The sequence below is a fragment of the Drosophila bipectinata genome, chromosome XL, assembly GCF_030179905.1.
Source record: "Drosophila bipectinata strain 14024-0381.07 chromosome XL, DbipHiC1v2, whole genome shotgun sequence".
Taxonomy (NCBI): Eukaryota; Metazoa; Arthropoda; class Insecta; order Diptera; family Drosophilidae; genus Drosophila; species Drosophila bipectinata.
In genome coordinates this window covers 8,844,796-8,988,974 of record NC_091734.1, presented here as the reverse complement: position 1 = coordinate 8,988,974, position 144,179 = coordinate 8,844,796, and the positions used below count along the sequence as shown (strand labels likewise).

Genomic DNA, 144,179 nt, shown 5'->3' with positions numbered 1-144,179 from the left:
AGGGGATCCCCTTGGAAAAAAATCGAAAAATTAGAAAACGACATTTCAGCAATGTTTTGAATGAGGAAAGTCGCTTTCGGGTTCGCTGATTACTAAATGGTGCTTTATTTCTTGATCGGATACAAATTGGCAGAGATATGGCGATCAGAAGGAGCAAAAGTGCGAAAATTGGGAAAACCCACAATTTTGCAGGGGATCCCCTTGGAAAAAAATCGAAAAATTAGAAAACGACATTTCAGCAATGTTTTGAATGAGGAAAGTCGCTTTCGGGTTCGCTGATTACTAAATGGTACTTTATTTCCTGATCGGATACAAATTGGCAGAGATATGGCGATCAGAAGGAGCAAAAGTGCGAAAATTGGGAAAACCCACAATTTTGTAGGCGAACCCCTTGGAAAAATTTCGAAAAATTAAAAAACGTCATTTAGGCAATGTTTTGAATGAGGAAAGTCGCTTTCGGGTTCGCTGATTACTAAATGAAAAAAAAATTAGAAAACGACTTTTCAGCAATGTTTTGAATGAGGAAAGTCGCTTTCGGGTTCGCTGATTACTAAATGGTACTTTATTTCCTGATCGGATACAAATTGGCAGAGCTATGGCGATCAGAAGGAGCAAAAGTGCGAAAATTGGGAAAACCCACAATTTTGCAGGGGATCCCCTTGGAAAAAAATCGAAAAATTAGAAAACGACATTTCAGCAATGTTTTGAATGAGGAAAGTCGCTTTCGGGTTCGCTGATTACTAAATGGTGCTTTATTTCTTGATCGGATACAAATTGGCAGAGATATGGCGATCAGAAGGAGCAAAAGTGCGAAAATTGGGAAAACCCACAATTTTGCAGGGGATCATCCCCTTGGAAAAAAATCGAAAAATTAGAAAACGACATTTCTGCAATGTTTTGAATGAGGAAAGTCGCTTTCGGGTTCGCTGATTACTAAATGGTACTTTATTTCCTGATCGGATACAAATTGGCAGAGATATGGCGATCAGAAGGAGCAAAAGTGCGAAAATTGGGAAAACCCACAATTTTGCAGGGGATCCCCTTGGAAAAAAATCGAAAAATTAGAAAACGACATTTCAGCAATGTTTTGAATGAGGAAAGTCGCTTTCGGGTTCGCTGATTACTAAATGGTGCTTTATTTCTTGATCGGATACAAATTGGCAGAGATATGGCGATCAGAAGGAGCAAAAGTGCGAAAATTGGGAAAACCCACAATTTTGCAGGGGATCCCCTTGGAAAAAAATCGAAAAATTAGAAAACGACATTTCAGCAATGTTTTGAATGAGGAAAGTCGCTTTCGGGTTCGCTGATTACTAAATGGTACTTTATTTCTTGATCGGATACAAATTGGCAGAGATATGGCGATCAGAAGGAGCAAAAGTGCGAAAATTGGGAAAACCCACAATTTTGCAGGGGATCCCCTTGGAAAAAAATCGAAAAATTAGAAAACGACATTTCAGCAATGTTTTGAATGAGGAAAGTCGCTTTCGGGTTCGCTGATTACTAAATGGTGCTTTATTTCCTGATCGGATACAAATTGGCAGAGATATGGCGATCAGAAGGAGCAAAAGTGCGAAAATTGGGAAAACCCACAATTTTGCAGGGGATCCCCTTGGAAAAAAATCGAAAAATTAGAAAACGACATTTCAGCAATGTTTTGAATGAGGAAAGTCGCTTTCGGGTTCGCTGATTACTAAATGGTGCTTTATTTCTTGATCGGATACAAATTGGCAGAGATATGGCGATCAGAAGGAGCAAAAGTGCGAAAATTGGGAAAACCCACAATTTTGCAGGGGATCCCCTTGGAAAAAAATCGAAAAATTAGAAAACGACATTTCAGCAATGTTTTGAATGAGGAAAGTCGCTTTCGGGTTCGCTGATTACTAAATGGTGCTTTATTTCTTGATCGGATACAAATTGGCAGAGATATGGCGATCAGAAGGAGCAAAAGTGCGAAAATTGGGAAAACCCACAATTTTGCAGGGGATCCCCTTGGAAAAAAATCGAAAAATTAGAAAACGACATTTCAGCAATGTTTTGAATGAGGAAAGTCGCTTTCGGGTTCGCTGATTACTAAATGGTGCTTTATTTCTTGATCGGATACAAATTGGCAGAGATATGGCGATCAGAAGGAGCAAAAGTGCGAAAATTGGGAAAACCCACAATTTTGCAGGGGATCCCCTTGGAAAAAAATCGAAAAATTAGAAAACGACATTTCAGCAATGTTTTGAATGAGGAAAGTCGCTTTCGGGTTCGCTGATTACTAAATGGTGCTTTATTTCTTGATCGGATACAAATTGGCAGAGATATGGCGATCAGAAGGAGCAAAAGTGCGAAAATTGGGAAAACCCACAATTTTGCAGGGGATCCCCTTGGAAAAAAATCGAAAAATTAGAAAACGACATTTCAGCAATGTTTTGAATGAGGAAAGTCGCTTTCGGGTTCGCTGATTACTAAATGGTGCTTTATTTCTTGATCGGATACAAATTGGCAGAGATATGGCGATCAGAAGGAGCAAAAGTGCGAAAATTGGGAAAACCCACAATTTTGCAGGGGATCCCCTTGGAAAAAAATCGAAAAATTAGAAAACGACATTTCAGCAATGTTTTGAATGAGGAAAGTCGCTTTCGGGTTCGCTGATTACTAAATGGTGCTTTATTTCTTGATCGGATACAAATTGGCAGAGATATAGCGATCAGAAGGAGCAAAAGTGCGAAAATTGGGAAAACCCACAATTTTGCAGGGGATCCCCTTGGAAAAAAATCGAAAAATTAGAAAACGACATTTCAGCAATGTTTTGAATGAGGAAAGTCGCTTTCGGGTTCGCTGATTACTAAATGGTGCTTTATTTCTTGATCGGATACAAATTGGCAGAGATATGGCGATCAGAAGGAGCAAAAGTGCGAAAATTGGGAAAACCCACAATTTTGCAGGGGATCCCCTTGGAAAAAAATCGAAAAATTAGAAAACGACATTTCAGCAATGTTTTGAATGAGGAAAGTCGCTTTCGGGTTCGCTGATTACTAAATGGTACTTTATTTCCTGATCGGATACAAATTGGCAGAGATATGGCGATCAGAAGGAGCAAAAGTGCGAAAATTGGGAAAACCCACAATTTTGCAGGGGATCCCCTTGGAAAAAAATCGAAAAATTAGAAAACGACATTTCAGCAATGTTTTGAATGAGGAAAGTCGCTTTCGGGTTCGCTGATTACTAAATGGTGCTTTATTTCTTGATCGGATACAAATTGGCAGAGATATGGCGATCAGAAGGAGCAAAAGTGCGAAAATTGGGAAAACCCACAATTTTGCAGGGGATCCCCTTGGAAAAAAATCGAAAAATTAGAAAACGACATTTCAGCAATGTTTTGAATGAGGAAAGTCGCTTTCGGGTTCGCTGATTACTAAATGGTGCTTTATTTCTTGATCGGATACAAATTGGCAGAGATATGGCGATCAGAAGGAGCAAAAGTGCGAAAATTGGGAAAACCCACAATTTTGCAGGGGATCCCCTTGGAAAAAAATCGAAAAATTAGAAAACGACATTTCAGCAATGTTTTGAATGAGGAAAGTCGCTTTCGGGTTCGCTGATTACTAAATGGTGCTTTATTTCTTGATCGGATACAAATTGGCAGAGATATGGCGATCAGAAGGAGCAAAAGTGCGAAAATTGGGAAAATCCACAATTTTGCAGGGGATCCCCTTGGAAAAAAATCGAAAAATTAGAAAACGACATTTCAGCAATGTTTTGAATGAGGAAAGTCGCTTTCGGGTTCGCTGATTACTAAATGGTGCTTTATTTCTTGATCGGATACAAATTGGCAGAGATATGGCGATCAGAAGGAGCAAAAGTGCGAAAATTGGGAAAACCCACAATTTTGCAGGGGATCCCCTTGGAAAAAAATCGAAAAATTAGAAAACGACATTTCTGCAATGTTTTGAATGAGGAAAGTCGCTTTCGGGTTCGCTGATTACTAAATGGTGCTTTATTTCTTGATCGGATACAAATTGGCAGAGATATGGCGATCAGAAGGAGCAAAAGTGCGAAAATTGGGAAAACCCACAATTTTGCAGGGGATCCCCTCGGAAAAAAATCGAAAAATTAGAAAACGACATTTCAGCAATGTTTTGAATGAGGAAAGTCGCTTTCGGGTTCGCTGATTACTAAATGGTGCTTTATTTCTTGATCGGATACAAATTGGCAGAGATATGGCGATCAGAAGGAGCAAAAGTGCGAAAATTGGGAAAACCCACAATTTTGCAGGGGATCCCCTTGGAAAAAAATCGAAAAATTAGAAAACGACATTTCAGCAATGTTTTGAATGAGGAAAGTCGCTTTCGGGTTCGCTGATTACTAAATGGTGCTTTATTTCTTGATCGGATACAAATTGGCAGAGATATGGCGATCAGAAGGAGCAAAAGTGCGAAAATTGGGAAAACCCACAATTTTGCAGGGGATCCCCTTGGAAAAAAATCGAAAAATTAGAAAACGACATTTCAGCAATGTTTTGAATGAGGAAAGTCGCTTTCGGGTTCGCTGATTACTAAATGGTGCTTTATTTCTTGATCGGATACAAATTGGCAGAGATATGGCGATCAGAAGGAGCAAAAGTGCGAAAATTGGGAAAACCCACAATTTTGCAGGGGATCCCCTTGGAAAAAAATCGAAAAATTAGAAAACGACATTTCAGCAATGTTTTGAATGAGGAAAGTCGCTTTCGGGTTCGCTGATTACTAAATGGTACTTTATTTCCTGATCGGATACAAATTGGCAGAGATATGGCGATCAGAAGGAGCAAAAGTGCGAAAATTGGGAAAACCCACAATTTTGCAGGGGATCCCCTTGGAAAAAAATCGAAAAATTAGAAAACGACATTTCAGCAATGTTTTGAATGAGGAAAGTCGCTTTCGGGTTCGCTGATTACTAAATGGTGCTTTATTTCTTGATCGGATACAAATTGGCAGAGATATGGCGATCAGAAGGAGCAAAAGTGCGAAAATTGGGAAAACCCACAATTTTGCAGGGGATCCCCTTGGAAAAAAATCGAAAAATTAGAAAACGACATTTCAGCAATGTTTTGAATGAGGAAAGTCGCTTTCGGGTTCGCTGATTACTAAATGGTGCTTTATTTCTTGATCGGATACAAATTGGCAGAGATATGGCGATCAGAAGGAGCAAAAGTGCGAAAATTGGGAAAACCCACAATTTTGCAGGGGATCCCCTTGGAAAAAAATCGAAAAATTAGAAAACGACATTTCAGCAATGTTTTGAATGAGGAAAGTCGCTTTCGGGTTCGCTGATTACTAAATGGTGCTTTATTTCTTGATCGGATACAAATTGGCAGAGATATGGCGATCAGAAGGAGCAAAAGTGCGAAAATTGGGAAAACCCACAATTTTGCAGGGGATCCCCTTGGAAAAAAATCGAAAAATTAGAAAACGACATTTCAGCAATGTTTTGAATGAGGAAAGTCGCTTTCGGGTTCGCTGATTACTAAATGGTACTTTATTTCTGATCGGATACAAATTGGCAGAGATATGGCGATCAGAAGGAGCAAAAGTGCGAAAATTGGAAAACCCACAATTTTGCAGGGGATCCCCTTGGAAAAAAATCGAAAAATTAGAAAACGACATTTCAGCAATGTTTTGAATGAGGAAAGTCGCTTTCGGGTTCGCTGATTACTAAATGGTGCTTTATTTCTTGATCGGATACAAATTGGCAGAGATATGGCGATCAGAAGGAGCAAAAGTGCGAAAATTGGGAAAACCCACAATTTTGCAGGGGATCCCCTTGGAAAAAAATCGAAAAATTAGAAAACGACATTTCAGCAATGTTTTGAATGAGGAAAGTCGCTTTCGGGTTCGCTGATTACTAAATGGTGCTTTATTTCTTGATCGGATACAAATTGGCAGAGATATGGCGATCAGAAGGAGCAAAAGTGCGAAAATTGGGAAAACCCACAATTTTGCAGGGGATCCCCTTGGAAAAAAATCGAAAAATTAGAAAACGACATTTCAGCAATGTTTTGAATGAGGAAAGTCGCTTTCGGGTTCGCTGATTACTAAATGGTGCTTTATTTCTTGATCGGATACAAATTGGCAGAGATATGGCGATCAGAAGGAGCAAAAGTGCGAAAATTGGGAAAACCCACAATTTTGCAGGGGATCCCCTTGGAAAAAAATCGAAAAATTAGAAAACGACATTTCAGCAATGTTTTGAATGAGGAAAGTCGCTTTCGGGTTCGCTGATTACTAAATGGTGCTTTATTTCTTGATCGGATACAAATTGGCAGAGATATGGCGATCAGAAGGAGCAAAAGTGCGAAAATTGGGAAAACCCACAATTTTGCAGGTGATCCCCTTGGAAAAAAATCGAAAAATTAGAAAACGACATTTCAGCAATGTTTTGAATGAGGAAAGTCGCTTTCGGGTTCGCTGATTACTAAATGGTGCTTTATTTCTTGATCGGATACAAATTGGCAGAGATATGGCGATCAGAAGGAGCAAAAGTGCGAAAATTGGGAAAACCCACAATTTTGCAGGGGATCCCCTTGGAAAAAAATCGAAAAATTAGAAAACGACATTTCAGCAATGTTTTGAATGAGGAAAGTCGCTTTCGGGTTCGCTGATTACTAAATGGTGCTTTATTTCTTGATCGGATACAAATTGGCAGAGATATGGCGATCAGAAGGAGCAAAAGTGCGAAAATTGGGAAAACCCACAATTTTGCAGGGGATCCCCTTGGAAAAAAATCGAAAAATTAGAAAACGACATTTCAGCAATGTTTTGAATGAGGAAAGTCGCTTTCGGGTTCGCTGATTACTAAATGGTGCTTTATTTCTTGATCGGATACAAATTGGCAGAGATATGGCGATCAGAAGGAGCAAAAGTGCGAAAATTGGGAAAACCCACAATTTTGCAGGGGATCCCCTTGGAAAAAAATCGAAAAATTAGAAAACGACATTTCAGCAATGTTTTGAATGAGGAAAGTCGCTTTCGGGTTCGCTGATTACTAAATGGTGCTTTATTTCTTGATCGGATACAAATTGGCAGAGATATGGCGATCAGAAGGAGCAAAAGTGCGAAAATTGGGAAAACCCACAATTTTGCAGGGGATCCCCTTGGAAAAAAATCGAAAAATTAGAAAACGACATTTCAGCAATGTTTTGAATGAGGAAAGTCGCTTTCGGGTTCGCTGATTACTAAATGGTGCTTTATTTCTTGATCGGATACAAATTGGCAGAGATATGGCGATCAGAAGGAGCAAAAGTGCGAAAATTGGGAAAACCCACAATTTTGCAGGGGATCCCCTTGGAAAAAAATCGAAAAATTAGAAAACGACATTTCAGCAATGTTTTGAATGAGGAAAGTCGCTTTCGGGTTCGCTGATTACTAAATGGTGCTTTATTTCTTGATCGGATACAAATTGGCAGAGATATGGCGATCAGAAGGAGCAAAAGTGCGAAAATTGGGAAAACCCACAATTTTGCAGGGGATCCCCTTGGAAAAAAATCGAAAAATTAGAAAACGACATTTCAGCAATGTTTTGAATGAGGAAAGTCGCTTTCGGGTTCGCTGATTACTAAATGGTGCTTTATTTCTTGATCGGATACAAATTGGCAGAGATATGGCGATCAGAAGGAGCAAAAGTGCGAAAATTGGGAAAACCCACAATTTTGCAGGGGATCCCCTTGGAAAAAAATCGAAAAATTAGAAAACGACATTTCAGCAATGTTTTGAATGAGGAAAGTCGCTTTCGGGTTCGCTGATTACTAAATGGTGCTTTATTTCTTGATCGGATACAAATTGGCAGAGATATGGCGATCAGAAGGAGCAAAAGTGCGAAAATTGGGAAAACCCACAATTTTGCAGGGGATCCCCTTGGAAAAAAATCGAAAAATTAGAAAACGACATTTCAGCAATGTTTTGAATGAGGAAAGTCGCTTTCGGGTTCGCTGATTACTAAATGGTGCTTTATTTCTTGATCGGATACAAATTGGCAGAGATATGGCGATCAGAAGGAGCAAAAGTGCGAAAATTGGGAAAACCCACAATTTTGCAGGGGATCCCCTTGGAAAAAAATCGAAAAATTAGAAAACGACATTTCAGCAATGTTTTGAATGAGGAAAGTCGCTTTCGGGTTCGCTGATTACTAAATGGTGCTTTATTTCTTGATCGGATACAAATTGGCAGAGATATGGCGATCAGAAGGAGCAAAAGTGCGAAAATTGGGAAAACCCACAATTTTGCAGGGGATCCCCTTGGAAAAAAATCGAAAAATTAGAAAACGACATTTCAGCAATGTTTTGAATGAGGAAAGTCGCTTTCGGGTTCGCTGATTACTAAATGGTGCTTTATTTCTTGATCGGATACAAATTGGCAGAGATATGGCGATCAGAAGGAGCAAAAGTGCGAAAATTGGGAAAACCCACAATTTTGCAGGGGATCCCCTTGGAAAAAAATCGAAAAATTAGAAAACGACATTTCAGCAATGTTTTGAATGAGGAAAGTCGCTTTCGGGTTCGCTGATTACTAAATGGTGCTTTATTTCTTGATCGGATACAAATTGGCAGAGATATGGCGATCAGAAGGAGCAAAAGTGCGAAAATTGGGAAAACCCACAATTTTGCAGGGGATCCCCTTGGAAAAAAATCGAAAAATTAGAAAACGACATTTCAGCAATGTTTTGAATGAGGAAAGTCGCTTTCGGGTTCGCTGATTACTAAATGGTGCTTTATTTCTTGATCGGATACAAATTGGCAGAGATATGGCGATCAGAAGGAGCAAAAATGCGAAAATTGGGAAAACCCACAATTTTGCAGGGGATCCCCTTGGAAAAAAATCGAAAAATTAGAAAACGACATTTCAGCAATGTTTTGAATGAGGAAAGTCGCTTTCGGGTTCGCTGATTACTAAATGGTGCTTTATTTCTTGATCGGATACAAATTGGCAGAGATATGGCGATCAGAAGGAGCAAAAGTGCGAAAATTGGGAAAACCCACAATTTTGCAGGGGATCCCCTTGGAAAAAAATCGAAAAATTAGAAAACGACATTTCAGCAATGTTTTGAATGAGGAAAGTCGCTTTCGGGTTCGCTGATTACTAAATGGTGCTGTATTTCTTGATCGGATACAAATTGGCAGAGATATGGCGATCAGAAGGAGCAAAAGTGCGAAAATTGGGAAAACCCACAATTTTGTAGGGGATCCCCTTGGAAAAAAATCGAAAAATTAGAAAACGACATTTCAGCAATGTTTTGAATGAGGAAAGTCGCTTTCGGGTTCGCTGATTACTAAATGGTGCTTTATTTCTTGATCGGATACAAATTGGCAGAGATATGGCGATCAGAAGGAGCAAAAGTGCGAAAATTGGGAAAACCCACAATTTTGCAGGGGATCCCCTTGGAAAAAAATCGAAAAATTAGAAAACGACATTTCAGCAATGTTTTGAATGAGGAAAGTCGCTTTCGGGTTCGCTGATTACTAAATGGTGCTTTATTTCTTGATCGGATACAAATTGGCAGAGATATGGCGATCAGAAGGAGCAAAAGTGCGAAAATTGGGAAAACCCACAATTTTGCAGGGGATCCCCTTGGAAAAAAATCGAAAAATTAGAAAACGACATTTCAGCAATGTTTTGAATGAGGAAAGTCGCTTTCGGGTTCGCTGATTACTAAATGGTGCTTTATTTCTTGATCGGATACAAATTGGCAGAGATATGGCGATCAGAAGGAGCAAAAGTGCGAAAATTGGGAAAACCCACAATTTTGCAGGGGATCCCCTTGGAAAAAAATCGAAAAATTAGAAAACGACATTTCAGCAATGTTTTGAATGAGGAAAGTCGCTTTCGGGTTCGCTGATTACTAAATGGTGCTTTATTTCTTGATCGGACACAAATTGGCAGAGATATGGCGATCAGAAGGAGCAAAAGTGCGAAAATTGGGAAAACCCACAATTTTGCAGGGGATCCCCTTGGAAAAAAATCGAAAAATTAGAAAACGACATTTCAGCAATGTTTTGAATAAGGAAAGTCGCTTTCGGGTTCGCTGATTACTAAATGGTACTTTTTTTCCTGATCGGATACAAATTAGCAGAGATATGGCGATCAGAAGGAGCAAAAGTGCGAAAATTGGGAAAACCCACAATTTTGCAGGGGATCCCCTTGGAAAAAAATCGAAAAATTAGAAAACGACATTTCAGCAATGTTTTGAATGAGGAAAGTCGCTTTTGGGTTCGCTGATTACTAAATGGTGCTTTATGTCTTGATCGGACACAAAGTGGCAGAGATATGGCGATCAGAAGGAGCAAAAGTGCGAAAATTGGGAAAACCCACAATTTTGCAGGGGATCCCCTTGGAAAAAAATCGAAAAATTAGAAAACGACATTTCTGCAATGTTTTGAATGAGGAAAGTCGCTTTCGGGTTCGCTGATTACTAAATGGTGCTTTATTTCTTGATCGGATACAAATTGGCAGAGATATGGCGATCAGAAGGAGCAAAAGTGCGAAAATTGGGAAAATCCACAATTTTGCAGGGGATCCCCTTGGAAAAAAATCGAAAAATTAGAAAACGACATTTCAGCAATGTTTTGAATGAGGAAAGTCGCTTTCGGGTTCGCTGATTACTAAATGGTACTTTATTTCTTGATCGGATACAAATTGGCAGAGATATGGCGATCAGAAGGAGCAAAAGTGCGAAAATTGGGAAAACCCACAATTTTGCAGGGGATCCCCTTGGAAAAAAATCGAAAAATTAGAAAACGACATTTCAGCAATGTTTTGAATGAGGAAAGTCGCTTTCGGGTTCGCTGATTACTAAATGGTGCTTTATTTCTTGATCGGATACAAATTGGCAGAGATATAGCGATCAGAAGGAGCAAAAGTGCGAAAATTGGGAAAACCCACAATTTTGCAGGGGATCCCCTTGGAAAAAAATCGAAAAATTAGAAAACGACATTTCAGCAATGTTTTGAATGAGGAAAGTCGCTTTCGGGTTCGCTGATTACTAAATGGTGCTTTATTTCTTGATCGGATACAAATTGGCAGAGATATGGCGATCAGAAGGAGCAAAAGTGCGAAAATTGGGAAAACCCACAATTTTGCAGGGGATCCCCTTGGAAAAAAATCGAAAAATTAGAAAACGACATTTCAGCAATGTTTTGAATGAGGAAAGTCGCTTTCGGGTTCGCTGATTACTAAATGGTGCTTTATTTCTTGATCGGATACAAATTGGCAGAGATATGGCGATCAGAAGGAGCAAAAGTGCGAAAATTGGGAAAACCCACAATTTTGCAGGGGATCCCCTTGGAAAAAAATCGAAAAATTAGAAAACGACATTTCAGCAATGTTTTGAATGAGGAAAGTCGCTTTCGGGTTCGCTGATTACTAAATGGTGCTTTATTTCTTGATCGGATACAAATTGGCAGAGATATGGCGATCAGAAGGAGCAAAAGTGCGAAAATTGGGAAAACCCACAATTTTGCAGGGGATCCCCTTGGAAAAAAATCGAAAAATTAGAAAACGACATTTCAGCAATGTTTTGAATGAGGAAAGTCGCTTTCGGGTTCGCTGATTACTAAATGGTACTTTATTTCTTGATCGGATACAAATTGGCAGAGATATGGCGATCAGAAGGAGCAAAAGTGCGAAAATTGGGAAAACCCACAATTTTGCAGGGGATCCCCTTGGAAAAAAATCGAAAAATTAGAAAACGACATTTCAGCAATGTTTTGAATGAGGAAAGTCGCTTTCGGGTTCGCTGATTACTAAATGGTACTTTATTTCCTGATCGGATACAAATTGGCAGAGATATGGCGATCAGAAGGAGCAAAAGTGCGAAAATTGGGAAAACCCACAATTTTGCAGGGGATCCCCTTGGAAAAAAATCGAAAAATTAGAAAACGACATTTCAGCAATGTTTTGAATGAGGAAAGTCGCTTTCGGGTTCGCTGATTACTAAATGGTGCTTTATTTCTTGATCGGATACAAATTGGCAGAGATATGGCGATCAGAAGGAGCAAAAGTGCGAAAATTGGGAAAACCCACAATTTTGCAGGGGATCCCCTTGGAAAAAAATCGAAAAATTAGAAAACGACATTTCAGCAATGTTTTGAATGAGGAAAGTCGCTTTCGGGTTCGCTGATTACTAAATGGTGCTTTATTTCTTGATCGGATACAAATTGGCAGAGATATGGCGATCAGAAGGAGCAAAAGTGCGAAAATTGGGAAAACCCACAATTTTGCAGGGGATCCCCTTGGAAAAAAATCGAAAAATTAGAAAACGACATTTCAGCAATGTTTTGAATGAGGAAAGTCGCTTTCGGGTTCGCTGATTACTAAATGGTGCTTTATTTCTTGATCGGATACAAATTGGCAGAGATATGGCGATCAGAAGGAGCAAAAGTGCGAAAATTGGGAAAACCCACAATTTTGCAGGGGATCCCCTTGGAAAAAAATCGAAAAATTAGAAAACGACATTTCAGCAATGTTTTGAATGAGGAAAGTCGCTTTCGGGTTCGCTGATTACTAAATGGTGCTTTATTTCTTGATCGGATACAAATTGGCAGAGATATGGCGATCAGAAGGAGCAAAAGTGCGAAAATTGGGAAAACCCACAATTTTGCAGGGGATCCCCTTGGAAAAAAATCGAAAAATTAGAAAACGACATTTCAGCAATGTTTTGAATGAGGAAAGTCACTTTCGGGTTCGCTGATTACTAAATGGTGCTTTATTTCTTGATCGGATACAAATTGGCAGAGATATGGCGATCAGAAGGAGCAAAAGTGCGAAAATTGGGAAAACCCACAATTTTGCAGGGGATCCCCTTGGAAAAAAATCGAAAAATTAGAAAACGACATTTCAGCAATGTTTTGAATGAGGAAAGTCGCTTTCGGGTTCGCTGATTACTAAATGGTGCTTTATTTCTTGATCGGATACAAATTGGCAGAGATATGGCGATCAGAAGGAGCAAAAGTGCGAAAATTGGGAAAACCCACAATTTTGCAGGGGATCCCCTTGGAAAAAAATCGAAAAATTAGAAAACGACATTTCAGCAATGTTTTGAATGAGGAAAGTCGCTTTCGGGTTCGCTGATTACTAAATGGTGCTTTATTTCTTGATCGGATACAAATTGGCAGAGATATGGCGATCAGAAGGAGCAAAAGTGCGAAAATTGGGAAAACCCACAATTTTGCAGGGGATCCCCTTGGAAAAAAATCGAAAAATTAGAAAACGACATTTCAGCAATGTTTTGAATGAGGAAAGTCGCTTTCGGGTTCGCTGATTACTAAATGGTGCTTTATTTCTTGATCGGATACAAATTGGCAGAGATATGGCGATCAGAAGGAGCAAAAGTGCGAAAATTGGGAAAACCCACAATTTTGCAGGGGATCCCCTTGGAAAAAAATCGAAAAATTAGAAAACGACATTTCAGCAATGTTTTGAATGAGGAAAGTCGCTTTCGGGTTCGCTGATTACTAAATGGTACTTTATTTCCTGATCGGATACAAATTGGCAGAGATATGGCGATCAGAAGGAGCAAAAGTGCGAAAATTGGGAAAACCCACAATTTTGCAGGGGATCCCCTTGGAAAAAAATCGAAAAATTAGAAAACGACATTTCAGCAATGTTTTGAATGAGGAAAGTCGCTTTCGGGTTCGCTGATTACTAAATGGTGCTTTATTTCTTGATCGGATACAAATTAGCAGAGATATGGCGATCAGAAGGAGCAAAAGTGCGAAAATTGGGAAAACCCACAATTTTGCAGGGGATCCCCTTGGAAAAAAATCGAAAAATTAGAAAACGACATTTCAGCAATGTTTTGAATGAGGAAAGTCGCTTTCGGGTTCGCTGATTACTAAATGGTACTTTATTTCCTGATCGGATACAAATTGGCAGAGATATGGCGATCAGAAGGAGCAAAAGTGCGAAAATTGGGAAAACCCACAATTTTGCAGGGGATCCCCTTGGAAAAAAATCGAAAAATTAGAAAACGACATTTCAGCAATGTTTTGAATGAGGAAAGTCGCTTTCGGGTTCGCTGATTACTAAATGGTGCTTTATTTCTTGATCGGATACAAATTGGCAGAGATATGGCGATCAGAAGGAGCAAAAGTGCGAAAATTGGGAAAACCCACAATTTTGCAGGGGATCCCCTTGGAAAAAAATCGAAAAATTAGAAAACGACATTTCAGCAATGTTTTGAATGAGGAAAGTCGCTTTCGGGTTCGCTGATTACTAAATGGTACTTTATTTCCTGATCGGATACAAATTGGCAGAGATATGGCGATCAGAAGGAGCAAAAGTGCGAAAATTGGGAAAACCCACAATTTTGCAGGGGATCCCCTTGGAAAAAAATCGAAAAATTAGAAAACGACATTTCAGCAATGTTTTGAATGAGGAAAGTCGCTTTCGGGTTCGCTGATTACTAAATAGTGCTTTATTTCTTCATCGGATACAAATTGGCAGAGATATGGCGATCAGAAGGAGCAAAAGTGCGAAAATTGGGAAAACCCACAATTTTGCAGGGGATCCCCTTGGAAAAAAATCGAAAAATTAGAAAACGACATTTCAGCAATGTTTTGAATGAGGAAAGTCGCTTTCGGGTTCGCTGATTACTAAATGGTGCTTTATTTCTTGATCGGATACAAATTGGCAGAGATATGGCGATCAGAAGGAGCAAAAGTGCGAAAATTGGGAAAACCCACAATTTTGCAGGGGATCCCCTTGGAAAAAAATCGAAAAATTAGAAAACGACATTTCAGCAATGTTTTGAATGAGGAAAGTCGCTTTCGGGTTCGCTGATTACTAAATGGTGCTTTATTTCTTGATCGGATACAAATTGGCAGAGATATGGCGATCAGAAGGAGCAAAAGTGCGAAAATTGGGAAAACCCACAATTTTGCAGGGGATCCCCTTGGAAAAAAATCGAAAAATTAGAAAACGACATTTCAGCAATGTTTTGAATGAGGAAAGTCGCTTTCGGGTTCGCTGATTACTAAATGGTGCTTTATTTCTTGATCGGATACAAATTGGCAGAGATATGGCGATCAGAAGGAGCAAAAGTGCGAAAATTGGGAAAACCCACAATTTTGCAGGGGATCCCCTTGGAAAAAAATCGAAAAATTAGAAAACGACATTTCAGCAATGTTTTGAATGAGGAAAGTCGCTTTCGGGTTCGCTGATTACTAAATGGTGCTTTATTTCTTGATCGGATACAAATTGGCAGAGATATGGCGATCAGAAGGAGCAAAAGTGCGAAAATTGGGAAAACCCACAATTTTGCAGGGGATCCCCTTGGAAAAAAATCGAAAAATTAGAAAACGACATTTCAGCAATGTTTTGAATGAGGAAAGTCGCTTTCGGGTTCGCTGATTACTAAATGGTGCTTTATTTCTTGATCGGATACAAATTGGCAGAGATATGGCGATCAGAAGGAGCAAAAGTGCGAAAATTGGGAAAACCCACAATTTTGCAGGGGATCCCCTTGGAAAAAAATCGAAAAATTAGAAAACGACATTTCAGCAATGTTTTGAATGAGGAAAGTCGCTTTCGGGTTCGCTGATTACTAAATGGTACTTTATTTCCTGATCGGATACAAATTGGCAGAGATATGGCGATCAGAAGGAGCAAAAGTGCGAAAATTGGGAAAACCCACAATTTTGCAGGGGATCCCCTTGGAAAAAAATCGAAAAATTAGAAAACGACATTTCAGCAATGTTTTGAATGAGGAAAGTCGCTTTCGGGTTCGCTGATTACTAAATGGTGCTTTATTTCTTGATCGGATACAAATTGGCAGAGATATGGCGATCAGAAGGAGCAAAAGTGCGAAAATTGGGAAAACCCACAATTTTGCAGGGGATCCCCTTGGAAAAAAATCGAAAAATTAGAAAACGACATTTCAGCAATGTTTTGAATGAGGAAAGTCGCTTTCGGGTTCGCTGATTACTAAATGGTGCTTTATTTCTTGATCGGATACAAATTGGCAGAGCTGTGGCCATCGGAAGGACCAAAAGTGGGGAAATTGGGAAAACCCACAATTTTGTAGGCGAACCCCTTGGAAAAATTTCGAAAAATTAGAAAACGACATTTCAGCAATGTTTTGAATGAGGAAAGTCGCTTTCGGGTTCGCTGATTACTAAATGGTGCTTTATTTCTTGATCGGATACAAATTGGCAGAGATATGGCGATCAGAAGGAGCAAAAGTGCGAAAATTGGGAAAACCCACAAATTTGCAGGGGATCCCCTTGGAAAAAAATCGAAAAATTAGAAAACGACATTTCAGCAATGTTTTGAATGAGGAAAGTCGCTTTCGGGTTCGCTGATTACTAAATGGTGCTTTATTTCTTGATCGGATACAAATTGGCAGAGATATGGCGATCAGAAGGAGCAAAAGTGCGAAAATTGGGAAAACCCACAATTTTGCAGGGGATCCCCTTGGAAAAAAATCGAAAAATTAGAAAACGACATTTCAGCAATGTTTTGAATGAGGAAAGTCGCTTTCGGGTTCGCTGATTACTAAATGGTGCTTTATTTCTTGATCGGATACAAATTGGCAGAGATATGGCGATCAGAAGGAGCAAAAGTGCGAAAATTGGGAAAACCCACAATTTTGCAGGGGATCCCCTTGGAAAAAAATCGAAAAATTAGAAAACGACATTTCAGCAATGTTTTGAATGAGGAAAGTCGCTTTCGGGTTCGCTGATTACTAAATGGTGCTTTATTTCTTGATCGGATACAAATTGGCAGAGATATGGCGATCAGAAGGAGCAAAAGTGCGAAAATTGGGAAAACCCACAATTTTGCAGGGGATCCCCTTGGAAAAAAATCGAAAAATTAGAAAACGACATTTCAGCAATGTTTTGAATGAGGAAAGTCGCTTTCGGGTTCGCTGATTACTAAATGGTACTTTATTTCCTGATCGGATACAAATTGGCAGAGATATGGCGATCAGAAGGAGCAAAAGTGCGAAAATTGGGAAAACCCACAATTTTGCAGGGGATCCCCTTGGAAAAAAATCGAAAAATTAGAAAACGACATTTCAGCAATGTTTTGAATGAGGAAAGTCGCTTTCGGGTTCGCTGATTACTAAATGGTGCTTTATTTCTTGATCGGATACAAATTGGCAGAGATATGGCGATCAGAAGGAGCAAAAGTGCGAAAATTGGGAAAACCCACAATTTTGCAGGGGATCCCCTTGGAAAAAAATCGAAAAATTAGAAAACGACATTTCAGCAATGTTTTGAATGAGGAAAGTCGCTTTCGGGTTCGCTGATTACTAAATGGTGCTTTATTTCTTGATCGGATACAAATTGGCAGAGATATGGCGATCAGAAGGAGCAAAAGTGCGAAAATTGGGAAAACACACAATTTTGCAGGGGATCCCCTTGGAAAAAAATCGAAAAATTAGAAAACGACATTTCAGCAATGTTTTGAATGAGGAAAGTCGCTTTTGGGTTCGCTGATTACTAAATGGTGCTTTATTTCTTGATCGGATACAAATTGGCAGAGCTATGGCGATCAGAAGGAGCAAAAGTGCGAAAATTAGGAAAACCTACAATTTTGCAGGGGATCCCCTTGAAAAAAAATCGAAAAATTTGAAAACGACATTTCAGCAATGTTTTGAATGAGGAAAGTCGCTTTTTATTTCTTGATCGGATACAAATTGTCAGAGCTATGGCGATCAGAAGGAGCAAAAGTGCGAAAATTAGGAAAAACCCCAATTTTGCAGGGGATCCCCTTGGAAAAAAATCAAAAAATTAGAAAACGACATTTCAGCAATGTTTTGAATGAGGAAAGTTGCTTTTGGGTTCGCTGATTACTAAATGGTACTTTATTTCTTGATCGGATACAAATTGGCAGAGATATGGCGATCAGAAGGAGCAAAAGTGCGAAAATTGGGAAAACCCACAATTTTGCAGGGGATCCCCTTGGAAAAAAATCGAAAAATTAGAAAACGACATTTCAGCAATGTTTTGAATGAGGAAAGTCGCTTTCGGGTTCGCTGATTACTAAATGGTGCTTTATTTCTTGATCGGATACAAATTGGCAGAGATATGGCGATCAGAAGGAGCAAAAGTGCGAAAATTGGGAAAACCCACAATTTTGCAGGGGATCCCCTTGGAAAAAAATCGAAAAATTAGAAAACGACATTTCAGCAATGTTTTGAATGAGGAAAGTCGCTTTCGGGTTCGCTGATTACTAAATGGTGCTTTATTTCTTGATCGGATACAAATTGGCAGAGATATGGCGATCAGAAGGAGCAAAAGTGCGAAAATTGGGAAAACCCACAATTTTGCAGGGGATCCCCTTGGAAAAAAATCGAAAAATTAGAAAACGACATTTCAGCAATGTTTTGAATGAGGAAAGTCGCTTTCGGGTTCGCTGATTACTAAATGGTGCTTTATTTCTTGATCGGATACAAATTGGCAGAGATATGGCGATCAGAAGGAGCAAAAGTGCGAAAATTAGGAAAACCCACAATTTTGCAGGGGATCCCCTTGGAAAAAAATCGAAAAATTAGAAAACGACATTTCAGCAATGTTTTGAATGAGGAAAGTCGCTTTCGGGTTCGCTGATTACTAAATGGTACTTTATTTCTTGATCGGATACAAATTGGCAGAGATATGGCGATCAGAAGGAGCAAAAGTGCGAAAATTGGGAAAACCCACAATTTTGCAGGGGATCCCCTTGGAAAAAAATCGAAAAATTAGAAAACGACATTTCAGCAATGTTTTGAATGAGGAAAGTCGCTTTCGGGTTCGCTGATTACTAAATGGTACTTTATTTCTTGATCGGATACAAATTGGCAGAGATATGGCGATCAGAAGGAGCAAAAGTGCGAAAATTGGGAAAACCCACAATTTTGCAGGGGATCCCCTTGGAAAAAAATCGAAAAATTAGAAAACGACTTTTCAGCAATGTTTTGAATGAGGAAAGTCGCTTTCGGGTTCGCTGATTACTAAATGGTGCTTTATTTCTTGATCGGATACAAATTGGCAGAGATATGGCGATCAGAAGGAGCAAAAGTGCGAAAATTGGGAAAACCCACAATTTTGCAGGGGATCCCCTTGGAAAAAAATCGAAAAATTAGAAAACGACATTTCAGCAATGTTTTGAATGAGGAAAGTCGCTTTCGGGTTCGCTGATTACTAAATGGTACTTTATTTCTTGATCGGATACAAATTGTCAGAGCTATGGCGATCAGAAGGAGCAAAAGTGCGAAAATTAGGAAAAACCCCAATTTTGCAGGGGATCCCTTGGAAAAAAATCAAAAAATTAGAAAACGACATTTCAGCAATGTTTTGAATGAGGAAAGTTGCTTTCGGGTTCGCTGATTACTAAATGGTGCTTTATTTCTTGATCGGATACAAATTGGCAGAGATATGGCGATCAGAAGGAGCAAAAGTGCGAAAATTGGGAAAACCCACAATTTTGCAGGGGATCCCCTTGGAAAAAAATCGAAAAATTAGAAAACGACATTTCTGCAATGTTTTGAATGAGGAAAGTCGCTTTCGGGTTCGCTGATTACTAAATGGTGCTTTATTTCTTGATCGGATACAAATTGGCAGAGATATGGCGATCAGAAGGAGCAAAAGTGCGAAAATTGGGAAAATCCACAATTTTGCAGGGGATCCCCTTGGAAAAAAATCGAAAAATTAGAAAACGACATTTCAGCAATGTTTTGAATGAGGAAAGTCGCTTTCGGGTTCGCTGATTACTAAATGGTACTTTATTTCTTGATCGGATACAAATTGGCAGAGATATGGCGATCAGAAGGAGCAAAAGTGCGAAAATTGGGAAAACCCACAATTTTGCAGGGGATCCCCTTGGAAAAAAATCGAAAAATTAGAAAACGACACTTCAGCAATGTTTTGAATGAGGAAAGTCGCTTTCGGGTTCGCTGATTACTAAATGGTGCTTTATTTCTTGATCGGATACAAATTGGCAGAGATATGGCGATCAGAAGGAGCAAAAGTGCGAAAATTGGGAAAACCCACAATTTTGCAGGGGATCCCCTTGGAAAAAAATCGAAAAATTAGAAAACGACATTTCAGCAATGTTTTGAATGAGGAAAGTCGCTTTCGGGTTCGCTGATTACTAAATGGTGCTTTATTTCTTGATCGGATACAAATTGGCAGAGATATGGCGATCAGAAGGAGCAAAAGTGCGAAAATTGGGAAAACCCACAATTTTGCAGGGGATCCCCTTGGAAAAAAATCGAAAAATTAGAAAACGACATTTCAGCAATGTTTTGAATGAGGAAAGTCGCTTTCGGGTTCGCTGATTACTAAATGGTGCTTTATTTCTTGATCGGATACAAATTGGCAGAGATATGGCGATCAGAAGGAGCAAAAGTGCGAAAATTAGGAAAACCCACAATTTTGCAGGGGATCCCCTTGGAAAAAAATCGAAAAATTAGAAAACGACATTTCAGCAATGTTTTGAATGAGGAAAGTCGCTTTCGGGTTCGCTGATTACTAAATGGTGCTTTATTTCTTGATCGGATACAAATTGGCAGAGATATGGCGATCAGAAGGAGCAAAAGTGCGAAAATTGGGAAAACCCACAATTTTGCAGGGGATCCCCTTGGAAAAAAATCGAAAAATTAGAAAACGACATTTCAGCAATGTTTTGAATGAGGAAAGTCGCTTTCGGGTTCGCTGATTACTAAATGGTGCTTTATTTCTTGATCGGATACAAATTGGCAGAGATATGGCGATCAGAAGGAGCAAAAGTGCGAAAATTGGGAAAACCCACAATTTTGCAGGGGATCCCCTTGGAAAAAAATCGAAAAATTAGAAAACGACATTTCAGCAATGTTTTGAATGAGGAAAGTCGCTTTCGGGTTCGCTGATTACTAAATGGTGCTTTATTTCTTGATCGGATACAAATTGGCAGAGATATGGCGATCAGAAGGAGCAAAAGTGCGAAAATTGGGAAAACCCACAATTTTGCAGGGGATCCCCTTGGAAAAAAATCGAAAAATTAGAAAACGACATTTCAGCAATGTTTTGAATGAGGAAAGTCGCTTTCGGGTTCGCTGATTACTAAATGGTGCTTTATTTCTTGATCGGATACAAATTGGCAGAGATATGGCGATCAGAAGGAGCAAAAGTGCGAAAATTAGGAAAACCCACAATTTTGCAGGGGATCCCCTTGGAAAAAAATCGAAAAATTAGAAAACAACATTTCAGCAATGTTTTGAATGAGGAAAGTCGCTTTCGGGTTCGCTGATTACTAAATGGTACTTTATTTCCTGATCGGATACAAATTGGCAGAGATACGGCCATCAGAAGGAGCGAAAGTGCGAAAATTGGGAAAACCCACAATTTTGCAGGGGATCCCCTTGGAAAAAAATCGAAAAATTAGAAAACGACATTTCTGCAATGTTTTGAATGAGGAAAGTCGCTTTCGGGTTCGCTGATTACTAAATGGTGCTTTATTTCTTGATCGGATACAAATTGGCAGAGCTATGGCGCTCAGAAGGAGCAAAAGTGCGAAAATTGGGAAAACCCACAATTTTGCAGGGGATCCCCTTGGAAAAAAATCGAAAAATTAGAAAACGACATTTCTGCAATGTTTTGAATGAGGAAAGTCGCTTTCGGGTTCGCTGATTACTAAATGGTGCTTTATTTCTTGATCGGATACAAATTGGCAGAGCTATGGCGATCAGAAGGAGCAAAAGTGCGAAAATTGGGAAAACCCACAATTTTGCAGGGGATCCCCTTGGAAAAAAATCGAAAAATTAGAAAACCACATTTCTGCAATGTTTTGAATGAGGAAAGTCGCTTTCGGGTTCGCTGATTACTAAATGGTGCTTTATTTCTTGATCGGATACAAATTGGCAGAGCTATGGCGATCAGAAGGAGCAAAAGTGCGAAAATTGGGAAAACCCACAATTTTGCAGGGGATCCCCTTGGAAAAAAATCAAAAAATTAGAAAACGACATTTCAGCCATGTTTTGAATGAGGAAAGTCGCTTTCGGGTTCGCTGATTACTAAATGGTGCTTTATTTCTTGATCGGATACAAATTAGCAGAGATATGGCGATCAGAAGGAGCAAAAGTGCGAAAATTGGGAAAACCCACAATTTTGCAGGGGATCCCCTTGGAAAAAAAATCGAAAAATTAGAAAACGACATTTCAGCAATGTTTTGAATGAGGAAAGTCGCTTTCGGGTTCGCTGATTACTAAATGGTGCTTTATTTCTTGATCGGATACAAATTGGCAGAGATATGGCGATCAGAAGGAGCAAAAGTGCGAAAATTAGGAAAACCCACAATTTTGCAGGGGATCCCCTTGAACAAAAATCGAAAAATTAGAAAACGACATTTCAGCAATGTTTTGAATGAGGAAAGTTGCTTTTGGGTTCGCTGATTACTAAATGGTACTTTATTTCTTGATCGGATACAAATTGGCAGAGATATGGCGATCAGAAGGAGCAAAAGTTCGAAAATTGGGAAAACCCACAATTTTGCAGGGGATCCCCTTGGAAAAAAATCGAAAAACTAGAAAACGACATTTCTGCAATGTTTTGAATGAGGAAAGTCGCTTTCGGGTTCGCTGATTACTAAATGGTGCTTTATTTCTTGATCGGATACAAATTGGCAGAGATATGGCGATCAGAAGGAGCAAAAGTGCGAAAATTGGGAAAACCCACAATTTTGCAGGGGATCCCCTTGGAAAAAAATCGAAAAATTAGAAAACGACATTTCTGCAATGTTTTGAATGAGGAAAGTCGCTTTCGGGTTCGCTGATTACTAAATGGTGCTTTATTTCTTGATCGGATACAAATTGGCAGAGATATGGCGATCAGAAGGAGCAAAAGTGCGAAAATTGGGAAAACCCACAATTTTGCAGGGGATCCCCTTGGAAAAAAATCGAAAAATTAGAAAACGACATTTCTGCAATGTTTTGAATGAGGAAAGTCGCTTTCGGGTTCGCTGATTACTAAATGGTGCTTTATTTCTTGATCGGATACAAATTGGCAGAGCTATGGCGATCAGAAGGAGCAAAAGTGCGAAAATTGGGAAAACCCACAATTTTGCAGGGGATCCCCTTGGAAAAAAATCAAAAAATTAGAAAACGACATTTCAGCAATGTTTTGAATGAAAGTCGCTTTCGGGTTCGCTGATTACTAAATGGTGCTTTATTTCTTGATCGGATACAAATTGGCAGAGATATGGCGATCAGAAGGAGCAAAAGTGCGAAAATTAGGAAAACCCACAATTTTGCAGGGGATCCCCTTGAAAAAAAATCGAAAAATTAGAAAACAACATTTCAGCAATGTTTTGAATGAGGAAAGTCGCTTTCGGGTTCGCTGATTACTAAATGGTACTTTATTTCCTGATCGGATACAAATTGGCAGAGATACGGCCATCAGAAGGAGCGAAAGTGCGAAAATTGGGAAAACCCACAATTTTGCAGGGGATGCCCTTGGAAAAAAATCGAAAAATTAGAAAACGACATTTCTGCAATGTTTTGAATGAGGAAAGTCGCTTTCGGGTTCGCTGATTACTAAATGGTGCTTTATTTCTTGATCGGATACAAATTGGCAGAGCTATGGCGCTCAGAAGGAGCAAAAGTGCGAAAATTGGCAAAAACCCACAATTTTGCAGGGGATCCCCTTGGAAAAAAATCGAAAAATTAGAAAACGACATTTCAGCAATGTTTTGAATGAGGAAAGTCGCTTTCGGGTTCGCTGATTACTAAATGGTGCTTTATTTCTTGATCGGACACAAATTGGCAGAGATATGGCGATCAGAAGGAGCAAAAGTGCGAAAATTGGGAAAACCCACAATTTTGCAGGGGATCCCCTTGGAAAAAAATCAAAAAATTAGAAAACGACATTTCAGCAATGTTTTGAATGAGGAAAGTCGCTTTCGGGTTCGCTGATTACTAAATGGTGCTTTATTTCTTGATCGGATACAAATTGGCAGAGATATGGCGATCAGAAGGAGCAAAAGTGCGAAAATTAGGAAAACCCACAATTTTGCAGGGGATCCCCTTGAAAAAAAATCGAAAAATTAGAAAACAACATTTCAGCAATGTTTTGAATGAGGAAAGTCGCTTTCGGGTTCGCTGATTACTAAATGGTACTTTATTTCCTGATCGGATACAAATTGGCAGAGATACGGCCATCAGAAGGAGCGAAAGTGCGAAAATTGGGAAAACCCACAATTTTGCAGGGGATCCCCTTGGAAAAAAATCGAAAAACTAGAAAACGACATTTCTGCAATGTTTTGAATGAGGAAAGTCGCTTTCGGGTTCGCTGATTACTAAATGGTGCTTTATTTCTTGATCGGATACAAATTGGCAGAGCTATGGCGCTCAGAAGGAGCAAAAGTGCGAAAATTGGCAAAAACCCACAATTTTGCAGGGGATCCCCTTGGAAAAAAATCGAAAAACTAGAAAACGACATTTCTGCAATGTTTTGAATGAGGAAAGTCGCTTTCGGGTTCGCTGATTACTAAATGGTGCTTTATTTCTTGATCGGATACAAATTGGCAGAGATATGGCGATCAAAAGGAGCAAAAGTGCGAAAATTGGGAAAACCCACAATTTTGCAGGGGATCCCCTTGGAAAAAAATCGAAAAATTAGAAAACGACATTTCTGCAATGTTTTGAATGAGGAAAGTCGCTTTCGGGTTCGCTGATTACTAAATGGTGCTTTATTTCTTGATCGGATACAAATTGGCAGAGCTATGGCGATCAGAAGGAGCAAAAGTGCGAAAATTGGGAAAACCCACAATTTTGCAGGGGATCCCCTTGGAAAAAAATCAAAAAATTAGAAAACGACATTTCAGCAATGTTTTGAATGAGGAAAGTCGCTTTCGGGTTCGCTGATTACTAAATGGTGCTTTATTTCTTGATCGGATACAAATTGGCAGAGATATGGCGATCAGAAGGAGCAAAAGTGCGAAAATTGGGAAAACCCACAATTTTGCAGGGGATCCCCTTGGAAAAAAATCGAAAAATTAGAAAACGACATTTCAGCAATGTTTTGAATGAGGAAAGTCGCTCTTGGGTTCGCTGATTACTAAATGGTACCTTATTTCCTGATCGGATACAAATTAGCAGAGCTATAGCCATCAGATGGAGCAAAAGTGCGAAAATTAGGAAAACCCACAATTTTGCAGGGGATCCCCTTGGAAAAAAATCAAAAAATTAGAAAACGACATTTCAGCAATGTGTTGAATGAGAAAAGTCGCTTTCGGGTTCGCTGATTACTAAATGGTACTTTATTTCCTGATCGGATACAAATTGGCAGAGCTGTGGCCATCGGAAGGACCAAAAGTGGGGAAATTGGGAAAACCCACAATTTTGTAGGCGAACCCCTTGGAAAAATTTCGAAAAATTAGAAAACGACATTTCAGCAATGTTTTGAATGAGGAAAGTCGCTTTCGGGTTCGCTGATTACTAAATGGTGCTTTATTTCTTGATCGGATACAAATTGGCAGAGCTATAGCCATCAGATGGAGCAAAAGTGCGAAAATTAGGAAAACCCACAAATTTGCAGGGGATCCCCTTGGAAAAAAATCGAAAAATTAGAAAACGTCATTTAGGCAATGTTTTGAATGAGGAAAGTCGCTTTCGGGTTCGCTGATTACTAAATGGTGCTTTATTTCTTGATCGGATACAAATTGGCAGAGCTATGGCGATCAGAAGGAGCAAAAGTGCGAAAATTGGGAAAACCCACAATTTTGCAGGGGATCCCCTTGAAAAAAAATCGAAAAATTAAAAAACGTCATTTAGGCAATGTTTTGAATGAGGAAAGTCGCTCTTGGGTTCGCTGATTACTAAATGGTACTTTATTTCCTGATCGGATACAAATTAGCAGAGCTATAGCCATCAGATGGAGCAAAAGTGCGAAAATTAGGAAAACCCACAATTTTGCAGGGGATCCCCTTGGAAAAAAATCGAAAAATTAGAAAACGACATTTCAGCAATGTTTTGAACGAGGAAAGTCGCTTTCGGGTTCGCTGATTACTAAATGGTGCTTTATTTCTTGATCGGATACAAATTGGCAGAGATATGGCGATCAAAAGGAGCAAAAGTGCGAAAATTGGGAAAACCCACAATTTTGCAGGGGATCCCCTTGGAAAAAAATCAAAAAATTTGAAAACGACATTTCAGCAATGTGTTGAATGAGGAAAGTCGCTTTCGGGTTCGCTGATTACTAAATGGTACTTTATTTCCTGATCGGATACAAATTGGCAGAGATACGGCCATCAGAATGGTAATGAATGTGTTGAATGAGGAAAGTCGCTTTCGGGTTCGCTGATTACTAAATGGTAATTTATTTCCTGATCGGATACAAATTGGCAGAGCTATGGCCATCGGAAGGACCAAAAGTGGGGAAATTGGGAAAACCCACAATTTTGTAGTCGAAAAATTTCGAAAAATTAAAAAACGTCATTTAGGCAATGTTTTGAATGAGGAAAGTCGCTTTCGGGTTCGCTGATTACTAAATGGTGCTTTATTTCTTGATCGGATACAAATTGGCAGAGCTATGGCGATCAGAAGGAGCAAAAGTGCGAAAATTGGGAAAACCCACAATTTTGCAGGGGATCCCCTTGGAAAAAAATCGAAAAATTAGAAAACGTCATTTAGGCAATGTTTTGAATGAGGAAAGTCGCTTTCGGGTTCGCTGATTACTAAATGGTACTTTATTTCCTGATCGGATACAAATTAGCAGAGCTATAGCCATCAGATGGAGCAAAAGTGCGAAAATTAGGAAAACCCACAATTTTGCAGGGGATCCCCTTGGAAAAAAATCGAAAAATTAGAAAACGACTTTTCAGCAATGTTTTGAACGAGGAAAGTCGCTTTCGGGTTCGCTGATTACTAAATGGTGCTTTATTTCTTGATCGGATACAAATTGGCAGAGATATGGCGATCAAAAGGAGCAAAAGTGCGAAAATTGGGAAAACCCACAATTTTGCAGGGGATCCCCTTGGAAAAAAATCAAAAAATTTGAAAACGACATTTCAGCAATGTGTTGAATGAGGAAAGTCGCTTTCGGGTTCGCTGATTACTAAATGGTACTTTATTTCCTGATCGGATACAAATTGGCAGAGATACGGCCATCAGAATGGTAATGAATGTGTTGAATGAGGAAAGTCGCTTTCGGGTTCGCTGATTACTAAATGGTAATTTATTTCCTGATCGGATACAAATTGGCAGAGCTATGGATCGGAAGGATCAAAAGTGGGGAAATTGGGAAAACCCACAATTTTGTAGTCGAAAAATTTCGAAAAATTAAAAAACGTCATTTAGGCAATGTTTTGAATGAGGAAAGGCGCTCTTGGGTTCGCTGATTACTAAATGATACTTTATTTCCTGATCGGATACAAATTAGCAGAGCTATAGCCATCAGAAGGAGCAAAAGTGCGAAAATTAGGAAAACCCACAATTTTGCAGGGGATCCCCTTGGAAAAAAATCGAAAAATTAGAAAACGACTTTTCAGCAATGTTTTGAATGAGGAAAGTCGCTTTCGGGTTCGCTGATTACTAAATGGTGCTTTATTTCTTGATCGGATACAAATTGGCAGAGATATGGCGATCAGAAGGAGCAAAAGTGCGAAAATTGGGAAAACCCACAATTTTGCAGGGGATCCCCTTGGAAAAAAATCGAAAAATTAGAAAACGACTTTCCAGCAATGTTTTGAATGAGGAAAGTCGCTTTCGGGTTCGCTGATTACTAAATGGTGCTTTATTTCTTGATCGGATACAAATTGGCAGAGATATGGCGATCAGAAGGAGCAAAAGTGCGAAAATTGGGAAAACCCACAATTTTGCAGGGGATCCCCTTGGAAAAAAATCGAAAAATTAGAAAACGACATTTCTGCAATGTTTTGAATGAGGAAGGTCGCTTTTGGGTTCGCTGATTACTAAATGGTGCTTTATTTCTTGATCGGATACAAATTGGCAGAGATATGGCGATCAGAAGGAGCAAAAGTGCGAAAATTAGGAAAATCCACAAATTTGCAGGGGATCCCCTTGGAAAAAAATCGAAAAATTAGAAAACGACATTTCAGCAATGTTTTGAATGAGGAAAGTCGCTTTTGGGTTTGCTGATTACTAAATGGTAATTTATTTCCTGATCGGATACAAATTAGCAGAGCTATAGCCATCAGATGGAGCAAAAGTGCGAAAATTAGGAAAACCTACAAATTTGCAGGGGATCCCCTTGGAAAAAAATCGAAAAATTAGAAAACGACATTTCAGCAATGTTTTGAATGAGGAAAGTTGCTTTTAAGTTCGTTGATAACTAAATGGTACTTTATTTCTTGATCGGATACAAATTGGCAGAGATATGGCGATCAGAAGGAGCAAAAGTGCGAAAATTGGGAAAACCCACAATTTTGCAGGGGATCCCCTTGGAAAAAAATCGAAAAATTAGAAAACGACATTTCAGCAATGTTTTGAATGAGGAAAGTCGCTTTCGGGTTCGCTGATTACTAAATGGTACTTTATTTCCTGATCGGATACAAATTGGCAGAGATATGGCCATCGGAAGGACCAAAAGTGGGGAAATTGGGAAAACCCACAATTTCGTAGGCGAACCCCTTGGAAAAATTTCGAAAAATTAAAAAACGTCATTTAGGCAATGTTTTGAATGAGGAAAGTCGCTCTTGGGTTCGCTGATTACTAAATGGTATTTTATTTCCAGATCGGATACAAATTAGCAGAGCTATAGCCATCAGATGGAGCAAAAGTGCGAAAATTAGGAAAACCCACAAATTTGCAGGGGATCCCCTTGGAAAAAAATCGAAAAATTAGAAAACGACTTTTCAGCAATGTTTTGAATGAGGAAAGTTGCTTTTAAGTTCGTTGATTACTAAATGGTACTTTATTTCTTGATCGGATACAAATTGGCAGAGATATGGCGATCAGAAGGAGCAAAAGTGCGAAAATTGGGAAAACCCACAATTTTGCAGGGGATCCCCTTGGAAAAAAATCGAAAAATTAGAAAACGACTTTTCAGCAATGTTTTGAATGAGGAAAGTCGCTTTCGGGTTCGCTGATTACTAAATGGTGCTTTATTTCTTGATCGGATACAAATTGGCAGAGCTATAGCCATCAGATGGAGCAAAAGTGCGAAAATTAGGAAAACCCACAATTTTGCAGGGGATCCCCTTGGAAAAAAATCAAAAAATTAGAAAACGACATTTCAGCAATGTGTTGAATGAGGAAAGTCGCTTTCGGGTTCGCTGATTACTAAATGGTATTTTATTTCCTGATCGGATACAAATTGGCAGAGATATGGCCATCGGAAGGACCAAAAGTGGGGAAATTGGGAAAACCCACAATTTCGTAGGCGAACCCCTTGGAAAAATTTCGAAAAATTAAAAAACGTCATTTAGGCAATGTTTTGAATGAGGAAAGTCGCTCTTGGGTTCGCTGATTACTAAATGGTACTTTATTTCCTGATCGGATACAAATTAGCAGAGCTATAGCCATCAGATGGAGCAAAAGTGCGAAAATTAGGAAAACCCACAAATTTGCTTGGAAAAATATCGAAAAATTAGAAAACGACTTTTCAGCAATGTTTTGAATGAGGAAAGTTGCTTTCGGGTTCGCTGATTACTAAATGGTGCTTTATTTCTTGATCGGATACAAATTGGCAGAGATATGGCGATCAGAAGGAGCAAAAGTGCGAAAATTAGGAAAACCCACAAATTTGCAGGGGATCCCCTTGGAAAAAAATCGAAAAATTAGAAAACGACATTTCAGCAATGTTTTGAATGAGGAAAGTCGCTTTCGGGTTCGCTGATTACTAAATGGTGCTTTATTTCTTGATCGGATACAAATTGGCAGAGATATGGCGATCAGAAGGAGCAAAAGTGCGAAAATTAGGAAAACCCACAAATTTGCAGGGGATCCCCTTGGAAAAAAATCGAAAAATTAGAAAACGACTTTTCAGCAATGTTTTGAATGAGGAAAGTTGCTTTTAAGTTCGTTGATTACTAAATGGTACTTTATTTCCTGATCGGATACAAATTGGCAGAGCTATAGCCATCAGATGGAGCAAAAGTGCGAAAATTAGGAAAACCCACAAATTTGCAGGGGATCCCCTTGGAAAAAAATCGAAAAATTAGAAAACGACTTTTCAGCAATGTTTTGAATGAGGAAAGTCGCTTTCGGGTTCGCTGATTACTAAATGATACTTTATTTTTTGATCGGATACAAATTGGCAGAGATATGGCGATCAGAAGGAGCAAAAGTGCGAAAATTAGGAAAACCCACAATTTCGCAGGGGATCCCCTTGGAAAAAAATCGAAAAATTAGAAAACGACATTTCTGCAATGTTTTGAATGAGGAAAGTCGCTTTTAAGTTCGTTGATTACTAAATGGTACTTTATTTCCTGATCGGATACAAATTGGCAGAGCTATAGCCATCAGATGGAGCAAAAGTGCGAAAATTAGGAAAACCCACAATTTTGCAGGGGATCCCCTTGGAAAAAAATCGAAAAATTAGAAAACGACATTTCAGCAATGTTTTGAATGAGGAAAGTCGCTTTCGGGTTCGCTGATTACTAAATGGTACTTTATTTCTTGATCGGATACAAATTGGCAGAGATATGGCGATCAGAAGGAGCAAAAGTGCGAAAATTAGGAAAACCCACAATTTTGCAGGGGATCCCCTTGGAAAAAAAATCGAAAAATTAGAAAACGACATTTCAGCAATGTTTTGAATGAGGAAAGTCGCTTTCGGGTTCGCTGATTACTAAATGGTGCTTTATTTCTTGATCGGATACAAATTGGCAGAGATATGGCGATCAGAAGGAGCAAAAGTGCGAAAATTAGGAAAACCCACAAATTTGCAGGGGATCCCCTTGGAAAAAAATCGAAAAATTAGAAAACGACTTTTCAGCAATGTTTTGAATGAGGAAAGTTGCTTTTAAGTTCGTTGATTACTAAATGGTACTTTATTTCTTGATCGGATACAAATTGGCAGAGCTATAGCCATCAGATGGAGCAAAAGTGCGAAAATTAGGAAAACCCACAAATTTGCAGGGGATCCCCTTGGAAAAAAATCGAAAAATTAGAAAACGACTTTTCAGCAATGTTTTGAATGAGGAAAGTTGCTTTTAAGTTCGTTGATTACTAAATGGTACTTTATTTCTTGATCGGATACAAATTGGCAGAGATATGGCGATCAGAAGGAGCAAAAGTGCGAAAATTGGGAAAACCCACAATTTTGCAGGGGATCCCCTTGGAAAAAAATCGAAAAATTAGAAAACGACTTTTCAGCAATGTTTTGAATGAGGAAAGTCGCTTTCGGGTTCGCTGATTACTAAATGGTGCTTTATTTCTTGATCGGATACAAATTGGCAGAGCTATAGCCATCAGATGGAGCAAAAGTGCGAAAATTAGGAAAACCCACAAATTTGCAGGGGATCCCCTTGGAAAAAAATCGAAAAATTAGAAAACGACTTTTCAGCAATGTTTTGAATGAGGAAAGTCGCTTTTGGGTTTGCTGATTACTAAATGGTAATTTATTTCCTGATCGGATACAAATTAGCAGAGCTATAGCCATCAGATGGAGCAAAAGTGCGAAAATTAGGAAAACCCACAAATTTGCAGGGGATCCCCTTGGAAAAAAATCGAAAAATTAGAAAACGACTTTTCAGCAATGTTTTGAATGAGGAAAGTTGCTTTTAAGTTCGTTGATTACTAAATGGTACTTTATTTCTTGATCGGATACAAATTGGCAGAGATATGGCGATCAGAAGGAGCAAAAGTGCGAAAATTGGGAAAACCCACAATTTTGCAGGGGATCCCCTTGGAAAAAAATCGAAAAATTAGAAAACGACTTTTCAGCAATGTTTTGAATGAGGAAAGTCGCTTTCGGGTTCGCTGATTACTAAATGGTGCTTTATTTCTTGATCGGATACAAATTGGCAGAGCTATAGCCATCAGATGGAGCAAAAGTGCGAAAATTAGGAAAACCCACAAATTTGCAGGGGATCCCCTTGGAAAAAAATCGAAAAATTAGAAAACGACTTTTCAGCAATGTTTTGAATGAGGAAAGTTGCTTTTAAGTTCGTTGATTACTAAATGGTACTTTATTTCCTGATCGGATACAAATTGGCAGAGCTATAGCCATCAGATGGAGCAAAAGTGCGAAAATTAGGAAAACCCACAAATTTGCAGGGGATCCCCTTGGAAAAAAATCGAAAAATTAGAAAACGACTTTTCAGCAATGTTTTGAATGAGGAAAGTCGCTTTCGGGTTCGCTGATTACTAAATGATACTTTATTTTTTGATCGGATACAAATTGGCAGAGATATGGCGATCAGAAGGAGCAAAAGTGCGAAAATTAGGAAAACCCACAATTTTGCAGGGGATCCCCTTGGAAAAAAATCGAAAAATTAGAAAACGACATTTCAGCAATGTTTTGAATGAGGAAAGTCGCTTTCGGGTTCGCTGATTACTAAATGGTACTTTATTTCCTGATCGGATACAAATTGGCAGAGCTATAGCCATCAGATGGAGCAAAAGTGCGAAAATTAGGAAAACCCACAATTTTGCAGGGGATCCCCTTGGAAAAAAATCGAAAAATTAGAAAACGACTTTTCAGCAATGTTTTGAATGAGGAAAGTCGCTTTCGGGTTCGCTGATTACTAAATGGTACTTTATTTCCTGATCGGATACAAATTAGCAGAGCTATAGCCATCAGATGGAGCAAAAGTGCGAAAATTAGGAAAACCCACAATTTTGCAGGGGATCCCCTTGGAAAAAAATCGAAAAATTAGAAAACGACATTTCAGCAATGTTTTGAATGAGGAAAGTCGCTTTCGGGTTCGCTGATTACTAAATGGTACTTTATTTCTTGATCGGATACAAATTGGCAGAGATATGGCCATCGGAAGGACCAAAAGTGGGGAAATTGGGAAAACCCACAATTTCGTAGGCGAACCCCTTGGAAAAATTTCGAAAAATTAAAAAACGTCATTTAGGCAATGTTTTGAATGAGGAAAGTCGCTCTAGGGTTCGCTGATTACTAAATGGTACTTTATTTCCTGATCGGATACAAATTAGCAGAGCTATAGCCATCAGATGGAGCAAAAGTGCGAAAATTAGGAAAACCCACAAATTTGCTTGGAAAAAAATCGAAAAATTAGAAAACGACTTTTCAGCAATGTTTTGAATGAGGAAAGTTGCTTTTAAGTTCGTTGATTACTAAATGGTACTTTATTTCTTGATCGGATACAAATTGGCAGAGATATGGCGATCAGAAGGAGCAAAAGTGCGAAAATTAGGAAAACCCACAATTTTGCAGGGGATCCCCTTGGAAAAAAATCGAAAAATTAGAAAACGACATTTCAGCAATGTTTTGAATGAGGAAAGTCGCTTTCGGGTTCGCTGATTACTAAATGGTGCTTTATTTCTTGATCGGATACAAATTGGCAGAGATATGGCGATCAGAAGGAGCAAAAGTGCGAAAATTAGGAAAACCCACAAATTTGCAGGGGATCCCCTTGGAAAAAAATCGAAAAATTAGAAAACGACTTTTCAGCAATGTTTTGAATGAGGAAAGTTGCTTTTAAGTTCGTTGATTACTAAATGGTACTTTATTTCCTGATCAGATACAAATTGGCAGAGCTATAGCCATCAGATGGAGCAAAAGTGCGAAAATTAGGAAAACCCACAATTTTGCAGGGGATCCCCTTGGAAAAAAAATCGAAAAATTAGAAAACGACATTTCAGCAATGTTTTGAATGAGGAAAGTCGCTTTCGGGTTCGCTGATTACTAAATGGTGCTTTATTTCTTGATCGGATACAAATTGGCAGAGATATGGCGATCAGAAGGAGCAAAAGTGCGAAAATTAGGAAAACCCACAAATTTGCAGGGGATCCCCTTGGAAAAAAATCGAAAAATTAGAAAACGACTTTTCAGCAATGTTTTGAATGAGGAAAGTTGCTTTTAAGTTCGTTGATTACTAAATGGTACTTTATTTCTTGATCGGATACAAATTGGCAGAGATATGGCGATCAGAAGGAGCAAAAGTGCGAAAATTGGGAAAACCCACAATTTTGCAGGGGATCCCCTTGGAAAAAAATCGAAAAATTAGAAAACGACTTTTCAGCAATGTTTTGAATGAGGAAAGTCGCTTTCGGGTTCGCTGATTACTAAATGGTACTTTATTTCCTGATCGGATACAAATTGGCAGAGCTATAGCCATCAGATGGAGCAAAAGTGCGAAAATTAGGAAAACCCACAATTTTGCAGGGGATCCCCTTGGAAAAAAAATCGAAAAATTAGAAAACGACATTTCAGCAATGTTTTGAATGAGGAAAGTCGCTTTCGGGTTCGCTGATTACTAAATGGTGCTTTATTTCTTGATCGGATACAAATTGGCAGAGATATGGCGATCAGAAGGAGCAAAAGTGCGAAAATTAGGAAAACCCACAAATTTGCAGGGGATCCCCTTGGAAAAAAATCGAAAAATTAGAAAACGACATTTCAGCAATGTTTTGAATGAGGAAAGTCGCTTTTGGGTTTGCTGATTACTAAATGGTAATTTATTTCCTGATCGGATACAAATTAGCAGAGCTATAGCCATCAGATGGAGCAAAAGTGCGAAAATTAGGAAAACCCACAAATTTGCAGGGGATCCCCTTGGAAAAAAATCGAAAAATTAGAAAACGACTTTTCAGCAATGTTTTGAATGAGGAAAGTTGCTTTTAAGTTCGTTGATTACTAAATGGTACTTTATTTCTTGATCGGATACAAATTGGCAGAGATATGGCGATCAGAAGGAGCAAAAGTGCGAAAATTGGGAAAACCCACAATTTTGCAGGGGATCCCCTTGGAAAAAAATCGAAAAATTAGAAAACGACTTTTCAGCAATGTTTTGAATGAGGAAAGTCGCTTTCGGGTTCGCTGATTACTAAATGGTGCTTTATTTCTTGATCGGATACAAATTGGCAGAGCTATAGCCATCAGATGGAGCAAAAGTGCGAAAATTAGGAAAACCCACAAATTTGCAGGGGATCCCCTTGGAAAAAAATCGAAAAATTAGAAAACGACTTTTCAGCAATGTTTTGAATGAGGAAAGTTGCTTTTAAGTTCGTTGATTACTAAATGGTACTTTATTTCTTGATCGGATACAAATTGGCAGAGATATGGCGATCAGAAGGAGCAAAAGTGCGAAAATTAGGAAAACCCACAATTTTGCAGGGGATCCCCTTGGAAAAAAATCGAAAAATTAGAAAACGACATTTCCGCAATGTTTTGAATGAGGAAAGTTGCTTTTGGGTTCGCTGATTACTAAATGGTGCTTTATTTCTTGATCGGATACAAATTGGCAGAGCTATGGCGATCAGAAGGAGCAAAAGTGCGAAAATTGGGAAAACCCACAATTTTGCAGGGGATCCCCTTGGAAAAAAATCGAAAAATTAGAAAACGACATTTCAGCAATGTTTTGAATGAGGCAATGTTTTGAATGAGGAAAGTCGCTCTTGGGTTCGCTGATTACTAAATGGTACTTTATTTCCTGATCGGATACAAATTAGCAGAGCTATAGCCATCAGATGGAGCAAAAGTGCGAAAATTAGGAAAACCCACAAATTTGCTTGGAAAAAAATCGAAAAATTAGAAAACGACTTTTCAGCAATGTTTTGAATGAGGAAAGTTGCTTTTAAGTTCGTTGATTACTAAATGGTACTTTATTTCTTGATCGGATACAAATTGGCAGAGATATGGCGATCAGAAGGAGCAAAAGTGCGAAAATTAGGAAAACCCACAATTTTGCAGGGGATCCCCTTGGAAAAAAATCGAAAAATTAGAAAACGACATTTCAGCAATGTTTTGAATGAGGAAAGTTGCTTTTGGGTTCGCTGATTACTAAATGGTGCTTTATTTCTTGATCGGATACAAATTGGCAGAGCTATGGCGATCAGAAGGAGCAAAAGTGCGAAAATTGGGAAAACCCACAATTTTGCAGGGGATCCCCTTGGAAAAAAATCGAAAAATTAGAAAACGACTTTTCAGCAATGTTTTGAATGAGGAAAGTCGCTTTCGGGTTCGCTGATTACTAAATGGTGCTTTATTTCTTGATCGGATACAAATTGGCAGAGCTATAGCCATCAGATGGAGCAAAAGTGCGAAAATTAGGAAAACCCACAATTTTGCAGGGGATCCCCTTGGAAAAAAATCAAAAAATTAGAAAACGACATTTCTGCAATGTTTTGAATGAGGAAAGTCGCTTTCGGGTTCGCTGATTACTAAATGGTGCTTTATTTCTTGATCGGATACAAATTGGCAGAGATATGGCGATAAGAAGGAGCAAAAGTGCGAAAATTAGGAAAATCCACAATTTTGGAGGGGATCCCCTTGGAAAAAAATCGAAAAATTAGAAAACGACATTTCAGCAATGTTTTGAATGAGGAAAGTCGCTTTCGGGTTCGCTGATTACTAAATGGTGCTTTATTTCTTGATCGGATACAAATTGGCAGAGCTATGGCGATCAGAAGGAGCAAAAGTGCGAAAATTGGGAAAACCCACAATTTTGCAGGGGATCCCCTTGGAAAAAAATCGAAAAATTAGAAAACGACATTTCAGCAATGTTTTGAATGAGGCAATGTTTTGAATGAGGAAAGTCGCTCTTGGGTTCGCTGATTACTAAATGGTACTTTATTTCCTGATCGGATACAAATTAGCAGAGATATGGCGATAAGAAGGAGCAAAAGTGCGAAAATTAGGAAAATCCACAATTTTGGAGGGGATCCCCTTGGAAAAAAATCGAAAAATTAGAAAACGACATTTCAGCAATGTTTTGAATGAGGAAAGTCGCTTTCGGGTTCGCTGATTACTAAATGGTGCTTTATTTCTTGATCGGATACAAATTGGCAGAGATATGGCGATAAGAAGGAGCAAAAGTGCGAAAATTAGGAAAATCCACAATTTTGGAGGGGATCCCCTTGGAAAAAAATCGAAAAATTAGAAAACGACATTTCAGCAATGTTTTGAATGAGGAAAGTCGCTTTCGGGTTCGCTGATTACTAAATGGTACTTTATTTCCTGATCGGATACAAATTGGCAGAGATATGGCCATCGGAAGGACCAAAGGTGGGGAAATTGGGAAAACCCACAATTTCGTAGGTGAACCCCTTGGAAAAATTTCGAAAAATTAAAAAACGTCATTTAGGCAATGTTTTGAATGAGGAAAGTCGCTCTTGGGTTCGCTGATTACTAAATGGTATTTTATTTCCTGATCGGATACAAATTAGCAGAGCTATAGCCATCAGATGGAGCAAAAGTGCGAAAATTAGGAAAACCCACAAATTTGCAGGGGATCCCCTTGGAAAAAAATCGAAAAATTAGAAAACGACTTTTCAGCAATGTTTTGAATGAGGAAAGTTGCTTTTAAGTTCGTTGATTACTAAATGGTACTTTATTTCCTGATCGGATACAAATTGGCAGAGCTATAGCCATCAGATGGAGCAAAAGTGCGAAAATTAGGAAAACCCACAAATTTGCAGGGGATCCCCTTGGAAAAAAATCGAAAAATTAGAAAACGACATTTCAGCAATGTTTTGAATAAGGAAAGTCGCTTTCGGGTTCGCTGATTACTAAATGGTACTTTATTTCCTGATCGGATACAAATTGGCAGAGATATGGCCATCGGAAGGACCAAAAGTGGGGAAATTGGGAAAACCCACAATTTCGTAGGCGAACCCCTTGGAAAAATTTCGAAAAATTAAAAAACGTCATTTAGGCAATGTTTTGAATGAGGAAAGTCGCTCTTGGGTTCGCTGATTACTAAATGGTACTTTATTTCCTGATCGGATACAAATTAGCAGAGCTATAGCCATCAGATGGAGCAAAAGTGCGAAAATTGGGAAAACCCACAAATTTGCAGGGGATCCCCTTGGAAAAAAATCGAAAAATTAGAAAACGACTTTTCAGCAATGTTTTGAATGAGGAAAGTTGCTTTTAAGTTCGTTGATTACTAAATGGTACTTTATTTCCTGATCGGATACAAATTGGCAGAGCTATAGCCATCAGATGGAGCAAAAGTGCGAAAATTAGGAAAACCCACAATTTTGCAGGGGATCCCCTTGGAAAAAAATCAAAAAATTAGAAAACGACATTTCAGCAATGTGTTGAATGAGAAAAGTCGCTTTCGGGTTCGCTGATTACTAAATGGTACTTTATTTCCTGATCGGATACAAATTGGCAGAGATATGGCCATCGGAAGGACCAAAAGTGGGGAAATTGGGAAAACCCACAATTTCGTAGGCGAACCCCTTGGAAAAATTTCGAAAAATTAAAAAACGTCAATTAGGCAATGTTTTGAATGAGGAAAGTCGCTCTTGGGTTCGCTGATTACTAAATGGTATTTTATTTCCTGATCGGATACAAATTAGCAGAGCTATAGCCATCAGATGGAGCAAAAGTGCGAAAATTAGGAAAACCCACAAATTTGCAGGGGATCCCCTTGGAAAAAAATCGAAAAATTAGAAAACGACTTTTCAGCAATGTTTTGAATGAGGAAAGTTGCTTTTAAGTTCGTTGATTACTAAATGGTACTCTATTTCCTGATCGGATACAAATTGGCAGAGCTATAGCCATCAGATGGAGCAAAAGTGCGAAAATTAGGAAAACCCACAATTTTGCACGGGATCCCCTTGGAAAAAAATCGAAAAATTAGAAAACGCCATTTCAGCAATGTTTTGAATGAGGAAAGTCGCTTTCGGGTTCGCCGATTACTAAATGGTACTTTATTTCCTGATCGGATACAAATTGGCAGAGATATGGCGATCAGAAGGAGCAAAAGTGCGAAAATTGGGAAAACCCACAATTTTGCAGGGGATCCCCTTGGAAAAAAATCGAAAAATTAGAAAACGACATTTCAGCAATGTTTTAAATGAGGAAAGTCGCTTTCGGGTTCGCTGATTACTAAATGGAACTTTATTTCCTGATCGGATACAAATTGGCAGAGATATGGCGATCAGAAGGAGCAAAAGTGCGAAAATTAGGAAAACCCACAATTTCGCAAGGGATCCCCTTGGAAAAAAATCGAAAAATTAGAAAACGACATTTCAGGAATGTTTTGAATGAGGAAAGTCGCTTTCGGGTTCGCTGATTACTAAATGGTGCTTTATTTCTTGATCGGATACAAATTGGCAGAGATATGGCGATCAGAAGGAGCAAAAGTGCGAAAATTGGGAAAACCCACAATTTTGCAGGGGATCCCCTTGAAAAAAAATCGAACAATTAGAAAACGACATTTCAGCAATGTTTTGAATGAGGAAAGTCGCTTTCGGGTTCGCTGATTACTAAATGGTGCTTTATTTCTTGATCGGATACAAATTAGCAGAGATATGGCGATCAGAAGGAGCAAAAGTGCGAAAATTAGGAAAACCCACAATTTTGCAGGGGATCCCCTTGAAAAAAAATCGAAAAATTAGAAAACGACATTTCAGCAATGTTTTGAATGAGGAAAGTCGCTTTCGGGTTCGCTGATTACTAAATGGTACTTTATTTCTTGATCGGATGAAAATTGGCAGAGATATGGCGATCAGAAGGAGCAAAAGTGCGAAAATTAGGAAAACCCACAATTTTGCAGGGGATCCCCTTGGAAAAAAATCGAAAAATTAGAAAACGACATTTCAGCAATGTTTTGAATGAGGAAAGTCGCTTTCGGGTTCGCTGATTACTAAATGGTACTTTATTTCTTGATCGGATGAAAATTGGCAGAGATATGGCGATCAGAAGGAGCAAAAGTGCGAAAATTGGGAAAACCCACAATTTTGCAGGGGATCCCCTTGGAAAAAAATCGAAAAATTAGAAAACGACATTTCAGCAATGTTTTGAATGAGGAAAGTCGCTTTCGGGTTCGCTGATTACTAAATGGTACTTTATTTCTTGATCGGATACAAATTGGCAGAGATATGGCGATCAGAAGGAGCAAAAGTGCGAAAATTAGAAAAACCCACTATTTTGCAGGGGATCCCCTTGGAAAAAAATCGAAAAATTAGAAAACGACATTTCAGCAATGTTTTGAATGAGGAAAGTCGCTTTCGGGTTCGCTGATTACTAAATGGTACTTTATTTCCTGATCGGATACAAATTGGCAGAGATATAGCCATCAGAAGGAGCAAAAGTGCGAAAATTAGGAAAACCTACAATTTTGCAGGGGATCCCCTTGGAAAAAAATCGAAAAAATTGAAAACGACATTTCAGCAATGTTTTGAATAAGGAAAGTCGCTTTCGGGTTCGCTGATTACTAAATGGTACTTTATTTCCTGATCGGATACAAATTGGCAGAGATATAGCCATCAGAAGGAGCAAAAGTGCGAAAATTAGGAAAACCCACCATTTTGCAGGGGATCCCCTTGGAAAAAAATCGAAAAATTAGAAAACGACATTTCAGCAATGTTTTGAATGAGGAAAGTCGCTTTCGGGTTCGCTGATTACTAAATGGTGCTTTATTTCTTGATCGGATACAAATTGGCAGAGCTATAGCCATCAGATGGAGCAAAAGTGCGAAAATTAGGAAAACCCACAAATTTGCAGGGGATCCCCTTGGAAAAAAATCGAAAAATTAGAAAACGACTTTTCAGCAATGTTTTGAATGAGGAAAGTTGCTTTTAAGTTCGTTGATTACCAAATGGTACTTTATTTCCTGATCGGATACAAATTGGCAGAGATATAGCCATCAGAAGGAGCAAAAGTGCGAAAATTAGGAAAACCCACCATTTTGCAGGGGATTCCCTTGGAAAAAAATCGAAAAATTAGAAAACGACATTTCAGCAATGTTTTGAATGAGGAAAGTCGCTTTCGGGTTCGCTGATTACCAAATGGTACTTTATTTCCTGATCGGATACAAATTGGCAGAGATATAGCCAACAGAAGGAGCAAAAGTGCGAAAATTAGGAAAACCCACAATTTTGCAGGGGATTCCCTTGGAAAAAAATCAAAAAATTAGAAAACGACATTTCAGCAATGTTTTGAATGAGGAAAGTCGCTTTTGGGTTCGCTGATTACTAAATGGTGCTTTATTTCTTGATCGGATACAAATTGGCAGAGATATGGCGATCAGAAGGAGCAAAAGTGCGAAAATTAGGAAAACCCACAAATTTGCAGGGGATCCCCTTGGAAAAAAATCGAAAAATTAGAAAACGACTTTTCAGCAATGTTTTGAATGAGGAAAGTCGCTTTCGGGTTCGCTGATTACTAAATGGTACTTTATTTCTTGATCGGATGAAAATTGGCAGAGATATGGCGATCAGAAGGAGCAAAAGTGCGAAAATTAGGAAAACCCACAATTTTGCAGGGGATCCCCTTGGAAAAAAATCGAAAAATTAGAAAACGACATTTCAGCAATGTTTTGAATGAGGAAAGTCGCTTTCGGGTTCGCTGATTACTAAATGGTACATTATTTCTTGATCGGATGAAAATTGGCAGAGATATGGCGATCAGAAGGAGCAAAAGTGCGAAAATTGGGAAAACCCACAATTTTGCAGGGGATCCCCTTGGAAAAAAATCGAAAAATTAGAAAACGACATTTCAGCAATGTTTTGAATGAGGAAAGTCGCTTTCGGGTTCGCTGATTACTAAATGGTACTTTATTTCTTGATCGGATACAAATTGGCAGAGATATGGCGATCAGAAGGAGCAAAAGTGCGAAAATTAGAAAAACCCACTATTTTGCAGGGGATCCCCTTGGAAAAAAATCGAAAAATTAGAAAACGACATTTCAGCAATGTTTTGAATGAGGAAAGTCGCTTTCGGGTTCGCTGATTACTAAATGGTACTTTATTTCCTGATCGGATACAAATTGGCAGAGATATAGCCATCAGAAGGAGCAAAAGTGCGAAAATTAGGAAAACCCACCATTTTGCAGGGGATCCCCTTGGAAAAAAATCGAAAAATTAGAAAACGACATTTCAGCAATGTTTTGAATGAGGAAAGTCGCTTTTGGGTTTGCTGATTACTAAATGGTACTTTATTTTCCGATCAGATGCAAATTGGCAGAGCTATGGCCATCAGAAGGAGCAAAAGTGCGAAAATTAGGAAAACCCACCATTTTGCAGGGGATCCCCTTGGAAAAAAATCAAAAATTTGAAAACGACATTTCAGCAATGTTTTGAATGAGGAAAGTCGCTTTCGGGTTCGCTGATTACCAAATGGTACTTTATTTCCTGATCGGATACAAATTGGCAGAGCTATGGCCATCAGAAGGAGCAAAAGTGCGAAAATTAGGAAAACCCACAATTTTGCAGGGGATCCCCTTGGAAAAAAATCGAAAAATTAGAAAACGACATTTCAGCAATGTTTTGAATGAGGAAAGTCGCTTTCGGGTTCGCTGATTACTAAATGGTACTTTATTTCCTGATCGGATACAAATTGGCAGAGATATAGCCATCAGAAGGAGCAAAAGTGCGAAAATTAGGAAAACCCACAATTTTGCAGGGGATTCCCTTGGAAAAAAATCGAAAAATTAGAAAACGACATTTCAGCAATGTTTTGAATGAGGAAAGTCGCTTTCGGGTTCGCTGATTACTAAATGGTGCTTTATTTCTTGATCGGATACAAATTGGCAGAGATATGGCGATCAGAAGGAGCAAAAGTGCGAAAATTAGGAAAACCCACAAATTTGCAGGGGATCCCCTTGGAAAAAAATCGAAAAATTAGAAAACGACTTTTCAGCAATGTTTTGAATGAGGAAAGTTGCTTTTAAGTTCGTTGATTACTAAATGGTACTTTATTTCCTGATCGGATATAAATTGGCAGAGCTATAGCCATCAGATGGAGCAAAAGTGCGAAAATTAGGAAAACCCACAATTTTGCAGAGGATCCCCTTGGAAAAAAATCGAAAAATTTGAAAACGACATTTCAGCAATGTTTTGAATGAGGAAAGTCGCTTTCGGGTTCGCTGATTACTAAATGGTGCTTTATTTCTTGATCGGATACAAATTGGCAGAGATATGGCGATCAGAAGGAGCAAAAGTGCGAAAATTGGGAAAACCCACAAATTTGCAGGGGATCCCCTTGGAAAAAAATCGAAAAATTAGAAAACGACATTTCAGCAATGTGTTGAATGAGGAAAGTCGCTTTTGGGTTCGCTGATTACTAAATGGTACTTTATTTTCTGATCAGATGCAAATTGGCAGAGCTATGGCCATCGGAAGGAGCAAATGCGAAAAAGCACAATTTTTTGGAGCAAAATTGTGGAGCATATTTATGCCATATTTTGAATGAGGAAAGTAACTTATAGCTATAGCTATAGAAAGTAGCTATAAAAGGTTTAAGCCTGGGTTAGTTCGCGCTCAAAAGTATGCTACAATCAATGATGAAGGTTTGACCTGCAACGATTTCCAAAACCAACTCGCCAACCAAAACTAACTCGCCTCGTAAAAGTATGTTATTAAAATGAATACTTTAACAGCTAATTATATGTTAAGTTAAGTTAATATATATGTTAAATTTTTAATATAAAGAAAACTCCACTGAAACTTATTTATTTACATTTCATTTTTCGAGCATTAATTTGGCAATCATTTCTTCTTCATTTTTGGGTTCTCCTTCAAAACAAGTGTATGTTTATTAAAAAAAAATAGATAGTTTTATTTGATGGCTTAAATTAAAAGACCTAGTGGAATTTCCGGATGTCCTGGCTTGCTCCGTTTGAGGCTGGTGTTTGTGAGATTGGCTTTTGAATATCCTAACAGCAAGCGATTGATACCCTGTTTCCAAAGCGGCTCTCATCCGGGTTGTGTGATGTCTGTCTCTGGGCCCTAATTGCGTTAGCCCTGGTGCTGGTGGTGCCACCAGCCGGACTGGCGCGCATTCACGTACGTCTTGAGACCGTCCTGGCTGCCGGGCGGCGAGGGCTGGTGGGTGGGGAAAAGGTGTGGGCCACTGGTCTCGTAGTTAAGGCCGTTGTGCTGGTTGAATATGTACGCCTTGGGCACCTCCACACCGGCCGGACCTACCGTGTTGGTGGAGACACTGACACTGGACACCACCGGACCCGGGCTGGCCGGCAAATAGGTGCGACTGGGCGGCAGCAGTGGTGCCGGGGGCGAGGAGGTCCAGCTGGTCTGCGGTTTCTGTGGCAGCACCGGACGATACTGTTTGGTGTACAGTGGTGGTCCCACCGGCAACGCGGCCTGCTTGGGTATGGAAACCGAATTGGAGGGTCCGTAGGCATTGTTCCTCAGATCGCAGACCGTGTTCTCGATCAGCGAGGCCAGGGGGGCGGTGTAAATACGGAAATTGGTATCGGCGTAGTCCAGGTCAGAGAGCAGGAACACCGGCATCCTGTCGGACAAGACCCACACGTTCTTCATTTCGTCGATTTTGACGTCGGCCGGAAAGACCAGACCCACATCATCGCGATCCACGATGCCGTGGAACTGGGGCGAGTACGGCATGGAGGAGTGCCAGCAGCCCACGGCGTTCTGGTCAATCAGGTTGAACAGCTCGATGCCGTCGTCGCTCATGACACGGGCCGTGGTGTGGGCGTTCGGGCCACGCTCGTCCAAGGCAATAAAGTCGTGGTAGCTGTCCTCCGTCCTGGTCTCGTCCCGCAGGATCCTCGTGGACACCGCGAACTGCCGGTGACTGGCCAAGGGACTGAAGTACAGAGTGCGATAACCGTCGGAGCGGATCGGGGACAGGGACATGCCGAAGATGCCCTCCTCGCCCCACTGGAAGTTGATTCCGGCCACGTTGAAGTCGCCCCTCAGCGGATCCGGGAAGAAGTAGGAGTGCGCCGAGAAGCGCCATGACTTGTCCAGCTCCCAGGAGTAGGAAATCAGTCCGTAGCCCAGTTCGTCCGCAAAATAGGCATAGGCATCGTCACAGTTCTTGCCAATATCCACGGCAATGTTGGCGATGAAGGTGTTCGGATTGGTGTCCACACTGGGCAGCTCGTAGCGCCGGATACGGGTGTCGGTGGCCAGGTCGAAGATGTTGATCGCGTAGGGGCAGGGATTGGTGGTGGTGTTGCCAATGCCCACGGTACCGGTGTCGAGGACCCAAAGGCGCCCGCACTCGTCCACCTTGATGCGATAGGCCGTGGTAATGCTGTTGGCGCAGTCTCCGGCCGTATTGGCCCGCCAGTCCGGATAGGGGATCAGTTCTGGGGAGCCAGTCAGGCTGTGGTCCATGTTGATGTAGGTCAGAGTGGCCGGAATGCCTGAGAAAAGATTAAAATTTAAATACAAAGTTAGAAGCTTCACTTCAAGTAAAAAATTATAAACAATTACTCTGCTCAAGTGTTTTAAATATGGCCATAAAAAGTCAGTAAGCTTGGCTATAAATTAAGTGAATTTCATCCAGAAAATAAATCATAAGAACCACAATTAAATAAGAATGCCAAACGGATGTGTGCACTTTTGGAATTTCATACTTTTCGAGTCGGGGGGTTGAGTCACTCGCTGTTGCACTTTTGAAGCCTTAGTCCGCCACAGTGTCCCAATGGTGCACTGCCAAAAGTTGCGTGCAATTTCCGATGTCATTAGCCAACTGAAGCAACACACTCTAGACGCTCTGACATCATCGCCATCAATATCATCGTCGTCGCCGTCATCGTCTTGGGCGATTTCCGCTCCAATTGCTTCGAGCGCCGTGGAACCTGCTCCTCCGACTTGTCTCTCTTGGCCAACTCCCCAGCCAATTTTCTCCACATTTTTCAATAGCGTACCATCGACATTGCCACGCCCCCTTATTGACACTACCGCTGTGCCGCCCCCCTGCCACCTGTCTTTAGCCAAGTCTCATTCATCAGAGATTATGCGATACTGTTGACAGCGATTTTTCCGCCCGATCAACGCCTCTTGGCTCGTGTCTATATTTACAAATTGCCGGACTTTGGATTTCAGATGGCAGATTGGCCAGATCGGCCCGATTGGGGCAAAAAATGTAATTAAGTGAGGAAAATTGGTTAAAATAGGCAAGCTATTTTAGCAGATTAGACAAACAAAATAGCTGCGAAAATGCAATTGAGTGTTTGGGTTTCGTTTGCCACCAGTTTTTTGCAATGAAACTAATATGATTGTGTTTTCAAGTTTTTTGTCTAAATTGGGAATTGCAAATACACGTTTTTTATTGAATTATAAACTAATTTCTTTATTATAATTCATTGAAAAATTATAAAGAAATTATGGGAGAAAATCAGAGACTTTTCGAGACTTCTTTGTGAAACTACTTGTTAAATATTACTCTTCGAAAATATACAAGACAGTATTGGAATTTATTGCAAAATGAAAAAGATGTTATGAGGAAACATATGAAAACACCATTGACTTTTTTAAACTTGTTATGGAATATGCATTTTTATAAAAATATATTATTATTTGAAGCATCAAAAACTAAAAACAATTTATGGTGGAAATTTAAAGTTTATGGTGAAATATATTTCAGAGAAAAATAGTAAGCAAAAAGCTATCCATGATCCGTGAATCGACCAAGTATTTTCAGAAAAAAGTGCGGAAAATCTTTACAAAAATGTTGTCAAAAGCCGTTTAAAAAATACAGGAATTTAAGTTATTTCTTTAAAGACTAATCAATAAAACTAAAGACAACTTAAAGCTTAAGGCACCAACAAAAAATCAGAAAAACCATGTTTAATGAATCTGTACATTGAAATGCAAGGCAAAGCCATGTTTTAAAATTAAAAACAAAGACTGGGAATGGGCCACACACATCCAGTGGCTAATTTTTGTGAGCCACACGGTGGCTCAATGGATCAAGTGGCTCACTGGCTGGACGGTTTGCTCAATGGCCTGGCAATCCGGACTTAATGAATTTAATATGAAATACGAGCCTGTCTGGCAGTTGAGTCGTTATCCGGCCAATTAACGTTGCCAATTCTCAGTTTCACATTCGCATTCTGGTCTCGGTTTCTGTTTCAATTTCAATTTCATTTTCGATTTCAAAGTCGATTTCAATTTGTAATCCTGTCGCATTGAGAGGCCATTATTTATGTGAGAATTGTGGCAATAAATTGTTAATGTAACGCACTAATAAATGTTGCAATGAATGTCAGATTTGTTTTGATCTTTCGATCACTCGGCGGTTCGCCCTTCGTCGGTTGGCTTAAATGTTTGGAGTGTGTGGTCTAAATGGCTTTGCATGGCTAATTCATAACTCAAAAAACTGTCAACTACAGGTGGCTTTGGCTAATTGATTTGCTTTGATGGCCATTGAAGCTTGCCACAAAAAAAAAGGGTAGTACTTTCACATACTTGGTGTCTTTATTTTTGCGGCAATTCGGCCTTCTGACTTTTTGTAGTCTTTTGTTGAGACATTCTCGAGATGGAAAGGTAAGAGAGCCCAAGGCTGAGCCAGAATTCCGAGCCACTTGTATAACTAAATGTTAGCTAATATATTTGGCAAACTAAACCGATTAAAAATTTACCAATAATTTTTGGCAAAATATCATTGTCTATCTATTGGCTTTGTGCAACTCTCACTTTGATTCAACTGAAAGCTAATCGTGGGTTAATGGCATAATGCCATAATTCCATAATGTGTTATTGTTTGTGATTGGATTTCCATTTCCATTTCCAGTGGAGTGTGTAACGGCTCAGTCTTTTATTTATTTCATTTGTGGCGACCCTGAAGAAGCCTTCACAATTGCCAAGATATAATGCCTTCGATGGTCATATAATGCCAATGCCGCGCTATTGCCACCGATTCCACTTTACAACGGTTAATTGTTAAAAATGTAAATGCAACACATGAATGCGCCCCATGAGGTATCAACCGGATTTACGAGAGGTCACAAAACGCATCACAAAAGCCCCACAAATAATGCCAATAGTCGATCGCAAGACAATGACAAGAGTTTGTCACTTTTCTGGAACTTTTTTCCAGATAGTGTTCTTTGGAAACCGGAAGTGGCTAGTCAAGGGTTTTATTATATTAATAAGAACTTTTTAAAGATTATTAAATGTTTCTTAAGAAATTGTATTTATAAGGAGTTAAAACTGAGAGTTCGTTATGTTTCAGGTTCAGTTTTTAAGAAGGGGAGTTATATTATTCACGTGGTTTTGAACCATTCTAAAACACACTAGAAAAACCTAGTCCTTTGTTAAGGAGCTTGCTAAATGGCTTATTTTAAATAGGTTTAAATAACTTTCTAAATCTAAGAACAAGAATAAAAAAATACACTTCCTTTTAAATTAGAAAGGAAATTTGAAAAGAACTGGAACGATTGAAGCACGAAGGCACTAAAAAATTAACAAGAAAAGATCTCAAAGCTGGCACTGTTTTTTTAAAAGAAAAATGTTGAAATACACATTTGCCTAAAACTATAATATTAAAAATCCCATTTACAAATCCTGGCTTAAATATTCTTTAAAATCAAACGATCAAGAAAGGATAATATCTAAAATTATTCACGATTTAAAAACATAAAATATCGTAATACGGAAATGGAATTAAAAAACTCCCCCTAAACCAAACCAATATCCTTATTATAACAAACCACTTGTCGCAAAAAACCACTCCCATTCCTCTACTAAAAATTAGTTTACAACCCAAAAGCTTTAAATTAGGCAATCAGAGACACCAATTTTCTTTAAAGACTGACAGCAATTCCTCAATCACACGATTCCGCTCCCAATTTGTAAGTGCTAATGATGCCCAAAAGAGCTCCAGGTCTGAGCGCAATCTGCATGCCACCGGATAAGGAAATTCCGGATGAAATAGTTGCCAATAGGCTGTAAACTTACCATCGCGCCATCGGGGCACTGTGACGAAAAGCCGATTTCCATAATGCTCGACCCCGACGGGCAGGGCGTTCTGGGGGATGTAGTCGCCGCTGGCCATGGCCTGCTCCTTAAGGCGGTTGTTGGGGAAGGCAAAGTCCAGCTGGTTCCAGCTATATCGCTCCTGAAGCTTGTAGGCCGCCCAACTGGGCGCCACCAGGAGCCCCAACAGCAGGAGCTGCAGGATCCCAACTTTGTCCTGGCTCATGGCACAAAACACACAAAAAACTAAGCACTTGGCCAATTCAATAAAAAAAAAAAGTGTTGAGAACTCCTTGAGTTCCTTGAGATTTAGAAATTCTGTTTTAAATTTTTTTCTTTTTTTTAAATTTTGAATTTAAAATAAGACAATGTTTGTATTTTGGTTTTAATCCTCTGGTATGAACCGTGGCGCGCTAACGACTGTTGGCCATAATAAGTTGGCCAGGTTTTATATGAGGCTTGTCTGCTCCGAAGGCGGGGGCCAAGCGAAAAGAAACCGAAACCGAAACCAAAACCGAAGGCGCCAACGCGTGGTCCCAGCCTCTTCGGGTTTGAAAACCACCACAAAAATAATAGCATAGCCACCAGCACTTCGGGTGGATATCGGGTGGTTTTCGGGTGGTTTCTATTTTTTTCCAGCGATCATTATAATTTGGTGCGATTGTGCGTGGTTGGCTGGGGATTTTGAGTGTTCCATGATTGATTTTCACGCATGTTTAGCGGTCTTTTTAATTCCGTTTAAAGCACACAGGTTGAGCTCGCAACCCTCAACCATTGAACCACTGAACCTTTCGCTGTTGCCACTTTGATTGGGTTTGCCAAATTTTTTTTTTTTTTAAATTTTTGGAAAGGGTATGGGGTTTTTTTCGCTTTAAATAATCTTAAAATAGTGCCTTGTCAGTAGGAAAAATTAAAGTTTATTTAATAATTGCAATGAGCTTAAAAAAATTGTAATTTGTTCAAAGAAACTATTAAGGGAGAGGCAAGCTTTTGAAAAGCTAAGGGTTAGGCTTAAAAAATTAGCTAAAGACTATAAAAGATTACATTATTTTAGAGATTAATTTTATTAAAATAATATACAATAAGAAATGTAAATCAAATCTATAATAATATAGAAAACTAATAAACTAATAAACTGTTCAAAAATAAGCTCATCATTTTAATAAAATATCAACTTAAATAAATAAACTTTACTTTATGGTGTATCAAGTAAAATATTTAATTTCATACTATATTTATACTATCTATTCTTTTATTGAATTGCTCAGGTTTTTTTTGGGGCTGGACAGGGCGTCATCGATGATTCACAATCCCAGGGTCAGCCATTTGATTTTTTTTTTTTGGGTTTAATTACAAATCCAAGATTTAGAGGCACGTGTTGGCCGGATTCCCTTTCAAAAGCCAGAAATTACATCAGTTAGTAGAGAAACACATGTTTGAAAATCAGGAAGCACACATGCCACTGCCGGCACTTGTGGTCCTCGCAGTCGTTTCGGCTTTTAGGGCGCCCTAAATGGGTTTTTTTTCTGGTAATGCTCTAATGGCCATCGCCGCAAGCTGGAAACTGCAGAAATTCAAATGCATTCGCATAACGCTTGGCCCAATGCAGGTGGCTTAAAAAACTAACCACGCATAATAAAAAACCCACCAAGAAGGGGAAGGAGAGGTTTTTGTTTTGGCGCCAAGGGGCTCAAAGTTTTCATTTAGTTTTGATGTGTTCTACGACCTCCGCTGATAGAGTGGATTGCATTAATCTCAAATGGCTAGACCCACTCACTAAGTAAAGCAAAAAATTCTATTGCAAATTAGGAAGCATTTTTTATTAGGTGGTTTTATAAAAAATCATTTTAAGAAATGAAATATGTGACAATTAAGATGTAGCTGTATAAGAATTTTTTTTCTAAGGGGAAGTATTCGAATTAGATTGTAAAAATGATTAAATAAAAAAACTTAAGCTTTCACATATTTCAAGAAATAAAAATATATTTTATGATATTTAGACCACTTAAGAGTAAGAAATCGAAACCCTTGACCGCATTCTCAAACCCCGCCTACTGAAAGCCAGCCAAAAATTAATAAAATAAATCAAAACCAAAATAAATAGCTTGACAAACACGCACAATTCGCAATATGCTCTACATAATTACATACGACTAATGCTTAATTTATTACGCACAGTTGGTCGGACCATAAGGAGAGATACTTAAAAAAATAACCAGTGCGTTTTATTAATTAATTGTGCGTTGCAAGCTGCGTATGTTGCTGCTGTTGCAGGTTGCAGGTTGCAGGCTGCAGCCTGTTGGTGTTGATGTTGATGTTGCTAGTTGCATAACTCACTACTCAGAGGCAATTAATGATGCGATCGCCAATCGCCAGCCGTTGAACCTATCATTTAAATCGAATTGACTTGTTTTCGGTTTTGTTGTGGGATGCCGTGTCTTGTTTATTTGTTTTGTTGTCGAGAGCCTAGAGCGGCCGCGGATGATTTATACGCATCACAATGCATGTGGCATGGTTGCATTAAAAATGCGACGTTCAACGGAACGCTTTTCCCAATAATTGAATCCGGTTTTATTTTTTGGTTTTCTACGCCACCACCACCACCACCACCGTCGCGACACGATACAAAACAACATTATCAAATGGCTAAGTGGCCAAAAGTTGCTACGGAACGAAGCGAAACGAAACGGATCCGCACTCTTTGACATAATTGCCGAACGTTGCCAACTTATGCCACTTATGCAATTTGCAACATTAGCAGTAGCCGTAGCAACATTAACAGCAGCAACAACTTGAATCTTTGGGCGGAAAATGAAACAAACTCTAATGACATTACCAGCTCGTGTTTACACTTTTTGTTTTATTTTTTATTTTATTTTTTCTTTTTGTTTTTAATCATTTTATTTTTCATTTATGGCAAGTGGCCGCCAACTCTTTTTGATTTTCATCATCCATTCGGGAGGTAGACGATTCGATCGGGCCGGGCCTTTTTGTTTTGGCCCGGCCAATGGCAAACCAGTCGCCCAACTACTTTTCTATCCAATATCCCCCATAACCTTAGCCGAAAACATTTTCCGTTCGATTTTGTTTGTTGGCTGCGTTTTCAAGTTCAATGTCCATGGCCCTGACCGTCGAGCCGTCCCGTCTACCAGCTGGATTTATTTGTTTTGGTCAAAATCAGACAAGCTATATGGATTTCCTGCTCGCATGCACCCATCACAACTGTCCCCAATTGCACTTAACAGATGCACTTTGGAAAATTTTACCTGGGGGTATTAATTGTTAAATAGATTGGAGGAATATTTCAAGCCCTCGAGAGATTTAGATGTATGTATGTAAGTATGGTACCTATAACTTCTCTGATTTATTCTTTTAACAGAATTGGTTACTTACTTTTAAGATATACCTTCGTATTCCTTCATCGAATATTTTCTTTAAAAAAATAGTATCTCTTGTAAGACTGTATGATATCCGGTACTACTTCCTCACCCTCTTAATTTTATTCCCCCATTTATATAAAAAGTAGAGCATTTCTCCCAGTGCCTTGTCTATTGCACTGCCTGGAGCATAATTTTCCTACAAATTCAGTGCTCTTGTCACGCAAGAGGAAAAGTCAGTAGTCAAAAATGTTACAATGTGATCGGGTCTGAGGGGGGGATTAGAGATCGCTTAGCCGAGTGGATAAATCAGCTGGTTGCGCTCAAAATTTATGAAAGACATCGGTTTATCTTAAGACAGCGTAAGCTGTATTTCGTATGACTCTTTAAGATGCCCAATGTGATAATCGGACTATAATCGATTAATAATCGCCAGATCGTCGCATGACGAACACTTCCATTAGCGGTGAGCGGCCAAAGACGATTGAACTGATTTAGAGATTAGTAAATTAGCCAGACAACCCATGTTCACCGCTTGACAGCTCCAGTTCCGCTCAGTGTATCCGCGGGTGAAACGTGTAATAAATAAAACCAGCAGTCACAACAACCAAGTTTTCTGTTTCAATTATGAAAGGTAAACAGAAAAGTGGCTAATAATTATAGACTTGATTTTATCACTTATTTTCTTTGATGTTTAAATAAGTGAAATGGTACGAGTGGGTTTATTAAATTGGGACTTTAAATATCGTATTCTAGGAATTATATGAAACTGGTCTTAAGCCTATAAAAAAAAAGTTGGAAATAAATAAAATTTTTTATAAATATTTTAGAAAAAAAGGGTCCTTAATTCCACCACCATGGAGAAGCCGCTGGGGTAAAGTCTGCCACATCTAGGTAATCTACTGGAGTTTGTACGGCAGCTGGGTCGATCACAGCCTCTTCTTGGGACCAGTAGTCGTCGAGGGGTTCATCTTCCTTGCTATCCTCGTCTGAGGTGTCCTCTTTGCTGGTATCCTCGTTCCTGGTACTAGTTTTTGTCATATTCTTGTTCGTAGTAATCCCTTCCGTGGTAAACCCTTCGGTAGTATACCCATCTGTGGTATACCCTTGCGTATTTGTCTCGTTTCTGGTATTACCTTGCGAAGTAGTCACGTTCCTGGCACTCCATTTTGTGGTATTCCTGTTCGTAGTATTATCTTCCGTGGTATTCCCTTCCCCGCTATACTGAATCGTAGTATTCTCTTCCCATCTATTCCTCTCGGAGGTATTCTCGTTCGTGGTATTGTCTTCCGAAGTATTCTCCGCCGCGGTATCCTCCTCTAAGGACTTTGCACTTACAACGGATGCGAAGGCTGCAAAAACAAGCATCAGAAAAAGAAGATGCCCCTGAAGTTTCATATTTTTTATGACTTGAAGACTGAACGAGTAGAGAAAGTGATCTGAAGAATCGAAAGCCAACGTCGCACATTTTATAGGCTAGAATGGTGGCCTGGTTTTTGTCTTAGCCACCAAGTGGGTCACTTTTTTTCCCACATTTGTTAGTAAAATTAGTAACTAAAGTGAAAAGTGCTAAGTATTTTTTAACAGAGTTTTTCTTGGTTTTCTGGCACGACCACGACTCGAAACGTTAATCGTTAAAATAATTTAAATGAAAATTGAAAATTTAATCGATCATTTACTTGATTGAGATGTGCGTGGCGGAGTTGCGTGTTTTGTGCGTTTTTTTCAATTTTCTATTGATTTCCTGGTGAAAAGTTTGCTCTTTTTTCTGGTTACTCTTGCCACCATGGGGTATCGATGTGGTATGCCAATTAACTGGCTAAAAAGTTGCAACATTGAAAACGTCACAGCCGTTTCGTTCACTGTCGAGATTTGGCACTCGACTCGCTGCAATTAGTTATCAATTAAATACTATTTAAATCTCAGTGGCCAAGCTACTACATCTGGCTTCCTCCAAGTCCGCCTCCGGTCCGGTTACTGGGGTTTCATTTTTGGAAACAGCTCTTCTAGGAAGCTGGATGACTTTGTACAGTAAGGCCTTATTAAAGGGGATTTTTCATAGACCTAATGGGTGATACTATAATTAAAATTAGAAGGGCCTTAAATATGGTATTGGTGGCTGAACTCTTTCAAGGTTAAGCTTCGATTGCTCATCGTGATGAAAAGTTACGCCAGTTTTAGAAATATTTTTATAACCACCTGTGGGTTGGATATACTTTCAAAGGGTATAACTAGTTTACCCCCACAGAACTTATAAAGTGTATAATTTTAAAGCAAAAGTGTATCTGAACTTCCACTCCCATTCGATTTAGCTTTCTTTACTAATTTTTATTACTAATCGTAATTAGCCATTTCGGCAATGTGAAGGACTGTGCTGAAAGCCAAAATTTCAAGCCTCTAATTATGCATAAAAACTGTGCCTTTGTCTTGACCAATTAAAAATGTTGGCCATAAAAGAAAAGACCACAGCACCGGCCACAATATATTTAATTATCAACTGAAGCTGAACCAGCCAGCCAGTAAATTTCTGTTTGAACAACTGCTGCTAATCGTGGTTCTAAGTGGGGTGCGGTGTTGGATGGGTAGTTCTTATTACCATTTTTTTTATTTTTTTTTTCATACCACTACTTATTTGGATATTTGCTTTTTGGCTTCTTGGCTTTGGCTGTTTCTCTGTGTTGTTTTAAGCCAACTAACTAAACGATCGGCCTTGCAACGGCCACGCTCTGCTTCCTTCCTTCCATTTGACGACAGCCGAAAAGTGCACTCAGTTGGCAGCAATTGGCATTATATAGTTGGCCAACTGCTAATCGGAAATAAGTGTAGGAATGAAATTCGAAACCGTAAGCCAAGAGTTCCGCTTTGGCTATTCGATTACGCATACGCCCCGGTGTCAAGGCTAACAATGATTTTGCTCCTAAAGTATAGATAGACTCGCAATGAATGTGCTCGAATTACCAAATTCAATTGGATAGTGAGCAGGAAGGAAAGGGTCTTTCCAACTGATGGACTAGTTGATTACCTGTAATAGTAATTATTTATTTATAAGAAAAATAAAAAAATCTCTGAAGCAACTCATTAAAGGAAACTCATTAAAAGTGTATCTTATATTTTTTTGGAAAAACTATCCAATATTACTTTCTTTCCAATATTCCCTTTCTAAGAGGTAGTAAAAATTGCTTAAAAATTTGCCAATTTGGCAATAAAAAGTAGGCAACTGTCCGAATGACTGAGTGACCCAGCACACGCCCTTTTTTTCAAAGTGACCCTCAAAGCCCCCAACCGATACCCAATGCATCCATCAATCAATCAATGCTAACATTTCACTTTACGATCCAATTCGATCGCGTTGAATCAAAGCAAACAAATTGAGCCACAAAAGCCAGGCCCACAAAAGGGGGTTGGGGCTCTAACTTGCTCGAATTATGGCCCAAAAGTTATATAAAAGCTAATCCACTTGGTAGCTGTCTTGGGGCTTGAAGTCAAAGCTCAGGATGGCCGAGATAAGGTGTGAAAATTGGTTTTGAAACTTACAACTTTTTGTCAAGAGAAGTATGTAAATATTAAAAAAAAAATGTTAGTTTTATTTACATTTAACATTAATGAATTAAATTTTTATTTCAGTTATTCTTTAAAGAACACTTTTTAAATGGTTGTAGCAGGCATATACGTTATTATTTTAGAAGCCATGTAGGTGATTTTTCTGCATATTACGTATACGCCATGGTTACAAATAAACGAATCTATTTTTTTATTAAATCTAGGCCTTAAAGAGATGTATTATTCTAAAAAAAAAAATTGAAGTATTATATACACTGTAATCCGCTAATGCAAACTAATTAAACCACCATGGAGCTGGAGTTGGGGAAAAGTTTCCAACATCAAGATAAGTGGGATTTCCTTGATCCGAATACGAGGAAGAGTAACCCCCAATTCCACGACTCTCCACCTCGTCGTACTCCTCCGGATCTGGCTGGATTGGTTTTCGATTCCACCTCAATCGCTTGCTGTTAGGTCTCTGTTTTGGATTCTGATTCTGATTCGAGTTCTGTGAGCTTCCCGCTTTTTGAATCCATTTCTGTTGCTCCAGTTCGTTGATGGCTTGCAGGATGAGGTTCAATTGCTTGTTGCCTTCCTCTAAGAGAACATCTGAGGTTTGGTTTTTACTCTCCGCCGGGGAGTTCACAAAAATCGCCCAGGAAATGGCTGTGAAAATAATCCAACGACTCCACATAATGCTGCCTGCTTTCGATCTAAACTCTCCATGAGATAGTTCCCTCGTTTTTATATCAGAAGTGGGTGGAATACATAGACATGTTTATAGTGCTATAACTTTATCGGTTAATCGGTTCAATGTCTTGACACCGTTCGAGCATCTGTTTGAATAACTCGAATACAGAACTCGACTCGCGTTGAGTCAATGTTTGGCCAGTTTGGGAAAGTTACATAGATAGTTGGAAGAAAACAAACAAATAATTGGATTCAAGGTTGGGGTTACGAGATTCTTAAGAGTTTTTTGATCAAAATTGGTATAGGTAAGATATAAGATATATAAGGTTTTATAATTTTAACCTAAAAGATATCTCTTAAAGATTTTACTTACATTTTCATAGCCTACTTTGTGGCGATCTTCAAAAGAAATTAACTCACAAGACATTGTTTAATTTTATCTTTTCGTTTTTATTCAATATATAATTAAAAGTCGTTTTTTGTTTTATCTTTTTTTGTCGTTTTTGTGTTTGTTGTTTATAATTGTATCTCAGAAAAAAAATATAATAATAAATGTATCTGCTATACACGGCAGCGCTTCAAAGCGCCATTCAGAAATCGGGGAACAGGTATATAGAGGCAAGGATACACATATGTATATACCAGGAGATGTGAATCTCTGAATATACATATTTATATAGAGTATATATATATATATAGCTGGGTCTTAAGTGCTTAGTGATCTACGAGTGGCTTGGATCTCCTCCGCTCCATTTCCGCTTCCGTTTCCGTTTCAGTTTCAGTTTGAGTTTCCTATTTTGGTGACTTTCTTATTATCTCCTGGCTGATGGGGGGATAGCTTACATATATATATTTTTAGTATATAGTATATCCGCACTAACAGTTACTTTAATTAGTGTTATTTGTTAAAAAGCTAACGGCTGTGGCGGTTGGCGGACGGCGGGCGGCGGAGAAGAAGTATTCATTCAGGAGGAAGGAGGAAACTTAAGGACATACGTAATTTATATCAAAACATTATCGCTTGTGGGGCCATCCGGAAAGAAATTATATATTAGGAGTTTTGCTGCCGCAGCGAATCGTGAGGAGTATTCTATTCAGGATTCAGTTGGGGCGGATGGCGGTGAGTGTGTTTGAGTGTGTGTGTGTGCGCGTCCTGTGACCGCTTTACAGGATTGTGCCGGGCTTGCGGAGCGGCAGGCGACGACGCTGTCCAAGAAGCCCCAGACCGCGGGCCTGCTGCTTGGTGGTGCTCTCTGCCGCCTCCGTGGTGTCCTGCTCCTGCTTTCCGGCTGCCTCTCCGGCGGCGGACTCGTCGCTGGCGGCCGCCTCCTCCTTGGCGGGCTGCTCTCCGGAGTTGTCGCTTCCGGAGTGCTCCTCCTCGGCGGGAGCTTCTGTTTTTTGAAAAAAAAAATATTAATATGAAGACTAACTGGGGACCACTGCATCCTGCTCATCCTTACCTGTCGTCGAGGTAGCGCCGGCCAGGTGCAGGCGTCGCTTGGCCAGCAGAGGGTTGATCTTCCTAGGCGCCGGGGCGGGGGCGGGGGCTGCGGCTGCCTTCGGCTTGGCCGCATCAGTCTTGTGCAGGGCATTGAGGCGTGGCCGGGTCTTCAGGCGGTTCAGGCCGGAGACGGGGCCGGACGGGGCGGCAGCAGCCTCCGCACCCTCGGCGGCGGCCTTGTCGCCGGACTCGCCGCCCTCTTCCTCCTTGACGTCGTTGTGGTGGCTGGTGCTGTCGGCGGCGGAGTCCTCCGGGGTGGCCGCCTCCTTGGGCGCCTCAGTGCTCACTCCGGCGCGTCCCAGCTTGCCGCGTGGCAGCAGCCTGTTGCCACCGGCGCGATGCAGGTTGAAGCGGGATGGGCGCACGGGCTCGGCGGCAGCGGGAGCGGCCTTGCCTTCCTCGGAGTTGCCGGCGGCGGCGGGGCTGCCCTCCTCGGCTCCCTCGCTGGCGGGCGCCTTGGTGGTGGTGGTGCGGCTGCGTCCGCGCAGGGCCAGTCCAGGACGGTTGCGCAGGGTGCTGCGGGCGGTGGTGGATGGTGCGGCGCCGGCGGCGGAGTCCTCACCCTCGGCGGCGGGGGCTCCCTCCTCGCTGGGGCGCTCGGTGGTGCTGGTGGTGGAGCCGCGCAGGTTGAAGCGGTTACGTGCTGAAGATAAATATTTAAATTAAAATATATTATAATTTGTGGCCACTGACGGCCTATCTTTAACATTTCACTTTCAAAAGACAAAAAACCTAAAATTAGCAACTAAAGTAAGAGATTTAAATGCTAAATACTTTAACCTTGACCCACTGAGTAGCTCAAGACTGAGACACAATCTTTTAGATTAATTTTCAATAAAACAGATAGACAGCTTATCAAAATTGTATTAATTATTCAAGAGGCTTGTTTTTAAAGTTTCCCAATATTTTTCAGGCTTGGAAGTGAATGCTTTTAAATTATGATTTTAAGGGAATTCAAATTTTTAGTTTGAAGGCCTTAGTTGGGAAATATTACTTGACTTTGAACTAGTTTTAATATTTTAGACTTTTCTTTTAAAATTCCTCAAGAGAGAAAGATCTTCAAAATACTCACGTCTGCCACGCGCAAATCCTGAGCTGACTGGCTTCACTTCCTTGGGGGCCACCACCTCCTCCTCAGCGGCAGCGGGAGCGGCTTCAGGGCTGGCGGTGGTACGAGCGCCCAGACGAGAGCGTCCTCCAATGGACGGACGAGAGAAGCGGTCTGCAAAATTAATGAAATTTAATATTTTATAGTTTTAATTTTAAATTATAAATAATCTTACTGCGTCCTGTTTTGGTGGGTTCACTGGCTGGTGCCTCGGTGGTGCTGGTGGTGGTGCTGGCGGCTCCTCCTTCCCTCAGCTTGAAGCGGTTGCGTCCCGCCAGACCGTTGATTCCGGCCCTTCGTCCGCCGAACAGAGAGGGCGCTGCTGTGGTTGTGGTCGTGGTGGTGGTGGTCGGCGCCTCTGTGGTGGTTGTGGTGGTGGTGGTTGTGGTCGTGGTGGTGGTAGTGCTGCTGGAGGAGATCTCATCAATCAGGGTGGTGAGGTTCTCATCCTCGTCAGTGCTGGCGGTGTCGGGAGACAGAGTGGTGACTCCCTCCACGTCGGCGATAGCGGTGGTCTCCTCGTTGTTGAGGTTCTCGTTGGTGAGGATGGCGTACAAGTCGAGGGCGGCCTTCTCCATGGAGGGCGTGGTCTGCTCGGCCTCCTCCTCGGGTGCGGCAGGGCTTTCAGCCGACTTCTCCTGGTCCTGCTTCTTGCGGGCGGCCTCGGCCGCTGCCGCCTGCTCCTTCTCGATGGCAATCACTGGCTTCAGTTCGTTGTCGGCGTTCCGGGTTCCCTTGGGCTGCTTCTCGTCCGTATTGAAAGTCTCGCTGTCGACCAGCTCCAGGCTGGGGCGCTTCACGCTGATCTTCTTGCGCTCGGCGGCGTTCTCCAGGGAGTCCAGGGCCGGAGTGGGGGGCACGTCTACGTTCTTGCCGCGGCTGGGGAAGCGGGTGATCATGGGCAGGCGCTCGGCCTCGATGTCCTCCGGGGTCTCCGAGGACCGACCCTTGGCCTTGCCGCTCTGGAGGCTGTTCTCGCTGGGCGTGGCCGTGGTGCTGCGCTCGATGTTCGTGTACCGGGTCTTTCCGCGGGTCTCGGGCTCGGCAGGAGCTGCCTCGGCCTTGGCCGGCTCATCATCCTCCTCGTAGTAGTAGACGTACTCGTACTCGTAGTCCTGGCCGTTAGGTCCTTTCTTGATCTCAATGCGGGACTTCTTGTTGTTCTCGCTGCCGGCTCCCTCCAGGGCAAAGTTCTGGTTGACAAACTCCTCATGCGGATCCACCACCACGTCGTCGTCCAGGCTGTCGATCTTCTTGGAAGCCGTCGGCAGGGTCGTCAGTGGGGATATGGGAGAATCGGTGACGGCACGCTTCTGAGCCAGCTCAGCCTGGGCGGCCGCCTCCACTTCGCGACGCACCTCCGCCAACTCCTCCTCCTCGATGGCACGCTTGGCCTCGATGCTCTTCATCACGTCCTCGTTGATCAGGGCGCTGAGCACCGGATTCAGCTCGGGACGCTCCTTGGTGGGCAGGAGGTTCATCGAGTAGTCGGCCGGGTCCGTGGCCCGTATGCTGATCCGGTGGGCCGTGTGGAAGCCCTCCTCGCGGTCGTCCGCCGCATCCGGATTCTTGTGGGAGGTCTCGAAGGGAATGGCCGGAGCGCCGGGGCTTTCCTCGACCAGCTTCAACTGGCTCTCGCTGGCGGAAGTGGCCAGAGGATCCGCTGATTCTGCTGTCGCTTGTGTGGCCAAAAAGGCCAAAAGACAACTGCAACAATAAAACAATATTTTTGTTAGAATTTATTTAAAATTAGAGGAATTATTTATCTTAAAATTATTTTAATTATCTGATACAGTAATCCTCACTTCCCACAACTTAATTTCTTTTTAATTTAATTTTGTAAAAGCTTATTTAGTCTGCCATTTGATAAGAAAGTGATTGTGATTAACAACATCTCTCTTTTAAGCCCATTTGTGTCTTAGCCCGGCTTAAATAGGCTTGGCAGCTTGGAAGCCCGAGTTTATCCAGAGCCCCATCTTAGTGCATTCAGCCAAGTCTAACCCAATTAGTCCCCAGCCCCCCAAAAACTTAATAATCGGATCGGGCTTGGAGTTTTCATTTCATACTCTCATGGCTCTCATGGGGTATCATGGCTTTTAAATAGTTTGATATGGCTTAAATTAATGAATATTTACAAATATTTATTTCAAATTGTTGGTGAATATTTATTTTGAAAAGAATAATACCAATAAAGAATATTTATCGCAAGTAAGATGTACTGAGTATGTATTTCCAATTTCAATATTTCTTAATAAAATATCTTATTGAATCTTTCGTTTTCCTCTCTGAATCCGTTCTAAGGAGTACCATTTAATACCAATCTTTTAAACCATTCGTATTAATACTTTAAGCCATTAACTAAAATAAATTGCTGACCAAAAACCGAGAGGGTATTTATTTGTGTGACTTTGATGGAAAGACCAGCCGGCGGCGTGATCGGCGCGTGCTCTTAATCAGCCATCACGGCTAGCCGGTTTCAGTGTTTCCACCACATCTATATACAAATATATATATATATTTAGCTGATTCCAGTGACTTTCGGCTTCGATGGCTGCTCACTTTTCAGCCATTTCAGCCGCCTCATCTCCGTCGATGCGGCGTCTCTAATCTGGCATGAAAAACCTTTCACAATTTCATTAGCTCCGCAAAGTCGATTGCGCATGCGATTTGGTCATGTCTATATGGTATAGTAGTGGGTATAGCCACTGCTGAATGGATCGTTCCGTTTGGATCGTGCAACTCCGCCGGTAACGGCAAAAATTCGCAAAATGGCAACAAAACAACACAAAAATGAAAAAAAAATAAATAGCTAAACACCAATAGTTCATTGGGCTCTGCGAATCCGCATTGCAATGCAATGAAAGCGATGCTCAAGGCAAACCGCAAAAGCAAAAGTACTACAAAAGCAAAAGTATATGAAAAAATACAAAATATGAAAGAAAAAAAAATATAATACAGTGCCATACGATCGATCGGGAAACTAGAGCCCAGGAATCGCAAATTTACTGACCGACCAACCGGTTTATCCGAACAAAAGGTGTTAACCCATTTCGATTCCAGACCAGATCAAACCAGATCGGAGGTCCCGGTTACCGTCAATAGTCTCCGGTTTAATTTTTTTTCTTGCCTTCCAGACTTGGCCTAATACAGAGTGAACAATTGGGGGCTTATTTATGATTACTTTCTGGAGAACCAGTCCTATTTTGGGCAATTTTGGTGAAGTTTTAATATGTTTTTAAAATAAATATGAATATTAGAAGCTTCTACGGAAATTCTACAACAGCTAACATTTTTTTAAAATTTAAAACCGAGGATCTTGTAATTATTATTGAAATAGAAAGTGGCATAGAACTTTCAATGATTTACTATTTTATTTGCATACAAATTCAATTTATTTTTATTCGAATAACTAGCCTGCGAAAATAGTTTAGAAAATATGTAATATTTGAAATTTTAATAAAAATTCTTAAACCCCAAAAAAGTGTCTAAAATATACATGTGATTATTTTTAGAAAATTGTTACTATTACTGTTTCAATTTCTGATGTTTAATGTTAAGATGAATAGATTTTTTTCTACAAAATCAAAACTTGTTCTCATTCTACCAAAAATATTTTCCCCTTTAGATTTTTTGCAGTGCATATTGGGGACAGAGCGCTCTTGACGATAACTTTTAACATTTTGAATTATGTGCAAGTCGCTTGGAGTAGCGTTGCGTTCACTTCTCTTCTCGGTTCGGTCGAACAAGTTTCGGGGACTGCCACAAAACAACCAACAACGAACGAACGAACAACCAACAACCAGGCAACACCTTGTTGTTGTGACTGGTGTTGCTGCTGTAAAGGTAGACAACTTCAACTTATTTTAATTGCAACAGACCCAAAACGGGCAACCGCTCAACAATGGCCATAAGTCTGCGACTCTCGGCGAGTCTTGCCTTCAAGAAAAGTTATAATTATGGCCACATCGTCGTCGTGCAAATTGCCATAGCAATGTGGCTATAATGCCATGTATATGCCCCTCATATGTTGCAGCTTGGAGTTGCAATTGCAAGGGCTTTGGGCCAAGTCATGCTTGAGGTGACAATGCGCACACCTCAGCACAATTTCCATTCACAATTTTTGGCTCACAAACTGGTGTCGGGCCAGTTATATTTCTTGGCTTGAATGCTGAATGTCAGATGGGACTTTGATTAGGTTAATTTGGAGCAATATTAATTGATTACTCAACACATTTCATAGACAATTATCGGTGGAAGCTGACTCATAGAACGTGTGAATTGAATTCCAAGAATCGAACTGATACCACGATCGCCTTGACTCGGAAACCCATTAAACACCTTCTGCACATTTTGAACATTCATTGCCAATAATAGGCATTTAACGGTTGGCTTTCATGACTCTACAGCCAAATGACTCTAACTGAGTTAACAAACTGATGATTTTGTTACTCTAATTGTTGGCATTGAGGGGGGGGAAGCTGATGCAGACTTGGGGCTATATGATTCCCGGAGACCGGGATAGAGTTGTATGTTTTATGGACGCTACTAAAATTTAAATAGACTTTTTTTAAGAAATTTTATAGAGAACAATTTATAGTGACTTTTTGGAGTAAAAAAAGTAAATAACTTTTAAGGCTATATGATACACGGTTCTTTTTAATTAATTTAATATAAAAGTACTGTGCTACATATGTGTATGATACTTAATATATGTTATATCACTATTATATACTAGGTATCACTATTATGAAGAAACTAAATTAAGGTTTTTAGGCCATGTTTCAAATATTAATATTCAAATCTTTAGCCATCTTGTGCTTTAAATTATTACCTTTTTAGCTTTCCCTACCTATCTCCTTATTTCTCTCAGTGCATAATTTTTTGATTGCTACTCCCATGTGTGTAACTTTAGACATGTTTGACTGACTGACTGAATAATATACCCATAGCCACCATCCTCAGCCCCCATAGGGGGGCCCATTGTCTTGGTCAGATCAGGTTGTATCTTGTGGATGCACTTTTTGCAACTCCAGGCCCATGGAAAGGGAGTGCTAAGTTTGGCAAAGCGCTGCCGTTAATTTGTTTCTTTTTGCTTTCAGTTAGCGGGTGTGGCATGCAATTTGTATTATAATTTGGCAATTCATTTTGGCCAAAAAAACAACAAAAAGGGAGAGAAAAAAGTATTTTTTTTGTGGAGTGGCTTTTTGAGGCTCTAACTTCAATTTCGACTTCGACTTCGATGTTGGGGAGTTCGGGCGGGCATTGACGTATTCGAGAGGCAGTGAAGCATCAAGCTGTGGCAACAACAACAATAACAATAACAATACCAACAACAACAATATTAGCAGCCATGTAAATGTAAAGTAAGTTTTGCATTGTTAAGTAGATGCGTCGTGTGTTGCCAAAAGGTTTGTTGACTTCTTCTTTCTGCCACCACCTCTCGTTTCCGCCGTTTCCTCCGGCACACCGGTTGACCTTTCCAAAAAGAGAGATCGCATTCGGCCTGACCTTTTGGGCCAAAAAAAAAACTGCAAAAGGTGGCTCATTGGCACGCCTCGAATGGACATAATTCATGGATATTGGCCCACTGATTGACTGAAACTGTCTTGAAATGCGATTGAAAAGCCAAAGACCAAGGTTAACAGCTGCAGGCCAAAAACGAGATCACTCGGCGTATACGTAATATACTTGTTCTATAATCTTTTTTTTTTGGGGGGGAGAAAAATTCATTACAAAAAAAGGATAAAAATTTGATGGGGCTTTTCAAGACAAGAAACAATTGCCAAGGTCTATTGTCATAAATTTTAATAAACTCTTTCATGAAAAAAAGACTTTAATATTTGCATAATTTGCCAAAATCTTTAATCTTGACCTTGAGCCATTGTTTATTTCTTAGTTTTTTTCCCTCCCACTTGAAAATATAAATATATTTTAATTTTTTTCATATTTTTCCTTTGTTTTTACTTACATTTTGAGCAGCATTTTGTTTTAATGTTATTTGTGTTTAATTTTTTTTGCGACTCCTTTGGCGGCTTTTTTTTATTAAAGTTGCTCTCCTTGTTGTTGTTATGTGGTGTGTGTGTGCTTATGGTTGTTGTTGCTTTGGTCGGTTTTATCAACTTTTCGTTTATTTGCTTTTTTACATAAATTTTATTGACACTTTTTGAAAGTCAACTTGCCTGCATCAGCTTCAACGAGAAAACAAAACAAAAACATTAAAAAAATTGTACAAATCTTGCTATAAAAATAAATATATATATTGAATGACAGAAATTGATTTTCAACTAAATTGTTTAATTGTTATGCACTTTGAAGTTTTTTTTTAAATTTTTTATTATTAGCCACATTTGTTTGTTGTTTGTTTGTTGCTTTTGTTTGTTATTGTGTTCACTTTGGTCATTTTTGAGTTGCACTTTCACTTTTCACTTTTATTTTACGAGTTGGACACTTTTTTTTTTAGGTGGCGGGGGAGGGGGAGGCAAAAAAAAATATTCAATATTTAAATTTATTTTCTTTAGAGATGGAGACGAGGGTGACTATTGTGTCTGGACCATGTGTGTGTGTTTGTGGCCATGTGGCTAAAAAATAAAAAAAAAATTGAAAAAAAATAATGCACTTTTTCGGCAACCGCTTTGCGGCTTTTTTAGGCTTGAGCTTGAATCTGGCTTTTAACTTCTTTTCGTGCTGGTGGCTCTCTTTTTATACATCAGCTGGCCAACACATACACACACAAACAGGCACACATACACACAGATACAGAGACAGCCCAGGATCTGTGGCAGATTCAGTTTTGTTCAAAAACTCGAATAATATATATATTTTTTTTTGAAAATACAATGCAAGGGGGGCCTCCTTGGTGACTTGCTAACTTGGCTTCTTGTGTGTGGGGAGCAGTCACTTTCGATTTCGCTGCCAGCTGAACGTGAAATGGCAAAATGATGAACGCTCCAACCATCGAAAACCGTTGCCGTTGCCATTCAGTCGACGTTGGCCGAGGCAGCGGCAGCGACAGAGCCAGCAACTGAGGCAGAGATAGAGACAGAGGCAGCAACTGCAGGCAGACCACAGCTTCGGCTTTAGGCCAGGCTTTTATTCGGTGGAGGGAAAGAGAGAGGTAGTAGCTGGCGGAGAACCATAGACGTCTTGGCCGGATCGACAGGAGCGCCGCCGTTAAGCTTTGGCTTGGTTACGGCCATGTTAACACTAAATCATTCACACCTGCTTCTGGCTATGTTGTTGTTGCCTGTTTTGGTTTTGTTGTAGTTGTTTCAATGGCGTCGGCCACTAGGAAGTTCAGGCTTAAACTGTAACCAAAACCAAACTGCACTAGTTTTGGCCAAGGAGATGAAAGGCTAAAATCACAGACAAAAAAAATACTTTGCCTAAATAATTAAATAGGAAAACCTTAAAAGTTGAAAAGGGTGATATAAAAAATAAATAAACTATTTTTGCATATTATTCAACTTAAGTCTTAAAAAGTGTTTTAAAAATTGTAAACAGTTTATGTAATTAAATGAAAGATTTAAATTTTTACCCAAAATCCTTTTAAAATGTGAGCAATGGTACTGGATATTACATTAATACAGCTCTCTGAGTTATGGATGAAACTCTTAGATTTAACTAATGAACTATTGAAAAATTTTACAATTTTGAGTGATATATTTTAATTTTAACCGATAGTGTTTAATTATATACCATTTTTTTTCGTATAAGAGAGTTTAGCATAAAGCCACTAAAAGGCGGCTTAACTTGTTTAATATAAGTCCATCTTCATGTTTTAAAGACCAAGCCTCTTATAACTGAAATCTATCTTGTTCTTCTTAGTTAAATTCGCTTCAATTAGTTAATAGTTATATTCTTTAAAATTACTTATGATATCTTTATATATTTTTGATCAAAATTAGAAAGAAATTGATCAAATGCATTCATAAAACTATTTATTGAATTTTTCTTGTGCAGTAACATTCACTTGCATTTTTTTGGGATGCTTAGCTCTCTACCTTTCTCTTTCGCTCGCTGTATGTCCGTCCCCCTCGGCAGCAGACCCCCTGGCAGCAGCCCCCTTCGCCGCCCCGTTTGGGCCAAGTTAGTGCTGTTGATTTCATAAGCTGAAACTGGTTGGCAGCTGGTCTCAAGGCCGTTCGTTCATCGTTGATTAACCGCATTACACATACGCCGCGTTGGCCGCTTCAACCGCTTTGGCCGTCTTGGCCGTTTTAACCGCTTCGGCTGCAATTAGCAGGGCACGCAACATATGCAAGACAAGTCTTGGCTGATACCTCATGGTGTTTTTTTTTTTATCTCAGTGGTAACATCCATCCGACCAAAGACTCAGCCTCCCGTCCCTGCCCGGCAAATATTATCCAATCTTTTGGGCTTATTGATTAACCGTTGGTGCTGCTCATTTGCTTATTTATATTTATGCAATTCCAGCTGAGAGACAGGTCGGAATAGATATTGAGGGAGGGGGGGCGGGTGGAGAGTTGGCCAAAAAGGTGGGGCATTGCACACACACACCTGCGTCTGTCCAACTGACACCTTTTTTTTTTGGCTTTTAGCTTTATTTTGTATTTTTTTTGCCAAGTTATAATCGCAAAAGGCATTTTACAAATTCCACGCATTGCCGGCAACCTATCTGGGCAATTTATGAAAAATGACGATTATTTTACAAGACATTAACTAATTATTATTAGCTATTAGCCAAGGAATTTAATTGTGAAATGAATGGCCTTAATAAATCTTTCTTTCTTTCCCGGTTTTCGGTTTCAGTTTTTATTTATTTTGCCAATGATTGATCAATCGATTTTCTAATTAGCATTGATCGGTAAACTGGAACGACTTCCCTCTTATATATATATTTATCTTTTTAGTGGATTATGTGACAAATATTTGGCAATTGCAAAGCAAAACAGGGACAAACAAATAAGCAAACAGAGACCCGGAGAAGGCCAGCGAACCAGGAAGCGATCCTGTATATCATTAAGGCTTCTCTCCTTTTTTTCGCACTTGTGCACTTATTTTTGTGTTGGCCTTGGTACGCAGCTGCATAAACTGATTGAATTTCCAAGTGATCGTCTTTGGAAGAAAAAATCCCAAAAAAAAAAAACAGAAACAAGGAGAATAAAATGAGTCAAGCTATGTCCGAGGTCACGTTGATCAAGTTACCCATCACATTGCTATGGATGCCGCGATTCCACGAGGCGGACATAAAAAAAATTCCCCACTACAAAAAAATATCAAGCAAAAATGAAAACAATTCGTAATCAGAGACAAGAAGAAAAAGAAGTTTTTAAATCATGTAGCACTACTGCGGGGAAACAGGATGCATCAATGTGGGGAGTGCCGCGAGGTCAGTGCGTTAAAAAATATCAGGGTATGGTGAGTGCTAATGGGCTGATGAGGGGCGTGGCCCAAGGACGCCAGTAACAGGAACTGGGGATGGGGATATAATGATTGGACTGCAGTTGGTAATTACAATGGTCGTGATTAAGGCCAGGGAGTGGGCAATTTGGTAATTGCATAAGCCACAAACTAACAGATATATGTTGGGTTCAAGGCTATAAGATACCCGGTACTTTTTCTTCTCAAAAAGACATAAGTTTAAAGACGTTTCTTTAAGAAAACTTAAGGTAAGGGTTTCATAAGGAAGACTCTTATTAAAAGTCATCAGAAGTACCAATAAAAAAAAAGCCCGGTACTTCCTTTAAAAAAAATATGGTAAGGCCTATAAGGCAAGACTATGTAATACCTGATACTTCCTGAAGCCTAAAGCCTTACCTTAAAATGTAGTCTTTTAATTCCTCTGGAAATTCCTTGAATATCAAAATCTTAAAACTAATATCCTATAAAAACAGAAAACAGAAAACCATAACCCAACTATAATAGCCTTTCAACTTTCGAGAAAACACAGCAAAATTTCAAGTGCAAAAAATAAAAGAGACGTTGATTATGGAATTTAATGTTGTAATCCCAAGATCACAGTCTTTAAGAGCATTAACCGGAGCTTTTATACCGCTCCGGGCGTTAAGGCCTCAAGCCTTTCGGCTTTTTTGCCAATTCAATTTGGGCCCAAAAATAAAGAGACGCATTTCAAAGGAATCCAAAAAAACAACACAGGGACTCAGTCTTCAGATGGTTAAAAAAAACACTCTTCGGGTACCCGATACTTTTATGTATTTTACACAAAAAAAAAATACTCATAAAATTGTAATAAAAACAAAGACAAAAAAAAACAGAAACAACAACTGTTATTCAACATTTCAAGTGTTTCATGTGTGTGTGTGTGTGTGAGCCATATCTGCATACAGATGTAAGCCAAACAGGAGTGGCCAACTTGGAATGTTAATGCGGCCTGCAGTCGTTGGCGTTTCCAAGATCTTTAAATTCAAAAAAATCCAAAAAAAAGTCCCCCGATCAGCCACTCCGAAAAAAAATACAGAAGACAACAGACTTCCATGTAGGCCCGGCTATACACCCGTCTCTTTCTTGGCCTTTCTCCCTCTTTCTCTATCTCTTTCTCTTTCTTTGGCTTTGGGGCTGTCTCTTTCTCCGGGCAGAGTTACGTGAACTTCGACGGAGGGCGATAACTGTCCAGCAGCTGGACGAGAGCCAAAAGAATTAAGTACTCCTCCTCATCCTCCACGGTCGCTACACTCAGGAAAAAAAAGAATATTTATTTTTAGAATAGGGTTTTTTTTTAAGTTTGATACACTTTTAAAGGATGTAGATTTTTAGACTTTTTGATAGCTTTTAATATATTAATTTGAAATTAATCTATGGATTGAATTCATATTTCCAAATAAAACTTCCATATTCTTGGTAATTCTGCTATATAGCTGATCCATTATGAATACAGATTCCTAAGCGTTTTTTCAGCAATATTAAGATAAAGAATATTTTTTAAAACTACCGGGTATAAATAAAATAAGTTTATTTTTATTTCTTGAAGAAATTAAAGTCTAAAGGTTAATAATAAGACATCTAAATTACAAACCAACTACTAGGCATAAAACCATAGCCTTAAAATTCTTATTTAGTCTCTTTTTATCGCTCCCAAAATAATTTTTCTCAGTGTATAACAAGTGACGTTTTTTTCTCCATTTTGTCAGTGCTGTCTTTTTTCAGACTGGGCGCGCATGTTTGAGCCAAGTAAAATTTATAACTGTCAATTATTATGCAAGAGCTGTGTGTGCCACAGGGGAGGGGCACTTAAGAGACAAGCAGTGGCAGGGCGGGGTAAGGAGAGAGGCGACTCCTCTCGCACAGCAATCAGGAAATACCCGTAGAGCTCCATACCCATGGAGCCATAAACACCTTCTTCTGCCACCGATCTCCAGTCGCCCCCCTTTGGGGGGGCACTCGCATAATCGGAACACGTACTTTAGTGGCACTACGAAAATTACCCATTTTTACGTTTTGTATTTTATTTTCCATTTACCACAACAATAACTTTTATGCTGCGGATAATGAAAATATTTTTAATGCCTTTTGGCGACTTTTTTTCGGTTTCGGCTTTGGTTTCTTGGCCATGTTCTGAGGAGTGTCCCGGCCAGGTTCAATGGACCCCTCAGACAAAAACAAAAAAAAACAACAAAAATCAAACAAGTGTTGGCCTTTTGAAGAACGCCTTCTTCAATCATGATCACGCAGAGACATTTCAATAAAGATGTTGCCCCGCCGATCAAGATGGTTATTATTATGATGAGTATTAGAAATGGCTTCCACGTAGGCTGCAATTAAATGAATTTCGAGAACTTTGAACGGTTTCTTCGTTAAGTTTTTATTTTATTTGCATTTGACCTTCCAACGATTTCCGGTTGAAATAAATGGCTTTTTGTTTTAAGTATCGGTTTGGTTTTTCAAATGCATAATAATGATGATGACTCGAGTGCAACATCATCATCATCACCAGTATAGAGTGGGTTTGAAAAATCAGTGGGTTTTTTGGGATTTCCTTACTTAAAAATATAAGAAACATGTGTAATTATTAGAGGCTTGTTTATGTTAATTAATCTGAAACTTGACTAAAGTGTCAACCTTCAATCATTCCATCCGAGAGTACGCCCATCCGTCCATTAATCAATCAGCCTGCCATTGAAATTATGCATCAAAAATCACCAGAATATCGAACAAATACACAAAAATCCCAATCACATATTAATGCCTAAATTATGATCATGTTTTCGTATACAGTTGTCTTAAGTCTTAATTTTTATTTTTGTAATCATTTTTGACCCACTTTGGTGTACTTTTTGGCTCCGGCGGGGTGTTGTGGCTGCGGCTTTTATTTTATTACGAAAATTTGTTTAATTTTAAACTGTTTAACTTGAAATTGAGTCACGACGTCGACGCAGACATTGAAGGAGAGAAAAAATTCAAAAAAAGCGAGTAAAAAACAAAATCAACTCGAATCGAAGATCAAAAAAAAAAAGTTGGGGGGTCGGAGACTGCGCTGCCCGAAAGTTACATAAATTGGCATTAAAACGATTCAAAGATCGAACGGCGAAAGGGGCGGCCAAAATGGAAGGATGAGGTGCGGCGTGGGGGGCGGGCGGGAGGTCAGCCAAAGCCTCAAAACCTGAAGCAACCGAGACGAACAACCATTTGGCATTTGCATACAAGTGTGTGTGCATAGCTGTCCCGGCACACCTCCGGGCACACAAATAGAGAAATGTTAAGGATTAAGGGGAGAGTGTGATGGAAAGGTCAAGTTTGCCAGGAAAAGGTCAACATAATATTGGAGGGTTTTAGGAATGGGAGAGAAAACTTTAGAGTTTGTAGGAAAAACATACAAATTATATGGAAATTAAAACCAAAAATCAATCAGACATTTCTTCATATACTTAAGTTATATAACTAGTTACTACTGAAGATATAACTAGTTACGAAAATTTACATTCTTAACTCTCTTTTAAGAATAAGAGAACAAATAAATAAAATATATAGTTTAAAACGTAATTGGAAATATCAAAAATATGTCCACTGGTCCACGTATATCAAAATATTAAATATTCAAAAAGTCTTCAACCAAATATAAAAAAGTGTTCTGAGATTAAAGAGGATTTTTTTTCTTCATAAAATTCTTAAAATTATAATTCCTCTATTCTATTTTTTAACCAATTTCATGAGATCTATTTTTCTGAGCTTATGTGTGCCTTGCCGACTGCCATCAGGTGAACATAAAAGAGCAACAAAATAAACGAATAAACGACATGAGCTGCAAGTGACAGACAGACCCCGACTGAAAGGTGAACAACATTTTTTCAGCTCCCTACCGGCCCCCATTGGAGTATCCCTCGCTCTCCCCCCCCCTATCGCTTGGCCATTTTCCCCACCTTATTTATTTATTTATTACTATTTTGCTGCATTTTTGATGGCTCACCTTTCTCGAAACGCTGGCTGGCATTTTAACACTCTGACATTATTGCCACAGAAACGAAGATCATTGATCATTGATTGCTGATTATTGATTATCGATCATGGGCCGGCAAATGTGACGACGCCTCAGCCTCTGTCGGACAACTTCATTAAATAATTTTTAGTTTTTTTTTGGCAAGTGGCCGAAAAGCTAGATGGCCAACAACGCTGTTGGTCTATTTTTTATGGCCAAGCTTAATGGCCGGACCAACGCCACAGCCACAGCCGTCAAGGTTAAGTTAAAAGCCCAATATATGCTAACTAACTAGTTGAACTAGATCGAATCCGGTATTTCTTTAGTGGTTTTTATTTATTTTATTCACCTTTTGCTGGAGAATTAGTTCGATTTTTCGTACTACAGAATGATTGGATGGTGAGTAAGAGTCATCGAAACGATGCGAATCCAAAATCTGAACAAACTCGAAATCAAACTCACAATCCAATTCGCGTTCGTGATCTACTTGTCAACACCTACACATGCCATCAGAGTATTTTAGTGTCTCGAGTGGTTCCGGTTTGGTTTCAGTTTCGTTTTGTTTAGGTACACTTAAAAAAAATGGAGTATTTTTTGAAGATTTCTATTCACAGATATATGAATTTTAAATATATTACTTTAATGATATGTAAGATATTTTGAAAAAGATCATGTTTTATTCATAGCAAGGCAAAAGGTTTAAGAAGGTGTTTGTTTTTAAAGAAATAATATTTCTGTGGAGCTATTTTATAGACAGATATATTATATATTAGAAAGATATTTTTAGACTATTCTATACGGTATAAACCTCTAAAAATTTCATTTCTTATAAAAGAAGTTATAAGAGGTTCTTTTTCATATTTAATCTAAAAATATTAAATAGTTTCATTACATTTTTCTTATCAAAACTTGTTTTAAAAGATATATAATAATAGTACATGAGATCTTTACCTCATAACCAATTTAATATAATAATTACTTAATTAAAAACGAGATACAACTTTAGCTATGATACCATATCAGGCAATTATCCCATTAACCACCGATTTCTCTGCGTGTGGGGGCTTAAGTGATCAAAGATCAGGGGATCGGTGTATCGGTACGGTTCGGATCGGATCGGTGGATCCAGTTATGCATGCATTTGGCATGCGGGGCACACTGATAACTAATTATGCGATCGCTCTGACGTAAGGCCCCAAAATGAAGGGCACTATTTCGGAGGTATGGATCGAAAAAAAAACAGCAGAGAGTGATTGGAGGAAAGAAAGTGCTCGTCTTCGGGCACATCTAATTGCGATGAAAGCGGTAATAGGTGAGTGGCGGATGGCCATAACTAAAAGACAAAAAAATGAAAATGAAAATTGAAATTGACATCGATTAGGGATAACCCGAAAGTCAGCATAACAAGTGAAAAGATAACTGAACAAAAAACATAGAGCGATTTACGATTTACAATCACTTAGATTTCCCAACATCCCCGCTAACATTTATGGCTTGATTTGGATTTTGTGTTCAGTTCAGTTCCCCGAAGAAATCATAGCTTGGCCAATCGAAATGCCATCGCCGGAATTGCCGGAATCGATTAAATAGTGGACCAGGCCAAAAGCGCCGACAAAAAGCCGGCCAAAACAGCTCATCTTCGGCCTATCGACTCGATTTTTATTTACCTTCCGATACCAATTAGCCTGGCTCTTGTTTATGTGTTATTTTAGAAAACTTGTTGCAGTTGTTGCTTGTCGCTTGTAATCAAAAATCAACAAACAGAGAAACATCAAACAAACATCGAACTGAAAACTGAAACTACAACCGACTTTCATTATTCGTCTGCCGATTGAACAAAGGTTTAAGTTTTATTTCTTCACGCGAATGTTTTCTATTTTTTTTTATTTGCCAATCGACCAAAAAACTTTTCAAAGAAATTATAATAATCCTAAGAAAACCTGAATCACTGGTTGAAATACAAGAAATGCAAATTCTATTTCCGGCTAAGAACTCATCGCATATTTTCGGAAATATCAACCAATTTCACAAATCAAATCCAAAAACTAGTTTCCAGACATGGATCGCGTTAAATTATTTCACACTTTGATTTGCTAAAATATTTATAAAGTTCTGACGTAGATATGGAATTAGATATTCCAAACTAGATTTTTAGGGGAATTTATTATTTGAATTTTAAATTTTTACCTCAAAGCCATTGAAAGGAATTTTACACACAAGCACAAAACACACTTTATTTTCACATTTAATACACTTTTCTTTAAAAAAAAATAAGTAAAAAATACATTTAAAACAATTAAATTAATTTTTAAAATGAAAACTTCAACAAAAATGTATTTCAAGTTCCTCCTTTAGTCTTAAGAAATACATTTTCATACAAGCCTACATCAAATTTTAAGGATTATTCCGTTTATAGCCCCTTGCCACCCTTGCCCCATGAACCCGCCACGCACCGCCTTAAACGCGTCCAATTACCTCCACAGACTTTCCGTTAATGTTTCGAATTTCGAAAAACTCACGGCAGAAAAGCCAAAAACAAAAAAACAAACAACAAAAGAAAAACAAGAAAGAAAAGGCTCTGCAGTTTTTTTTAAGCCGATAGATAGGGTACCCTTAAAAATATTAATTAACTTTATAAAAATAGATTTTAAATTAGATGTATACATAGTATTTCTTTCAAAATTTTTCAAAAAAAGGTGTTTAGTTTTTTTTATATATTAAAAGATAAAAATTAAACTTAAAAAATGACCATAAAAAACTTACCATTTTATTAAAAATGTGTTATGTTATGATTTTTAATTTAAAGGGAAATTAAATTCACGTTTTTTAAGAGAAAGTTTGTCAAAAACCTAGGATATGAATACAAATTTCGCAATTTATTGCAATTATTTTTTTAAAAAACGTTTAAGAAATACAAATAAATAATTTTTAAAATCTTCATTTTCTAGGGTATTACCAGAAAAACGGAAAACTGTCTGACGCAGGCGTGGCAGGAGGGCGGGAGAAGGGGCAGCCACTGAATTGGTATGGGGCAGAGTTGCAGCTGGAATGGAAAAATGGAGAATGGAGAATGGGGGAGTCGCTGTCTTTATTCGACTCCCTCCTCCACAGCACCCCCCTTTTTTATTTTGGGTGTAACAGAGTCTATGTGTGGGTGCCACCGAGTAGCATGCAACAGCACAGTCTTGTGACTGGGGATTACAAGAAAAAAAAACAACTGAAAACCAAAAACCAAAAAAGTGGCAACTGTTGCCAGAGAGTCGCGACCAGAATGGCTGATGTTGTAATTGTTGCAACTGTTGGCAACTGTCGCATATATGTTGCATGTTGCTAGTTGTCTGTGTATGTGTGCAGTTGCCGTTACTTGGGATTTTATTACCCGATTTCGAATGCGGATCTCGTATTTGGTCACCACCCCTTCCCCCTGGGTGGGTGCTTTTTTTCTAATAGAGTATGCAGAAATCGGTTTTATTTGATTTGGCCAAGTTGCTTGGCCAGTTGCCTGTGGGGGCGGGGCAGGGGGCGGCATGAGTCATGACTAGATAGATCGATCGGGTGAGCCGCGCTCGTCAATGTCTATGGCAATGTTAATGGACTTGTCAACGCCACAAAAAACTGTCGTTGACTGGCAGAAAGTCACAAAAAGTTGCAAAATGCTGACAAAATAGTTCGGAGCAGGTTTTGTGGCAAGTTTTGCATATCCGAGTGGCAAGTGAAAAAAACTTCCTCAATTGAGCGACTTTTTTTTTGTTAAAAAAAAGGAGTGGGTATAAAATGCATTACAATAAAATTTGATTACGTTTTTTTTAACTTTAAGCAACCGCTAATAATTTTAAAAATTAAAATCCAACACACGAAACTTGGTACTAAAAGCTTTCACCACAAACAGATGGCGCCACTTAAGCCAAGCTTGGTTTTTAAATCATTTAGAGGTTCAGTTATTGGCTAGCATCTTAAAAGCTAATTTTAAATGTATTGGAAAACGTTTAAATTTTTAAATAAATACTTAATCAAAACTTATTTAAAAGGCGCAAAATTTCAAAAAATTGTTTTAAGTTTATTAATTTTGAACATTATGATTTTATAAAGTAATACCCGCAGATTAATTAATATCGCAATCTTTAAAATCAAAACCCCACCTGTCTCTAATAACTCTTTGGTAATCTCGTATTTGTTTAATTGCATGTTATCAATTATAAGATTTTATCTAACCAACCAGAAATAATTAATAATATTGAGTCAGCTTTCATAAATTTCGATCCACTTGGAGTCTCTAATCGTTTTCAACTCGCCATCGTTGGTTCATTAATATTGCCACAATTATTTATTAATATTTCGCACTGTTTCGCACTCGATTGCGAAAAGGATGCTGGACCTGTGTGTGTATGTGTAATGATTATGCCACACAGAGACTCAGGATACAGACCAGTTGGATTTCCATTTCCAGTTTGATTTTCAATTTGCGTTCGATTTGCATTCGATGGATTTCCTACTTTGATTGTGGACTCTTTCTCATCAAGCTGATTTTCGCACTTTTTTTCGCCCAAAAAAAATACACAGAAAATAATTATAACAATTATGAATATTAGAGCCAATAAAAACCTCAAAAAGAATAAAGTCATAATCCTTAAAGACCATTTATTTAATTCTCTATATCTTTAATAGCCCCCCTGAATTTCTTTCCGTGGGTTTTCTATGCCTTTTAAATTATAACCAGGACTGTGCCATAAATCTCAAGTCTTAACGCTCGTATCCGTAGGGCTGACAAGATACAAATGTATCTGGCAAGTCCCAGATACTTGGCCCCCGAGGAAGGCAAAAACCAAAAAAAAAAAAACAAACTAGTCTTTGAGGAAAACCATGGCAGAAAAGAAAACTATCTTTTTAATGACAGCCTTAAAAAAATTATGGAGCCGGGAGGGGAAATACGTAGATTTGTGAGGCCCCGGAGCAGGAAGTATATGGCTGCAGAAATCCAGACTCCAATCCAGACATCGACATCGGCGACAACTGCGAAGAGTGCGTAATTGCTTTTTAAGCCTGATTTGGGGCACGCCCTGGCTGCTTTTCTCCTGGTAATATACCCCCGTCTTCAGCCCCTGTCCCACCACTTTGAAAATACTCGCTATTAACGCTAAAAGCCGGGCTAAAAACTATTAGATAGAGGCGCCTTGGCGGAAGAGATGTCGCCGTGTTGTCGACCAAGTAAATATGCCAAAGACATACATTTTCCCCAGAAATAAAAAAAACCCAACGACTGCCCACATAAAAGCTATGATTTGGGGAAAAAAATCAAAGGGAAATCGAGTGTTTTCTAACAGAAATGAAAGTGTCAACAAAGTCTGGAAAATATAAAGTGTCATTCGAAAATTTACAAGAAACTATTAAACTTTAAGAGCACTTTTTGAGGAAAAAGACAAACTTTAAGGAAGTAAATCTCTTAAAAGTTATTACTTCTTTCCATTTTATTCAATTTTGTTTTGGCAGAATAATCTGTATGAGTTTGTTTATAATTTTTTTAACAAATCTAGAACACTTTAGATTATTATTTCAGATAACATTAAAGCCCAACCGAACTAGTCCAAGTTCAGATCCATCATCTGGAGTGTGTAATCGACTCTAATCGAGTCTTAAAACTGAAGGCTCAAAGGCCCAAACATTTTTATGGCCTGAACGGTCAAGTCCGAGACCGATTAGATAAGGCAAGACACCGCAATTGATGGCGCATCTGGCCGTGTCGATTAATTAACCCTCTCCGGCTCGTTAAGGCCATCGATTTTGGCCATGTTTGCTGCCCGGAGTTCGGACATGATCATGATCTTATGCAAAAGTTTCGCAGCCCTGTTAACTTGTCCCTATCGGCGTGCGTTTCTTGGCCAACAGCAGCTGTCAAAACCAATACTGCTTAGGGTTAGGGCCAAGATTGATCAGGTGGAGAAATGCGGCCTAAAAGGTGGCGGGGCAGCCTCTGGGTCTAAATGGCGAAAGAGGTTATTTCGATTGGCCAATTAAAGCATCCCTAAGGCTATGTTTCTCTGGCCAACTCGTAATGGGCCACGGAAAATGTAAACAAAATTGTGAATGTAAATAAACAAAATAATGTAAGCAATTTGGTTTCAAAAGTTTTTTGAAATGACTAACTATAAAGCCTAATAGGTGTTTAAGGTTAAAGATTGCCTTTTATGTTTGTTTATGGTTATAATATTTTAAACTCTAAACAAGCTATGGGCATAACTGAAGCTATAAACCTTGCAATTACATGGGGTAACCAAAGATTCATGGGTACCCCTGGAAAAAATTCGAAAAATTTTAAAATTACTTTTAAGTTACGATTTGAATTAGGAAAGGAGGTACTCGATGCACTGAGCTCAGAACGGTACACTATTTTCCGATCGGACGTAAATTGGCCGAGTTATGACTGTTGGAACTGGAGGAAAGGGGATTACTCGGAAATCGCACAATTTCATGGGGGTACCCCTGGAAAAAATTCGAAAAATTTTAAAATTACTTTTAAGCTACGATTTGAATCAGAGAAGAAGGTATTCGATGCACTGAGTTCAGAACAGTACACTATTTTCCGATCGGACGTAAATTGGCCGAGTTATGACTGTTGGAACTGGAGGAAAGGGGATTACTCGGAAATCGCCCAATTTCATGGGGGTACCCCTGGAAAAAATTCGAAAAATTTTAAAATTACTTTTAAGCTACGATTTGAATCAGGAAAGAAGGTAATCGATGCACTGAGCTCAGAACGGTACACTATTTCCCGATCGGACATAAATTGGCCGAGTTATGACTATTGGAACTGGAGGAAAGGGGGATTTCCGGAAATCGCACAAATTCATGGGGGTACCCCTGGAAAAAATTCGAAAAATTTTTAAATTACTTTTAAGTTACGGTTTGAATCAGATAAGAAGGTATTCGATGCACTGAGCTCAGAACACTATTTTCCGATCGGACGTAAATTGGCCAAGTTATGACTGTTGGAACTGGAGGAAAGGGGATTACTCGGAAATCGCACAATTTCATGGGGGTACCCCTGGAAAAAATTCGAAAAATTTTAAAATTACTTTTAAGCTACGATTTGAATCAGAGAAGAAGGTATTCGATGCACTGAGTTCAGAACAGTACACTATTTTCCGATCGGACGTAAATTGGCCGAGTTATGACTGTTGGAACTCGAGGAAAGGGGATTACTCGGAAATCGCACAATTTCATGGGGGTACCCCTGGAAAAAATTCGAAAAATTTTAAAATTACTTTTAAGCTACGATTTGAATTAGGAAAGAAGGTAATCGATGCACTGAGCTCAGAACGGTACACTATTTCCCGATCGGACATAAATTGGCCGAGTTATGACTGTTGGAAGTGGAGGAAAGGGGATTACTCGGAAATCGCCCAATTTCATGGGGGTACCCCTGGAAAAAATTCGAAAAATTTTAAAATTACTTTTAAGTTACGATTTGAATCAGAGAAGAAGGTATTCGATGCACTGAGCTCAGAACAGTACACTATTTTCCGATCGGACGTAAATTGGCCGAGTTATGACTGTTGGAACTGGAGGAAAGGGGATTACTCGGAAATCGCACAATTTCATGGGGGTACCCCTGGAAAAAATTCGAAAAATTTTAAAATTACTTTTAAGTTACGATTTGAATCAGAGAAGAAGGTATTTGATGCACTGAGCTCAGAATGGTACACTATTTCCCGATCGGACATAAATTGGCCGAGTTATGACTGTTGGAAGTGGAGGAAAGGGGATTACTCGGAAATCGCCCAATTTCATGGGGGTACCCCTGGAAAAAATTCGAAAAATTTTAAAATTACTTTTAAGTTACGATTTGAATCAGAGAAGAAGGTATTCGATGCACTGAGCTCAGAACAGTACACTATTTTCCGATCGGACGTAAATTGGCCGAGTTATGACTGTTGGAACTGGAGGAAAGGGGATTACTCGGAAATCGCACAATTTCATGGGGGTAGCCCTGGAAAAAATTCGAAAAATTTTAAAATTACTTTTAAGTTACGATTTGAATCAGAGAAGAAGGTATTTGATGCACTGAGCTCAGAATGGTACACTATTTCCCGATCGGACATAAATTGGCCGAGTTATGACTATTGGAGCTGGAGGAAAGGGGATTACTCGGAAATCGCACAATTTCATGGCGTACCCCTGGAAAAAATTCGAAAAATTTTAAAATTACTTTTAAGTTACGATTTGAATCAGAGAAGAAGGTATTCGATGCACTGAGTTCAGAACAGTACACTATTTTACGATCAGACATGAATTGGCCGAGTTATGACTATTGGAACTGGGGAAAGGGGTATATTTAGAAATCTCACCAGAAGAAAAAAGGTTTTATTAAAATGTTCCAATTTTTTATATATATTATTACCTCTGCGTCTTTCGAATAAATATCGAAAGCTCTTGAAGACATCTACTTTAATAAATTTAATAGATAAAATGCCTAGTTAATATCCTTTTTCTTCAGGAACCAAACCAGTGTTCCTGGGAAATGTTGTTTATTATGCTTCATGGTTGTTGTTTTTGTTTGGCGCGTCACGTGCTGACCCCAGCGGAGCGGTAGCAGGCAGCGAGTATCGGTAGCAGGCGAAACAGTTAGTTGTACAACAGTTACCGGTTTTGTGGGGCACGCACTGCGGCTGCGGCCGCGGCTGGCGAGGCGACAAAAGCAGCTGATGGATCGCGCGCGATCTCCATTCATGAAAAGTGGCGCTCTCTTTTGGCCACTTGGCTCTCTCGCTAGCGCAGTGTCTGAGTGTTGGTGAGTGTGTGTGTTGGCCCAGCTGTAAATGGCTTAAAAGTTTACACAGCGCCTGCGCGCCGCTCATTTGGTCGACGGCGCTTGAAGCGAGCGCTTGGTCTACGTCGCGATTTTAGCCGCAACCGCGATTTAAACCGCCACCGTTAGTTTAAAATAAACAATAAAAACAACTACGACTACTGAGTGCTATCAGGCACTACCTTGCCGCCACCTAGTTCCCCCCGCCACCCCGTTCGCAATCGCCCCCGAATCGCGTAAGCAATCCTTTTGGTGCGTTTGGCTCGCGTTTCACGCGCGTTTCCTGTCGCCCCGCTCCATTGCTTTCATTTTTTTTGCCTTTTTGTTTTTTAAACATTTTTTTCAAGTGTTCAAGTTGATGGGGCGCTATTTCCGCATTAAGAAACTGTAAAAAAATTAAAAAATAATAAAAAAGTGCTTGAAATAATTACTCCTCAAAACACTAACGAAATGCAAATTAATTTCATAAATATTCGAATTGAAACAATTTTGTTGTTTTCGGATTTGATTTCCCTGCAACATTGTGTGTGTGTGTGTGTTGTGGTTCCGCGCTAATAGTTTCCTGCATAACAACAACAAAAACAACAGATTATTATTAAAAAAAACAAGAACAACAATAAAAACTAAAAAAAAAAAACAATAAACTAGCTAACTGGCAAAATAAAATTGTTGCGAAAGTGTTGCATGTGGCAGATATACAACAAAAAAAAAATTACAACAAAATAAAAACAAAAAAAACAGCTGCCACCACTGGCTGCAAGTCAAGTTAATTTGTTGTTGCAGTTGCTGCTGCTCATAGCCAACAAAATAAATTTTATTTTTATGACTTTTATGCGAAGCCGATAAGATGACAGCCATAACAACAATAGCAACAACAAACAACAACAAGCTGCAACACAATAGCTTCAACTTAGAAACCATATTTCTAGTGGCCAACGTCCAATGTTTCTGGCTAATACCCTCCTTAAACAGCTAAAAACACATTTGTGTTTATGGTCGAAAGCACTGGTTTTATACTAAGAACATGGATATTTATTTAATATTTTTTAGGATGATACAATCTTTTGGAGAATATTCCAAAAATATATTTATTTAATGAATTACATTCAAACAAAGTTAATTTTAAATCAGATATGAATTAAAGTACTTAATGCCAATAAGCTGTCGGTCAGTAGTAGTAGAATGGAAATTATAATAAAGGTTCATTTCTTAAAATTAAAGCTTAAGGCTTTAAATAAATAGTAGAAAGTTTGGGAAAAATATGTGGCATTCTTGCTAGAAAAAAGTTGTCAGATTTGTAGTTTTTTTTTTAAATTTTTCTATTCTATATTTTCGATTAAAAAATATCCTCCTTCACTTCAACTTTGAACAGTTTACAAAAGTAGTATTTATTCAAATCTAATCTATACAAAATCCATTCTTTAATAGATTCTAATTGTAGTTTCTAAATACCTTTCTATTCTTATAATATTCATATAAATCCTTTAAAATCTTCAGACTATATTAATATTTTAATTCATTCAAGATTTATGTAAAATTTGTATCTATCTATAATATTTATTTTCAAACTAAGGATCTGCTAGTGTATTATTACCTGAAAACCAATACACCCATTCAAGTGGAGGGTATTTATTACCAAGCAGGCTTTAGAGTGCGTGACCCCAGCCAGCCAAGTTGCCTCCGGCTGCAGTTTGTATCTCTGTATCTATATCGGTGCCTGCATCCGTATTTGTATCTGTATCTGCGGAGGCATGTGTGCTGGTATCACTGGGTGTCCGTGTGTGGCTGAGCAGACTTGCTCTTGGACTCGAGTCGAGCCGAAACCCCAAAACCGAACCGAATTGAGAGCCTGACTGAGCCAAGTTAAATCCACTTGAAAGCCCGAAAGTGAAATTTCACTTTGCAGTTGTCTTTGCTTGTTATTGTTGTTGTTGAGGTTGCAGCTGCCTTTGAAACTGTGGCTTTTGTGGCCCTTTTGATACAAGAGTGACAAAAAAAAGTGAAATCATATTAATATTATTAGAATTATTTGCTCCCTCTCCCCCCACAACAAAAGACTAAAAACCTAATGATGGCTTTAAGAAAAAGCAGCTGCAGGAGCAGCCAGGCATCAGATACTTCACATCCGGCGGATAAAACCAAATCATCAGATACTTCCAGCCGGACTAGCAGGGGATTAGCACCGAGTCATTGGCTGATTTGCATTTGCCTGGCAATGATAGTCTTGGCCAAGACGTCCGTGGTTTCGGCCAAGCCACCGGATCAGGAAGCACACGTCCAACATAATGGTGAGTTACAAACGAGTATCTTAGTATCTTGTATGTGGCAGCTCGCCAGTTCAAATTGTATCTGTGACTTAATTAGCCAGCTGTGAAAGTGAAACTTTTCGCCGAGCTTTTGTTTGGCGGAGAGTTGAGAATTATGGAGTTGGTGGCTTAAAGTCATCAACCGTTGCCGGCCAATGGCTTTGATTTTGTGATTTGTGGCCAAGACTTTCACTTTATCTCTATATCTGTTTTGTTTTCGACTTCCATCAAGTCGCGTTTTGAAGGTTAATTCTATCCACAAATAAGAGGAAAACATATATATAGACAAAAATTACACATATCATATTTCGCTAAACCGATTACAACATGATTTCGGTGTTGAGTTTTAAGTTTCAGTTTCTGTTTCAATTAAAATCTCACATGTTGAGCTCGAGCTGTTAATTTGTCGGGCAGAGTTGAGTAAGCCGTCTCTGAACAAAAGACGGCCCATACAGACGGCTCAAAAGAAAGCCAACAAATTAATCAGCCAAAAGCCAAGAGCCCAGACACACTCACACAGCAATTGGGCGAAATGGCAGAAAGACAAAGCCCATGGCAAACATTTTCCCAGAGACATCTCTCCGGGGGATTACAACATCTTCTGGCAATTCAGCAATTACTGGATAGGATAGCTCGACCTGAAGCTGGTAAGATGGTAAACAAAAAAAAAAATGTGTAACCTGCGGACAGACCCACAGACCGCATTTTCCAACCGACTTCCGTATATCTACGTATGTGTGTCTTTTCAGAGTTAATTTTCCTTTGTTATGGCAAGACAACTCCATCTTCTTCCAAAACATTTTCCCTTCGTTTCTTTGTGTCATTATGTCATGGAGCTGCTGTTGCCTGTGCCATTTGCCGAGCCACGCCAGGCCATGCAACATTTTGTGGAAAGGTTTCCCTGGGACTGTGACATTTTCCTGGTCAAGTGAAAACCAAAACAATGCCCGGCAATTTGTTTCAAAATAATGGGAAAGGCATGAAATGTCAGTGTGAATTAGATGGGTATTCTTGGAATTTTTCTGAGGAAGTATTTCAAATTACAAGGAAAGTGAATAGACTGAGGGAAATGGGTTTTGTTTTTGGGAAAATTAATTTAAATTATTTTTTAGGTATTTAAAGAGGAAATATAAACATTTATTATTTCATGCTTTTAAATGCTAGTTGAGTATCTATGACACCATACATTTTTTTAATAGAAAATAAATATCTTAAATTTTTGAGGACCTTTAAGGCTTGTATATTAAATATATATATTTTTTAAGCCCCTGCAAATTGTATTTGTTGTTGCAATGTTTTCCGAAACCTTCAATACTCTGTTGCGATGCAGCCACTGTGCCACCGCGAATAAAGATGATCCGACCACCAAGCAATTGAGACACGAACTCACTTACTTACTTACTGTCTGCCTTTTGAGATACAGAGATAAAGAGCTATAGAGCTATAAAGAAATAGAGCTATAGAGATATGGAGACTTGTGCACCACAGATGTGTCTCAATATTTAGCAACTCATTGGGCCAAAGTCAGAGACCACAGAGGCGATTGCATCACGAGACCGCAAATTCGAGACTACCTTGTGACAATTTCCCAGGCCCAAAGCCTAAAGAGACAGAAGACCCAAAGCCCGAAAGCCCAGGGCCCTGTCAAAACTATATGACCGGGACTGAACAATCGGACTTTTGATGATGACGCCCCCAATTTAGAGGCAAGTTCGGCGGCTCTCAGACCCCCAGATCGCTGTAATGATCGCATTGGATCCAAGAAACGAGGCGATAAAATGCAACCGAAGCGAAATAAGCAACTGAACAGCCAAACAACTGAACAACAATTGCCATTCATTTGCACAATGAATGAAATTTAATGAGCGCGCATAATACTCACAGAAATAATAACAAGTATGCGAAATAATAAGTGAAAAGGCCTCTCCAAGACACAAAAAAAAAACTGAAAATAAAATTTAACAAAATAACGTAATAGTCGAAGGCGAAAAAAGCCCAACCAAAAGCCATAAAATCGATGTGGCATGCAACTTACTACCGACTCTGAGACTATGTTATGTGTTCGAAGAAAAAAAAAAAATTCGATTTATTATTTGTTAATTTTACAAACAACGTACCTACTACTGGTTTATATTTTCATTATTTTTTTTTACTCTTCGGTGGCAAGTATGACCGTGGGCGTAACTGTGGGCGTTTGTGGTTGTGGCAAGAGGTGGCCCAGGGGGTGGCATTATGGCCCAATATGAATTGATTGCACCAAGATGGGGGGTTTTCTTTTGAACAAAAAAAATGAAAATATATTCCCGACTGATTACTGTGGGAAATATTGATCCAAAATCTTGCATACTTGACCTAATTTTCATTTTTTATTAAATATATATAGAATGGGAATCCCCTAGTTCTGCGGTTTTACGAGTCGCCTCGAAGGCGTTTCGCCTTTTTGCCAGCAATTAACATTTTGAACTTTTTGGCCAAGTACATAAAAAATTGGAACAAAGCCCCAAAATTTGATGGTGGCTTGGCCAAAGTTCCATTGTGCTGGGACTGGGGCTGTTAAAATTTAAATGGTGAGTCTTAACCTTTAAATTCGAATGGGAATGGGAAACGCTCTGCGCCGAAAAAAAATGTAATTACACTGTGTTTGCGTTTCGTTGGCCAACGTATTTGTTTATTGGGCAATTGGCCGAAATCTAAGCCAAAATCTAAATAAAAGACTGAGAGAAGAAATGCCGCCATCAATCAATTGAACAAACTTGGCCAATGGGCGGCAAATGGCTTAAATAAATGACATCGCCAAACGGTAGCGACAACCCGAAATCGAATCGATTCGACAAAAATTAAACCGATCGGCAGATAGATCATCGAGTTATGCAAATTATATCTCGATCCACTAGCCAAAACCGTTTACATAATCCCAGTCCAAGCCAGGAGGGGTGGGTGGCTTTTTGGTGGCATAATTAGCCATAGCCCGAGCTCATTAATATCGCTCGCCTGTTGGCCAAATTAATAAAAAATCGCTGCTCTACATTGGGCGAAAGTGGCGGCCGAAATTAATCAAAATCAAAAGTCCCACAGCGGCGCATTTGATTTTATTTTTCACCCTTTATTTTGCATTTTTTTAAACTTTTTTTTTTGTTGATTGCTTTTATTTGCAACATTAAAATAAATTAATGAAAATGTGCGACATGCTGGGTGCGATTTTAAGCTTTATTTTGGTGGTTTTTACATAAATCCTATCTAAAAATACACTTTATTTTTTTCGGAGGAGTTTTTGGGAGATTGGAAGACACAAGGGGTTTTTTGGGAGTTTTTTATTTTCACATGCTGAAATGTATCCCATAACGATTTTTAATTAAAAAGCTATTAAAAAGAATAGTATTTTTATTTTGAAGGTAAGAAAAATATCCTGGGAAAATAGTACCAAAATTGATATTCCATTTAGCGGTATAATAATAAGTTTCCCATTGAATATATGTGTATATCTTTTTTAACTGTCTTAATTAATTGTCAAATACGTTAAATTATATTTTTCCCCCATTTAGAGTATTTGAATTTCGTAGATCTGACTTTCTGACTTTAGTAGACTACCTCCAACTGATTAATTGCGTTTTGTGTATTTCGCTTTCATTCAAAAATTATTTCTATTTTTTCATTTTATTTTTGCCGACTGGGATTGCAGTTACAAGCCTTAAACTTTTAGTTTTATTTAAGTTTTGCTCTTTTTTTCGAATGTCTTTTGTGTTTTTCGGATATTTGGCGCAATTTGTTGAACAAAACGTCGGGAATGTGGCAATCGACTAATTTGAACTTAATGATGTCTTCTTTGGCTTTCGCAGAGGAAAATGGCTTAAACAGCGTAATTGCTTGCGTTTGGCCCACTGGACATTTTGGCCATTTTCGACACGCACCGCTGCCCATTGCAATCAATCACCCCAAAGTTCCATTTCCCGAAAGCTAAAGCTTCAAAAAAAAATCCAAAAAGAGAAACAAAAATAAATAATAAAACTGTAAAGACAACAAAACGCAGGTAGATAGATGGATGGATGGATCGTTGGAGAGGTGAATGCAAATTGCGTTATGGCCATAATGATCAGTTAGGGAATGTTGTAATAACTCCAAAGCCCTCGAACCAAAATCAATCAGAAATCAGTTTTCGTTATGGTTTTGGAATATTCGAATCGGAATTGGGATATTTTGGTATTTTTGTTTTGTTTTTGGAAATGGGAATGGGGAGGGTGTTTGAATGGGATGTTGGGATGAAGATGGTACATGGAGGATGAGCCAACCGTTGGGCAAACAAATCATAATCACCTATAATAATCATCATTATAATCATTGCAGCTGTCAGGCCGTCAATTGATTTTTTCTTTTTGGCTCTCTTTTTGAAGTTTTTGTAGCCCTTAGGCCTCAGGCCTTAAGTACCACACTTCATGCTTAGATTACAATGTTTCCAAAGACCAAAACATACATCATTATTAAATGAAAACGAAAGAAATCATCTTTGGTATTTAGTAATCATTTTTTTTTAAATAGACCCACCACCTGGCATTCTCAGTTTCAAATTGAAAATTAAACCAAATTAAGATCTTTTCGCTCGACACTTTAAAGCCAACTTTTTGGTCTTTTTGGCTCGAAGCAATTTCGTGTTTTTCTTGGTTTTTGTTAGCTGCTCGACCATTAGATTAATTGCATAACAAATTACCACTAAATGCCAGCGAAAAGCGACAAAACGGCAAAGCGGAAAAGGTATTGGCCATCGGATCAGATACATATGGCCACTTATATGTGTTTCAGACGTGGCGAGTTAATAAAACCGAGTAATTGCCCAGAAAAAAATACTGAGCTAGTGGGATTTGCATTGAAGTGCACTGGAGAAAAAAATTTACATAAAGAGGCGAATAATAAAAGAAAATTATCTTAAAAAAGAAGAGTATAGCTTATGGTCTTTTTAATAACTGCATAAAGTATTTATTTAAGCTATTTGCGTGATTACCCCAAAAGCACAAGTACCGTGTAATTATAGTCTTGAAATAGGATTATATTCAAATGAAGGAGATCTTCCTATCTTAGTATCTTTCTAAGTACCGGGTATTTATTAGAGACATGTTAGACTATGTAACTGTTTTATGTATTTATTAAAGCCCATGTACCGGGCGTTTAAAGTTTTTAAAATCTAGTATTTACTATTTCTCTAGTATATTTTTTTATGTACTAAAACGTGTCTTTTATAATACAACTATTCATAGTCTAAGGTTCACTGCAAAAGATTATATCCATAAAAAAAGAAGATACATTCGCAGACTTATCTTTATAAGTACAGGTTATTTTTTTTAGAGTCTGTGACTCAATAGCTGATAATAAGTCTTAAAGCTTCATAAACTTTTAAAAAAAATATTTTCATTGAAGAATGTCTGATATTAAAGAATCACAATTCCTCGCATCGTCTAAGATACACTGCACAAAAATAAACCCATAATTAGTAGAGAACTTCTTCATTACATAAATTAATTTAAAGGTATCTCATTTCTTTTTTTTTTTCTTTTTGTTTTTGTACAACTCAACCTTAACCTTGTTGACCAAAATGACAAAAATAAAACGTATTGCGCGAAAAACGTTCGAAACTGTCCGCCTGTCTGCTTGTCCGAGTGTGCGCCTGTCCGTTGTACGTGCCACGGCTCTGGCCCCCACGGTTCCAGGCCAGAGTTTTTGGCCAGTTTTGGGCTTTTGGCCTGGAAACGTGTTTGCCGCTGACTCAGTGCTCAGTGCTCCCAATAAAGCTCGAATGTTTACTACTGTAACGCCGGCCAACGGGGCGAATGAGTTATCATGGATATATCACGCATACGCCAAGTGTGCAATTGCAACCTAATTAACCATTCAGCCAGACAAACAGACCAACATACAACGAAAACGAAACAGTATACCATTTCATTTTATTCGATTTGATTCGATTTGATTTCATTTCACTTGCCGCTGACCGTCAAAACCGAAATTGCCAAGATCGGAGACGGAGATCTTAGGGCGCGTGCGCCCTTGTCTGTAAATATTTTGAAAGGGTCTCGGCGGCAATCGATCCACAATTCCCAAACAAACACACCAAATACCAATAATAATAGTAGTAGTATGGTACAAAAAAAAAAGCCGCATCGTTAATCATTGCGGGATTTTGCACATTTAAAAAAGGCCAATTGTCTGTGAATTTATTGTGATGTGTTTTTGATTCGGTTTTGATTCCAAAGCGCCTTTCTACTTGTCCGTAATTAGTGCCAGTTTCTTTTTTTTTGCCAGCGGAATTTCTTTGGGCGTGGATGATGCAGCACGTGTGGGTAATAGATTTTATTTTTAGTTATAAGGGATTGTTCTTGACTTTGAAAATGACATGTATGAATAGAGATTAAGCTTAGAAAACCTAGAAACTATACTATAATTTTTAGACTAAGGGTTTAGTTTTTTCTTTAAAAAGGAAAAGGTATAAGTATAAGTACCGGATATTTATGGTCTCTTATTTTCTGGACTTATAACTAAGCTTTAAAAGATTCTGGTACCAGTAAGCTCAAGTAAAACTTTCTTAATTGAAATCGTATATCTCTAGTTCTAATAGGGAGTACTCATGTACCGCTCCTTCAACTAGTTATTTAAAGAAAAAATAGCAACTCTAACAAGGTTGCAACACCAGTTGTGTTGTGTGCCTAAGCACTTGATTGACTGGCACATGAAATCGTCGGGATATCGATTCTTGGAGCCAACAATCCACAGTCCACCGCACCCACCGACTGGTGGACCGACTCGATTTCCGACTGACAGCTCCCACTCCAAGGCGCAGCTCGAACAGTGATTATTGCAAAAGTCAGAAGCCCGAGCCGGCAAATTCGAATTCGAATTCTGAACGAGAATAAATATCCAAAGGTATGTATCTAATAGTATGAGCCAATGGCACTCATGAGATACGATGCCCAGCGAAGCGCTCAGTCACTGCACAATGATCAGTGGGGCATGATGTTTAGTTTGGTCATTCACTCAGTCAGTCATTGAGTCAGTCAGTCATTCGGTTATTCATTCATTCAACTAGTAAGACAGTGAGCCAGCGAGCCAGTGAGTAGAACAAAGTATGGAAAATGCGAAAAACCTCAGAAACAAAACGCAACTAACTAGCCCGTCCTTGGCCAGACGGCATTATATATAATTATATCTACGAATTCTTCATGATCATGAGTCTGCGATAGGGAAGAATTAGAAGACAAAGACTTTAATGATGGGAAAAGTGTTCTCTCGAGAATGATTGCGATATAATAATTTATTGCCACAGCAATCTCAGATCTAACATAATTTTACAAATAAGGTAATTGTCTGTCTTTCTGTCTGGTTGCTCCTTTTATTATATAAACATATACATATATATATACTTTTATTTTACATTATTATATGGTATAGTGTAGTAATAGTTTTTGCTTGAAAAACGTGTGTGTTTGGAAGACCCTGAGGGTCACACACATTTATGTCATGCAATAGTTAGTCAAGTCATAAATAATATTTAAAAGAGCCATTTAAATGCTATTATTGCGAGTGCCGAGGCACTCAGGAAAACTGCAAAATGCAACCACTGCCTCTTAGCCAACCACTGACTGAGCCACCGAACCACCTCGCTAGACACAACACCAAGCCGACCGAGTGAGTGACTAACTGGCAGTTTCATTAGATTAATAATGGTAACAAATACACATAATGGAGATCAAGTGCTCGGCTCTCGGCACACAGCGCTTTTGGCTTTCAGCCAATAATACCCTGCAATCAGATTGGAACTGAATCGGGCCTTTAGGGGATTATCAATTGTTGGGGAATTAGAAACAGAACTTCCTGATTCGATTTGGATTTTTGAAAGTCTATTAGGGAAGTGAAAGCGATTCAAGGTCTCCCATGACATCAGATACAAGTTTCTAGTATTTCAAGACTTGGAAAGAACTGATGTAATTTGATTCTCATAATTCTTAATAATTTTTAATAATTCATTATTATTTAATGCCATTTTCATACCCCATCTGGCTCTAACTACCCTTTAAATGAGAAACAAATTTGATTTATCAGATCGAATGGATGTGGTACCTGGTGTGTTCTCCAGCACGTTACGATGGCATTTTGATGTTCGTGAAAAGGCATAACAAATCATTTTCTACTTCCAGACAAAAAACCAAGAACACACGAACCATATGTCTGACATTTAGCATTGTTGTACTTGGCTTGGTTTTGACATTGAAGCTCATCGCCAAGTTAAGACAAAAAAATTACAAAAAGTTAAAAATAAAACCGCAGCGCGATCGTTCGACAGGTTAACTCTGCTAATAATTTATGGCATTTTCCAAGCAAACGTTTCTTCAAAAAACAAAAAATATTGGCTCTTGTCTAAGGTCAGGCATTAAGTAATTGTTGTTTATTGGAAAATGTCATGTTCAATTAGTCGATCGATAGCAGGTTAATGGCCAATGTCAGGCGAAGATCGTAATGATACTCTGGGCCCCCTATAGCCCCCTTTATAGCAGGTGCTATTACCTTTTACCCATTCCCAACACGAAATTGGTTTACACATTCCCCATTTCCTAAGGTTTCTTGCCCTCCGGAGTCCGGGCTCTCTGGCTTATAGCCGTTTTGGACCATTACAACACTTGACGCTTTGTAAGCCATTAACCCAGACAATAGCCCTGATGTCAGCCGGAAATATATAGCCCCGGGGGGCTCTAATTACAACTAAAACGCGGTCTGGCGTAAAACTGCAGCTTAATGAATCACTTCAATGACAATGCCGGGGTCAAAATCGGCTTAATGATAACACTTTTTAGCCAAGTTAGTCGGGGTCTAGTGCGGAGAACTCCAAAGAATGGTAACTGGAACTAAAATTTAACGCTTACAGGTATAGGGTCACCTTGGATTCAGTTTTTTTGGGGCGGGAAAGTAATTATTATTACAAAGCAATTATAAGTTGTACTTGAAATTAAGACAGCCATAGCCATATTTAAAATTTAAAATTTGATTAAGTCTAGAGGCTATGCTAGATTGGTTATAGATTGCTAGTTTGTAGTATAGTTTATTCCTCTTTATAAACCAAAGAATCCATTTCCCGGATTCAAGCCTCTGAGTCTTGGATATCAAATGAAAAATCGTGTTGTGACTAACTTTGATTTATCCCATTTTTGCAGCGAGAAAAGATACAAAGATACCCAGATACATAGATACGATACAAGGCAACTCAATTAAAGTTCATGCCGCAGAGTGAAGTTGTCATAAATAAACCCAGTAGCCGGAGACAGTTTGGAGCTGGGAGAGAAGGGAAATAGGGGGCTGGGTAGCACGACGACACTTTATGGATGCTATTTATAAGACGGGGCACTACGCCAGACCCATAAATCAGAGACAGTGCACACACCGTTGAGTGGAAGATTTATACAAAGTCAGTGCATAAAGTTGAATTGTTTATGCATAGTTTTGAGTTGACGGCGATGTTGTTTTCATTCCAGGCACGAAACTGTAACTCGCAGCTAACTAAGACCATAGCCGAAGATAATAATATAAAACGCTTAAAAGGCTGAGAGGCTAAAAGGCTGAAAGCGAAACTGAAACAAAATTGACTTGGCTCATGGCTAAAAGATGGCTAATTGCCGAGAGACATGTGTCTTGAAATTAACTCCAATGCTAAAGTTAGAGCACGTTATTCAAATCGGAGCAAGCTCATTTATCAACAGCCAACCTCTTCTCTGCCATAATTGTCTCGAAACGAAACCGAAACCAAAAGACTACAAATCGAAAAAAAAACAAAGACATTCTAAATGATTGCGAAGACAGAGTCGGAGCTAAAATGAATTTAATTCTATGTCATTTGTTTTGGCGGCGAATTGAAAATTGCCATCTGCATGCCGAATGGGTATTCATGCCATAAACTCCACTCTGCCCGATTTGATGGTGGGTTATGTGCAGCGCATAATTGAACCACTCCCACTACCCGTACCGCCAACCCACCAGCCCAACCACCCCCTAGATCATTTGTCCTTGTGGCTTCGCAATTGTAATCACGTTCGTGTCTTGAGTCTTTTGTTTAGCTATTGGATTTTCCATTTTTGTTTATTTTTTTTTTTGGAAGCTTGACATTTGGCTTATTTTAAACGCAACATGAAGAAGAATTCTTCTGCCTTTGTTGGTCAAGTTAAATGTCATCCACTTGCTTTGAACTTTAAAGTTCAAGTGTGCCCGGGCCCGGTGATTATTAATACTCATTTCGTGGCGATGGGCTGGGCCAACTTTGACCCGCAGCTCGCGACTGCCTCAGGAAATCAAAAATTAACTGACCAATGCGGAAGTAAAACTCAGACTCAGAAGGGATTGATGCGATTTGGAGTGGATCAAGGCAAGTGAAGCACTCCCAGTTGGCAATTGAAGCGTTTGATGGATGGGATAAAATAAAAAATTACTTATACTAAGTTCAGGGTTACCTTACCAGAGATAGAGACAGGGAAAAAATATTTAAAAATTGTAAGAGATATGTACAGAGTTCTCTATTACAAGATAGAGAATTATTTCATCAAGATATATGTTATAGTTTAACAACTATTCTCTAAAATTGTATAGAATCTTTAACCTTTATTCATTATCTCCATTAACTGTTACTGTTAATTAAAAAAATTTATTGATTTAATTTATTGTTCGCTTAACCTTTTTTTTCTCTAAAAGCCAAGGATAGATTTTGACTGTCTTATAGCTTATATCGTAACATTGTACTTGTACTCATCCTCACTTTTATTATATTTCATTTAATTTTGTAGCTTGTTATTTGGGGCGTGCCCCACCCAAAGGCAAAAGCAATTCGCTTGTGGCAACCTCGACCGACGGATTTTCACAGCCACCAAAGGCGATGAGAAAAATGCAAATTTAATTATGCCCCGAAACCGCACAGCAAACATTGCAAATGGCAGTCAAGTTTATTTTTGTGTTTGTTTTGCTTTTAGTGAGATGCTGTGTTGCTTTGTGGCTTTGTTGTATGTTGATTGTTGTGTGGAGTTTTCATTAGTTTTTTTCTTTGTGTGTCACTAGTAAGCTGTCCCAGACCATGGCATAGAAACGATATATTCTAACATAATGAACAGCTAGCGCACCCACTCAGTGGAAAAACAACCACAACCTTTGATAATTTATAGCATCGCGTATACGCCGTGTTGCCGATCAACAGATCGTGTAAGCATCTTTGCCAGCAATTACTATTGACAATTAATGGTCAGCATGTGCTGGCTCGAAGTGGTTTATCTTGAAATGCGATTCTCAACGACTGGACTCTGTGTAATTTTTATTTTTTATATTTTTTTTTATCCAAAAAGTGCAAGCTGACATTGACCGTTTGGATCGCCGGCCGGCTAAAAGTTAAGAATTGTTCAAGCTGAGTCATCATCATTATAGCCGTGTCTATTGCCCAGATGCTGGCCAGATTCTTTTCGGCCACAAGTCAAGTGCAATCGAATTGCAAATGAAGACAAATGAAGTGGCTTGCAGCAGCAGCTTACATACGTGCTTCAAGGTTGGCTCGCCTCAATGCGGAAAACATGACAAGAAGTTGCAGGAAAAATAATAATGAAAAAAAATTAAATAAAAAAAAAATACATAAAAACTGGACAAATGGAAATAACGACACTACGCGGGTATGGGGTATGGGGCAAAGCTGTCGTTAAAATGTAACATAAAAATCAGCTAATTGCTAACATTTAGTTATGTATTCCAGCTGCTGGAACGATCCCATAAATAAATGAATAGACACGACGACAACTGTCATGGTAAAAACTACAAAAAAAAAACACAACACCCTCAACTCTAGAGGCAAAATGGCAAAGGTTAATGAGGAAATTTTAAATCACAATGCGAGAGAAAATTAAAAATTATAATTATGAATATGAGTGGGCTAGTTAGCCTCTAGTTAAAGGCGGATGTCAAGACTTGTAGCTAACAAAAAGCTATCACAAGATCCCTAACATTTTTTACTTCTATATACATACATAGGTGTGCAATGTTAAAAGTCAAAAGGTTTCAAAAATAAAGACTATTTGTCTTAGAAACAAACAAAGATTTAAGTCTTTGTATATAAATTATTAAAATAATAAGAAAGTGCCTTAAAAATGAGTACCTTTTCAACCAAAAATTGTGTATGACACAAAACGAATAAGACTTGTTAGGACCAATATGCTCCCTCACACTTTCGAAAATATCAATCAAATTTATTAGAAAACCAAAGAAAAACCAGCTTAAAATCCATCATTTTTGACATTGACTTACAAGGGTCAACTTTCAGACAACCAACTGACTGGATTTGATTTTTATACCCAACACCCCAAGCCCCTCTATTAAAAAATAAAAAATAAATCTCAACCTGTTGTGAAAGTAAAGGCCTTTAGTTTTTCTTTTGATTTGGAAATTTATGAGCTGCTAAGGAAAAGTTGGATTTGGAAAAGCAAGAGACTGAAAACTGAAAACTGAAACTGAAAAGCTGTCGAGACACGAAACAACCCACGACCTGATCTGTGTTTACACGCATGCGCCGCTGTAAGTGCCACAAAAGTGCCGGAAAATTTCATGCCGCAGCTGATGAGTTGCCACAGGAGATGCCGTGCGGATAATGAGGCACGAAAGGGGAGGTCTGCCTGGGGTGCCAGTCCACAAAATAAAAAAGTGGGGAGTGCCTCCAGGCATTTGTGCCACGAGCGATGGGGAAAATGGATAAGAAAATTCGAAAAAATATGGAATGAATATCATGAGTGAGTGCCGTGAGTGATCGAGTAGAGATTTTTATGGGCTGGTCGGTTATGATAACTATAATCAAAGCTAGACCTTAATTAAAGTTGATTTTTTTAATGGGTGTTTGAAAGTTAAATGGTAGAGATTGGTCTTTTCAGAGAATTTTTTTTAAGATTTTGAAATATTACATTTTATCAAAAATAAAAATCATTAATCAAAATAATATTTTGTGGTATGTCACCTTGATTCGAGAGTCTTTTTTTTATTTTTTTTGTTGAGGAGTTCCACTTTGATTTTTTTTTGTTGGGTTGCACTTACAGCTATTGGTGGGGCGCGATAAGTGGGCCTGCCCAAGATGATTGCAGATGGCGATGATGATAAAAGTAATGACTACCCTGACGATGATGATGATGATGATGATGGACGCATTGAGGCGGCCATTTAACGCCCACTTAGACACGCTTCCCATTGCTCCATTACTCATTGCAACAATACAGACAACACAACACATCCAACGCGAACGCGAACGCGACACACCAACGAACAATAACAATGTGTTAATTATACGGCTGACGCCCACATCGCAATCAGATAGCATCGCATTTATACTCACGTACCGCACTGTACATGAAACTGAAGAAGACCCGTGACGATGTGCAATTTTTTTTCAGTTGTAAGTGTCGAGACATACATGCTCATGTCATGGTGATCGCACACTGCTGTTATATGGATATATATTTTCTATATATACATACTTTGGGGGGATTGGAGGGCTCTTAGACACACACCCAGGGGTATAGTCTCTTATTTTTTATTTTACTTGTATTTTTTTTTGTAATACTTTTTTTTTTGGTGGGCACGACGCGCTCAATTTAACGCATACGCCCCGTGGTACCTCAACTGTCGTGCAGCAACATCTATATTTACATCGACATCTCGCCATCGTCATCAGGGTCATCATGTTGTGGGTTTACTCCAGTTTTCAAATATTTTTGTTTCATATTTTATTCAACACTTTCATAATTGGCAAACAATAATTTAATTATAATTTTATAATTTGTATAAAATATATAAGAGAATACATATTTATAGAAAGAATTAGGCGCATAAGAGTATCTTTTTAGTCATATATGAAGTTTTAATCATAAAAATGCACCTATAACTATTTTATAAACTAACCTGAAAACCTCACATAATTAAGTCTTAGAATCTTTGGAATTTTGTTTATAATTCAAGTTACAGAATATACATTATCTTTTATGGCGCCGGCATGTGTCACCTTCAGTTCAACAAGTTAATTTAGTTTATTGAAATGTTTCTGTTTGAAAAGTTGTTCTCTTAAACTTGAACTTATTAGCCACTGTTTCTGTGGTTCGAATGCATGGCATTACCAATGGAGTGGAAAAATAAAAAGCAAATAGCCGCTTTTCGAGATCAAAACAAACTTGGCCAAAGGCATGGAAATAAAGGTACTTGAGTAGAGAAAGTCGGGTGGCGTCGAGGCTTTTTTTTTTTTTTGGTTCACATGATTGATGAACTCGCGAGACGAAAATACACGAAATTGGTCAACAATTTTGTAATATTTGACATGAAAACAATGAAATGTGGGGTTTGTGGCAAGTTGTCCTGTTGTTGCGACTTGTCCTGTGGCCGTGATCGATTATCCATGCAGCAGCGACAGCGGCAACAATTTCGTAAATTAGCCAAATCGAATGGCCAAAACGTGCCACCACCAACCAAATAAATAATAATAAAGTAATCTATACCCTGGCCCCACTATATGTCTGACCCATTTCGGGTAGCAGCTCACTATCAAGAGCCAAAAATCAAACAGTTTTTGCTCTGAGCCAAGTATCCGTACTACCAATTACACTTAACAAACTCATTATGTTCGACTGGCAGTTGTAGTCGCAAAAATGTAACTACCAGCGGGTGTTGCATGCAGTGAAAACTTTAACAAAAATGTTTCTCAAAAAAAAAAAACTCGAAAAAAAATCCCAAAAAATATAAACAACAAGCGTTGGAGTAGCCGGCACAATTGTGTTGAAATACACAAATCTCATACTCCCGGCCAAGAGGGTGGGGCTCGGTTTGGGGCCAAAACATTTATGCCTAGAACTCGGCCCGCAAAGCACATAAAATTTATGCCAGCTGCCCAGCTCACATTATTATCGACTTTTATCGATACGACATTTGACTGTTGGCCAAAACCCACAAAAAAAAAAGCAAAGGGGTAAAAAAAAATCAGTAACATAAAAAGACAGAGCTGGCCAAGTGTAATTGAGTTGGCAGGCAACTTCGCATCGTGTTAACTGTTTTTTTTCCTTTGCCGTCAAAGTGGCCAAAAAGAATGCGATCTTGGATTAATTTTGTGGCGACTATTTCAACAGGTTAGAAGCTAAGTTGGGACTCTGGTTTCAGTTTATTAAAAGTTAATACATAATTGAGTGTTTGTTTTAGATATTTTTTATAGTACTAGTTCCATTACCAACTAAGATTTGTTAATTATTTTATTCTCCTTTAATCAGTGTTCTATATACATTCCCTTTTATATTAGTTTAGTTTTTTTTATTTGATTCTCTATTTGAAAATGCATAGTTTTCTGATTTTGTCTTTATAAATCTAATAATTTCTTTAACAAATATTTAAAACATTCAAAGAAAAAGAAACCCCCATAGGCCCCAAATTTCCTGTCCATCAAGTAGGAAATGGCATCTTCGTGCTTCCTGCTCAGCCTGAAGCCGAACCTCAAGCTTGATGATCACTTGAGGATGTTCGCCAAACCATTTCTCCACTCGACGTCAAACATTTCACATTTGGGGCCGAAAGACTTGGCCAGCCTCTTGACAGTATTTTTGAGGCTTTTTCAACGGCCCGAAGTGGTCGATGATTTTTATTGAATACCCTTATGTTTTTCAAATGATTTCTCTTTTTCAAAATTGCATTTTTTGTTTGTGTCTTTCAGTTGAGTTCCCGGAAAAGGACAGTGATATGTTGATGGAGCCGAATGACTTTTCGCCAATCACAGTGTTGCGTTCCCATGAGCAGCACTTCCATATGCCACCGACCACGCAGCTGCAGCCACAGACTCACCAGCACCAGCAGCCCAGGATCCTGCCCCGGGCTCAGCCCCGACAGTTCCAGTCTCCCAGCCAGCAGCAGGATCCCGAGGAGGAGCAGTTCCGCCCCATCGCCAATCCGAATGCCAAACTCCTAGCCAGATCCTCTGATGCGGACTCGCACTCCCAGGCGGCCCAGAACTTCTACCCTCCCTTCTACCACGAGGCCCCGCCTCTGGGCCACTCTCGTCCCTACTTCGGTCATGGTCCTGTCTCGGAGAGCACTCCCCTCTCCCTGCCATTGCCACTCCTTGGTCCCCAGCAGGCACCCACTCCCCAGCAGCAGCAAGCCCAGCAGGCGCACCAGCAGCAGCAGCGGAACTTTGATGCCAGTATCCTGGGCAGTGGAGACTTCGGAGTGCTGCGCGGTGGCACCTTCTACCCGGAGGAGGAGATGCCCTACCACCCGGAGGACAACAGCGATTACATCTACGGCGACGCCAACAACGGACACGGTCGTCCCTCCGAGGGATTCATCCAGAAATACACTTATCCCGAGGAGCAGTTCGCCAATTTCCGGGACTTTGCGGACATAAACACGCCCGCCGACTCGGCCTTCTCCCAGTTCGTGGTGGTCTACGCGGCGAAGAATGCGACAGCCCCGCACTCGCATCCGCATCCGAAGAACATCTTCGAGCAGCTGGAGCTACTGGACCGGGAGAAAGAGAAGGAGCAGGAACTGGCCAAGAGCAAGGCCAGCTCCAAGGCCAAGACCAAGCTGGCCAAGACGAAGCTGCAGAAGAAGTACAGAAAGAAGGTGGTGGCCAAAAAGACGCAGGATCCCCTGGAACTGGAGCCTCTGCTAGCTCTCAGCTAAATTCAAAGGACTCCCATCCGACTTTCCAATCGTTTTCCAACTGTTAGATTTTATTTATTTTATTTCGAGATGAATGCAAGCTACCACAAAGCAAAACAAAAAAAGAAAGAGTTCTATATCTTCAAGTCCTCCCATAACTATCCTTTTTTCTTCACATTTCCACAAAATATTTGTAATTCATTCATAAATACTAGAGTGTGTGTTTTTTTTTGTTCTGTCTGCTTTTTGTCTCGCATCGATTGTTAATACTTAAAATTAGCCAGTAGTCTACTCTATATATATATATACATACATATGTCTTCAGATCGGATGTATAGTATATATACCATGGGCATATTCTGTATGCCTCTATACGCGTATCTAATGTAATTATTTTTTGTCTAATTGAGCATAATTTTATTATGTGTGTGTACATAAAACGAGAAATGTTAAATGTAATTTTAAACCTAAATAAAAACGAAATAAAAACAAGTTAAGGATGGCTTTTATTTTACTAGGGAGGGGTTTTAATCGAGAGGGGAATTAAAAGGCTAGATTAAGAAGTGAAAACCAAACTACTACTTTTTAATAGAAAAGTAAAGCCTTAAGTAAAGAAATATATTAGACAAAATAAACATGTATTTTTATTTAAAAAAAAAATTATATTTTACTTATTTTAGTTTACCAATAATTGTTCATATTTTTCACGACTGTTCAAGACTAGACATTTTTTCAGAAAACCAGCCAAAATTATTAGTTTATCTCATACTTGGCATAGAGAGCATTTAGTAAAGTTGTAAACGAGCCAGCTGTCCTAAAAATCTATAGCAAATATATACAACAAATTTATAAAGTATAAAAAATATATGAAAATTAAGTATTAATTCATGCATTTACAAAAAAACTCACCCAGACCAGAAGAGGCCTTCCCAGTTGAAAGAAATAAGCCCCCAGCTCCGTGTCTTTCTGCGAACGTTGCAATGGAATCAGCAGGAGTCTTCGATGAACTGGTCCTAGCCCTTGCCAGGGCATCACCTGGTACAGCTCCCTGGCGAATCCTTCGGCCTCCAGACGCACCTGCTCGGCGCCAAACAAATAAATACACAACTGAGTGGTCACCACCATTGAAAAGAAGCCAAGAAAGGCGAAATTCTGATTTGTATGCGGCATGATGTATTGGCAGATCACCGAGCAGTACAGGACACAGATCACCAGCACCTCCACGAAAGCTATCTCCTTGAAGCTGGCATTGAAGAATCCTATCAGTTTAAGGAGACGAGCATGCTCCGAGAATAGTTCACTCAAGCCCAGATCGGTTCGCGATGGATCGGATTTTTCGGAAAGTATTTTTAGTTTCTGACCCAGACGGCGGTATTGGGAACTCAATCCCAGGGCACACCACCCGTAGAGTGTGTCCACCGCAGTGGTGGAGCAGCAGAAGAACGTCAGGACGAATACCATAAGGCCACAGTCAAGGGCATAGATGTAGGGCTGTGTGACATCATATGGGAGGCTGGAAAGAGACAACATCGTGATTTTAAGAGGCTTGAAAGGAGTTTCTTTAAAAGGATATACCATTGTTATAGAAACCTAGAACTTACAGCACTCGAAAGGAACTAACAGGAACAAACTCTCCAGTTCTATAAAATCTAAGCAGAGTCATCACTAAAGGCATCACCCAAAAGGACACACTCGTCCCGGCACACATCATAAAATAGACGGCTGCCAGAAGCTGGCCTCTTCGGTTCTGAACGCGCCACTGTTCCAGACCGATGTCCTCCCCTTGAAACGGTGCCTGAATCATCCTGACCAGGCTAACCAGGTCCTGGGACTTAACCAGAAAGATAGCCATCTTGAGAATTGAGGAAATCATTTGCAAGCCGTGCATCAGAGCCTCCGAACACAAAACAATCTGATTGCGATGTTCCACCATAAAGGCGCACACCGTACAGAGTTCAAAGCTGGTGGCCAGGACCATGATGCCGTAGAGGAGAGGAGATCGCAGGACTCGTTTCCCCTGGCCAGGTTGCAGATCCAAGCCCATTCGGGCGAAGGTGACTCGCTGAGTCCACAAATTCCTCAAACACACCTCGATTAGCTTTGACATTTCGAAATCGACTGAAGGCTGGGTATCCTTTTCCCTGAAGAATTTAAAAAACTTTTAATTGGACAGGTTTTTTAAGAAATACAATTTATGGGCCTCTATTTTTTAATTTTTTTGTTAACGCCCCACTGCCAACTTGGCCAAAAGTGAAACGGCCAGCAAATGATTTAATTACCCGCCCCGGGCGTCTATCGGTCTAAACTTGGTCTAAACTTCACACCACACCTGTCCGAGACACTGGCTGGCGGCTCACTGGTATGTCATTGTACGTTTCTGGATGTGGCCAATAATGATACAAATACTTATGAATTTTAATAACCCATTCATTTTCTCATTAGCCACATCACTTTAATTGTCTCTGCTGGGCTGGGATTGTGATTTTATTATCATGTTAATGGCTTGGAAATTGCTGTTCGATGGCTATTTATAATTTTATTATTTAATTAGTCGAGGGTATGAGCTTACTTAAACATTTATTGAACTCTATTAGTTATCATAATTATATTTATTGAGATATTTTAAAGAGGTTTTCATAAAATAGATGGTTTATTTAATAATATTCCATGGCATAATTTTGGAAAATAATTTTGAGAGCTAAGTATAATCAATTGGACGCTATTTATAATTGATTTAATTAGTAAGAAAAATCGTCAATTGAAGTATTTATTATTTCATAATTATTATTTTCTTATATATTTTTAGGAACTTCTAACTGAATAATTTCCAGACCAAGACCAAGTATTCTATGACCCATTGACTTTAATAGTTCTCTTTTCTACCATAAATATTTATATTTTTGTTTAGAAACTATTCAAAAGAAAAAGATTGGAAACTATTAAGAAAAACAATAGAAAAATATTAAAAATCGCAAGACTATCATAAAAATTCCACTTAACTAGGATTTTAATTTTTTTGCTATGCAGACAACCACTGTGCCCCCCATTCATCATGGTTAACGGTAATGCTAGTGGCCAGACTGCTGGTCTTACCACTCCGAAAGCCCCGGCCCAAACGAAAAACCGTCCAAACAGTCATGGTCATTGTCCGCTAGCGGTTCTTGCCGTCGTGGGTTGATTTCTCATTTTTTTTCTATCCATTTAGTGATTTTTCTGCATTGGCTATGCGTTTGTTTATCTAGAAACTGACAATTCCCGAGCTTGACATTCGGAGGCTGGCTTTCAGGCTTTATTTACGGCCTCACCTTAGTTCATATCTCATTTGTTTTTTTTCCCCCTCCTCAGTGCGTGTGGAACTAAATCTGGTCGCTTTGTTTGCTAAGTGTTTTAATTAACTGAGAAAACTAATTAAAAAGTCTTGGGCCCGCCTCCGGCCTGACAGAAATTCAATTAAATGGCAATTGCCGCCCCTTTCTGTATCCGATCGTGGGAAAATCAAATACAAACTACAAATAACCTAAAGATATGTTTATTTGATCAGTCGAACAATAAATTTATTCAAAGCTCAGCTGCAACCTCTTCGTTATTTACATTTTTCAAAAAAAAAACATTACAAAAAATTGACAAACTACAAGTCATTAAACATACTCGATGCTTGCTTGCCGTTTAAATTAGAATGCAATTTTGTGATCAGCAGCTTCTTCAGTTCGAGAATAAAAGAATCATTCATTTGATCGGCCATAAATGCAAAAAACAATCAAGCCCACACTGCGTACTTGATGGCTCTGGCTGTGGCTGTGGCTCTGTATTTTTTCTTCTCAGCGGCATTTAAGCAATTTGCTAATTAATAGGTTGGCCGGCAGCTTTTCAAAACGATCGGATTCGACTTGCAAATGCCTTAATTAATTAATATGCATAAAACACTGCCAATTATAGCCACTCATAATCGCTGTGGGAAAGGTGTGTAAATGATAAATGGTGGCTCTTTGTGAAAGATATAAAATGTATTTATATTTTCATATTTATTTTCCTATAGTCTCTGAGCAGAAAATGTCATTTATGGCCAAGAATCAGAGACTGGCACACCTCCGACATAGTTTTTGGCAGCATTTTAAGGCCATTTGTCAACGCGCCCTGCAAACGAAATAAAAGACAACAAAAATTATAAAATAAAACCAGAAGAGAAAACTTGCATTTGTGGGTAGTTCGAGTCTTAAATGCTCTTTGAGGATATTATTAAGAAAAATGTGTTTAAAAAAGGACCATAAGATTCTCCCTACTGTAAGCTTTAGATAGGAGTATGTTTTTCATACGATTTATTTTAAAAATTAAAAGAGCATCCTTTTGAGCCTAAAATTCCTCAACAAAAATCAGAACCAATCCAGAGCCAGAGCCGCTCGAACACCCACATGGCCCCATAGTCTGTCGGCTTTGGGTTGTCGTCGTGTTGCCAATAAACTTGGGCCACGAAAATTTGTACAAAAATCTCCAGCCAAGCTGCCAGGCACGAGCACTACAAATCTGGCGACAAGTAACCAAAAACACAAAAAATATCAAGAAAATCGAAGTAAAAAAAAGGTTTACACACTTGGTTGGCATCCGTTAGTGGCCTTATTTTTGTTTCGGCGGCAGCGCTGGCTTTTTTTTTTTTTTGGCTATTTGCGTTTCGTGCCGCTGAAATGCTGAAAACTTTATTAATATCCAAATCGTGAGCTTAATTGAAATTTATTGTTAATGAAAACAAAATTATGGCTGAGACCAAAACTACGGCCACTTGACACGAAAGAACCTCGTCTTGGATTTGGTTTACACACTCCTCACTTGCAGAGAGAAAGAGAATCTGAAATTGGTAACGAGTTTCGCCCACAAAAAGTCACGATCTTACTTACCAAAATAAAAAAATGTATATACAAATCTGGCCAAGAAGGGACCCAACCCCGTGGCAGAAATGTTGTCATTAATTTGGCATTTAAGATCTCATTAAGGTGACAGACTGTGACAGCCAGAGTGACAGAATCGGTGGGTGTACACAGTACAGACACATGTTTGCCCAAAGAACTGGCCAATCTATAAAGAAACTTGTGTCTTGAAGATAAAAAAAAAGAGTATGTACTCGAAAACAATTTCAAAATCATGACCAGCTCGAGTTCTTTAAAGCCCTTTTCCGATTCCAGTTCGAGATCGAGTGACTCGCAAGTCAAATATTTACTTTCCGTCCCAAAAAACAAAAATCATCGAAAGCCCAGAGTCATCGATTTTCTTGACGTTCTTTTGACTTTTCTTGTCGGCGGCTTCTGTTTACCAACTTACTGGGTACTTTGGGCCTCTCTACCCAGACTCTAAGGCTCCGAGGCCTTTCACAGTTGCCAACTAATGCAAATAAATTTTTTGAGCAGTCACCTGTCAAGCATGCTGCTCATCCAGTCCCAAGTCCCTCAGACTTGATTTTTTTTGTAGTTTTTTTTTATTTTAAGGTACACATATTTTCTGCCTTGAGGAGACTGGATTTTAAAGCTTAGGAAGCGCGATTGTTGTGTGCGTTCCTCGGAAAGCTGGGTTTTAGGGTGCATTGCATAAATACACTTCAAATAAAAATATGAAGCTATTGAAAAAATATTGAAAACATAACTAGCCCTCTTGGTAAATAAAGAAACTAGGGACTTTGAGTAAGAAGTTCCAGTAAGAAGTAAACAGTTCTTAGAAAGAAAAAAGAAATTTTGTAGACAAGCCCCATTTTTAAGGATCAGCTTCACACATTTTTGCAAATTTTTTTTTTGGTAAGTGTTTTGGTTAAAATGTGCATGTTGTTGTCATTTGTTCGTGGCTACCGAACATTGTTTGCCGTTCTCATTTGGATTTAACATGCTTCCTCTCTCCGGCAAACAGGCAAACTTGCTTTTTGAGCCAAAAAATAAAGAGAAAAAAACAAATAACTTGGCAACTGTCAATGTTAATGCTGGAAACTTGAAAAATTTCAACAACAGCCGCTGATGCACAGCAAACGGGGCAAAAGCAATTGTTGTATTTGTCGTTTTGTAATGATTTTAATGCCAAGCATAAACAATTATTTTCAATTGCAACACATTCTTTTGTTGTTTGTCGGCCGCCATTTGCCATCGTTTGTTTTCTGTTTTCTGATTTTTTTTTTGTGCAATTGGAATTGTAGATTTAAGATGTCGCAGATGTTCAGATGACTCGCAAAGCAAAGCCGAGAAGAAGTATGCCTTCTACGACAGGTCGATGAGTCAGTCAGTCACTCAGTCAGTCAATCAGGCGCTCAGTCCATCCATCAGTCAATCAATCAATCGGATACTCAATCTCTTGGCTGCCAAGTCAGCCTGCACGTGTCGTTGGGTATTCGCTCTGCCAGGCTAGCAAAAAAAAAATTATAATAATACATTTTCATGCCCAAAAAAATTCAAAAAACAAATAGTGAAGATTACGCAAAAGTTTTTCCTGATTTTCCACAGAGGCATCTCCAAAGTGTTAATGCTCATTGTTCAAACAAGCGATCATAATGATTACTCATGTCAATTATTATATAAGACAGATGTCGGCATGCGGCGAAAGCCTCAAAGAGCCAACAACCGACAACAGCAGCAACATCAGCAGCAGCAACAAGCAACCAAAATAACAGAGGCAACCGAACTGCAATTGATTTTGTTGTATAATTTCTACAGCTTTATCTTGTCGGCAGCTGCAGGAAATTTATTGAAGATGCTCCATGCTTTATTGCCATCACTTGGGGAGCGGGAGGGCTGCTGAACTTAACGAGCTGACGAGCTCTGCAACACACAACAGAAAATTTCGCAAAACGAAAGACTTAAGGCACGAACTTGGTTTTATTTTTTTGGCCTGTTTTTTTTCTCCTTCTTCTACTACTTTATTTTTGTGCGTCGTAAAAATTATCATTTTTGATCTAAATTACCAGTGAGCTTTATTTCAATTCATCTCAAGTTGCATTTATCTGGAAACGATTTATGACAGAAAAGTGAAGAATTTATCCTTCGAAGTATTACAAATTTTACTAAATAATAATAACTTTAATTCTGCGATAAGCATTTTATAGCCATTACTATACATGTTAGAAGAATGTAAAGTCCTTTTAAATATAACCCTTTCAAAAGTCGTCTTGTTAATTTTTCTATAAAAGAAAATATTCTTTCCTTACCTATAAGCCTTATCCTTCATAAAAAAAAAACTAAGCTTTATATAACAATCCAATTTCAATTTCAAAAACATTTTCCTTCGTCAGGAAGAAGATTTTTGTTTGGTAACCCAATTGGATTATACAATTGATAAAAAAAGGCCAGAAACCAAAAACCATAAGGGTTGCTTTCATGTCAGGGAAAGCTAGCAGAAAACTGCCAATTTGGCCAGAAAGAAGTTGTTGGCAAGTTGTTAACTGTAGCCTGTAACTTGGTGGATGCTGCTTGGCTGGATGCTGGATGAGAGCAAGAGCGAAAGTGAAATTTTCGTGGCATGCAAATTGCAAAAATACTCAAATACTCCGAAAATGTTGACAATTTCGCAAAAAGAGAGTTTCCCCCTTTTTCGGCACGATTTGTAGTTTTCGGTTTGCCGCTTTCCGCCGAGCAGGAAACATTTTGTAGTCGGGTTTTGTGGGGCTGGCTAGTGCAGCTTGTGTGGCTGGTGAGGCGAGTTGCCCCCAAAATAGTGGCGAGAGCCGCAAACGGCGGCATAACCGACCAGCAACCGGCCATGAAAGAGGAAATCAATGTTGCCACCGTCGAGAAAATGAAAAAGAAAAGAAAAGTCACACGCTTTTACGGGAAAGCGAAACCAATTTCACTTGCCGGCCACTGAAAATGCATTTGCCAGGTTTTAGTTATGAGAGCAACATAGCAACACAGCAACATGGCAACTCAGCAACAACTGCAACAGATGCAACAGCAACTGCCACAATGGCAACAGCAATGGCAACAACAAGAGCAACATAGACAACATAATCATGGCAATTGACAAGATGTGTCACCCCAGACACTGCACTTGAAGAAATCTTAGAACTTTTTATAATTTTTGTATATTTTTTTAATTTTTAAAATTTATAAATAGTTATTTTGTACTAAGGAAGTTATATTCGTTGGATTTCCGATTTTTAAGATTAACTAATAGGTAGCTGGTTATCTGGTAGCCGTTTAGTAATTACTCAAGAAATTGTAAGCTTTAAATCAAATTTAAAATTCGAATTAAAATTAGCAAATTTTTGGCCCTAAGAGAACCCTTGATAGGGATTAGGAAAATGGAGGAGGAGGGAATTGGCTTTATGAATTAATTTCTATGCATTTATTGTTTATTGAAAATAAAAAAAAAAATAAAATTAATTAATTGTTTGGCGTTGATTAAGTGCAACCTATGAGAATCGAGGAGGAGGGCGCTATTTTTTATAATTATTTTTTATCAAAAAAATTTCGAATTTAAATTTTAAATTTTCATTTTTTCCGCAGCTTACGTGCCACATATGAGAATCGAGGAGGAGGGCGCTGTTTTTATTAAATAATTTATACAAATAATATTATGATTTAAGCCGAAAGCAAGATGAATTCATTATTTTTGAGGATTTTTCTTAGTAGTATTATACTTGAAATAAAATTATAAGATGTTATTAGTTTGTTTTAATAAAAAAATCTATCCAATAAGAGTATTATTTTCTGGTAACCAAAAATGCTATTTTTGTTAGTGCACGCGAGAAGTGAAAGAGAAAGAGCTACTAAGAAGAAAGAGTGAAAAGGCGAGAGAAAGAGGGAGCCATGAGGGGGCAGTGGCAAGTGAAATGCGCAACACGAAAAGGAAAGCGAGAAGCGAGAGTAGCAATCGCAATCGCCTCAATTGGATGCAATTCGCTTCGATTGCATTGCGTCAAAGGGGAGAAAAGTGCAAGGTGGGGGGGAGGCAACGGGGGAAGCTGCCACAAAACGAGTTTCCTGTTGGCCAAAAGCGCGTAAAGTACACCCCCCCTCCCAGCCCCCCCGCTATGTTTGTTGGCAATTTTTCACAATTTGCAATTATTGAATTTCTTCGATGACATCAGCGAACGAGAAACGAGAAACGATAACGACGACAACACGTTGTCAGAGTGGATGTTTCTGTTGCTGCTGGTGTTGCAGCTTTGGTTGCAAGTGTTGCTGCTGCTAATGTTGCTGTTGGCTGCTAAAGTTGGTGGTGATGTTGCTGCGATGTCGATGTCGTTGGCTTCCTGTCATTTGATTTCATTTCGCTAATGTGCAATTAATTTGCATTTGCATTATGTGGCAGCCGGCAACGCTAATAGGTAATTAGCTGAACAAACAGGAGATTGCCCCAATCGGTTGCCTCCTGTTGCCACATGCTGCAACAACAGATGGGGGAGATGGGAGGCAGTTGCTTCCTGCCCTGAAAGAACAAAAACAAATCACAGAGACACAAAAAAAATAATCATAAAAACGAACCCACACCGAAAAACAAAACAAAAAAAAATGTTGCATAAATTCGTAAGAGAGCGTGGCCAGCGGGGGGGAGTTGCAAATATATATAATCATTTCAGCGCCTGACGCAAGATGATGTTGCAAGCTGGCAAATGCGGCAAGCGGCAGCAACCAGCGACGAGTGTCATTGACTAATGTTGCATGAAGCGCATAAAGCAGGCAAAGGTAACCACAATAACCAAAAATCCAATCTATGGCCGTCGGGGAAACTTTACAAAAAATCATAAAAAAAAAGAGAAACAAACTAAGAAACCAAAAACCAAAACCGAAACAATAGAACCGAAAATTGCAACTTGCTGCCGTTATTTTTTTTTTTAGTTTTTTTGCCAAAAGCCGCAAGATGCGGATGATCTGATGGGCCTGAGAGCCCAACCCCACACAAAAAAAAAGTTTGTTGAATTTTAATTAATTTTCCTGAGAAATTCAATTGTTGGTAAATCTAAAAAATGATTTATCAAATAAAACCTTAATCTAAGGACTTAATTATAATGTATTCCTTTTTTAAATAATTATTTTATTATTTTGTTTTAATATTTAAAGTCTCCTTCTTTAATATTTCACAGTGCACCATGCCTGTCCCAGCATTGATGGCTTGGCTATAATTTAATGCTATTTGGCAGACATCTTCGAAATGTGAATAGGTTGAAACAGGGTCACCGCACAGAAGGGGGTGCCACGAGGGGCCCCAGGAGCCCAGGGAGTTACGATTAATTTTTTCATGTGCATCTGAAGGTGTGTGTGTGGTGTGTGTGGATGGGTGGGTGGCTGGTTGGTTAGATTGGTTGGGTTTCAGAGTTCCAATGGTAGCCTGACATTTGTCGGCAAACGTGAAAGGGCACACAGACATTTTTCCCAAAAATCCAACAAAAAAAATTAAAACATTCATTGTCTGTCAACTTAAGACATTTAAAAAAAGCAGTTAAAAAAATAAAGCATCTCATGATTTTTAAAATTAATAAAATATATAGAGCAAGCAAGTGCACAAACATTTTAGAGATTCTTTCTTATTCATTTCTACTCTAAAATATGTATATGTATATTTTATGGTATATCATTTTTAGATTTTTGTATCTTTTTAAAGCCATTTTGTAGTGCATTTTAATCTTGCCTCTCCAATCGACGATGTGGCTGCCACTTCGATGCGCCACTCGGCGTGCCAAAATGTTAAATGGGACAAGACAGAGCCGAACTGGCCAAGAAGGAGCAACTGGATAGCCGAAAACTCAAGAGGTGAGAGTCGGCATTAGACGGGAGAGAGGAGGCAGGGGAACCGGCCACTTGCCGCTTGCAACTTGCCACACCGGCAATATTCGTTAAGTTAGAAAAATGTCAATTAAAATATGCTTCCAAAGAATTAAAAAGCAAACAGAAAAATATTTTGTGTGCTAGAAAAGTTTGAGCAATGCTTTTTTTTAGATTTTTAGATTCAAGATTTAATTTAAATATTACATTATATTTTTTAAAGAGCATATCCTTAAGTCGTTGACATATTTTTAGTAAAACCTTTTAATAAATCGTGTAGCCTGGCAAATTGCTTGCCACTTTGCCACAAAAACTTTTGCGCAATTCACGTGCCTTCCACAAAACAAAAAAAAAAATTGACCCTTTTTATGGGTTCACTATTGTTTCTTCTTTTTTTTTTTTAGCTTTATGAACAAACTTTTGGAGGGTTTCTTCTTAAATTTTATTCGACTACCGAGTCTTTGTTCGGCTCAAGGTTTGAAGCCTGGATTCTTTTTCGCCGATCAATGCCATTAAGTCATCGAGATGAACTTTGCAAGTCATAGCCGTATTTTTGCAACAGTTTTGTTGCAGCATCTTGCCTCTTTTTTAATTTGATTTAAATTGATGATCATAATTCAGAGGAATCGCATTGCATTCAGTCCGATCGAGCTGACATTCAGTCAGTCAGCCTGACAGACGACATGAGCCAGCCCACACTGGAGATCTCAGAAATCCGATCATGGAGCTCGGATCTCTGATCACAGATCTTAGATTTCAGATTTGCGATCACAGATCGCATAATAAATGTCCTACGACTGTCAAATGCCAAACAAAATGTCACAGCAAATGGCATCGCCAGGGGAGAATACTAAAACTATATACTATATATAGGATTAAATCCATAAATAGCAATAATATTTCTATGCAGATCCCAAACGACTGACAATTTTTTGTCGCAGAGGCCTGCCATAACCTTGACTTTCAAACGAAATGTCAGCGAACCGTAAACATCGATAGGGGATTTGTTCAAATCAACAATAAAAATAATAAAAACAATAGACAGTAAATAAATAGATGGAAAAAAATAAAGGCATTTGCAGTCAATCAATCGGACATGCCGTACAAATTGTAGATACATTTTAAACGAATCCGAAAATCGATTCGCTTCAATTAGAGGCACGCCACCGATCGATGATCTCAAGGCGAGTTTTTATTGTATTTTATTATTTTAGCCCGATACGCATTTACGATTCTAAGCCAAACCTAAAACCTTAAAATAACCAGGCCCAAATTGAAAGCCAAAACAAACAAATGGCTGAAACAAATTACCAACAATTGCCGTAACAAAAATGTGTTTCCATTACCGTTTAATTGAACTGTTCTGGTATCTCACCGAAAAAAAAATAGATATAAAAACACCCACACTGAGATACTCAGATACTGAGATACTCAGATACTTGAATACTTTAGGCTACTTTTCATTAGAGACCAATGTCCCCAGCGTCGAGTGAGATTGATTGATTGATTGATGGCCGATAAGACATGGCCCAAAGGCCCACTCGAAAAGCCCCCATATAATCGATCCATTGTCCATTGTCCAGTTGGAAAAAGATCTTTTGAGAAAAAAATATACAAAAATTGTACTATAGGAATGAGAGTTCGGCGCACCCAGACCGGCCACAACCGGCAGTTCTTGGCTAAAAACCAAATGCAGATCAATTTCAGCCGATAAGATTAGAGGGCGGCCCATTGAGTCTCAGTCTATGCTTGAGCCTGAGCCTGAAAACTGAACTCAACTGAACTGGTTAAAACAAAAATTATAATCAAAGCAAACGCCCACGCTCTAAGGCCCAGACAGAGACTCTGTAGCTCAGATTCCGTTTCAGATTCGGGCCCAGACTCGGAGGAGCATAAGTTGGCCAAAACGGAGCCAGCAGTAGCTGGGGCCACAAATTCCTCAGTCAAGCTCTCAAACAGTGGTCTTAAATGTTTCATTAATTGTCTAAGAAAATCTTAAAATGTTGGTTAAATTATTAAGACTTAAATTTAGTTCAAAATTGATTTAAAAAGAAAAATAGTGTATGGTTTAGGTATGTGATGATGTGAAGGTATTAAGGCTTACAAATATATTTTTAAGAATAAGTTTGGAAAGAAATAATATTTTATGACTTTATTAGGACTATATATGTATTATAACTATCATTTTTAATTGTAATTATTTTTATTATAAGTTTTAAAGCTTCTTAAATATCCTTTAAAAAAAAACATCAAACAATAAAATCAAAAACTTCCTTTCATAAACAAATAACTTCCTTATTTATTTTACAGTTTGCCACTAATTTGAATGCCCAGTAGTGGCAACTGATCAGTTTCCTTCCTGCGGCGACTGTGAGCTGTCCACACACTTTCCGCCGCCACTGTCCTGTGAGGCATGTGTTGGTGGCAGCTGATTGGTTTCAATTTGTTTCTCATTTAAACAGACTCGCATGTGGCCCGAGACTGCGACTCACTCGACTCGCATTGTACATACAAATAAGGAAGCAATTTGCTTCTCAACATCATTTTTTTTTTTGGTTTTGTTAGTTTTTAGTTTTTATTTTTTATGCCAGACCTCAAGTGAGGAAACAAACCGAGCTGGAACCCAAAAATCTGAACCAAAAACCATGCGCCAGACAAATTATGCGAAACGCCAACGCAACACCACCAGAATAATCTAAAATAAAAAAAAAATAAAATCACAAAAAGGGAAAAACCAAAAAATGAAAATTGAATGACTTGTTGGGCAATAACCCACAAAAAAATTGCAAGAATTTTTTGTTGCCTGTGTCGCAGTTGCCTTAAAACTTGGCCTTTTTTCGGGCTATTATTATGCATGCCAAGAGACACCTTTTGTGATTGAAAGATTGACGACTTTGACTGATTGACTGAACTGGAAATGCATCTGAGTTCAACTCGGCGGAATTTCTGGAATTTTTGAAAAATTTTGAAAAGTTTTGTCAGATTTTCAACAGATTTTTTATTTAGAATAGTAGTACCCTTAAAAGCCAAGATGGAGAAAGTCAATCGAAGAGATATTAGCCGAGTTATGATTAATGAAAGTTAATATATTATATTTGGGTAATACTTTTACCCAGTTTTTATAAATTTTCTTATAATAAGAGCATCTTGACCGCATCTGTCAAGGACAGGTCTGCGAGTCCCGATGCTGCAAAATGGCTTAAATAATTTGCATAACAAGAAAAGCTCGCCGTTCGGCCAGAAACAATTGCAAATCATTGTAAATAGCGATCGAGGTGCGGCTAGATCGAGTCAGACTATCCGTGGAATACTCTAAAAAAATATTTGAAAAATATAGCCAGATAATATATAAAATTCTATATAAAATATACTTGCCATATTTATCATAAAAATTAATAAATAGATGAAGAACTCAAAGTGAAGTTCTTTCTTGAATGCTTTTAAAAAGCTTTTTTATGTTTTGTTTCTTGGATATTTATTATATTTAAAATTTATATAAATAGTTTCTCTATATTTTGCTTACTAAATTGTTGAGGTAATCAAAAATATTGTTTAGGGAATTTAAGGAAACTGTTTCCAGTGCTCTAGATTGCAAGTCAGCTTCTATGACTCACAAGATTAAACAAAAGCCCACTTGCGACAGAGTACCAGTATTTTCTTGAAGTGCAACGCCAATAGCAGGCAGAGCCAGTGGCAGAGGCCGTTTGCCAAGACAGGGGCAACAACAACTACATCTAGCCGCATGTTGCATGTTGCTGCTCTTCATATTTCAGACAGAGCTGCAAGACTGTCGCCATAGCCGTCGTCGTCGTGCTTGCCGCTTATCGAGATTTGTAACAAAATGCTGCTGAATAATTTTCGAAGTTTTTTTTCCATAAACATTTTTTTTAAGCTTCACTTTTATTTTTTTTGCAACAGTAGCTAAAATAGCATTTGTTTGTTGTTTGTCTGGCTTTTGTTTGGATTTCAATGTCTTTGGTGGTATTTTGCGTAAATATTTGCCATTTTATTGCGAGTATCTTTATCGACATGGGACAGTTGGCCCAAAAGCGACTCGGGCTTAAGCCACGAACACGTTTAATTAGCCCATTACGACAGACAGTCGAGACAAAGACAAAGCTCATCTCTCTGGGCCAGCCATCGTTTGGAAACAAAGCCTAATTAACTTCCGTTTTGTTTTTGGCCATAACTGTTGGCCATCTTTGGCTGTAAACTAGGCTGAGAAATATTAACAACGGAAAATCTTCATCTTAATTAAAGGCAACAGTGAATAGTTGTGGAAAACTTTAACGAGGACCTTGTTTTGTTTTTCAAGGGTACTCTTGATTGGTTTAGTTATATTCGGTTTGATGGGATATTTGGCAACTATTTCATATTTTTAGGAGATGTGCTAAAACATATAAATATTTTGTTAATTCTAGTTAAATATTTACCTAAGATATAGATATAAAGCCTCAAAAATGTATTTTCCAATAACTTTGTATAAAATGTACATATATATTTCATGAGACTAGTATAACCAAACAATCTTCTTGATCCTTTACATTCTCGATACTATTACGATACTCTAGATATTTCTGCAAGCCTGTATCAAATCCCATGTTAAAATAATTTTAAATAAATTATAAAATAAGAGAAAAGCTTATTAATTCCATACCCACATGTTACCACTATCTATAAAACAAAATAACATTATGTTAATAAAATACTGCCAATACATTGTCTTGTATAAATTAAAGAAAACACGAAGGAATGTCTTGCCTAACTAAAAAATATTACAGTTGAAATTTCCATAGATCTGCTAGGAAGATTTCCAGAGAATATAGAACCAAACCAGTTGAGTTATGAAAATGCAGATCGATTGGAAAAGAAACCGCTGATTGCCTCCAGTTACCTCCAAGTTATACCCCATAATCAAGTTATTCGTGCGCATGTCAGACATATCTCTCCATCTAAATCAAGTGGCAAACATTTGACATTGTCTGCATCTGATTCCGATTCGGATTCGTATTCGGATTCTAATTCGGTTTAAGAGTCAAGATTCAGAGTAAAGATTCAATTTGATTGCCAGAACAGAACGTTAAGATGCAAGAGAGTCTAAACGAGCGAAGCGGCAACAAATTTGCATTTAGTGTCTGGTATTTGTTATACCCTTGCAGAGGGTATTATAATTTTGTCCAAAAGTGTGCAACGCAGTGAAGGAGACATCTCCGACCCTATAAAGTATATATATTCTTGATCAGGATCACCTCCTGAGTTGATATGAGCATGTCCGTCTGTCCGTCTGTCCGTCTGTCCGTCTGTCCGTCTGTCCGTCTGTCTGTCTGTCTGTCTGTCCGTTTCTACGCGAACTAGTCTCTCAGTTTTGAAGCTATCGTCTTGAAACTTTGCACACACCCTTCTTTTCTTTGCACGCAGTATATAAGTCGGAACGGCCCGGATCGGCCGACTATATCCTATAGCTGCCATATAACTGATTGATCGGAAATGGTATAACTTTGGTGGTTGTAGAGTTAGAGAGTTCAAATTTGACATGAGAGCTATTTTTGGCAAATTATTGTGACATGCCAAATTTCATAAGGATCGGCCGACTATATCTTATAGCTGCCATATAACTGAACGATCGGAAATGACCTAACTTTCGTGTTTTTGAAGATAGAAAGCTGAAACTTAATACAGATTCTATTATTGGCCAGTTGATCCGACCTACCAAATTTCATTAGGATCGGTCGACTATATCCTATAGCTGCCATATAACTGAACGATCGGAAATGGTACTTGGTAGAAATATCAACTTTCGTATTTTGGAAGATAGAAGTTTGGGACTTATTTTAGATTTTGTATTTTAGTAAATTGGTTTTATTATGATGTAATCATAAGGATCTGCCAACTATATCCGATGTTTGCGATATATATCCGGTTTTAACTGCAAGGGTATATAAACTTCGGCTCCGCCCGAAGTTAGCTTTCCTTTCTTGTTTTTTCTTTATGATGGTCATAAAGGTATCATTGGTGGTGCAAATGACTGCAATTAACAGGCATTTCAGCATTTCATAGTGCCCACGCACCCCGAAAAAATAACAAATAGGCGCCCAGTGGTGTGCCAGTGAATAACAATCACAATTCAAGTTCTTCAAGCTTGCGAGTAGCAATCTTCAGGCTGCAGTGTGCAGTCTGCAGTCTGCAGTCTTCGGATATATCTTCTGTCTTTTGTCGCACATCTGGTGTCTTGGGTCTTCTGTCTGTACAGTGATTGTTGTTTTAATTAACGAGCTCAGCTTGAAAATCAATTGCTTTCAAAGCCTTGCATTAATGCACAGAAAAGAAATAGTTGTAATATTAAATCGTAATTTTTAGTAATTTAAAAATTGTTAATATTACATATAGAAAATAAAGTTCTACAATCAAAACCAATTTTTTGTAAATACCTCAAGCCTATTGGAAGTATTAAACTAATATTTTCTTTTTGTGCACTTTAGATGCTATTTGTTTGATTGTTTTATTTGTTTTCTGTTCGGTTGTTTGTGTTACTGATGGGGCTGATCTACTTGAGCACTTCGGATTGGATTTCATCTGTCTCTAATCTGGGGTCTTAGCTCTCCGCCGGAGACATTGAACACGGCTGCTCCAAATGCTCAATACGGTTGCCAGTTGTGGCTTGTTTATTAGCCCAAATGCGATCGCTGTTGGCTTGTTGTTTGGTTGCCAACTGAAAAGCGGCATTCGCTTTTGGATAATTATTTATTAAGGTTTTACATGGTACTATCTCTATCTCTCTCTATAGACTATTATCTATCTCTGTCGCTGTGTGTGTCTCTGTGTTACCGTCCCTGTCCCTGTCCCAGAAAAGTGCACACACAAAACAGAAGTGGCAAGGTTGCTCTTGCTTTTTGCAGTTAAGCGATAGAAACCGACAATCGACCATGTATCTGTGGCTGAGACGAAGTTAAGAGATGTGGATACAGCTGCAGTTGTACACAGAAAAAAAGATTTATAGCATATCTAACATACGAGAACGATTTAAGAGTATTGAAAGCTTTCTTTTCTAACATTGAAGAAAATAATTACTTTAAGGATTTTATAATTTTTCTTGACATTCGTATGTGAAATAATTCTCTCAGTCTTTTTTGAGATGCATCTAGAAATACTTCAGTTGAGCTTCAGCTAATAGATTGAGATACAAACTCCAGCAAATGTCGAATGTGTCCCTGAACTGTGAACCAAGCCAGAAGCCAAAGAAGCAATTGTTACTTTACTTCAAGATATTATATATATATACATATATATATTTAAAAAAAAAATATCTATGATCTTCCTTTGTTTCCCTTGGTATATTTTACTATCTGATCACTAAACCATATCACTTGCGGATTTTTCTATTAAGCAGTCACTGCATCTGGACACTGAACACACTTTCATGCTCCAGTGAATGGGCAACCAGGTAGGAAATGAGTTTGGTCATTGTTCGTTTAATTTGTTTGAGCTTTGTTCTCTCCACTGGAAAATAGTGAATATGTTTTTCTTATTGTTTGTTTAAATGCTTAAACCATAAGCTTATGGTTAGCATTTATCATAACCAGCAAAAAAAAAAATTGTGTGAAAGTAAGATACATACAGATTTGCTAATGTGCGCCAGTCTCCCATATGGTAGCTTTAGGTTCATTAAATTCATTTCCCCATGACTCTGAGCTCTCTATCACTGAGCTATTACTTAGAACTCTTGACTTTGGTAGGCTATCTTTGCTTTTTATATCCTTGCAAAGGGTATTATAATTTTGTCCAAAAATGTGCAACGCAGTGAAGGAGACATCTCCGAACCTATAAAGTATATATATTCGTGAACAGGATCACCTCCTGAGTTGATATGAGCATGTCCGTCTGTCTGTTCCTACGCGACCTAGTCTCTCAGTTTTAAGGCTACTGACTTCTTTCCTTTGCAATAAATCGGAACGGCCCGGATCGGCCGACTATATCCTACACAAAGCTGCCTATAACTGATTGATCCAAAATGCTGTAACTGCTTAAGTGCCACCTTTGAGAATCGAGGAGGAGGGCGCTCTTTTTTTATGAATTTCAAAAAATTTATATATTATTTTTCATAAAAAAAATGGAATTGAATTTTTTTAATTTTATTTTTTGGCGCTGCTTAAGTGCCACCTATGAGAATCGAGGAGGAGGGCGCTGTTTATATTAATTAATTTCAATTATTATTCTTTTTTTATAAAAATAAGCACGTTTGCCATGTAACTTTTCTAGCTTTAATATTTAGAATCTCATAAATAAAACAACTACAAAGCCAACTACTAACTCACCAAGCATCTTTTAACCTTCTCATTATTTATTACTTAAATAAATTAATTTATTCCATTGAATTGGTAACATAAGTGACACATATTTACATCATTTGAAAATCATATCCTGCATGAAAATTGCTTTTGCTTTAAACTTTAGATTTTAATTTGGGTATGTATTTTTCTCTCAACTAATTCATAGAATGAATTTTATAACTTTTACACACATTTCATTCCCAAGTAGGCCTCAAACTAAAATGTCAAATTGTAGCCCCATCTGCTTTCCCATTTCTAGTCATTCAACGTTTCGTCCCCAAACAGTGAGGTCGATTTTAAAATTCTGATATTTTCTGAGTCTGATATTTTTTGAAAATTACAATATTTTGTGTCGGTCAGTTCTAATCTCTCTAATGGGGAGAGACAAATCGCTTTTAGACAAGCTCCGCAAAAAGCGGAAGAACAGGCGCCGTTTGATATATAATCCTTTTAAGAGTGCTGGTACCGTATTGAAGAAACCATGGGCAAGGCCATATAAAAGATTCTTAAAGAACCAACAAAGAAGACAAGCTTCGTCAGAACTTCAGGAAAAGTGGAACGAAAATGAATTTAATCCTCCAACGGTAAGTTCAAGGGGATCTATAGATCTATAGTTTGTATAATGCTCTTCTCTATCAGTGTGGCACATCCGATGGAAATGAAGAGGAATTGTACAGAGGATCGAGCTGCTAGCCAGACACTGGTGTTACACCCAACGAGATGCCCAAACGTTAATATTTCAATCGTTACAATTAGTGGCACAAATAGGCGGAGTCCCGCATGACACGTTATACCTTATACACGTTATACGTTATGCACGTTATATGTTATACAAAATAAATTCTAAGTATTTTAAAATTTATATTTCTGGAACTTTTGTCAAGTTAACATTTCTGAATTTCAATAAATTTTATATGGTCCAGAGTCACTGTGGCTGAGTGACTGATCGGAAATGGAATTTGGAATCTAGAAGCTTGGGACCACATTACATTTACATTTTTCAGAAATTAAGACACAATTTAAGACAAAAATTGAAAGTAAACCAACATAAAAGCCAACGCCTACTATATGGCATCTGTCAATATAATTTAAAAAAAAATATAATTCTTTTTTTCTAGCAGGCCTTGAAAAATATATCTTTAATTATTAACCCCTTAGGAAAAACCCAATATAAAAAATATTTATCCTAATTTAAATCTTTAAAATGCCATGTATATCTATGAAACCCTTAACCAAAAACCCTTTCAAATAAAAAACACTCGTTTTAAACTGAATTCCAAAACTTTTACTGTGATATAAGTGTGCCAAAGTTTGTGCGATGCCGGGTGATAATCGGGATCGAGGCTAACTACTAGTCGAGAGGCTTGTTTGCGTTCCAAATCCGAAAATAGTGGTTCGCCGAAAGAAGTCATCCGGGAGGACCAGTGGTTAGTAAGGCAAGGACTAAGCAAACCGCATACACTTGGCCTTCTGGGTATAGGTGACGGCTCCGTACTCCTCCACGATCTGGTCGATAGCGATCTTGTTAAGGTTCTCCAGATAGAGTCGGGTCTTGCGGGACTGGATGATGTAGCTGATGACGTCGTGCATATTGTCGAAGAAGAGGAAGCCGGCGGTGCCGCAGCTGAGATCCAGATACCGGAACCTATTCACGTCGCAGGTGCAGCCATCGAACAGGAAGTAGATGAAGTCGTTATTGTTGTGATAGCGGAACACCACATAGTTGCCCCAGGGTGCCATCACAAAAACGCGCTCGGCACACCGGAATCCGGCCCTCAGCAGCTTACAGATGCTGTCGTAGCATCCGTTTTCCGATCCCACCACAGCCATGGTCTCCGGAATACGCAACAGGGCCGGATAATGATTCGGCTGTGCACGGAGCACGTCGTGCGGCCCGCTAGACTCCGGGCAGGAGTCCAGCGGCTGCATTTGCTTGGGCAGCTCCGGGCATGGGGGACACGGTGGTGCCTCCACGGGTAGTACCGCTGCCGCTGGCTTCTTTCCCTTTCCCTTGCCTTTACCCTTCTTGCCCATGTTGGCCTGGAAGTTCTACTTAGTCCTCTAACTGTTCTAACCGACAGTCTCGTCCTGAAAGGGTCACTTCCTTATAGTCGTTGGGTTCTTCAACTACCTCCTGTATGGCTTCCAACTGTCTCAGCTACTCTCACTTGCTAACCTCAACCGACCAGATCCAAGCGCACATATTTATTTTCCGAAATCGAATTCCAAAAGAAAAGGCTGCTACGGTTGTTGAGGCTTTATTATCCTTGAGGTTTAGGCTGCCGAGGACTCACCTGCAAACACCAATAAGGATTTTATTTGTTGGCTTTTTTTTATTTTTGGTTTTAGAAACACACACGACTAGTTGCCGAAAAAATTCCCGAAAATTAAAATTTATTTTATTGCTCGCACAAAACTTTTGATTTAATTTTTGGGCCAAAAATGTGAAAATTTAAATTTCGTCAAGATTTTCGGATTTAAATTTTTTCCGGGATTTTTGGTGTGTTTTTGTGTGTTTACAGACGATTTTAATTCTGATTTTTTGCCATGTGGTTGGTAGCAGGTAAGCCTACATACTGACATACAAAGCCCTGTGACTAGGATAACTAAATTTCCATGGCTTGCTTTTCTCCAGAGTTTTCTTTTTTTTTTTTGAATAATTTATTCAACACTCAAATAATATTATAAATGGCTGAAAAGTTGTAGCAGTTTTGGCCATTTATGATTTTGAAATTTCAATTAGAATGCCGTGACAACAAGTCCGCCCCCTGAATGGCCAGAAAATGCATGTAAATCGGTGGCAGCCAGTCATCCATCCATCTTCCTGTCTATCTGATCGTCAGTCGGCGCATCCAACCAAACAAAAACTAAACTTACAAAAAAAAGAGTAATATTTTTGTAAGAAACTGCTGCAATTGCGACGAGAGACAAATGCAAATTAAGCAACTGCCGAGGGGCACCAACAAGGCAGCTTAATTAAGTTGTGTGTTTGCCAAGGAGACACATGAGTGACGAGTCGAGTCGACTCCATTGGCTCCAGGCACTAAATTCTTGGGCAATCAGGTGGCAAGATATGAAGGTGGCATGGTGGCAAGGTGGCAAGCTAAGATCCTTATTCCAATGGGCCATTGGAAAAGTGAATGGCTGTCAAAGCAATTAAATGCTTGCGCTTTTGGACCCTTGACAAATATTCACAGCGGGGGCTAAACAACAAAAAAATGAACAAAATTCAAATAATAAATAGCATAAATATGGAAATAATTAAGAGACAGAACCTGTTGCAAGCAGTGGACAATGGCCAGAGGCTTAAATGAAGTGCGATTACCTTTCAAACTAGGGGCACTAGAACAGTGGTTAGAAAAACATATATGTTTGGAGTTTAATTTTTAAAAGATCTATATAAAAGACTTAACAATATTTATTTTAATTTAAAACCAAAAACTGAGCAATTCTTTTATTAGAAAGTATTTTTTTCCAATGCTTGCCTGACTTTTATAAATATTTTCCAAAGCCACATGGTTAGTTCTTCTTTATTTCTTTATTTTTTCTCTAAATTTATGGCAATTTTGAATCCAATGTGCAATTGGCATGATCACATGGAAATCTATGGGCCAGCAATACCCCAAGTGTTTGCATTTCCAAGCTGACTAAGCCACAAAATGACTTTCGACAGGTACGATTTTTGGTCTGGGTCTGGTCTAGACACTCTAGACGGTGTTTGGCTTTTTGTTTGCCCAATTTGCGTCATTAATTTGTTTGTGGAACTCTAATCAAACGAAGCCGGCGAATGGTCAATACAAATATTTTACAAAAAAAATAAACTACAATACAAAGTAAGCAAGAATCCAAAATACCGCAACTAATAAACAAATAAAATGAATGTTACTGGGCAACTTGCATACTTTACATAATCTCATGAAATTTATGCTTTAAATGATTTCCATTTACAGATATGCTATGTGAATTGTGTATTTTTTTGCTATTTTTTTGTATATTTTGGTGGGATGATGATGACACCGCAATTGCAGCCATTCCATTCCAGCTCCAGCCACTCCAGCTGCGGGGTTCAGTGGGTTCAGGTGGTTCGGGTAGCCCGGGCACACTTCTACGAGTATTGCTCCATCCAGTCGCGGATCTTTCGGCTAATGGGGAAACTCAACCTGTCGCTGAATCGCATGGATGCGATATCCATGAGTCGGCAGCTTCGCTTAGGACATCCAAACACTAAATATTTGGAAGAAACATGAAACAATGTTGCATATACCCTTACCTAGCTTGAAAGCTAATATGTTTCTTATTGGCAACCAAATTTTTTTAAATTAAAGACTGCTGTAAAACTTATGTGAAATATTTATAATACCCCTTTGGGAAGTGTATCAAAAGAAATAAGTACAAGTATGCTTGCTCGACTGACTGCCTGTGGGTGCTCATCTGCGGAATTATATAACCGATACTGGCAGTTTGCCCATTTAGTTGCCAACAATGTTGGGAGCTCAGTAAACATCTGCTAACAGCCAGTAATTAGCTGCCTAGAAAAATACAAAAAAATATGCAACAATTATGAAATTAAAATAGAGAGAATAAAATTGAATAATTTCAAAGAAATTCAGTTGAAAAAAAATTAGATTTTGAAAGAAAAGTGAAGCTTTAAATTAAATAACATTTGAAGACCAAGTTCTACTAATTCAACTCTATAAATTCACTGATATAATAATCCCTAAACCTCTCTTAATAAAATCCCTCTTAAAAAAGACCTTATCTGAGGTGCAAGTTATACGTTGACACTTTTAATGAGCCATAAATTCATTCAAAACGATAAAGTCTTAAGCTTTTTTAATTAACAAGCTTTTTTCTGTTGATCTTGGCTTGAAGCTAAAGCCTCGAAACTTGGCCCAGAAAAGCTTAATGGTTTAGACCAGACCACAACCCTGGGAAAGCTTCAAGTTGTTTGAGTTTCTTGCTGAATAAGTTCACGCTGACTTCTCGTGAAGGGGAAATGCAAATAATAGTTTTTTGTTTTCCTTTTTTAGGGGAGGAACGGAAGGAAGGACCCTGGTATTGGCCAACCAACTTTAACTTGGCTTTTTGGATGCTGTTGGCTGCTGGCTGGGTACTAGGTTCTCGTACCAATATGCCAAAATCCATCGAACTGGGCCAACGAAAGTGCAACGAACTAGATGGGGACGCCAGCGAGTCTGGGCCAAGCCAAAAATAGGAGCGAGGACCAAGTCATTGGGTCAAAAACAAGCCAAACAAAAAAAAAAAAAAATGGATGCATAAAGTGAAATAAAAAATAAAAAAAAAGTAGATGTATATTGAAAAGTATGACCCCAAGGAGGGGGGTCTCTGGGTAAAAACTGGCAGAAAAACTCCGTGGCGCCAACAAATTTTATTGCAACTCTCGAGTGGCCATGGGCAGGTGGGTTACTGGGGTTACCGGTGCTACAGGATACTACATACATACATATATAAAGGATACTGGATGGCTGGCTGGTAACTGCAAAAAATAAACAAAATGCAGAAGGTAAATTCGCTGGCAAATCAAACAGTGAGCGAGAGAAAGACTTTAGTTCCCTGGCAGCCAAAAGGTCATCATCGCCGTTAAAAATAAAATAAATAAAAAAAATAATATGTATAAAGTATGTATATATAGACGCCTAGCCACAAGAAAAGGAAACCTTCAAGTGGCGGCATGCTTAATCCCAAATTGTATCTTTAAGTTGGGTTTTTCGTCCTGTTTTACGAGTTTCCTGCTCAATGAAGTTGCACGTGCTTTGCGCCCCTTGCCCCAATAAATCCGTTAGCCAATGCTCTCTGAAACCCTCCCCGCCCCCAAAAAAACAACCTTTTCCTTTGTCTGCCTTTGCTCTTTTCGATGACCTGGCCCAAACAAAAAAAATACAAAAAATATTTGAGAGAAAGGGAGTCGAACCTTGGACTGAGGTGAAGGTCAGGTACTCTTGCAAATATTTTTTAATGAGGATATAGTTGTCGGATTAAACTTTTTAATTGGAACTACATACAGTCTTAAGCTAAAGCTCTGTAAAAAGTTTCGGCTATAGGCTTAAAAATGACAGAGTAATCAAGCTAAAAAGACAACAATTGGCGCTTTGACGGGGTCGCCATTCCCCCAATATCATACCTCCCCTAAAAGTATAAATACAAAACCTGAGCCCGACCCGACCTCTCATACATCGCATATAAAGGTGCGATTATCTTGATATCGGTCAGGGGGGTGCCGGGCAGAGAGGTCAGCAACCCAAATCGACCCGAAAACTTCTTTGTCGGGGTCACCTTTAAGTCGGCAAAATCACTTTGAAATACAATTACTCTCAATTAACAGTGTAATGAAGCGCAATCGGTAAAGCCAGGGGGATTAAACTTTTACAAAAAATCGTTTGAGGTAAACTTTCTGTTTCGGCTTACGGATGTATGGCTTTAGAGAGGAGATTTTTCAAGTGCTTTTGATTAAAAAAATATAAGACTTTGTTGGCTTGGATCAGAGGATTAGGCCAACCTATACCTCAGTAACTTCTTGAGAGATCCACCCACCCACCAATTTCAATTATTGTCAATTGTTTCGATTGTCTTCTAGTTAATTGCGTACTTTGAGGAGAACCTCTTTCCCTTCTCAGTTAAATTGTCTTAAACGAATGCCATTCTGAATTTCAATTGGCGGTGGATTTGTTTTTTTCGGCATCTTCCACCCTTCTACCATTCAAAAAAGACAAACTACTCTGGGGATTTGTCGCTAAATAAATATGACACTCGAAAATTGAAATCCCTCCAAAAGTCCTCCCTTTTTTATATCTAAATGTAAATGGTAAAAGATTCCAAATTGCCAGGGCACTTTGTGTGTGTTTTTTTTTTCTCAGTCTGATGATTGGAAATTCACTTTTTTTTTCGCCATGGGTATGGGTGTTTGTTTGGTTGCGTGCAATTTGCGTTTATTTTAGGCGCGTGGATAAGGCGCATAAGAAATATGCAAACACACACACAGAGGATACCCCAGGATACCAAGGACCTCCGAAAAAAACCTCGCATGGAGCCTTGTGCAAACATATCAATGCAAATCATCGCCGGGAGAGGATCTACCTGGGAACCAAAAAAAATAATAGCATACTTCCCCCTCCGTGGGCTCGTTGGCTTGGAAAAGGAAAGTAAGTCCCATATCACTTGGCCAGCATGGGTATCTCTTCCACTCCTCCTTTTTTCCATCTTGGTTTTTGGATTTTTACTTTCTGCTATCACCTTACCTATCCGGGTTCTTACAGGTGTTGATGATAAAGCGATTTGGCGCTAAACTGCGTAGCTCAGCGAAAGGAGAACATGGATTGACCGGACACGTGTCCTACTTTTTGGTTAAGGCTAACAGAGAGTACCAAGGAAAATAGTACTTCTAAAAATAAACAGGATACTTAAACAATATTTTATTTTTGTATACAAATTATATATAAATATCAAAGAGGTAATATTGTTCATAAAAATGCGAAGAAAATGTGGCCTCTGAAATCATAAACTTTAAGAAATACTAACCTTTAACTGAGCTTTAAAAAAACTACAACAACCCTGTCAAAAATAAAAAGGATTATACAAAAATGCGAAATTTTTATAAAAAATATAACAATTTTATAAAAATAAGCCTTTTTAAGCCATAAATTAAAATCAAATCTTTTCAAAATAAAAGACTCTACAACTTTTGAAGCAAAATCAGCATCTTAATCTTCTTTACAAAAATATTTATAAAAATCTTGGAATAATTATAATAAAAATTTAAGTTTTTATAACAAATTTTGAAGCAAAATAAGCTAAATTTTCCTAGGGTATCAAAAGGCCTAGACAAAAAAACGAACAAACCCCAAACGATAGAAACAAAAAACCAACCAAATATGGGCCGAAAAAAAGGCGTTTGCAGGCCGAGAAAAACAAAGGCGTTGGCCACGCCCACTGGGCGTCATGTGTGCGTAAGTGTTTCCTCCCAGGTGTATCTGTGTCCTCTACAGTATGTGTGTGTGTGTTTGTACAAACAAGCCATTTCCGGCAGAGAAACAAGGACGGAGAAATGGAGAAAATGGCGGACGGGAAAAACGCAGGACTTCTTCACCGAGTAACTGAGAATGCGAATTGTGAGAATGCTGCAAGCGGTTCGAGGACCGAAGAAAAAAGGACTATAAGCACCGCCGTGAGCCCAAGTGTCCTGTACATCCTGAAGCACAGTGGTGCAAGAGCGATAATAGCACTACAGTTGCCAGTCATAAATTACTCTAAATGGGCTTCCTTAAACACTTTACTGTACTCCCAGAGAGTACACTAAATGGGAGGAGTTTTTTCGGATAATTATTACCGGAAGTTGCAACTCCATGAGGCACTGTTATAAGCTGCGGGGTATTCAAAGTCTCCCTGCCATTCGATAAGTACACCCCGAGGGCGGAATCGGGCCCCATTTGTAGACTTAACGTTCCTGGGGAGGCCATCGAACATCGAATATTGAACGTTGTACACATTTGAACAGGAAAACAAGCGAATAAGGAATAAGGACATGCAGGACGATGGCAGCCAGACGACGAGGGAGCAGGACGAGGAAGTATTGGGCATCAATTGGAAGTGAAATGACGACACTGACGACAGGAAGGCCATGTCGTTGAATCGAGAGCCAAATGCTAATGTGTAATTAGGCAGCCACTCGTGATGTCCTTAATGATATCCTGTGTATCCTCTAGCCTCTATGTGTACGAGTGTGTGATGTGTTTGAGGCCTTTCTGCCCAGGTGACTAATGACGAATCAATTGGGAGAGCAAGGAGGGGAGCAGCCAGGGCGGTCCTAGAGATCCTGGGGATATCCCTAAAGGGATTAGACTGCGCATACAAATCACAGCGCACGCCCTCAATTATTTATTGCCCGTTATTAGCATCACGACCGTGACTGTGCCTGATGGATGCCTTGCCATTTCGAGTCCAGAGATTTTGCCTCAGATTTGAATCGGATTCGTTATCCTGGCCAAGATACTCCGACCGTCCTGCACAATGCACGCAATGCAATCTAATTGCCGAAACGAACTTTGCCGGCTTGCACGCGGCGCATTAATCATACGCCGCGTGTGTCGCAGGACACTTGATAAATGGTAAGCCGTCAGCTTGGCGAGCAGCTCAAATGCAGCTGCAGGAATGGCCCAGGATAACCGTCAAGGAGTAACGAATAACGATGGCCAAGACAAGGACGAAGACGAAGCTGGAGATGGTAGAGACGCCAAAGACGCAGTCGCAGGCCAGGCAGCCAGCATTCTTTGGCAAAACAATTTGGCAAAGTATGCCCCAGGCAACAAGCGGCCACAACTGGCGAGAACTTTTCGCAAAAACCTTTCTCTCTACTTGAAGCTCTCTCAAAAAAATAAAGGAAGAAAGAATGGTACTAAAATGATGGACTGTAGATACCTGGTACTAGTCCAAAGTGTAAAGAGAAAGAGGATATAATTGATACCTGGTACCTTTTCTAAAACAACTAAAATGGCTTAGTAAAGGGGAGCTTTAGAGCTAAAATAAAAAAGGTCTAAAAGCTTGAAAAAACCCCTATGTTTTGTATTATTGTAACTTCAAGACAGATATAAACTCCTTCTACAACCTCTAGTTATTTCTAAAACTCCCATTAACTCCATATACCCTTTTATACCATGAACCTACAGAGTATACCCCGAAAAAAAAGAAAGGAAAACACCACCTTTAGCATAAACTTCAAAGTCGGTTGGGAAACAAAAGTTAATGTTGTAAGTGCCCCAATCAATTTTGGTGGCTACAGCCCAAAAATTCCAAACACAAGTTATTGAACCAAGAATTTTTTATAAATATTTAAAAACAAAAGAAAAAAACAGAAAGAAAACATGAGAGAAAGCCACTCCACATTTGAAGCTTTCCCGGGAACCGAGCAGGTGGAGTTGCCTTTCATTCATCAAATTAGTCGGATAATTAAAGGCGAGTAAGGTGAGAAGCCACACACGGGCAGAGGGAGGATATTCGCTTTCCATTTGGAGTCACAGGACGCGTGGCACATGTCCTTTACTTAGCTCATCCTGAAAGCTGACATTCCACCCGAAACACACGCAGTGGACAAAAGCCGTGGGCCATATGGCCTCTGCATCGTATCTCACACTCATCCTCCACCTTTTGTGTGGCAATGGCAGTGGCATGCAAATGCAACGTACCACATACTACCGCCCCCTGCCGCCTTCTGCCGCCTCCTGCCGCACACCTGCCACACGTGTCTAACTACATCAAGTTATTAGCGCTAATAGAGCCTAAGTGAGGGATTAGATCGATGTTATGACTCCTGGCCGCATCCTAGCCGAGCAATCAAGCCAATAGCACACTCAGGAAATTGTTGGCATTAGTTTTGAAGCACTACTGCCGTCAATTAGGGCCGCAATTATCAAAGTACAACAAAATTTTTGGCTAATGTAATTATCTGGTAATGAGCTCCGCTTTCCCAAAACTTTCCCCCGAAATTCTCAACGCAACTCAACGCAATTCTCAATTAAGTCCTTCTCTCCAAAATGAATTCAAACTTTAATTGCTAATTAAAATCCATGGAATTTCTTTAAAATTTCAATACTCTGATGGCTCTCCTGTTGCCATTCGCCATTCAAATTGAAAATTCAAATCAATTATACTATGCCTCTGGTTGAAATTTTTTAAATTTAATATTCTGCTTGTTTAAGTTTGAACTTTGTACTATAATATAATTATAAAGGATTGCTTGGTACTGGGGAATTATTTGGGTAAAATTGAGTTGATTTTAAGGCTTGTTAACATTTTTGTTTAGTCTTTTTCGTAAATAAACTCCATTTTGCTTTATTTCCATAAAATTGTTACAAAAATAGTTTAAGTTAATATTGTATTTTTAGTTGCATAAATTATCATAATTCTTGGCCTCTTTTTAAAATATTTTCGGGAAACAAAATTATAAAAAATATAAACCCAAAGTTTGCATTAAATTTAATAGATTTTAAATACAAAAAAATTACATATATTTAATTTTTGTATATATCTTGAATATTTTTTCAAGTGAACATTGCAACATCCTGCGGCACCTGTTGTCGTTGTTGTTGCTTTTGGCTGTGATACCTGACAGGACTCAGCGGCGTTGACAGAAGCGTTGACGTTGATGTTGAAGTTGCTGTTGCTGATGATGACGCCCCCGGGCGGTAGCTGTTGTGTGGGGCGTGGCACTTTCAAGCGGTGATGAATGCGCTGCCACAACAACAGCAACAAGAGCAGTAGCAGTAGCAACAATAACAACAATGTCCTGCTTCCTGCGACACTGACAGTGACGACATGTCAACGACTTCCTCTGCTGCTTCCGCTTCCGGAGGCTTCAGGTGAGCTGTGGCAGTGCCTTCCGCCCTTATTTAATTTTTTTTCTTCTTTTTTTTTTGCGAGCAGACGATCTATTTAATAAAATTATTGCCCAGCTTCGTGTGAAACTTTTGATATTTTACATTTAATTTGACAATAATTAATTGAATTGTTTCGCCGGCAGACCGAAAAAGTTTTTCCCTCCCACCGCCTCCCAGTAGAAGTAGACATTAAACGCAGCTGCCACAGCTTTTTGTATGTGTTTGTATCTGTGTTTTGTTGTTGCAGGAATGTGTGTGTGGGTGTATCTATGAGTTTGCTGGGTTGCGTGCCGCCATTAAATGCCACAGTGATTTGAAAGCTGCGTGCCACCGCGAAAGCGAGCTCTTCCAACAAACACAATTCTATACAAAAAGCTATAGCTTTGGATCAGACACAAAGTTTTTCTTTATTTTCTTTCAGTTTCTTCTATTTTTTTTTTTTGGTTGAAACTTTTCTTTAAGGTAATTTGCTTGGATTTTATGGCCAAAAAGCAAAAGGCCCAGGCACGTCGAACCTGAAAATAGACAAAGACAAATGATGGGTGTACAAATCCTTAACGGCAGCCAACTGTCACTCAGGTGCGATTAAATCGGCATCTCACCTGCAAGCCGTCTGCTTTTATTTCACTTCAAAGCTTGGATTTGAAATCAATAATTAAAAGGCCTGAGAGCAGGCACCAGAATAATTTATATCCTTCACTTTAAGTCATTCGGTTTTAAATAAATCAATTGGCAGATATTTAAACGTTTAATGTCTTCTCCGGATACTTTAGGGCGTTTTCTTAAGGTCTTGGAAAAGAGACAAAGTTCCTTTGGAGATTTGTTGGCATGAAATACTTAATGTTTTGATACCTGGTACTTAGGGACTTGGGAAAGAATAAAAGGTATAATTCGTATTTTAGTATTAGGTATTTAATTTTGTAACCTCATGTCATAATCAAAATTGCCCTAATATTTATAGTAGTTACCGTCAAATTATACACTTTTAGAAGACAACATTTTTCAAAATTGTTTAGCCAAGGACCTTTTATAATATTTATAACCATAACTCATACAACTTTTCAGTCTTAAACCTAAATTGTAGTGCCCATTACCGGGTATCTATAGTCTGAACCCAAAACTGAAAGCATTTTTCTTTTTATTCATTTTATTTTTATCTTACAACTTGTACGACCTTTTCAATTACTCCCACTCCGTTGCTCTCTTATTTTGCCATCCATCTCCGTGGCATCTTCTTGTGGCAATTTAAAACTACAACTATTCATTCCATTCCATTCAGCAAGTTGGTCCTTTAGTTGAGTAATTAGCGTGAGCTGGTGTAGCAAGTTCGTTGCTGGGAGCTCGGAGCTCAAAACTCCATTCTCAATCGCATTCGCTTTGGCATTGGGGTATCGGGCCATCAAGCTTGCCACCGAATGCTGAAAGTAGAAAAGTTTGCAGTGCTCCAGATTCCAGAGGATTGGGTCAGTGCCAAGTGCCAAGTGCCACAAAAATAAGAAAAACACATTTTCAAAATTGATTGGTGGCCAAAGTAAAAAATACAAAAAATACGAAATGGGGGCAAAAAATTGTGTGGCGCCTTGACGCATTTTGTGGCAAGTGGCTGGGGGTGGGGGGGAAGTTCAGATGGAAGTTCATTGCCTGCAATGATTGCACACAATATTCGAAAGGATATACACAGAGTGTACCAGTATGAATAGTATCAGGACGATGACGTTGCCAGCTTGTTATTAGCCATTAACTTTTGTTGCCAGCAAAACATTGATAAACAAACTCTTGATTGAAAACCAACAAAGCGCATGGCTCAGTAGATTTCCGAATGGCCCCCAGAGAATGGAAAATACTCTTTGGATGAAAACTGAAAACTGGGATGCTATGTAGGATGCTGGGATGCTGTGATGCTGGGAGGCATAAAGGAAAACAATGAGGCCGGCGTATCTAAATGTTGAACGAGCGTGGGCGGCATATTGCAGCTAATCCAGCCTGGCCCCCTCCCATCCAACCATCCTTCCGTCCTTTTGTCCTTTCTATTCCTTTTCATTTGGCCTCGCCTCCTCCATTAATTAAGGAAGTCGAAGTCGATTCGATGGCAGAACCAAAGGGGCCGCAAATTCCCAGACAAACCTCGGGCAATGCAGCCCGCAATGGGATCTCAGAATGATGTTTCTGGCCTTTGATGTTCTCACATGACTTTTAGTCTGCGACTAAATGCCACTCCATGGCCATTCGTAGATGGATTTCCAAAATTAGGGGCAACAACTACTCATTAAAAACAGATCACAAAGGAGTAGTCCAAAAGGCTTCAAGGCTTTTTTTGAAAAAGGATAGGTGTAGGGGTTCAACTCCCCATAAAGCAGAATATTTTTATACCCTTGCAGAAGGTATTATAATTTTGGTTATAATTTGTTTCTTTTGGGGGCTGCTTAAGTGCCACCTTTCATTAATTTATAAACTATTTTTCATAAAAAAAATGGAATTGTTTTTTTTTTAATTTTATTTTTTGGCGCTGCTTAAGTGCCACCTATGAGAATCGAGGAGGAGGGCGCTGTTTTTATTCATTAATTTATAAATTATTTTCCAAAAAAAATGGAATTTAATTTTTTTAATTTCATTTTTTGGCGCTGCTTAAGTGCCACCTATGAGAATCGAGGAGGAGGGCGCTGTTTTTATTAATTAATTTCAATTATTATTATTTTTTCATAAAAATAAGCACGTTTGCCATGTAACTTTTCTAGCTTTGTTATTTAGAATCTCATAACTAAAACATATACAAAGCCAATACAACTCACCAAGCATCTTTTAATCTTTCTACTCATTATTTATTACTTAAATAAATTAATTTTTTCCATTTAATTAATAACTTAAGTGACACATATTTACGTCATTTGAAAATCATATCCTGCATGACAAATCGCTTTAAACTTAAGACTTTAATTTGGGTATGTATTTTTCTCTCAACTAATTCATAGCATGGATTATCATTTAAACAGAAATTTCTTTCCCAAGTAGGCCTCAAACTAAAATGTCAAATTGTAGCCCCAAACTGCTTTCCCATTTCTAGTCATTCAACGTATCGTCCCCGAACAGTGAGGTCGATTTTAAAATTAAGTCTGATATTTTTTGAAAATTACAATATTTTGTGTCGGTCAGTTCTAATCTCTCTAATGGGGAGAGACAAATCGCTTTTAGACAAGCTCCGCAAAAAGCGGAAGAACAGGCGCCGTTTGATATATAATCCTTTTAAAAGTGCTGGTATCGTATTGAAGAAACCATGGGCAAGACCATATAAAAGATTCTTGAAGAACCAAAAAAGACGACAAGCTTCGTCAGAACTTCAGGAAAAGTGGAACGAAAATGAATTTAATCCTTCAACGGTAAGTTCAAGGGGATCTATAGATCTATAGTTTGTGTAATGTTCTTCTCTATCTTCAGTGTGCCACGTCCGATTTGATGGCTGCAGAATTGTACAGAGGATCGAGCTGCTGGCCAGACACTGGTGTTACACCCAACGAGATGCCCAAACGTTAATATTTCAATCGTTACAATAAGTGGCACAAATAGGCGGTGTCCCGCATGACACGTTATACCTTATACACGTTATACGTTATATACGTTTATGTTAAACACAATAAATTCTAAGTATTTTAAAATTTATATTTCTGGAAATTTTATTTGTCAAGTTTGAAGTTTTTCTGAATTTGAATAAATTTTATATGGCCCAGAGTCACTGTGACTGAGTGACTGATCGGAAATGGTATTTGGAATATAGAAGCTTGGAACTTTTTTTTCGATTTCCTTTTGCAACAATTTGGTTTTATTATGATATTCTCATGAGGATCGGAAAACTTTATCCGATGTAAGCAATATTTATCCGGTTTTCACTGCAAGGGTATATAAACTTCGGCTCCGCCCGAAGTTAGCTTTCATTTCTTGTTTTTTTCAGATTTTGATGAAGAATTATGCAGAATGATCCTGAAAAAACCCAATTTACAAGAAAAACTTTTTCCCACAAAATTTGGAAAAAAATCTAAAAAATATTTTGTTGCAGGGTTTTGATGCAGATTGGTAGTAAATCGGTCCAGAATTCATTTAAGGTATTCCGTTTGAGAATCGGATGAAAATTGGCTGAGATATGGCTATGACTCTGAACCATACCTGAAAAACCCCATTTTACACGGGGTCTCCCCACAAAATTTGGAAAAAAAATCTAAAAAATATTTTGTTGCAGGGTTTTTATGCAGATTGGTGGGAAATCGATCCAGAATTCATTTGAGGTATTCCGTTTGAGAATCCGATGAAAATTGGCTGAGATATGGCTATGACTCTGAACCATACCTGAAAACCCCATTTTACACGGGGTCTCCCCACAAAATTTGGAAAAAAAATCTAAAAAATATTTTGTTGCAGGGTTTTGATGCAGATTGGTGGGAAATCGGTCCAGAATTCATTTGAGGTATTCCGTTTGAGAATCGGATGAGAATTGGCTGAGATATGGCTATGACTCTGAACCATACCTGAAAAACCCCCTTTTACAAGAAGTCTTCCCACAAAATTTGGAAAAAAATCTAAAAATTATTTTGTTGCAGGGTTTTGATGCAGATTGGTGGGAAATCGGTCCAGAATTAATTTGAGGTATTCCGTTTGAGAATCGGATGAGAATTGGCTAAGATATGGCTATGACTCTGAACCATACCTGAAAACCCCCATTTTACAAGGGGTCTCCCCAAAAAATTTGGAGAAAATCTAAAAAATATTTTGTTGCAGGGTTTTGATGCAGATTGGTGGCTTTAAGGCTTTTGTTATATAGTTCCTAGAATTCGACCTCTAATTAAGAGATATATTATCATAAGCTTAGGTATTGTATGGGTAATGGAGTTCGAAACCCAGGAAAAAAGGCAATCTTTGCTCTTTTTATACAACCCATTAGAACATGGGTCTGACTCCCTTTTAGAAAATCTTTTCTATTCTTTTTGCAGAGTCTCCAACTTTCTTTTGGAACTTTCGGACAAAAGACAATTGCAATTGCACAAGGATAATGCAAAGGGAGGATGGCAAGGCGTTAACAAAGTCACAAACACTGCGAGAACTCGGTCAATGTTCAATGAGCTTAGCCAGATGATTCCTTGGGAGCCACTTCCCTTTGTTCGGCTTTGTTCAGCGATGCCTGGCTCTGTCTCTTTCTCAGGCAGTGACAGCCGTCCCTTTCGGACAGGCATGTGCCGTCTCTGAAAATCCCTGGCGAGTGCAAAAGATTAAGATTATGCAAATCGAAGTACAACATGCAAAATGCAACAAAAGGCAAACAGCACAGAACAACGAGCTGAAAGTGGATGGATGGATGGGTATGGATGGTATGGTTTTTGGGTGGTTTTTGAATGGGGCTTTCGGTGGGTTTTGGTTGTGTTCGGTTCTCTGTGTGTGTGTGTTAACAGTTAGCTGACACAACTGACAATATGTAAGCCGCCTGACCCCTCCAAATCCCCCAACCGGCAATCGCTGTGGGAAGGCAGTGACATTAATGATGTCAGGGACTCTGAGCAGGACCCAGACAGAGCCAGACACAGATACGGATACAGATGCTGCATGGCCGGATGAAGATGTATATATTCTCTGAAAGAGGCATAATCTGATGTGCTTCTTTAAAGTCGTCTTCGAAATCAATTCTCTGTTCTGGATTCTGGGTTCTGGGTAGTGGGTAGTGGCTGGTCATGGTCAGAGGACTCATTAATCATAATACACTGCCCACCATATCCTACTCCAATATTATAGCCAATATATATACGTGTATACGTATATAAATCACATCTCGTTCGATCCGGAAAGTTTCCGGGCCAGGCTTTTGGTTTAGGCCTCATTAATGTAGGCCCAAAATGTCAAATAAGTGAAGGATATTGCTTTATTTTATGCGATTTTATTTGCACACACACACTGGCACACTCATGCACACTCGTATACACTCACTAACACTTACGAACACTCACTCACACACTGATAGAAATAAGCAAGGAACCGTTATTGCTTACATACGTCAATCGCAGTTGGAGAAGAAAAAGTTGAAGACGCGTAAATTGGGCCAAAAGGACCAAGAAGGCAGCCAGGAAGGTCCTGGTCCTCGTCCTGGTCCTGGCCTTCCTTACCCAGTCAGTCGGCAGAGAGGGCAGATAAGGAGGCAAAGCAAAACACAAAACACAAATAATAATAAAAGAAGTTAATGAGATTGGAATACAATAAAACTTAAGCGCATTTTTAAGGTTGAGTTTTTCCCGACTTAAGCCCCGGGAAAATCGATTGCTCCAGTCGCTTTTTTGCAGGCATTCATGGTGGCAAAAAAAAAAAAGCAGGAAAGGAAGCACCAAGCTGGAGATAGGATATAGAAGGTGGAGGGCGGTGGTAAGCAGCTGACAGGACAGCAACAGGATCCCGGACCGGACAAGCCAGGACAACGACAAATTGTTTGGGCCTGTCTCGAGACCAAAGGCGCAAATGCAAACGCCGCCAGAAGCGTTTATGCGGAGCTACAAATTATGAATTAATAGCAAGAGGAAACTAAGGCCGACATGCCGACAAACAGATATATCTTAAAAGGCTCTAAAGGGTAGGAATTTGGGGACTCAAGAACTTAAAGTGATTTAAAGACTGAAATATGAAAAAAGTCAGGAAATTAGATTTAAAGAAAAGCAGACAGATTAACAGACGGACAAGACTATATAAATTCAAAAGGTAGATATCTTAACTTTAGTCTGATACCTGGCAGGCTTTCAAGACAGAGTTTCTTCAGAATTCCAAAATATCTTTTCCTAAATTTCCTCACAGCATAAACCCATAGCCCTCCATATTTTCTCACTTCCCTCTAGCTCTAGTGTTTGTAGAGGGTGTTTTTTGGGGTGTAGCACTTTTGGTTTTGGGTCTAGGGTGTTGGGTGTTTGAGTGTTTGGAGGGAGTGCTGGAGGAAGTCCTCTCGGGTGCTAAGATGATGAGTCGTGGCCAGGGCAGTCACAAGCTGTGGCCACAGCTGAATCATGGCAACTTATTGAGCCCGTTCCCGTTACCACACCCGCTACCCACTTTCACACCGACACCCACTCCTATACCCACATCCACAGAATCGGAACCATTCCGGACACTCGATGTCCGGCATTCGGCATCGGGGATTGGCTCTCATTAAACTTGGCATTCAAATCACATCGCTAGGCCAGCCAGGGCCTAGGCAAACTTCACTTTCACTTGGGCCCTGCTTTCTCTGCTTTCGCTGCTTTCCACTTGGAATCACATTGAACGAGGGGGGAAGGAGGGGAATGTAGGGAGAGTCTTGGATTCAGATGTGCTGGCGGTTTGTGGATTGTGCTGTGTGGGTGGTAAGTCAGCTGTCACTCTTAAACAATTTGCTTACTCACCAAAGTGTGGCCAGAACAGAACAATAACCGGGGCGCATTAAGCTGGAGAAAATGCAAACAGAATGTGGGCGTTCACATCCAGATCAAAGAAAGTGTAAAAATAACAAAAATCCTATACAGAATCAGCGGAAAAATCGCAAAGATTAAGAGGAATGGAATGGTTTCTATACTAGGATAGAAAGGTTTCATGTTTAAAGTTGGAGTTTAAAATTTTAATAAAATATAGTGAGAGGACTTGTTAGATACTACTCTTGAAAGATACTGAATTTTAAATATAAGCATTACTTTTATGAAGTCATATAGTCTAAAACGAAACTCTGTTCTTCCAAAAATATGTTTAACAGAAACCTTAACAGAATACCAGGCTTACTTCTCAGATCTCCCCTACAGGACTTATGCATTTTTCATAGCATACTTATCTGGTTAAGTCTTAAGGTAGGATTCCAAACATTCTAAATACCCGATTTAATTTGAATTATGTATTTTCGTGTCTCCAGCCATACGATGAGCCATCGAAATGCCAGAGAGAATGGCACGAGCCAGGAATTTCAGAAGTTTCCTTCCTGATTTGCTTCCGACGGCAAGTTCCTAGTTCAGTTCCTTTCTCGATGGCACTCCCCACCACCCATCCACCCATCCTGTGAGTCCTGCGGACATGCATGCATGCGGGTATCCGTGTATTTGTGTGTGTATGGGGGAAAATGTGGAAATGGAAAATGGAAAATGGCAAAAGTCTCGATGGCATGCGTTGATTGGCCATTGGCATTTAATCACGACACCACTCGAACGACCCACTTTGCGCAAAAATTCCTCCGACAACGGAGGTCTGTTCTGTTAATTTTCTTCCCAAAAATTGTGCAGACCACAAGTCCGTGGCACAAACAAAATGTGAATTATTCAAGAATTGCATTTGCATTTCGATTTGGAGAATGTGATTTCCTTTGTGATGATGTGGAGGAAAACAAAAAAAAAGAAATCAGTAGTCATCGGCAGGCAAAACCTGCATCTCAATCGAACATAATTAAATCGGAGAAATTCAAAATTGACCCAGAAAAGCACTCGCAACTCGCAAAACAATTGAGATGGAAGGAAAATAAAGAGCATATGCTTTTAAATGGCAATCAAATCAAATTATATTGATTTTGCATATTCGATATAATAGTTTGGCCTGGCTGGGACTGGCCTGGAAAATTTTGTTGTCAAATCAAGCCAGTATCGATTTCGATAGAGGAAAACGCGAAACAACAAGAGTACTACTATCTGACAGACATTTTGCGACATTGTGTTGGCTGGGAATTGGGCCAAAATTGATGGGCCAAAAGCCGCTAGTCAAACAACAACACAAGTGCCACAACAAGTTGCAAGCAGTGCAGACAGGCGCCGCAAGTAAACAGATACACACACCGCCACCATCCAAACACAAAATGACAGGCAGTGGGTTTGTTTGTCCGGGCCTGCCACTAAAATTTCAATTAATATGCGGCCATCCGACAAGAGCAACATTCAAAAGGGTTATACGGGTGAAATTAATAGGGAAATGCAAAAAGTATATAATTACAAACAAGTTGCAAAATAAATATATTCTAGACTAAGAACAAAAGGTCTCGAAAAATGAGGTCTTTTCAACTTGAAGCTGATTAGTAGATACTCTATAAAAATAAAAAAAAATCTATATTAAATAACTAGGAATTAAATAAGGTGTTTAGATCCCAACTCCCAAGTTTATAGATTTGAAATTGAAAGATTTATCCTAGAAAGGGCAAATGGACCAAAGCCATAAGACCCAAAAAATCCCTTTTTTAAGATTCCATAATTCCTTCCTACGTACTTTGCTTGCGTTTTCACAAAATAATAATACTCTCTGAATCGTTATGGACAAAAAAGATAAACGGACAAACGGACAGGGACATAACCCTACTTTGTAGGATCCGCCCACTGATTATACCCTCATTTCCCAACAAAATAATAATACCCCCTGCCAAGGGTATAATGATTTTGCCTTAAATCTTGAAAAGTTTCAACAACACTTCAGTTTACGAAGCAATCATAACTTGTTGCTTTCCACAGCCGAAAACTTCTCTGGCACCCCACAGGACACGGGACAGACCTTCGACTTAAACACACTTAAGGCACACTCCAAGAAGGTCATGTTTTTGGGAAACTTAATTTGCGAAACAATCAAATAAGATTGTTCCAGACCCACATTTCAGAGTCTTTTGGGTCCAAGTGTATGTGTGGGTGTGTGTTGATGGAAAGGCAACGCTTCTTCACCTCCTACCACCTCCACCAAAAAGTTGAAAGAGTTATTAAGAATCTTCTCATAAATACATGCATGAACTGACTGGATGGGTGGAACTGATGGGTGGGGCTGAGCAGCCTTGAAAAAGGGCAACTGGGGAGTTGACAGAGGCTAACAAACCATCAACCACTCATACTGCCAGTAAGAAAAACCATTTGACGCTTCATTTGAATTTTCAGTGGCGGTGCCAAGTCAGTTCGCACTAATTAACTGCCTTTCTGAAGGCACCAACCGACAGGGTTGGATGGGATGAGGTTTAGAGGATTCTGTGGCAAAAAAAAACAAAAAAAAATCATCAACAACAAGCTACAAACAGCAGCAACAGCAGACGAGGCAAACACCAAAAAGAACACATCAATCAATCATCGTCATTGTCATTATCATTAGCATGCTCAGAAAAGCAGAAGCCAGAGCAGAAGCACACTGAAAGCAAAAAGCAAGGCAGCCAGCCATCCAGCCAGCCAGCCAGTAGGAGACGACAAAGTATGCTGGCCATCATCAAATTTTCATTACCATCAATAATAAGCCAGGGCCAAGAGAACGAGACCAAGTAGACCAAGAAGACAAGAAGGAGCACAGTACTCAGTACTTTGTAGATACGTAGGGACAGCATACGAACATATATCCTCTATACGTATGTGATGAGTTGAGTTGAGTTTAGTTAAGTTGACTCGAATCGAATTGCTGCCAAATTAGATTTACTTGACTGCTACATGCACGTAGGCTTCTGGCCTTATTGTTATTGATGTGATACGATGTGATGTGCGATGTTGTGACTTGTCTGTGTTGCACCACCATTCGCCACATCGCCATTATCATCTACCACCCACCCACACCCATCTAGCCCATCTAGCCGGGCCAGCTTTCATCTCATTGTGACCTTTGACTGGTCAGTGCAATTTGCCAACTCCTTTGCATGTCCAGCTCATAAATCAACCGATTTCCCAGTCCTGGAAATCTGAGCAGGCCAATCATACAAGCACCCGAGTTGGGGTTCAACCATAGGGTTAGGGTTAAGGTTCGGGCTTTTCAGTTTAAGTTTAAATGCAAAAAGTAGCAAGAGGAGGGTCAACACCTGAATATGAATCCGAAAATGAATTGTTACTTTACAAAAGTTATGCTCTTTATTATTGGATTTACCAGGAACTCAAAAACACTGGAAAAAGTCTTAAAGGTATCTTATGATCCGTACATTATGAGTCAGACCAATGAAATGTATGATTGTAGAACTCTCTAAAAAAATGCTGCTCTTTCTGATTGTTTTAGGTATTAAGTTCATTATAAAATAGTCTCCTTATAAACTTTTTTTAAATTTTTTTCTTTCAATGTCTAACTTTATTTGCCAAACAGAAGTAAGCACAGTGGCAGTACACAGTTGGGTGCACAGGAATTGCAAAAACTACATTAAATGTTTGCAACTGAAATTGAATTTGTTGCAAATTAAAATGCAATTATAAGATCGAGATACACACACACAAACATAGAGACAAACCTACACAGATACACACCTATACAGATACAGAATAGAGAACACAGACACATGGAAAAAGAAAACCATCCACACAGATGGAAAACCATTTTGAAATCCGCTTTTGAAAAGAGAAATTGATAAACGAATTGCGCTTTGCCTGCTATCTAGCTCCCAGCTCTTCCAGTCATGCCTCTGTTTATCGGTCTATGTGGTAGTACCAGTACCCGTACACCCAAAACTTGCAACGCACCTGTCTCCCCCGACACGCAGATGAACATACATACATATGTGTGGCAAGAGACGGACAAACCGCAAACAGATGCGGGTTCTGTCACAATGTTTTTGTTTTAATTTTTTTTTTATGTTTTTAATTTTTGTGATTTTATTCTTGTGTTTTCTGTTGGCATTGTTTTAGTTTTTATTGTTGAAACCCCTGGGTATTTATTTTGCCATTTTGCCAATGGCCTCTGTCAACGCATCTACCTTTGTGTTGCCACCAAAAAAATATTCCCCACAACTACACAAAGTCTTGCCACTTAAAACTTGAATTTAATAGTTGCAACTCTAACAATTAAATCCCTATTTCAACAAGCTATTCCAATAAGAGAGATACATAGAGCCCAGAAAACAAAAATAAAGTTTTCTATGCATTTTTGCAGAGCCACCTGTAAGTCAGAAATGTGCATATTGTGCCTCAAAGAGGGGGTGGGTCGTGGGTGGCATGCCTGACAACAGGGGGCGTGGGTGGCAACAGGCAGCAGGTGGCTGGTGGCTGATGGCAGGTGGCAGGCACCCTGCTGACAGCTTTGTGCCACAATTTCACGCTGCAAGCACTCGGACATGTGAGGATATGCCAGATAAATGTGAATATATGAAGATATTTCATTCGCTTTCATTTCTCTTATTTTTTTCCAATTGGTTTTTAGCCAGAAATGTGGTTAACGTTAGTACACACTAGTGGCCATTGTTTAACTGAAAATGATGAAAGTAGAAAGGAGAAGAGAATTTCCACAGAAAACCGAGAACTCGACTCTGTAAGCAAATTACTACGAATTCTGCCTTCTCATTTGCGGCACGAGGCATATGAAAAATGGTAAACTTTAAGCTTTTTAATTATTGGTTTGAAATTTCAACTTATTATTCCAGGCAGCCAACCAGCCGGTCATCCCGTCTGAATTTAGACTCGCTTTGTTTATTGTTTACTCAAGGGTTGAACATTTAAACGAAAAACCGAATATGGTTTTTACTTTTTTACTTTTTGGTTTTCTACTTTTACTCCAATTTTGCGGTAGCTATTCAGAAAAAATTGATTTAAAATATAAATAAAGATTTTTTAAAATAGAACGTTAAGGCCTAGACTTTTTTAAGGATTTTTAATGTGAAAGACAAGTTGCAAGGTAAATTAAACGTTTCTAGGAAAAGTAAACCCAAAAAGTACATAAGAACTCATTCAAAAAATATTTAAGCATTAAAAATCTTTTCAAAAAAATTGTAAAGAACTCATAACTTAATTATCCTTTTTATACAATTTTTTCTAATATAAAATCTCTTTATAAAACCTCCACAAAATGTAAACAAAAGGTATTTTCTTTCAATGAAATAAATTCCCCAACATATACATATATCCCTCTCTATCTCTGCCCCCAGTTTACTGTCTCTTTCGCTCCAGCCCCTCCTGTCTGTTTGCCAGCTAATAATTGAAATTTTAATTGAACGTTTGTGCCAAGGCAGTGGCATAAATAAACACCTAAAAGCAAACTACTATACGCACTGACTGTCAGACAGGAATAAGGAAATTCTGCTTATTTGTGGCCCTCAAAAAAAAAACAAAAATAAAATATATATATATATTCCACTGAGGCCGCAAAATTCATTAAAATGAAATCGAAATCAATTGGGCGTAAAGTTTTATATATACGATTTTATTTATAAACGAATACACGAATAAATTCGTATAGGGAGCGAGCCACGTTACGTATACGCCGTGTGGCTAACGAGCTGAAATGAAAATTTTTATGCGACCCCGCACATCAAATTATTGTGTAAGGCAAACAAATTCGAGGAGTTCGGGGGTCGTAATCCGACGACGACGTCATTAATAATTCAGAGCTCAGTCGAGGGACCATTTAAATCACAACCAGATCAATCATCACCCAGTCAGTCAGTCACTCGGTTAGTCAGTCTCGGTCCGATTGCAGAATAAAACCCAGAGAAGAGCGATTAATCGATTAATTGAATCGTAACTTTGCCATAAAATGGTGTCACGTAAGAAAAAAAACCATTGATTTGTAACTTTACCGAATGGCAATTAAAAAATGCCTATAATTCACAGCATAGTATAATTGAATAAGAGTTGAAAGAAAAATTGCACGGAGAGGGCCCTAACATATGCAACAATTTATATCGCTTTATGCGGCCTTTGCCCCTAAAAAAGGCAACAACAAAAAATAAATATAAATAAAAGA

At 39.0% G+C, this 144,179-nt stretch overlaps 6 protein-coding genes and 2 long non-coding RNA genes across 13 annotated transcripts; 3 read left to right on the top strand and 5 right to left on the bottom strand.

The window, feature by feature from the left end:
- Positions 1-43,521: 43,521 nt before the first annotated feature.
- On the bottom strand, positions 43,522-49,130 carry y (L-dopachrome tautomerase yellow). Its single transcript, XM_017233782.3, has 2 exons — positions 48,703-49,130; positions 43,522-45,161 (listed from the first exon to the last, which is right to left on the bottom strand). Exons 1-2 carry the CDS (start codon positions 48,944-48,946, stop codon positions 43,765-43,767), a joined length of 1,641 nt encoding a protein of 546 aa, XP_017089271.2. The 5' UTR covers positions 48,947-49,130; the 3' UTR covers positions 43,522-43,764.
- A 3,810-nt stretch (positions 49,131-52,940) lies between these two features.
- Positions 52,941-56,331, bottom strand: LOC108119678 (knob-associated histidine-rich protein). Its single transcript, XM_017232962.3, has 2 exons — positions 56,025-56,331; positions 52,941-53,449 (listed from the first exon to the last, which is right to left on the bottom strand). Exons 1-2 carry the CDS (start codon positions 56,329-56,331, stop codon positions 52,941-52,943), a joined length of 816 nt encoding a protein of 271 aa, XP_017088451.3.
- Positions 56,332-56,796: 465 nt separating this feature from the next.
- On the bottom strand, positions 56,797-65,901 carry LOC108119676 (nascent polypeptide-associated complex subunit alpha, muscle-specific form). Of its 2 annotated transcripts, none has more exons than XM_070280146.1 (6): positions 65,806-65,901; positions 64,905-65,124; positions 59,112-60,643; positions 58,901-59,050; positions 57,788-58,471; positions 56,797-57,718 (listed from the first exon to the last, which is right to left on the bottom strand). In XM_070280146.1, exons 2-6 carry the CDS (start codon positions 64,916-64,918, stop codon positions 57,492-57,494), a joined length of 2,607 nt encoding a protein of 868 aa, XP_070136247.1. In that variant the 5' UTR covers positions 64,919-65,124; positions 65,806-65,901; the 3' UTR covers positions 56,797-57,491. The 2 variants fall into 2 exon arrangements, with proteins under 2 accessions (XP_070136247.1, XP_043065972.1); XM_043210037.2 differs by having other exon boundaries at positions 65,772-65,879.
- A 15,265-nt stretch (positions 65,902-81,166) lies between these two features.
- Positions 81,167-100,549, top strand: LOC108119384 (uncharacterized). 3 transcript variants are annotated; one of them, XM_070281899.1, is made up of 3 exons: positions 81,167-81,365; positions 83,186-83,417; positions 99,160-100,549. In XM_070281899.1, the coding sequence occupies exons 2-3, from the start codon at positions 83,198-83,200 to the stop codon at positions 100,128-100,130; spliced, it is 1,191 nt and encodes a 396-aa protein (XP_070138000.1). In that variant the 5' UTR covers positions 81,167-81,365; positions 83,186-83,197; the 3' UTR covers positions 100,131-100,549. The 3 variants fall into 3 exon arrangements, with proteins under 3 accessions (XP_070138000.1, XP_070138008.1, XP_017088045.3); XM_070281907.1 differs by having other exon boundaries at positions 81,167-81,381; XM_017232556.3 differs by lacking the exon at positions 81,167-81,365 and having other exon boundaries at positions 83,170-83,417.
- Positions 100,550-100,802: 253 nt separating this feature from the next.
- On the bottom strand, positions 100,803-102,216 carry Or1a (Odorant receptor 1a). Its single transcript, XM_017232553.3, has 3 exons — positions 101,711-102,216; positions 101,019-101,622; positions 100,803-100,931 (listed from the first exon to the last, which is right to left on the bottom strand). Exons 1-3 carry the CDS (start codon positions 102,214-102,216, stop codon positions 100,863-100,865), a joined length of 1,179 nt encoding a protein of 392 aa, XP_017088042.1. The 3' UTR covers positions 100,803-100,862.
- Positions 102,217-119,284: 17,068 nt separating this feature from the next.
- LOC138926047 (uncharacterized) lies at positions 119,285-120,016 on the top strand. The gene is made up of 3 exons (XR_011442350.1): positions 119,285-119,299; positions 119,372-119,747; positions 119,803-120,016. It is a non-coding gene; the product is annotated as an uncharacterized lncRNA (long non-coding RNA).
- A 409-nt stretch (positions 120,017-120,425) lies between these two features.
- LOC108119685 (uncharacterized) lies at positions 120,426-121,747 on the bottom strand. Of its 3 annotated transcripts, none has more exons than XM_070278393.1 (2): positions 121,458-121,747; positions 120,426-121,404 (listed from the first exon to the last, which is right to left on the bottom strand). In XM_070278393.1, the coding sequence occupies exon 2, from the start codon at positions 121,195-121,197 to the stop codon at positions 120,607-120,609; it is 591 nt and encodes a 196-aa protein (XP_070134494.1). In that variant the 5' UTR covers positions 121,198-121,404; positions 121,458-121,747; the 3' UTR covers positions 120,426-120,606. The 3 variants fall into 3 exon arrangements, with proteins under 3 accessions (XP_070134494.1, XP_070134491.1, XP_017088468.1); XM_070278390.1 differs by having other exon boundaries at positions 120,426-121,401; XM_017232979.3 differs by having other exon boundaries at positions 120,426-121,457; positions 121,521-121,747.
- An 11,727-nt stretch (positions 121,748-133,474) lies between these two features.
- LOC108119687 (uncharacterized) lies at positions 133,475-134,204 on the top strand. The gene is made up of 3 exons (XR_011442347.1): positions 133,475-133,489; positions 133,560-133,924; positions 133,983-134,204. It is a non-coding gene; the product is annotated as an uncharacterized lncRNA (long non-coding RNA).
- Positions 134,205-144,179: the final 9,975 nt, after the last annotated feature.

Excerpts from the sequence above, each read along its gene's own strand:
- y (XM_017233782.3), bottom strand. The coding sequence starts at position 48,946 with ATGAGCCAGGACAAAGTTGGGATCCTGCAGCTCCTGCTGTTGGGGCTC. Across the intron at positions 45,162-48,702 it reads AGTGCCCCGATGGCGCGATG|GCATTCCGGCCACTCTGACC; the intron begins GTAAGTTTACAG and ends ATCTTTTCTCAG.
- LOC108119678 (XM_017232962.3), bottom strand. The coding sequence starts at position 56,331 with ATGTGGAGTCGTTGGATTATTTTCACAGCCATTTCCTGGGCGATTTTT. Across the intron at positions 53,450-56,024 it reads GGAGAGTCGTGGAATTGGGG|CCTTCGCATCCGTTGTAAGT; the intron begins GTTACTCTTCCT and ends TTGTTTTTGCAG.
- LOC108119676 (XM_070280146.1), bottom strand. Across the intron at positions 58,472-58,900 it reads AGGATTTGCGCGTGGCAGAC|CACGTAACCGCTTCAACCTG; the intron begins GTGAGTATTTTG and ends ATTTATCTTCAG. Across the intron at positions 57,719-57,787 it reads CGGCGCTACCTCGACGACAG|AAGCTCCCGCCGAGGAGGAG; the intron begins GTAAGGATGAGC and ends TTCAAAAAACAG.
- LOC108119384 (XM_070281899.1), top strand. The coding sequence starts at position 83,198 with ATGATGGCTTTAAGAAAAAGCAGCTGCAGGAGCAGCCAGGCATCAGAT. Across the intron at positions 83,418-99,159 it reads AGCACACGTCCAACATAATG|TTGAGTTCCCGGAAAAGGAC; the intron begins GTGAGTTACAAA and ends TGTGTCTTTCAG.
- Or1a (XM_017232553.3), bottom strand. The coding sequence starts at position 102,216 with ATGTCAAAGCTAATCGAGGTGTGTTTGAGGAATTTGTGGACTCAGCGA. Across the intron at positions 101,623-101,710 it reads GTTAGTTCCTTTCGAGTGCT|CCTCCCATATGATGTCACAC; the intron begins GTAAGTTCTAGG and ends GTCTCTTTCCAG. Across the intron at positions 100,932-101,018 it reads GAAGGCCTCTTCTGGTCTGG|ATTTTTAGGACAGCTGGCTC; the intron begins GTGAGTTTTTTT and ends TATTTGCTATAG.
- LOC108119685 (XM_070278393.1), bottom strand. The coding sequence starts at position 121,197 with ATGGGCAAGAAGGGTAAAGGCAAGGGAAAGGGAAAGAAGCCAGCGGCA.